The sequence below is a fragment of the Prionailurus viverrinus genome, chromosome D1, assembly GCF_022837055.1.
Source record: "Prionailurus viverrinus isolate Anna chromosome D1, UM_Priviv_1.0, whole genome shotgun sequence".
NCBI lineage: Eukaryota > Metazoa > Chordata > Mammalia > Carnivora > Felidae > Prionailurus > Prionailurus viverrinus.
In genome coordinates, this window is record NC_062570.1 from 39228206 (window position 1) to 39347868 (window position 119663).

Below are 119663 nucleotides of genomic sequence, written 5' to 3' on the forward strand. Positions count from 1 at the left end.
CTCAACCGGTAAAAGAGTGAAGAGCTCTAAGGGTCTCTATTGCCTGATCCCAATGCTGCATGTTGATTTATACAAGCCGGCTTCTTGCTTGGTGGCACTTTACAGCATCCCTGTCCTTGGAAGGAACAAACCAACTTCTACACAAAAACCACACTGGATTGGTACAGTGCCTTGCCTCCAAAGATGCCACATACAAAGCCAATTTTAAATCACGCGCGACACTTCCTCATCTAAGCGCTCAAGGGAGAAAATTTTTAAATCTTATAGTAACTGTACCTAAGGCAGCCCTATGGTTCATCTCACAGCTTTTGGAGTCAAACATTCCTGAGGACGAATTCTAGCTCTACAATTGTTAATCTTACACACTTCAGTGAGCCACGTGGCATCTTTCACCCTCAGTTTTATCACCTGTAAAATGGTCATTATAGTGCCCAATTCCTACAAGTGTTGTGGAGACTGAGTGTGCCTGTAAAGTGCACTGTGCCTGGACTGTATTAACCTCCTCCACCCTCAAGCCCCACAGATGATGATGATTACTATTACTGAAATTGACCCGTGCAGGTGCATTTTTACCAGGCCTGGGAAACTGTCAAATAGGAAAAAATGTTTTCAGTGCCATCTTCTGGGATCTCACACGTCTGACAGAACCTGCAGCACTCTGCACTCCCCCTCAGGTCATTTTTCCCCTTAAACAGGTTTTCTGCATATAGTCCTATTCTCATTCCTGGGGCAGTCTCACCTGGAAGGGATGAGAAGATGAGCAGCGGCCAGCAAAGGAGACCAAGAATGAGGCATCTGATGCAGAAGAGAAACCAGGAGAGTGTGTTGCCCTCGAGGCCACCTCAGCGTCTCTGGAGGAGGAAATGACCAGCCGGGTAAATGCTGTGACAGGTCAGTACGCACCGCCAGGAGCTGACAATCCAATTCAGTAAAGGGAGGTCATTGGTGACCTGGACAAAAGCAATTTTGATGTGGAATTCTGATTGGAGGAAGGAATTTGATACAAGCATACATTACCCTTCAGAGAGGTTTTTCTATAAAGAGGAGCAAAGAGGTGAGGTGGCCGCTGGGGGAGGAAATATTTTCGTTTTTAAGATGGGAGAAATCACAGCATGTTAGTAGGGATGCTGGGAATGATCTGGGGTGAGGGCAGACTGGTGCTTCAGAGGACAGAGGGAAGAACTAGGAGAGCAGCTCTCCTCCTAGGTCAGCGCGAGGGTATCTGGTACACACGGGAGCACAGACATGGTTCGTTTCCGGTAACAAGGCCAGGGGCAGCGTCTACGCATATAGGCATCTACGCACACCGCCCTCAGGCGGGCAGATGGACTGGGAGCCTGTGCAAGCTCTCTTCTTGTGGACTCTGCTTTCTCAGTAAGGTACGAAGCAAGGTCATCGATGGGAGTAGCTGCTTTTAAGTGAAAAAAAGTACCATCAAAAGAGCAAGGGACATGTTAAGATTTAGAAATAATCATTCATGGGAATGAAAGCTGGTGCAGCCACTCTGGAAAACAGTATGGAGCTTCCTCAAAAAACTAAAAACAGAACTACCCTATGACCCAGCAATTGCGCTACTAGGCATTTATCCAAGGGATACAGGTGTGCTGTTTCCAAGGACCACATGCACCCCCATGTTTATAGCAGCACTAGCAACAGTAGCCAAAGTATGGAAAGAGCCCAAATGTCCATCGATGGATGAATGGATAAAGAAGAAGTGGTATATATATATCCATGTATATATATACAATGGAGTATTACTCGGCAATCAAAAAGAATGAAATCTTGCCATTTGCAACTACGTGGATGGAACTGGAGGGTATTATGCTAAGTGAAATCAGTCACTCAGAGAAAGACAAATATCGTATGACTTCACTCATATGAGGACTTTAAGAGACAAAACAGATGAACATAAGGGAAGGGAAACAAAAATAATATAAAAACAGGGAGGGGGACAAAACAGAAGAGACTCATAAATATGGAGAACAAACTGAGGGTTACTGGAGGGGTTGTGGGAGGGGGTATGGGCTAAATGGGTAAGGGGCAGTAAGGAATCTACTCCTGAAATCACTGTTTCACTATATGCTAACTAATTTGGATGTAAATTTTAAAAAATAAAAAATAAAATTAAAAAAAAGAAATAATCATTCAAAGAGTGACGGCAATGTAGTTTAGCGTGTAAGAGCCTTTTCTGGAAATGACGAGGTTTGCATGTAATTTCAACTGAAATGCAAATAACAATAAACATATATGCGATGCTCTGAATTTCCTTTATTTTCAAATAACCGTTTAAACCACTCTATAAAACGTTCTATAACATTATTTAAGGAAACTTGTGCAAAACTTAGGGTGGGAATCAGACCCCATTTCCCTATCATCAAAACATCATGCAAACACTTCTTTTCTCAGAGGATGTTTAGCTTCGTGGAATTACTTACAGACGATGGTACATTTTAATTCCATGTACCATAATGAGAATGTCCACGAAGCATAAAACTCTTTAAAACAATATACATTTCTTTTGAACCATTTCAGATGAAGCTGTGTTGGGTGCTTTTTCAGGAAGTTGAAACTAAGCTCAATCTCCTTTCCTGAGGCACAGCCTCGCACTTACGGCAGATTTGTACAAAATACACCAACGACTTCTCAGATTGCTCATCTCGGGTGCCCACAGTTCACGTCATCACAGGTAGAAGAGAGAGTTGGCTAGTTCCAAACTGGGTTCTTTATGAATGCTCTGTGCCACCAGAAAGGTCAGCTTGTGCGCATACTGACAAGGCGCTGGGATACTGATTAAGCCCTGAGGAGAAAACATACTGATAACAGTTAAGAGGATAACTTGTTCTCCAAAGTAATACATTTTCCTGAGTTTTATCCCCTACTAGTTACATATGATAGAATGCATTTGTGAGTACACAGTGACTAAACTCAACCAAGGGCAACCTCATCCATGGGGAACACAAGCTCGCTGGGCAAGAGGGGATGGAGGCCCAGTCTGCCTTCATGAAGCTGAGCACTGGGTGCCATCACACCTAGCGCTAATCTAAGTTTCCGTGACTTGATGCTCCAAGGGGCTCAGAGCAAATCTTGGCCTTGGACTTCGAGAGCAGCTCCTGGCTTCGCGCACATGAACATAGGACAGACGAGCCCGTTACCTTCCCATGAGACAGCATCTGAGTTGGCTTTAACTTCCTCAACTGTAACTTGGAAATAACAATACCCTGATTTCCTCCCAGGCTTGCATAAGACAATGCATAGAATATGGGGCCGCTGGGTGGCTCGGTCAGTTGAGCGTCCAACTTTGGCTCAAGTTATGATCTCATGGTTCAAGAGTTCGAGCCCCACATCGGGCTCTGTTCTGACAGCTCAGAGCCCAGAGCCTGCTTCAGATTGTGTGTCTCCCTCTTTCTGCCCCTCCCCCTGCTTACACTCTCTTTCTCTCTCTCTCTCTCAAAAATAAATGTTAAACATTTTTTTAATTAAAAAAAAGATAATGCATAGAATGAAGTCCTCCAGAAATTGTAAATACTAATGTTACAAATAATAACGCTGATAATGATGATGTTAACAGTTATTGCTACTTGATTTCTATGACAGACTGTGTTTCTCTCAAGGACTCATTCATTCATTCACTCTTTCCTCCTTTGTGAAGTCAGGACATAGGGATACAAACGTGAATTGGGTGACAGTTCCTGGGTGGGAACCCTGAGAGTCAGTACCCACACAAGTACACAGCTGTCACTCACCGGCCAGTTGTAGTACAGGTGACACAGTTTGAACGTAAGTCTCTGCATGTGGTCGGGCTTCAAGCCATTGTCATCATAGATGACATTATAGTAGGTGGGATTAACAGTTCCCCGACAGGCAGCCTGACTGATCAGGTAAAAGTCATACCTGAGGGGGAAAACGGAATGAACATGAGAAAGAAGGCAAACAGAATAAGGCCTCACTTGAAGAACACAAGGCAAACGTTTCATTAAGAACAGATTTGCTAACGGCACTTGCCAGTCAGGACGCGTCGCTTCTGAGTCCACCACGGTGCCAAGTGGCGGGTTCTGCAGGGATCGGCTCATTTCCATGCAGAATCGCAGCGTGCACTTCTTCCTGACCACAATCACGGACAGTTTGGAGCTTGGAACCAGAAAGGCAAAAGGAAAGATGCAGAGAACTAAAACCAAGCTTACAGCTTACCTAATGACCTTTTTTTGGTAATTTCTAAATGGAATAAATAAATACATTCATTCATTAGAAGAACACTGCAAAAATGAAGAAAATAAAAATTATCCCCTCTCTCAGAGCTGCGTACTCAGTTTTTTTTTATTTTTTTAAAGTTTATTTATTTCGGGGGGCGGGGGGAGAGGGAGAGAGAGAGAGAACCCACAAACCGTGAGATTATGACCTGGGCTGAAATCAAGAGTCAGACTCTTAACCGACTGAGACACCCAGGTGCCCCCCATATAGTTTTTAAAATTAGAGATTGTCCTTCTTTGTTGCAAAAGTGTGGTGTGTCCAGTCACTTGGCCGGTTTATATCATTTGAAGGGGACAGGGAGGAACAGTTAATAGGGCAACGAACTTCAATTCACATTTCTAAAGGAGGGCTTTCCAGAATATTCCATAGAGACAAGATTTCTTTTTCCATTAGCAATAGTGTCCCTATTTCACTTTCACTCTTCCTCTCAATTTCTGAATAGCAAAGAGACCCGTAAGTTCTCTCATTCCTCAGATCATCACTTCTGAATCTTGCAAGACACACACCTGGGGGGATGGATGCACAGACCAAATGTACATTTGTGCCAAATGTTGAACGATCAAATATTAAAGTCAGGATTTAGTAAAGCCAGGGTCAAATCCATTTACTGGCCATAATTCCCAAAGGAACTTTTGGGAGGCAAAGATTGCAGGGAAATTTCACTTTCAAGCAGTTTAATTATCTTAAAAATATATTATTGGTTTTCAGTATTGAAACTTTCAAAAGCTGATGTTATACTGCAACAAAACTCCTTAGCACTGTCAGCTGCTAAATTCACTCCTGCTAGCCCAAAATTGCATACTTGTGATTCTGCGCAGTCACCTGAGGTCAGTGGGAGGGAGACAGGGTTGGCTGTTAGGGTTTGGCTGTTAGGGTTTGGACTCAGGGGAAGATGACACTGCCCCCCAAGCCACCGTGCTCTCCCTCCACTCTGACAGTCACCGGTGAGGTCAAGGCTCAGTCCCCCTGTGGCCTGTGGCTGCAACTGCGGTTGATGGTGGTGATGACAGTCACACCTGACGGATGCATGCTGTGCCCTGCTTGGAATAGGATGCCTTCCGAATATTTTAGGAAGCCCATTTAAGATTATCATCCTCCCCGAATTGCCACTTCTAATATTCTTCTTGCACCCGCCACTTGACGTACTCACCGAGGAAAATGTACTGCAACACTGAATCAAGAAATGGGGCAAGGGAGATGAGGGCGGTCTGACTTCCATCTGCAGCGCAGCCTGCACTGCCCTCACACTCCTTTCAGCACCTCCATCGACCTCCACCTGCACACCAGGGCCTGCACGGCAGGGACTTTAGCCCCTGGTGTGGATTTGGGCCTCGAATTGGAAACCAGCGCTTGTTTAATCCCGCGGCATATCAATATGTATGAAGTGTCTTCACCCTCGTGCGGAGTCTCAGTGTCAGCTGCTCTGGGGGACACTTGCCTTCCTCTGGGGGCCCCCACCCAGGCTCATGCCACCCTATTCACAGAGGACCATCTCAACCACCCTCCAGTCTAGGGGAAACCTGTCCGTCCAGCTGTACTCACATGATGCAGACGAGAGCGAAGCTCGCCCGAATGAAAACAAGGTGCTGGAGTGCAGTAATCCGAATAGCTACGATAAAACGTGCCCTGGTTGCAAGTGTGGGGAAAAAAACGTAACTCAATACCTGGTGTTTGCACTCGCTTCTGTCACACTGCTCAGCAGCTGTGGAACTTCGTATTCAATCAGTGTTTTTAGCTGACCGTCCCCTACCCCATTCCGGTACACAATTATCCGTGCCGGCAAGCCATGGTTGTGCTTGTACCATTTGTTGAGTGCTCCTGCAGAATTTGTTGTCAGGAAGAAAAGAATGACTTGCCCAATGCCAACAAAGAACAAAATTCCCATGTAGTTCAACGTTTTAAGTTCATTATTTCCGACCACTGTAATATAGGGTACTACCTAATTTGAGTCATGACTGCACTAATATAAAAATGGATAACTTTAGGGCTAACATCTGGCATCTGCTATTTGAGGAATCATACTGGTTTCTGTGGCAAAACATACTCTTAAACTTAACATATCCCTTTAGTAAAATTTTAATATTTAAGCAATAAATTAAGTCGTGCAATAGATTAATTCCCAAAACCAAATTAATACTAATTTAGTTTCTTCAACTCTTCACATGCTATCAATGGATACAGACTGGATAATTTCATGTCATTTTCGTCTCCAATAAGCATAATTATGAAAACATAAGGAGAGGTCGTGGCTGATCTTCTGGAAGCATCTCTTACCATGGACTCACCTAATTTGATTCTAAGTTGCACTGACAATATGAACTCTGAAAACATTTCTACCCACTCCAACTAGAAATTGCCTAAAGAGCAGAGACCAGACAGTAACTCCTACTCAACAGAAACTTTTCACAACTACTTAAAAAAAGAACCAAGTTTTGAAGTGAGGGCAAAGTAATATAATAATTATTTTCATGTATATACTGTGCAACTGTCTTAGAAGAGTTCATTGTCCAGGAAATCCATTTGCGTTCAATAGAAGATGATCATATCTGTAAGGCCGTAACCAATGGCCTTACATCATGTCCATCAGCAAACAGCATGTCCATCAGCAAATTCAATTTTTTAGGAAAAAATACTTACACCCCTTTCCCAAACTTAATAGATGGGAAAATGAGGATCAGGAGACGGAGTGAATCACACAAGAAGTACTACAGGGAGTGGCAAAGCCAGATCCTGGCCAGGGCTGGGCAGGGGACGGGAGCCCCAGAGATCTGTTCCCACTGTACCCCACTGTGAATAGGCTCCCCTCCTTGTCTGCCTTCTTCCCCATCTTCTCGTGCGATGCCAGCCCTCATCTGCCAGCATTCCTATCCCCACCCCACAGGCTTCTTTCCTATTTCTAGACCTCACAGCATTCTGTCATAATCCCTGTCTCTCCAGGTAGATTCCTTTGGCCTTCACACTGCTTGCCAGAGCCACCAGCAGCTACAAACTCCCCTGCCTCTTAGAGGCTTTCTGTTTATCATACACAGATGACAAATGTAAATTCTACAGCATCTGTTAGCGTGGATCAGGATACAGCTTTGGGAATCTCCATCTGGGTGATGGTTGACTCAGGCAGGCTTTGGGGAGTCTGCTTCCACCATCTGGTCTGCTATAGGCACGTGGACTCTGGGGCCTGAAGGAATAGTGCTTGGGGCCCACCGCCACTGCTATACTTTTAGTACCAGTCATGAAAACTTTTAAGCAATCTGCAACATCAGTCGCCGTTCTCTGAAGGATACACCGAGAGAACCACCTAAAGCAAGAAAAGAAAAGAAAAGAAAAGAAAAGAAAAGAAAAGAAAAGAAAAGAATGTCCAACTTCAAAATGTCTACCATAAACGCATTAGAATTAAATGAAGAAACAGAAAACAACCTAAGTGTCCATCAGTGGAAGAATGGGTGAAGAAAATGTGATGCTTCAGATGGCTATTAGACACATGAAGGGATGCTCAACATCACTCATCAGCAGGGAAATACAAATCAAAACCACACTGAGATGTTACCTCACACCTGTCAGAATGGCTAACATTAACAACTCAGGAAACACAGATGTTGGCAAGGATGCGGAGAAAGGGAAACACTTTTCCACTTTTGGTGGGAATGCAAACCAGTGCAGCCACTCTGGAAAACAGTGTGGAGGTTCCACAAAAAAATTAAAAATAGAATTACCCTACGACCTAGCAATTGCACTACTAGGTATTTATTCAAAGGATGCAAAAATGTTGATTCAAAGGGGCACAAGCACCCCAATGTTTATAGCAGTGCTATCGACAATAGCCAAAGTATGGAAAGAGCCCAAATGCCCATCAACTGACGAATGGATAAAGAAGATGTAGCATATATATACAATGGAATACTATTCAGTGATGAAAAAGAATGAAATCTTGCCATTTGCAACAATGTGGATGGAACTAGAGTGTATTATGCTACACGAAATAAGTCAGAAAAAGATATCATATGATTTCACTCTTATGTGGAATCTGAGAAACACAACAAATGAACATACAATGTTGTATGTCATTACACCTCAATCAAAATAAAAAGAACTAGACATTATGAGCAAATTTAATGTTCATGAGCCTATATATGTTATATGATCATAACTATATTAAAAACCTCCCCTCCTCAAAAGAAATTTATCGATAAGAGAAACTAAAGCACAGTGCTGACATCAGACACGCTTGGGTTCAAATCCTGGTTGGCATACTCATCAGCCATGTGACTTTGCTATGTCAACCTAAGTCTCAGTTTCCTCATCTGTACCAAGGAAACACACAAGATGGTAAGGTAGTTACTACCTCACAAGGTTGTTATAAAAATTAAATTAGATAACATATAGAAAGTACTTAGCACAAGATAAGCAATCATAAATAGAAACACTATGTTATTATTATAAAGGAATTTATTAGTTTACCAAATTTACTTTCAAAATATTCAAAACTAGAGTGTATTATGCTAAGCAAAATAAGTCAGTCAGAGAATGACAGGTATCATATAATTTCACTCATACGTGGAATTTAAGAAACAAAACAGCATAGGGGAAGGGAAGAAGAAATAAAATAAGAAACAGAGAGGAAGGCAAACCATAAGGGACAAATACAGAGAATAAACTGAGGGTTGCTGGAGGGGAGATGGGAGGGGGATGGGCTAAGTGGGTAATGGGCCATTAAGGAGGGCACTTGGGATGAGCACTGGGCGTTATATGTAAGTCTTGAATCACTGGGTTCTAGCCCTGAAACAAATGCCACACTGTATTTTAACTAAAATTTAAATTAATTGATTAAAATTAAATAAATGGAATAACATAGTAAAAAAACAAAAAACAACAACAAATAAAAAAATATTCAAAGATTTCTCAAGCATAAAGTTCCACTTCCATAGGAGAGGCTTTTGGACTTGAAATCTGAACATGATTAACTTATTTAAATTTCAGAAGAAGTTCTATTGTTAAAGACATTAAGTAAACAAAAGTACTTGCAAAATGAAGATCATGACTTTGTGCAAGTGCGCATCAACATTATTATATATGCCAATAACGACACAATTAGGAATGTGGCTAACAAACTGGAAGTCCTTTTCCTGCTTGATTAACACATTAATGTGTCACATTAAGTGACACATGGAACAGGGATCTCACACAACCTGGAATGAAGTCACAGGCACACTGCTACTTATCTTCTTTCTCACCAGCCCAAATATATACCTGACCACAGGCTTAATGGAGAAAATCAAATAACCTAAGTCCAGGAATAAAATATGGTGCAAACAGTTCCTATAGCCTCAAAACACATTGCTTAGTTACATATAATGAAACAATTCTAGGAACTACAATTAAATAGATACTATGAGTCAGTATTTAATGCATTATCCCCAAACCTGCTTATGTTTTCAGCAGCTGTGTAAACAACTACATCAACTGCCTTCAAGTGTTAATAACAACAAGCATGTATTGAGCGTCTGCTATGGGAGGCTATGTTTTAAGCATTTTATCTTATGTAACTTCCATAAATACCCTATGAAATAGGCATCATCTGGGAATGCAAGCTGGTGCAGCCACTCTGGAAAACAGTATGGAGCTTCCTCAAAAAGCTAAAAATAGAACTACCCTACGACCCAGCAATTACACTACTAGGCATTTATCCACGGGATACAGGTGTGCTGTTTCCAAGGGCCACATGCACCCCCATGTTTATAGCAGCACTAGCAACAACGGCCAAAGTATGAAAAGGGCCCAAATGTCCATTGATGGACGAACGGACAAAGAAGATGTGGTATATCTATACAATGGAGTATTACTTGGCAATCAGAAAGGATGCAATCTTGCCATTTGCAACTATGTGGATGGAACTGGAGGGTATTATGCTAAGTGAAATTAGTCAGAGAAAGACAAAAATCATATGACTTCACTCATATGGGACTTTAAGAGACAAAACAGATGGACATAAGGGAAGAGAAACAAAAATAACACAAAAACAGGGAGGGGAACAAAAGAGAAGAGACTCATAAATATGGAGAACAAACAGAGGGTTACTGCAGGGGTTGTGGGAGGGGGTATGGGATAAATGGGAAAGGGGCACTAAGGAATCTACTCCTGAAAAATCATTGTTGTGCTGTATTCTAAATAATTTGGATGTAAATTTTAAAAATTTAAAAAAAAAGAAATAGGCATCATCCTCATGCCCATTTTACATGAGACCACAGCTAAGTCACGGCAACATTAAATAGCCAGATGTCATACACAGAATAAGTGGCAGATCAGGACACAGAAAGCAAGCAATCAGATTCCAAAGCTTGCTGCTGGATATAAGTTCCTAGTACAGTACCTAATACAGTGCACATGTACAGAAAATAAGTACATGAAAATTTCTATCATCCATCGTTTGAGGAAGCTGCCTGGCATACGAGTATTAGCTCGTCCTAATGTGTGTATAAACATAGTTTTTTCATAAGGCTACATATTATCTTAATATGATCAATCACACTTTATGTGTAAGTATAATTTATGACTAAAATGTTCATATTTTTCAAATGAGGGAAGAATACAAACTGTTTCCTGCTGCATGGTTTTTAGTTAAACCGCAAACTATAATTATGGAATATGTTGGGGTAATTGTAAAAGTACCTGGTGATTCCGGGGTTAATGCTGGCCACAAATCCAACCACCACCATTCCCTTGCTGACTTCGTCTTTACAGGCATCGATACCGACCACCATCAGGGACTTTAACTGTAAAAGTAAATTTTTCATGATTTAATAAAATGGGACATCATTTCCCCAAATGATGACTTCATATGAAGTTTTGAAAAAAACTGTCCCTGGTTATTAAATTAAGTTAAGCTATATGCCAGGGAGATCAAGGTCCAGATGAAGCAGATCATTAAAACAGAAACCAAAGAGACTTGAAGATGGAGGGATGGGGTGGGGTGGGGGGCTTGATGGCTCAGTTGGTTGAGCATCCAACTCTTGGTTTCAGCTCAGGTCACGATCTCATAGTTCATAGGTCTGAGCCTCCTGTTGGGCTCTGTGCTGACAGTACAGAGCCTGCATGGGATTCTCTGTCTCCCTCTCTCTCTGTCCCTCCCCCTCTAGCTCTGTCTCTCAAAATAAAGAAATCTACTTAAAAAAAAAAAAAAAGATGGAGGGATGAATATGGTACCTAATTTGCTTAAGAGACTCACTGGAGTGCAAAATAGCTACCATCCTTTGTGGAGGTGGACAAGTGCCCTTAGTGTGGCTCAAGAGATTCTGGGGAAGTGATCAGTCATTTATCCCTGGCTTCTGGGCTGGTGGGATCTGAAGAGGAAGTCCACTCCCTATTGTTCAGATGTCTAAGGGATCCTAGTTGCCACTGGCCATGAGCCTCCAGGGAGGCAGCTGGGGCTCAGTGCACACATCCTGGTTATGGAAATGGAAGGGAGTGGACGACATCCCCTCATTTCTCACCCCCTCACTTCCTCCCCCAGTGGACGAGGATTTTCTTAGTTCCCACCACAGTTCAAAATCATAGCTCTGCCGGTTCCCCAAGCTGTGGGGAGGCCCCCCTCCAGGGTGCAGGGCTACTCTGAGAGCTAGTGCGCTGCAAAGAGTAGGTAGAAGTAGAGGCCAGAGGGCACAGATTTTACGTGGCAGCGGGAAGCTCCAGATCAAGCCACCCCGCAAGCCTGTGCCAACCTAGATTCTCTTTCATGAAACATGCTGTTATCAGCTTACTCAAAGCTCCTGGAGAACAGGAGCCTCACCTCACCTTCTGGACGGTGTCTTGTGTCATGCCACAACCCAGAGCAGACAAATAACAAACCCACCACACAAAACAAATACCTCTGGAATCATGTGAAAAGGTCTCGTACTCTGATTTCATTTTTCAATTAATAAATGGACTGATTACTGAAAGACTGACAGACTGCTCACAGGGATCTCCACAGCCCACAGTTCGCCTCCGAGTTTACAGGCCATTTGCATGGCAATCTTGGTGGCGACACTCATCATCATCCCCTGTTTATTCAAGGTCCGAGTGAGCACACACTGGCTGGGTACTGGGCAGAAGGAGTTCAAATAGTTTTTAATGGTATCATAGTAGTTCTTCTGATTAGAAGGTAGGATACACATTACCTAAAAGGAAAAAAAAAAAAAAGAGAGAGAAAAAAGTCAATTTACTTATGTTTAGAAGTAGCTTTAAAAAAAATGATCAGCATGGAGCTTATTTGGGATTCTGTCTCTGTCTCTCTCTCTCTGCCCCTCCCCAACTCTCTCTAAATAAATAAATAAATAAATAAATAAACAAGAATTTTTTAAAAATGAACACATGGGTTCTCTAAACATCTTGCCTCCAAGTTCCCAAGAAACAAATATTAAAATGCCTACAGTTGTGTTAAATGGCCTTTAACCACTGACAATCCCATTTGAAATGCCTTTTTATCAGCCATCGGCTCTGCAGTCCCGCTCCAAAGTCCCCCAACCCCCCACCCGCTGGCTTTCCCTTCCTCCTATCTCTTCTGATTTGATTGTTAGGCTCCTCAAATTCCCTCCTAACCTAGGTCTTACTCCAGCTCCCTCCCGCCCCCTGTTGGCTTTTCCTGTGGCTCTCCAGCCTTCATCCCACCATCCCTCTCCCATCCTTGCCCACAGATAGGCCAAGTGCAGGATTAGCTTACAGGGTGGTCTCCTTCCCAGCAGGTACTAGACAACCAAAATAAAAGAAACCAACCACAATTGTTTTGTTTACTGTGACCTGAGAATAAGGCTATGGGGGGGGGGGGGGGGAGGGAAAATAAGGAGAAGGAAGCTTCAGGTCCTCAGGTATTTTTAAATTCCACCCATCTCTGCCAGCACCTCTGTTTCTTAGCAGGTATTTCCCTCGGAAGGGCTTCTCCTGGCCTGTTTCCATCTCCTTTCCACCCTTTATTCTCTACCTTCAACACCCACCAAATTATACAAAAAACAGGCACTGTCACCATCAGCAGAGAACAAATAGATTTTTCACCTATAGATCTGTTCAAAATCATAATGTGAAGGGCCCAAATTACTTACACTTAAGTACGTAAAATAGGGAAATGTATCTTAGGGGGTCTTCCTGCTTTCCATCCTATGAATTTGGAGCCAAGCGAGGTAAGCATCAGACCAAGGCAGTGGTTGAACAGGGATGGGGGCCGAAAGAAGGTGGGAGACAAGTGAGACTGGTTGCTTACAAGGGGACAAGGATGTGAAGTGATAAGTGGAGGGTAACAGGGGCCACACTCCCCTTATCAGAGAAGGGAGGTACAAATATGGCAATGGAGAATGTTTTCCTGTGGTGTTGAGACTGGAACTGGAAGTGTGAACACGTTTTCAATATATACATAGACAGACATGGTAGTAACATAGATGTAAGGGTGTATGCATATACAGCTAAACCTTGAGCAACACAGGTTTAAACTATGCAAGTCCACTTATAGGCAGATTTTTCAATAAACATAATACAGTACTGTAAATGCATTTCCTCTTCCTTATGATTTTCTTGATAACATTGTGTTTTCTCTAGCTTACTTTTGTGTGAGAGTACAGTATATAGTACATAAAATACAAAAATATGTGTTAATTGACTATGTTATAAGGCTTCCAGTCAACAATAGGTTATTAGGAGTTAAGTTTTGTGGGAGTCAAAAGTCACATGGGGATTTTGGACTGTGCAGGGAGTCTGCACCCCTAGCCCCCACATTGTTCAAGGATCAGCAGTGTTTTGAGTATACGTATGTAGACACACGCGTACACAATATTCCTAGCTTTGCCCATGGAGAAAGTCTGGGGGCAGTGACACCCCACTAACAAATAAGCACACCCAGCTGCCCAGATTTTGATTTTTTTAAATGCTTATTTTTGAGAGAGAGAGAGAGCGTGAGTGGGGGAGGAGCAGAGAGAGGGACACACAGAACTCGAAGCAGGCTCCAGCCTCCATGATGTTAGCACGGAGGTCAAAGCAGGGCTCAAACTCACAAACTGAGAGATCATGACCTAAGCTATAGTCAGATACTTAACCAACTGAGCCACCCAGGCACCCCCCAGATTTTGATTTCTAAATACTGTTCTCTACCAAAAGTAATCATGGCTCATTGGAGAGATACCTAATTCCAGAGCCAGGCAGCAAAATTTCAAAATTAACCTGAAATACCTTATTGTGCCAGATGGTAAGGAAGTGTCCCCCAAACAATGGGGACATGTCAAAAAGTCACGGACGCCAACCTGAATGAGTCTCCAATCAAAATCGCGAACAATTTGGGCACCAAAATAAATAATATTGGTAATTGACTATCAGCTGGTAAATAAAACAGGAAACCATGAATCCATAACTGATAAAAATAAATGAACAAAGAAATGGGGAGAAGAGAAAGTTCTTCCTTATAACATAAGGCTACCCACTAAATGTAGAAGGCATACAAAGCTGCATACTAATTAAGTTAATAAACACATACATAAATAAAATAGTAATAATAAAAAAAGACAAGAATTATCAATGGATTCTAAAACTAGAGGTAAAAGTTTGATGAGAAACAGGATATTTACATAGTCTCAAAGTGTCTCCCTGCAAAACACCAGACCCAAAACACCTGCTTCACAAAGAAAGGAGTAAAGGTACAGTGGAGAAACCTGGCAGATACCTTAATTAACGGAGTACCTCCTGCTAGGATGCATTAAGAACACAGAATCATTGCTGTGATAATCCCGCCAAAAGTACATAATCAGAATTTAATTATAAGGAAACATCAGACAAACCCAAATTGAGGGATATTATATAAAGTGATTCATCTATACCCTTCAAAATTGGAAAGTCATCGAAAACTAGGGAACTGTTCCAGACTGAAGGAGAGTCTTAAAGAGACAGGACAACTAGATGCAATGCATTAGATCCTTTCACTGGAGAAGACATTTTGGGGACTAATGGAGAAATGTGAATGGAGTCTGTGGATTAGCTGGTCTGACTGTTTCTTGATTTGGATGGTTGTCCTATGGTTCTGTAGGAGAGTGACCTTGTTTGTAGAGAATACGCACTGAAGGGCAATGGGGCATCAAGTCTGTAACCTACTCTCAAATGGTTCAGGAAAAAAGATGGTAGGTAGATAGGTAGGTAAGTAGATAGGTAGGTAGGTAGATAGATAGATAGATAGATAGATAGATAGATAGAGGATGGCAGGCAGGAGGGAAGGAAGGAACGAAACAATGAAGCAAATATAATAAAATGTCAACAACTGGGGAATCTGGATGAAGGGTATCTGGGAGTTCTTTGTACTCTTCCTGCAATGTTTCTGTTAAGTTTTATTTTATTTTTAAGAAAAAAAAAAAAAGACGCTCAGGGTTAGAATTCCCTTTGTTTAATACAACATCCTTATGGGCCTTTTTTGTGTCTGACTAAAAGAGGAACAGAGACGGCTACGTTGCTCTGCAGGAGATGGGGACCGGCATGCTGGGGCCCAGAAGCGTGAGCGAGGTAAGTAAGAGACACTGCCGTGCGGTGGGAGGCTGAGGCTTGGGAGAAGAGAAATGGTTGAGAGAGCCTTAAGAGCAAGGATGTCAATTGTAACTCGACTGGGACGTTGGGGTGTGCCGTAACCTTGCCTCGGACGCAAACCCTCTGCAAAGTCAGCTGCACAGGGGCACACACACAGGACACTTTGGGAAATGAGAGAGCTGTGGAAACGGATGCAGTGCAGGGGGAGACGGCACTCAGGAAAGGGGGCAAGAATTCAGAGGAAGCAGCCGTGGGTGACATGGAAAAACCTAAGCCCTCCAAGAGTCTGCCAAAAAACTGGAGAGAGCACTGGGTACCCAGCATTTATGGGGTAAGACGGGAGTCACTTTATCTTAAATCTTAAATAAAAGATGGCCCCCAACAAGTTAAAAATATGTAGACATCCAAGAGACTGAGATAGGGGTAAAAACAAGTATTTAAAAATTAATATTAGAAATATGAAAAGGAAATAAAATATTGATTAAAATGCTAAGATTAATCCTTTCTTGGGTTCTTGGGGAAATGCACAGCAATTTGCAAACATACCATGGGAGAATATGCTCACATTCATTCTTTCAAGGAAAGAAGACTGTTAGATATAAGGAAAAAATAAAAATTATACATCAAAACCAAAATTATCCTATACTTACCAACTGAACATCAGGATTAACATGTTTCTGTACAGCGCTAAAGAATGCAGCTGGATCTTCTTGTGCTTTTATGCTACATGAAAAGATTCATTTTGAGAATGCGTAATTCCCTTTTCAGAAGCACATAACATGCACAGTCAAAACTACTCCAAACAGAATTTTATAATCCCACTACAAGATACACCAGAAATATGTGATAATCATTTTTATTAGCCTAAAAATAGTTTGGTGGAAAATGCAATTTCCTCAATTATATGTAACCCCTGCAATTAATAATTCTGTTCTTCCAAAATGAGGTTGAAAGTGAGCTTTTGACATCACAAGTCTCAATACCAAGCATCTGAAGCTGGTTTGAGTTGAATTGGGATTAAGATTTCTCTAACACTGGGGTGCGTGGGTAGCTCAGTCAGTTAAGTGTCTGACTCTTGGTTTAGGCTCAGGTCATGATCGCAAGGTTCATGAATTCAAGCCCCGAGTTGGGCTACGTGCTGACAGCGCGGAACCTGCTTGGGATTCTCTCTCCCTCTCTCTCTCTGCCACCCCCCTCTAAATAAATAAACTTAAAAAAAAATTTCTCTAATACAAAATCCCCATGAGAACTTTAAAATAAAAGTCTCAAAAATCATCAGATTAATGAGACCAAGATATTCAGCTAATCAAAATGATTCAGATTGAAAGATTTTTCTTTCAGTGACAGCTTGCTTGGAGCCTGGAATATTTAGCCTGCCTCAACCAATTAGTCAGCAAGTACTTAACTGTTCTGTGTTTACCTTAGGGGCCAGACGCTACAGAAATAATTCCCACACAGCCGACCTCACAGCTTTGGTTTCTTTATGTAGAATCCGCTTCTGATATGTATAAATAATTGGAGTGTCCTGATGCCCAGTGGCCTTTTCAGACTTGCCCAGCAGGTGGCGGGACGGCTGTTTCCTGATCACTGATTCTAACTGAGCTACAGGAATGGCCTGCAGCTCTGTAAAAACAACTAAATGTTTCTGACTTTTCCAGTTCGATCTCTTGCATGCAGAGTCTGCGACTACCCTACTGTCCATTCTTTCTAAACTCATCAGGCAAATGTTTCAGATGGGAGAAACCATGCATATAAAAAATCTAACAGGTAAATGGATACTTCATGGGAAAGAAAAAGGATGGAATAAAACACGGGCTTTCAGATAAAACAGGCTAAGAACAGAACGTGGCAAGGGCTTGTTCGTGGAATTCATGTAAGAAAGAAGACTGTGATGTCATCCCCGGGTCTGTGACTGTGGCTTCTTTCATTAATCTTTTCCTGCTTCATTAGCTCATGGGTTAAGAGAAATTAGAGCAGGTGAAACTCAAACCAGGTGATTTGTTAACAGATGTGATAAGACGAGAATTCTAAACTACAGTGTAAAGTGAGACTTGGTTGTAAAATGAGCATGGCTTTCAACAATGCTTGTACAGTTGATGTAATTAATTAGTAACCATGTGTTTAAAGAATAACTTCCCACCTTGCCAATTAGGACACTGCACCTCCACTATAACAACAACAAAATGAAGTATGCATTCCTCCTTATGAAGCATATCAAGCTCAATAAAATGAGGCAGGAGCAATTTAATTGCTTTTCTAAAGCAAAGAGTATCCAATTTTGAGTGTGATTGTGTATATGGGGATCCCTTACTAAACTGGAAGCAATTTATTTATCTTTGTCATCCCCAGCAACTGGCATAGTATCTAATAGCAGATACTCAATAAATGTTCAAAGGCTAACTCCCCTTGGTTTTATCAGAACACTATCTAAATACTCTTATACTACGGTTAACAGAATCAGGAAAGGTTATTTTAGATCTATTTTTACATTAAATTTTAAAGCGTAAAGTCTATCACATAAGTCAGGAAATGCAACTTTCATTTCTCAATACCCTGTTTGCCGTTAAGGTTTATAAATAACTGATATGAAAGAATTAGGGAGAAAAAGTTAACGGATTTATGCCCCAACCAGTACTGAAAAGATTTGGAGATAATGAGACTATTGCCTAAGAACTATGAAAACAGTTTTACAAAGACCAATATAAAATATATTTTAACTATAAAAACTTAATCACTGCAAAATCTATCTACTTAGAACTATTTGTTTGGTAATTTGTATTAGGAAACTTTACTGAGATAAAGCTTTTGTAGCTACATGAGCCATTATTTCTGATCTTCTAACCAAACCCAATTAATATACCAAAAAAAGTTGGCACGATTTTCCGTGTATTCTCACATTTTGGGGTAGTCCACATTAAATCCCATGGAACTTCCAACTCTTCTCAAGCAGTGCAGAAAGTTCTCAGTCACATATTCAGCTCTGTTGCTACACAGAATCACCCATTTATTCAAAGACTGTGCACTTAAAATCTTGCAATTTCGCATATCCTTGGACCAATCAGCTGCAGACGCAGGTTGACACTGAGAAAAATAATGATCACGAAAGGGTTGAACTCATTTATTCGGAAAGTGATTGAATAAAGACAGCACGAAGATGGTTGTTCCAAGTTTGTCCTAGGAGAGCTATTTAGTACCACTTGCTATTCACAGACTGCACATCTGGACAGATTACACAGACTTCCTGGAAGTGGAGGCATCTGATCATCCCCCCATACCCCCCACCGGGTCGGCCACTCCCCGGCTGCAGATCAGAAGGCAAGGCCCTTTACCTCACGGACTTCCGCTGTGTGCAAAGAAAGGTGTGTGGTTCAAGGATCTCTGGGCTCCCTTCCAGCTCTAGGATGGGTGCCCTTTAATGGGAATCCCTAAGCAAACGGGCTGTCTGATTCAGTCTCTTTAGGCATAATGCTACCTCAAATAGAAACGCTGACTAATGCTACTCCAGGTCACTACACTATAACTCACACACGCTACAGGGTAGCTAAGAGTGTATTTTATGCTAGAAGTAACTATGTCTAGGAGCCAAGATGAGGCCAGGGCACAGGCTCCTTTCTCACTCTTGGATGGTCCCCCAGGTGACTGGAAAACTCAGCTCCCGGCACTGAAGAGGGGAGACTTTGGACTGGTCACTAGCCTTCTGCTTACATCCATAGACCGGAAATGAATGGAAATGTCTTTGGTATACAGTGAGCTAGGAAGAGCCAGTTAGAATTTAAAAGGACCACCCTGAATCAAATCCCTTGCTATTCAGTATTGCCTTGTAACAACATGGCTATTTCCTGAGAGCTTGTTAGAAATGCAGAGCTCTTGGGAGACCTGGGTGGCTCAGTCAGTTAAGCATCTGACTTCAGCTCAGGTCATGATCTCACAGTTCATGGGTTCAAGCCCCATGTCAGGCTCTGCACTGACAGCTCAGAGCCTGGAGCCTGCTTCGGATTCTGTGTCTCCCCCTCTCTCTGCCCCTCCCATGCTCACGTTCTGTCTCTCTCTCTCAATAATAAATAAATGTTAACAAAAAATTTTTTTTTAAGAATGGTATAATATGAAAAAAAAAGGAAAGAAAGAAATGCAGAGTCCTGGGTCCCATTCTGGACCCACTGCACCAGAATCTGCACTCATTCATCAGCATATGAATGTTTAAGAAGCATTATAATCCCCTTCTTTTACAGACTTCAAAGCTATGGCTGAGAGAGATTATGGAGCCAGCTGGTGTTAGTGACAGACTTAGATCAGTCTTCTTGATGTTGCAATCAGGGCACCTTCCACCAAGCAGTCTGAAAGCCAACCACAGGCACCCTCATAATGCCTTGCCATTAGGTGGCATTAGGTGGCCAGGAAGAGACTCAGCCAGGTCCAGGAGGCGACCTTAAAGAATGAAAGGGGAAGGTTAGCTCTCCATCAGCGGTTTCATCTGGAGTCATGGTTCATTCTTTCCACTGCCACCAGTATGAGGAGAGCCACAGCACTCTCACCTACACCCTACCTGCTATGGGCTGGCAGAGACCGAGGACAAATGTCCAAGGCTCACTCTGAGGCCTGGGGGCCTCTCTTCTACTCAGTTCCTAGAACCCAATTTCAGAAAAGCAGAATTGGTCTGGAAGCCCATGACACAGTCAACTCTAGCCCAGTCACCACCACCACTAGCGGGCAGGTTCTCCTATTTTAATGCCTCTTCTCCTATGGAGAACTGTTTCCACGCTTAAAAAAAAAAAAAATGCAACAAAAAAGCTCCGAGAAATGTGATTTTACTTACAGAGATGATGAGATGGATCATTAAATATTTAAATCCTGTTTCATGTGTGGAACTGAAACTGAGCTTCTTTTTACTGACTTCTAGCCAAAATCCTTCTTTTTTTAAGTTTTTAAAAATTTTTCTTAATGTTTGGTTTTTTTTGTTTTTTGTTTTTTGAGTGAGAAAGAGACAGAGCATGAGCAGGGGAGGGGCAGACAGAGAGGGAGGCACAGAATCTGAAGCAGGCTCCAGGCTCAGCAGAGAACCGGATGCAGGGCTTGAACCCACGAGCCATGGGATCATGACCCGAGCCGAAGTTAGACGTTTAACCCACTGAGCCACCCAGGTGCACCTGTAATTAGCTTTCAAAATGGGCAAAAACAGAGGGGAAAGTGCAAAGATAATTTACCATTTTTGCATAAAATGGGTTCATTTTTTCAACTGAGATGTGTTTCCTTGGGTTTCAGAGTGCCTTTCTCCCTAAACGCTACGGCTGAGGACGGACTCCCTGCGTTTCTTCACATTGATAGCAACCAAGCAGCATTTCACTTGGGGGGTGGGGGGGAAGAAAGCTGGCATCAAGAAACATAGTCTATTGGAATTAACCTTCGCCAGCTCCAAAAAAGTTTTCGGGTACTATAGATTTTTTTTTTCTTTTATGTAGTGACACAAAAGTACTGCAACAATTAATAATAGGTGGGAACATTTTAATTGCCATAGCTTGAAATACCATTTTCTACTGTTGTTTTTAAGTGTGAAACCACACCACACTGACCTAAATCGTGTCCGGTGGGTGCTGAGCCTCAGAGGTACACTCAGATTGAAAACAGAGGGGACGTCAAGGTTTAGGACAAAGGGAAGGCACGGACATGGCCCTAGAGAAACTAAATGATTATTACAAGCCCACTAGTCAGTCTGGCATATGATCAAACTTACACATACTCAAGCAAATACTTTTAAATGAAAATAAAATCACAGCACTTACTACGTGGTCTTGCATTAGTATTTTTTCCGAAGGCAAAACCCGCCCGGTCAGAGACACCTGGCATCCAAAATGCAGCCCCCAGGTCTCCAGCTCAAAACGAGCATCCTTGTTTCTGTTGATGGAGTTTTAAATCATTAAAGCACTTATCTTCTAAGGAATTTTAATTATTAGAGATAGAATTATAACTTACTGAATTAGTCAAAGACTAATTTTTTTTTTATTTTTTAGGATTCCTGACTTTCATTTCTACTCACCATTGTTTTCCCCTGCTCAAAAGAATTATGGGACAACTGAACCCATTTGGGACACGCAGGGATGGAGAAGGCTTCCAATGTGGCACACTGGTTAGGAAAACGGGCCTTTGAGCCAGACGGACCAGGGTTTAACTCCTAGTGCTGACACTTCCTAATATGTGACCTCGAGTAAGACTCAAATCTTCTAAAGTTATGGTTTCCTTATTGCCAAAATGTAGGCATAATAAAGTTAACTCCTTCAAACGGGTGATGTAATGATTAAACTGACAACACCTGGAAACTGCTACCACAGGACTGGGCACATGCTAATGTGCTCAATAAATGTGAGCTATTTTTCCTGATAATAAACTTGCTAACAAAGAGATATTATGGAGCTTCTGCTGGTGGAGATGTCTTCTGGGAATATGTGAATTAGTTGGCTTAGGAGTGGATGAATGATGACAAAGGAGGGAGCATATGGACTTAGGCTTCAGAAGACTCATTGGATAGACATGGCAGCAGGAAGATCATGGGGAGAATATTAGTATTAGCAATATTAACCGCTTTATATTCGTATAGTACTTCAAGGTTATAACTTAGTAAACCTTAACCACAGCTGATGTATAACCTCATCGGATTATGATACACAGGTCATCTCTATTAAGCTGTAAATTCCTTCAGGAGAGGTACCATACCGACTTCACCTCCTGGCCTCCACGGTAGCCGGATAAGCCGGGCACTCACCGAAGACACTGATGAGACCCATGCATTGCCTAGTAAAGCCTCCCCTCTCTCCTTAAAGGAGCTCAAACCCCTTTACAGTGACTCCGTGCAACAGCTCATTATTTCCATCTGTTAATGCTATGTGCGGTCCGGTCACATTGAATACTTGGAATTAATTATTTTCCTGCAGATGCTATCTGCCCAAGATGAGATGGGTAGGGTGATCTCCAGTCAGGAAACTGGGTTGAAGTCAATGGGATTCCTGAAAGGTGGCAGGGAGAGGTGGCAGGAAGAGTAATCCAGAGCCCAGAATAAGGGGAGAGAACCAGGAAACTTCTCAAGTAGGCATAAGCCTGGGGGGTACCCAGGATGAACAACATAAAGCATAGCCACAAAATGGAAAACTATGAAATCACGAGCATGATATTAGAGATTCACATTTATCCTATGGAAATGTTCAAGAAAAAGTTACAAAAACAATGCACAGGGGCGCCTGGGTGGCTCAGTTGGTTGAGCGTCCGGCTCCAGCTCAGGTCATGATCTCGCAGTCTGTGAGTTCGAGCCCCACGTCGGGCTCTGTGCTGACAGCTCAGAGCCTGCAGCCTGCTTTGAATTCTGTGTCCCCCTCTCTCTCTGCCCCTCCCCCACTCATGCTCTGTCTCTCTCAGAAATAAACATTTAAAAAATTAAAAAAAAACCACAATGCACAGTGCTATGCCATTTTCCTAAAATGAACATTATTACATGCGTTTAAAAATATTTGAAATGATATACACCAATCAGGATTCGTTCACGCATTAAACATTCACTGAGTACACACACACACACGTTTCGGTCTACATAAATTTCCAAATTTGTCCTCCAAGTTTTGTATCTTTAAAGAAAAAAAAGGCCATTCTACAATGTTGTCCAGTAGAAATATAAAGCAACCCACATATGTAATTTTAAATTTTCTAAATAGCTGCATTACAAAAGTAAAAACTGTCAAATAAAATTATTTTTAAAATATATGCCATTAACTCAGTAAGTTGAAAATGTGATCATTTCAAGGTGTGGGCACTAGCCACATATGCCCTACAGTTACATGAGGCTATAGCAGGGGGCAGTGAAGTTTTACTAGGTCAGAAGGGAAAACAGGAGCAGCTGGGATCCCAAGAGACAGCCAACTGTCAGAAAGAGGACAGGAGTGCAGTCTGAGGGCCAGATGGGCTAACCCAAAGGGCACACAGCATTCCTAAGCTTAAAGAACACACAGTAGAAATCTTCTAATGGTCACTGTGCTGAGGCCACTATATTGAGACTGAACATTCTTGACCGTGAATATTGGGGGGCTGAGGTGGCGGGGGTTTTCTGTTTTTTAAATTACAACATTTTTCTTCATTCAATTTTTTACCCAAACCTCCATGTTTTACAAAGAAGAAAGCAAGAGTCATCTTGTTGAAGCCGGGTGGTAGTTCTGTCAGCATGGACCCCAACCACCTCCCCCCCACCCCCCTGCAGGCTGTAGTCCTGAACATCTGGGGTGAACCCCTGGTTCTGGCCAACGCAATTCAAAAGTGCCTTGCTCTGAGTCAGTAGGAAAGAGACATGTTCATCAAGGAATGAAACGTTTTGTAGACCATCCAATTCCATAAACTAGGCCTTAGGAAGGACACCCTCTGACCCCACAAAGCGGCCCAGTACCTCTGGATGTCGTCAGCAAGCCTGGCCAGGCGCTGCTGCCTTCCCAAAGGACTGAGGCGTGTTTCTTCAGCCACAGCCTTCATCAGCCGGAAGTCAGAGGTTGCCTGGCAGGTCAGCCCTATTAATGTAAATGAAAACAAAGTGGAAAAATGAACACGCAATGTAACCCAGGCCAGCTCAGGCAGACTGTAAGCTTTCCACTTAAATGGACTCAGATCTAGCATCTGGATGCAAAAGAAATGCAAGCCACACATGTCATTTTAAATCTTCTAGCAGCCATACTGGAAAAAAGCCAGAAAGAACAGATGAAGTCACTTGAATAGTGTATGTTACTCAACTCAATATATCCAAAATGTTATCATTTCAACATGCAATCACTACATAAAAACTAAGGAGCTCTTTTCTCTTTTTCATACTAAGTCTTAGAAATCCAGTCTGTATTCTACACTCACAGCATGTCTCCAGCTGGCCCTTCAGTCACATTTCCAGGGCTCACTAAACACACGTGGCCACTGGCCACCATATGGGACTGTGCAGATCAAGAATACCACGAAGAAGGATCATCCCTTCCTTCAAATATTATATCCTTATTAATTTTTCTAATTGTGAAAGAAATATATACGTATCGTAACTGATTCCCAAAATGCAAAAGGCAGAAAGTCCTCCTTGCTTAGTCCTGCCCTATTAATCAAATGAACATGATAAAAAGTACTCGGGACAGTTACTCAGATTCTACTGTAGAGTGAGGATTACTTTCTAGAACTCATGCAAAAGGAAAACAAGGATCACTTTGGTACCATGCAAACAATGTACCTGAAGAGAATCAAAGTCATATTGCTTCCTATGCTAGGGAAGCTCAAAAATGTTAAAGACAAGCTTGGTTTTATATGATCCAGCAATTCCACTACTAGGTATTTACCCAAAGAAAATGAAAATGCTAATTTGAAAATATATATACATCCTACATTTATTGAAGCATTCTTTGTAATAACCAAGATATGGAAGCAACCTAGTGTCCATCAATAGAAGAATGGATAAAGAAGATCTGGTGTGTGTATATGTGTATGTGTGTATATACAGACATACACACACATACACATACATACACAACGGAACATTTTTCAGCCATAAAAAAGAATGAAACATTGCCATTTGCAACAACATAGATGGATCTAGAGGAGATAATGCTAAGTCAAATAAGTCAGACTGGGAAAGACAAATACCATATGACTTCACTCATACACAGAATTTAAGAAAGAAACAAAAAACGAACAAAGAAAAAAAAAGAAACAAACAAAAGGAAAGACACCTAAATATAAAGAACAAACTGGTGGTTGCAAGAGGGGAGGTGGGTGAGGGGATAAGTGAAAGAGATGAAGGGGAGGAAGGGTACACTTATCCAAACGAGCACCGGGTGATGTACAGAATTGTTGAATCGCTATATTGTACACCTGAAACTAATGTAACACTGTATGTTAATTATACTAGAATTAAAAAGATAAATACAAAAATTTTTTAAATACTCAGGCACAGGTAACAGTTAATGCAAAGGCCCTGAGGTAACAGTATACATGGTGTTACCATTTGTGAACTATTCCTGTATTAGAAGAGTTTAACCTTGAGAGCTTATTTCTTATTAATTACTAGCACCTCTAGAGTCTCTCACAAATAAAGTTAACTCATACTGGTTTTTTGGCTACTCCCTTTCAGCTCTCTAACTGGATAGCATCATAGTAAAGGTTTCTACTTCTAAGCTTAACTGACTCTCTAGAATCCCCTTTCTTATTCTGGGATGAGAGGTACCATAAGAAAGAAATTAAGACCTGAAATCAGACAGGTAAAAGTTTAAATCCTAATCCTGCCTATTAAAAGGCAGATACAAAGCAGATAAAAAGGCAGATAAAAAGCAATCTGCAAGGTTTGGTTCCCTCACTTATAAAATGGAGATAATTATAATTATACTTAAATCACACAGAAGTCAAATAGAACAGTGTGCATCAAAATAATAATAATAATAATAATAATAATAATAATAATAATTGGAGCAGCAAGAAACTTGCTGGTGAAGTTTCACCTTGTAGGTGAAGGACAGGTCTACGACCTTCAGGGTGCTGACGGTTTTCTAAGTGTACACTCACCCCAAACTCATTCAATGGTATAAGTTAAATATGCACAGCTTTTGACATGTCAATCACGACCTCAATGAAGTGGTTCAAGATACATACATAAAAGACTGAATAGCGCACGTAAAAAAAAGAGAAGCTTGGTTTTCAGAAAATATCTGGTGGCCTCTTTTATGTCAAAGTAACAAACAGAACGCATGAGATTAAAAAAGCATATAACCCTTATTGTGCCAAGCAATTTCCAAAGGGCACTCTACCCTCCCACTTTCCTCTATAAAACACATCACTTAGCGGGCCCACCGTCCATGGGTTAAATGAATGCTCTGGCACTCCACTAGCTGCCCACTGCCTGGATCCTTGAGCCTTGATATGCTTTGAGCATATGCCTTGAGCCTTGGATCAAGAGCCTGACTGATAGAGTATAAAGCATAAACGTTACCTGTTAGAAAGCAGAGCTCGGGTATCAGGTGGGCCACCCGAGGCTCAGTGTTGTCATTTCTCTTGGTTTTCAGCAGACTAACAAGCACTGGCTGGTTTAGGTCAGATAAAGTAATATCATATTGCTATAGAATGCAAGATTAATGAGGGAAAAATTAATATGGAAACACTGTAAAATAAGCATCGTTGCTTATAAGCCACAAGGTAATCCTAAAGTGAATAGATAAATCTTTCCAATAAAGAAAAAAAATCCCTAGGAATCCCTATGGTTACCCGCTCATTTCTACTTCCCTCCTAGGACTCGTCTTTTACTTCTCAGAGTCAGTGTCATGATTTTAATGATTATCTTTTACAACGCGACGCCCAGGCATTTTGTAGATTAAAACAGAAAAGAAGTTATTTCCTTGCCTCATCCAGAGTCAGAACAGCCTCCAGCTGGCTGTGTACACAGTTCAGTGGCCCCAGTGGAGGGGACTCAGTGCCAGCCTTTCCACTATTGATGACTGAGGCCTGCAACTCCATGTGTAACTAACTGGCTCTGAGCATCTATAGTCATTCTGAAAATATCCATACACAAATTGGGGGTGTGGGTTATAGTGAATGAACCTCAGATTTCCCAAAAAAGCATGACTGTCTCCTTAATTTCCAGGACAGCCTGATGTTATAGGGAAGCAGCTTTGAAGTCTGGCAAATGTGAACCTGCTCCTTGGCTCTTCTGTTTAATTGGACTGTGACACTGGGGAAGTTACTTACCTTTCTTCATCTATGAAATGAGGTGAACAGTAGCTCAGAAGCATCTGACATAAACCACTAGCATGGTGTCTGGTTTCTAATGAGTCCTTGGCAACTGTTCACTCCTATCCCACCCCCTTTCCCTTCCTAACCCTGAGTTTCAACATTCTCACCTTGCCAAAAGTTCATTTACCTTCCAACAGCAGAGGTTCCAATTACCACTCATTTCCGGTGTAATTTACTCAACACTAATGACAGAACAACTGGAATTATAATCTACAAAATGCCTGGGCACTACGTGATGCCGACATCAATAATCATAATTAAGGAGGCAAGAAGTGAGAGTTTCTCTATTCAGTAAGGACTCCTAGTCATTGAAATAAAACAATTCAGGAAATTGCAGTTTGAAGCGCTGATTGCAATGAATGCTATAGCTAAAAAGCTTGGCGAAGTCTTCGTAGAAGGAGAGTTTGGTACGCGACTTCGTCAGTACAGTAAACATCTCACGCCACTACCACAGTGGACACAGAGATGGAAGAGGCACAATCCCTGATACAACTACACCTCTACAAACAAGGTATGAGAAGTACAAGGATGACATACTAAGCACCTCTACTTTTCCTCACTTAATCTTAACAACAAACCCATGAGACAGATACTAGTTCATCCCCTCCACAGACGAGGAAATATCACGAGAAGTGAAACAACCCTCCCAAGGTCCCAGAACTGGGAATCAGCACAGCCAGGATTTGTCCTGTAAGACTTGGGAACTTCTGCTTATTACACCATTCAGTACTGGGTCCCTGGGCAGAAAGGTGGTGGTAGGAAGACAATACATGGATGGTAAATCAGGGAAGGCTTCACGAAGGAAGCAGAGCCCAAAGGAGCACCTTGAAGAGAATACGGGAGTATAAAGATTTCGCCGGGGCATGTTCCAGGAAGAGGGTATTGCATTTACCTGGCACGTGGCCAAGAATTGTCTCCCCTAAACTGTGTCATAAGGTAATCTTTACTTTCTCCCTTGCCCAGTTTTCTTAGCATTTGAAAATATTTTTCATGATGAAATAAAATGGAGAAATATAAAAGTCAAAATCAAGATGTCCACTTTGAGAGTTGACTACATTGTAATTTAGTGTTCCTTTTCCTGGGACAGAGAGGAAGACATTCTAGAATTGGCACAATTTCCTTCTTTTTCTCCCTAATTACAACATACATGCAGTGAACCGCAACTCATTACAAAGAAAGTGAGTGGGATTTTACCATGATTCTCTTTTCAGAATGTCACAGGTCCTAAAAATACCTCTGTTCAAGGAAGAACAAATTTAATCATGCAGGAAAGAAACCCAAATGCTCAACAAACTTGGTGGTTAATAAACAAACACTTATGGAGCGCATCATGCACAAGATGCTCTGCTAGGCACTATTCATCACGGGTTAGCCAAATGCCATCCCTGTTCTACAAGGAAGACATTCTAGAAGCAACATGATGCGTGATACAAGTGCTCAGAGAAGAGAATCACTAGCTCTTCTGTGAATGTGACAGGAAGCAAGGTCAGAGAGGACTTTGCAAATGCGGTGACACGTGACTTGCAAGTTAAGGGTTTAGCTGGTGGTGAAGGGGAAAGGTGTGGTGTGGATTTATGCCAGTGTCTAGTGGACACGAGCAAAGGCTGAGAAACATTTAGTGACAGCGAGTGGATGGGGTGACAGCAGCATGGGGTGACTGGTGGCAATGCGGTGACAGATGAGGCTGAAAGGTGAGATGGGACCAAAGTGTGTGATGCCAGAGATGAAGAAAGGGGAGGCTGGGAAAAGAGGGGCCGGGTCTCCAGCATTTATCCAGTGTTCACCATGTGCAGGTACTGGGCTAAAAGCTCTGTAGGCATGGCTACCTCATTCTATGCTTGCGCTACAGGCCCCATGAAGGCAGATCAATGATTCCCCTTCACAGATGACCCTCCAGGTTTAGTGATTTGCTCAAGGTCACACAGCCAGTGCCAGGAGTACCTTATTCTATAGCCTATGCTCTTAACCACCTTTCTGGGTAGCATTTCAGGAAGATGTGTTTGGTGGCAGTGAGGATAACAGGGCACAGCGAAGACAAAGCTGGGGCAAGGGCACCATAAGGGCGTGACCCAAATCTTCCAGGTGGGGATCCGTGAGTGGTCTTGCATTCATGCAGCGGTTATAGGGCTCGGGAAGGGAGATGGGGTCCTGGGAGAATCCACAGATAAAGAAGGCAGGACCGATGTTGGTGACAGCCGAATGAGCAGGTGAGGGTAAAGAAGAGGACGGCAGCAAGAGGCTGAATTTCCAAGGAGAAACGGCAGTGTGAAAGACAACGAATTCAGAATGGATGATGTTAGTCTGAAATGCCCGCAGGACATTCATGAAAATATGGTCTGAAAATGGAAATAAGTATAACTCACGAAAAAGGGCAAAAATACTGTATTTGAGAGGTCTGGAGATATGAAGAGGGGATCCTATATGAGGGAACCATGGTGAATAATCGCATTTAACACCTGAAGGGAAAGGAAGGGGAAAGCATCAAAGGAAGCTGAAACTCAACAACAAAATCTGGGGGGGAGCCATCAGGGCTGTGCCCAAGAGTCAGAGAGGAGAGCCACTCAGTCGGGTGGGAGTGGTCACTGGTGTCACGTGCCACAAAAAGCCCCTTACAGTAAGTTCAGTAGCTGAATTTGACTTTAAAAGGAGCTATTTCCATAGCAGCAGACTGGATGCCAGACTACGGAGGTTTCAGGGAGGAAGAACAGAGGAGGTGCTTGGAGCCAGTGAAGATGACCTTCCAAAGAAATCAGCTAAGGAAAAAAAAAGTATACATATATATTCTTGAAAGTATAGAAAGGAAGAGTTTTTGCTATGTGTTCATTTTCTGAAATATCTGTGAGATTCTGGAGACTGAAATACGATTGTACATGAAAGAGAAGGAGCTTCTGTAAGGAACTCAGAGGGGAAGGTGGGGGTAGAGGTAACAGTGATGGTGATAATTGTGAATCACGCTCCTGGAGGCAGCGGGAGATTCCATCAACAAATGTTTGAGTATCTGCTACGTGCAAGGCAAGGCACCGTGTTCCCCTGGGTATCCAGAAATAAAGAGCCCAAAGTTCAGGAGGGAAGTCAGACCCTTCACATCCTGCCCATGATAATGTGATGGGGCTAAATGCAGGAAGGGGCCCCTGGGGAGAGTGCCATGGGGCTTGCCTGGGAGTTGACGGCTGAGCTGAGTATTGAAGGGTGTCAATGACTGGCTGGCTGTGAAGGGGAGTCCAGGAAGAGGAAGTAACATGCATGAGGATGCAAGGGAGTGGGGGGTGGGTAGGAGTAACTGACTAAAGGAACCACAAACATAAGCACAGCAGAGCAAAGGAAATGAAAGTGGTAACAGATGAGGCTCCAGTGGCAGGAAGTGGCCAGATCATAAAGGGGCTTTGCCCAGGAGCTTGGGACTGGCTTCTAAGGTACTACAAAGTCATGGAAATACTTTAAGCAAGGAAATGACATTATCAGATACGCTTTTAAGGGAAATTACTCAGACTACAGGAAGAAGGACAACAGGAGACAGGATCAGGTCTGAGGCAAGCCAGGGAAGGCAGGCTTGGAGGGGAAGAGACAAGTCGAAGAATTATGTCAGAAGCTGTCTCAGCCTGACAATTTGGGGGACTTGTTAGCTCTGGAAAGGAACAGAGAGACTTCTCTAAACTAAGAGGAAGAGAGACGAGAATAAAGTACAACAGTCCAACCTGCTTATAGTAATCCACATAGGTGATCTCAGTGCCATCCTGCTTCTGAAAGGTGTGCGTGGGCTTCACCGACCAGTCAATGTCATCGATGCGGTAGGTTTTGTTATTGTATCTGGGAAATGCAAGAAATCTTCACAAATGTTTCCAAATCATACAAGCGGCTATTTCACTACAGCTTTAATTCAAAGTATTAGACTCCAGAATTTCAGAAATTACAATAGTAATACAAGAATAGTCTTTTTTTTTTTTTTTTTTTTTTATGATTGGCTCTTATCTGAGAAGAGCATTCATTAACTCTTCAGGATACAGGAAGACCTCCATTCTCCAACAAAACTGGTAAGGAAGTCATTAGACCATAATCTTTGTCAATGAGAGACACTCTAACTTCAGATAAATTATTCCTGTATGTTCAAAGGGTGAAAAGCATTGCTCAAAGCTTTCCCATTTTCAAAGCTTTCCCATCAGCTTCTGGTATCACTCAGAGTTTTTGAGCTCCCAGATAGTTCTTCTGCTAAAAAGCACCTGAAGAAGGTTGATCAACCATGCCAGCTGGGTATCCCACGTGATCTCCCATCGAGGGCTGGCCCTCAGCCAAACTGCAAAGCAGGCTGGCTAAGATCATTCTCAAGTCTATTTCCCCCTGCAGCACTGTGTGGCCTGGAATATTCTTGCATGCTGCCCCAGCCTCAAGACAGGAACCTCCTTGTCAGCGCTGTCTCCTAGGCTCTTGGTTCTTTGCAAGGTTACTCTGGAATAGTGGGATAAGCTAATTCTTGGCAATCATGACAAGAGGATCAAGAGGTGGCCTTCTCTCCTCAGGTGGTATGGAAGACAACCAGGCCTATGGCCCTGCTATATAACCCAGAAAAAAACAACTTGAAGTGTAAATTCCAAGCCAGATTAGAAAGAGGATTAACACGTCCTCTAGAAGAACTGTCTGTGGACTGAAGAAGGACATGGTAAGCTTTGTGGTTGGTACTCAGGAAGCAACCTAATCTATCCGTGTTTAACTCAGTTCAATGTGCATGCAGGGAAAATTATATGCAGATAAACCTCGGGATTTGAAAGATCTTGGTCTTAAAGCCCCTCTAATCTTACAGAGAAGAAGAGACATGGACCTGATGTTCTCTCCTGTGACGGAATAAAATGAAATAAAAGTGTTATGAGCAATGTGCTACGGGAACAGCACAGGGGTGGTAACTGAGTACTTCCAGCTGAGTGGACAGGTGATGGCTTCAGAAAAGCAGTGAGGTATGAGCAGGACTTTGTGGAAACAGAACTTTAAAAAGGCAGAGTTAAGGGTGGAAAATCCAGGCAAGGGCACTGAAGCAGCAAAGTGCAGACTCTCGGGAGTGGGGAGAGGGGTGCAGCAAGAGATGCTGTAGGGCCGTGTAAGGAGTGGACGGTCCCTGAAGGCCACTCCAGGAAGTCTGAACTCTAGTCAACTGAGAATGGCCAGGTCTAAACAGGCCAGTAAACTGATCAGATCTGTGCTCAGGACAATGCCCTGTGGCGATTCCTGTTCCCAAACAGCATAAAGAATTCACTCCCTCGGGGCGCCTGGGTGGCTCAGTCAGTTAAGTGTCCGACTTCGGCTGAGGTCAAGATCTCACAGTTGGGTACAGTGTTCGGATAATTATCCATGGTTCGTGGGTTCAAGCCAAGCCTCGTGATGGGCTCTTGTGCTGACAGCTCAGACCCCGGAGCCTGCTTTGGATTCTGTGTCTCCCTCTCTCTCTGCCCCTCCCCACTGCTCACACTTTGTCCCTCTCTCTCTCTCTCTCAAAAAATAAACATTAAAAAAATTAAAAAAAAAAAAAGAATTCATTCCCTCAGGAAGTTTTCTTAAATGCAGGCTCTTACCTTGTAAGGACAATGAGACCCAGCAGCCGTTTTTCACACATCTGGGTAAAGCAGGACATAGTAGTTTCCTGGCGGAGATCAGTCATGAATTCCAGAACAGTCTCATTCCGGAGTATTTTATAACTCACATCAGCAGTAAATAGGAGCCTGCTCTCAAACCGTGACACAGAAATAGCAAACCCAGGCCAAAGGGACAACCTTTAAATAGATAGATAGATAAATTTGAAATGCCCTATCATAAAACAATAAACATTTTTAGTGATGATTTGATTTTACGTTCCAATTTTCCTGATTTTATAGAATACTCTTTCTTCAGTCTGATTTCTTCCAGTTGCTGACTAGAATCTTTAGTTATTTCTAGCTGGGGAGTGTCTTTAAGCATATATTTATGATAAATGCATCCCAGAGAACAGCATCCCCCCTCCTTGGCACTACCGACATTTGGGACTGGATCATTCTGTGTCAGGAGACGTCCGGAGCCCCGCAGGATGTTTGGCAATATCCCCTGACCTCTACCCACCAGAAGGCAGGCATAGCCTCCACACCGTGACGACCGAAAATACTTCCGGACGTTGCCAAATGACCCCTGGGGGACAAACCTGCCCTTGGTTGGGAGCCACAGCTGTAGGATTACTACATTTATGGAGTTGTGCGTCCCAGCGCAAAAACTTCAAGGTTCAGAAAAGCACGCAGACTCAACGGTGAAGACAGTGTACAGATTTCACGAGAGCAAGAAATAATCTAAATGCATCACATGCAAACACACAAAGGGACACCACAGCAGAGGCTACAACTCCTTTCCACATTCATGGATATCATGGATTGAAGTCTTAAAAAAGAAAAATTTATGGAAAAGACATGAAAGAACAGGCAAATATGTTTTTTTTAATTGTTTCAGTTTACTTTGCGGACTTGATTCACAGCCAGCCTTTAGGACAAGCATGTGCGCTGGGCACCCACTCCAGCCCAGCACAACACTGGACCTACAAGAATTTCTAATCCAGGTTGGGAGATAAGTGAGAGCACCAACAGGGTGCTTGCCATGGACTACTCTGACACACTGAACTAACATATGGAAACCCCGCCATGTTCTCCCTACCTGCCAGCAGGCTAAACACTGTGTCCCTCGTTTTCTTTTATGCACTCTTTCCTTTGTTTACCCATCTGTCTTTGGGTTACCCACTGCCTCTCTGTCTTTAGCTTGACCACATATTTGGGAGAGCTGACAACCCGTTGCAGACATAGCCGACCACCTTCCCGAAAGCAACCACTCCCCAGTTCAGAGTGAAAAGTCTTCCCCATTTAGTTGACTGGTTCGTCTGACCTCTGCTGACCCAACATCAACCAAACTTCCTGTCAGCAAGAAAGTAGAGTATCAATATGTGGTATAACATAATATAGCTTATTCTGCTTTCATTACTACTTGTCATACACAAAAAACTCAGTTTCTGAATTCCTTCCACGACTTATGATAATGATCTAGCACACTAATATAAGAAAACAGGCTGCTAGCTTCACACTGACATTCACCATTCTATAAAAAAAACCTTGAAAATTAAAAAAATCCATTACTTTTCATAATACACAGTCTCTCAGAGGAGGCATAATGGCATAACATCGCATAATATTGCATCGTAAATTATGTTCTTCACGTTACCACAATTTCAGAGTAACAGAAAATATAAATAAACCTACTTGTGTTGGGGAATTTCCACTGGTTCAGAAGGCTTATAGAAGTTCCGTCCTATTTGGTACATGGCCAACTTTTTTAAGATCCTGCAAGTATATATATTTTTAAATATTTGGTAAACATCAGTTAATAACGGTATAATTCTAAGTTTGTACCCATGCTGAACATCCCGATAAGAGTATGTAGAAAGTATAGAACTCTCATTCTTCTAGCACTGGAAGGTTTGGATGCTAAATATATGCACGCGTGTGTATATGAGAACTATCACTTCCTCATATTTGAGAATGGTATCACTGAAATTGCTTTTGTCCTCCGCGCTTAACTGCAATGCTAAATACGTGGTCACCAATAGGACTGTGGTTGTCACATACTGGTTAGCATGGATGGAGCGAGGCAAGCCATGTTTGAAGGCTCTTCTGATGTCTTCTCTGATTTGAGGTAGGGAAGCGGCTTCTCGTGAGGCTACTCAAGCTCCCCACATGGCATGGCTGCCTCTTCAGCAACTAACATCCTGGTCACCTGTGGAGCTGGACACATCACTGATCTGAGGCTGCCCACCGCATGAGGGAAGTATAAACATTTCAGGTCAGAAAACATGGGTCATAACTCCATGATTTTGGCTACCATATGTTACTGAGCCTCAGCCTGCATATCTGACCATACTGAACACATGACCTAAGGCTATTCAGCAAGATGTCTGACTAGAATTAGGAAATAATACATCTGGGGGTGGGGGTGGATTCCTTTATGTGCCCAACCCAACAACCAAACTCCTCCGTCCTCCTCCTGTCCAGAGGCCATTATTGAGCAAAGGGCTGGTGTCAAAGGTTTCTGGACATATCATCTTGCTGGTCCACACCAGCAGTGTGGAAAACTGTGGTTCACAAGCCTTTGTGTTGCCGTGTGTCATCTAGAAAGTGGACTCAAAATATGGATTTTTCGGGCCCCATTCTTGATGTTCTGTTTACTAGGTCCAGGGAGGGTCGAGGAAATCTGCATTCTATGGAGTTTCACCCCCCATCCCAGATAACACTGAAACAAGTAACCCTTGCATCAATTTCAAGGACACTGAGTGGTGTAATCACACCCTTCCTTCTGCCGCAGGGGTTCATGGGGGGAAGGGCAGGGGGCTGAGGGTGGGGCGAGAGCAGAAAGCAGCTGGTAACAAGTAACAGAATATTTAAGCCTGGGGTGGAGGGTGAGAGAGGGTAAGGAAAAGGCAACCCTCCCCCAGCCACAGCTGCTATCTCTGAGACATCACAACCCTTAAGCTCTTTGTCCCCACTCAAGGAGCACTGGATGACAAGATGGGAGCCAGTGAGAGGCTGTGAGGGACTGCGGGCATAGTACTGCATGCGTACGTGAAAGTCCATGGGGAAGTGCCCCGCGGACGACACTGCTGCTCACAGGTGGCCCGCGAGATGGCTGACAGCCGTCACACCCTGGCTCCGTGATGAAAGGTGTCTCTAGCCTCAATTAAATGAACACGTGGGGTGCCTCACTTTTTGAAGATGATATTGAAGACCTGGATGCACACGGAGGAACTTGCCGGCAGCTCCCTTGTCAGAGTGATAGTCATCTTTACAGTCCCGCCTCTGTGAGTTTCACTTGACAACTCCGTGACCTGGGAAAAGACGCACTTAATAGGCACTCCAGATTGTCCCCGGGTGTGAAAAATTAGATATGATACAGCCATCACAATTTAATATGCATTAACAAAACAAAACTGCAGGTGTTAGTAATGTAATAATCTAATCACATTACACTTGGAGGATTTTTCTATCTTGCTAATCCTAGAAAAGCAACACGTTTCTCTCCTCTTAATGGAAGATCTTAATGGAGAATCAAAATCAGGCTTAGGGTACAGAGACTTGATCCAAAGAGAAATCCAAGGTTTCTCTTGGTTTCTTCAAGAGTTTGGTTTCTTCAAGAGTTGGTTTCTTCAAGGTTTCTTCATCTTATTTGGTGGGGGTAGCGGAGGCAACTTGGGGGGGGCGGTCACAAATCACTTCGAGAGTCTGATTAAAGTTGCAGGCATTGTCCCAAGAAACTTTACATACCTGTATGCCACAATGATACACTTATTTTCAGGGTGTTCACAGACACCCAGAAGCCTATATGTGGACCGTCCTGCCCATTCTGGGTTTGTGGATTCCAAAAGACAGTCTCTCAACTGTTTTTCATAAAACAGAAGAACAGAGAAGAACAGAGGAAGAAACATAAGGAGAGGAGATTTGCAAGAGTGGAAGTAAATGAGAGGAGAAAGGGGAGTAATCAGTAGACGTGAAAACAGACAGAGAATCTGATTTTATTACTTTTGGAAACATCTAGAGAAATTCGTATGCTTCTCATTATTTGGAACAATCTTCTAACAAAAGAACGAATGCATGAAAATTTCTATACCAGCTCCCCAAGAAATGTAAAGCTTTTTAGACCAGATAGGACTTGGTACAGGGTTTTGGAATAAAAGAATGATCAAATCAGTCAATAAAAATCAATGACCAAGGATCTTTCAGAAGGGTAAGGAATCAGAAGAGGTCAGCTCATTAACAGGTATTTATGTATTTTATCCCTACTTCCTGTAGTTAAAGTGTAATTTCAATCACTTTCAGGTTCAACCAGAAATATAGGGCAGGAATGGTTTACTGTATGGAAACAAAGAGAAACAGGTCCCTTCACAGGGCATGAAATGATTTCTTCCTCAAATAACATTGAGAGAAATCAGAAGGGGGTGGATGCAGGAAGAGCTCATCAACATCCGAGAGAAGCCTAGCAGGCATGATGCTCTCAAACTGCCACAGGGACTTCAGGACAAAGGCTTCAGACAACAAAGGACATTGGCTGAGGGGCTGGTGTGGGGGTGACAGCAGTGGTCCCCACTCAGACTTCCACCTGGGATCTGCATTCCTAACAGCCCTCTAAGCAAACTCATCAATGCTGCCTATACCCTCCCTACCAAATGCCAACTCCTTGGCTCCTGTGTCTGTTAACGTCCATCCCCACACATCCAGTGCCGGGGCTGCTGGTGCCAGAGTGGGCTTTCATTTGTCAATCCACCAGCTAATCGGCTGGCAAGTCTTAGCACTTCTACACTGACAACACCTTTATCTAGTTTAGCTGTTCCAGTTATTTACCACAGGGCTTAAGAGCACATGACTGGGAATTGAACAAACCTTGGTCCTCGGCCTCTTACAGCCTGTGATATACAGCAAGCTACTATAGTTCCTTAAGACCTTTTCCCATCTCTAAAATGGGAGGAAGTCTCACCGAAGTCACAGGTTGTGAAAATCACATGAGATAATTCACTGATCTCATCCTTATCCTTATCCATGCACTCAGGAAGATTAAATAAATGGCAGCACTTTGTACCTTTCTTCAAGCCCCTCTGACACCCTGCCCACAGTTTTCCAGGGGCACTTTATCAATCTTCCCCCTTTCTCCTGCCAACCATTCAATGGGATATGATGAGAGGAACTGCAATGTAACACAGCTCTCATGGAAACCCTCTCTCAAAGGGTTCAGTGGTCCATGGAGGGCAGTCCCTATCCCTCACCAGGACATTTAAGATTCTCCCTACGTTAGAGGCACAACTTCCATTCCTTCCTGGCTAAACCTGAATGATCAGAAGTTTCTAAAACATGCCCCTCCCCTTCTATCATTGTGCCTTTGCTCCTTCCTGTCCTTCTGTCTCGGAATTCCCTCTAACCGCCTTCATCCCCTGCATTGATCCAAATCCTAGGAGCCAGTATTGCTTCCCTTCAAGTATCCTGCTGGGAACGATCTTTCACCAACCTCTCTATAAAGACCTTGGACAAGATACTTAACCTTTCTGAGGCTCCAGGAGTGATGAGAGGATTAAACGAGATCACACATATAAAGAGCCTGGCAGAGCACGCACTCAATAATGTCACCTTGTCCTGTATTCATTTATAAATAACCTTGTGCTGTATTTAGTTGGAAATGACCTTAGCGCTAAGTCGAAGTGTTTTGACAAGAACCTTGTTTTATCTGTCCCGGTTTCCTGGTTTCCTCTATGATGGCAGTCACACACCAGGCCCCTTCGAAGTGCGGAATGAATGCATAAGAATGGCAAATAGATGTGACTAGTGACAGCCATCCAGGTCATGGCCACAGATACACAAATGGGGTCTGCAAGACAGCGGAAGGCCAGGGAGCAGCAGAACAGGACTTCTAGAACTGCACTGTGTGGGAGTACAATGAATGATTAGTGGAAGGGGCTCTTTGAACAAAAGTGAGCACCCTGCAAAGTGTGTAGAGGATGGATGGGAGTGCCGGACAAGCCTGAGACAAATGAAGACCAGAATAAAAAGGTGAACATAGTAACATGTTTGTTGGGACACTATTTCTTTTTACTATTTCTAGTTCACTGTCACTGGGTAGCAGGTCATATGTCGATAAGGTACAAGACAACACTCTTTTGTCTAAATCCCGTATCACCTGTGTCTGGGAAGGAAAATCGATAGGCCTGGCTTGTCTCACTAGGTGTTTACTCAGCTGCCTCTTCATTAGATTCCACCCCCAACAATAAGGTACAAACCGCATGCTCATTTTGAATGGGAAACAAGTAATATTAACTTATTCCGAGCATCTGTAGAGTAAAATTTCTCCATTTTGGTTACAAGTGAAGTAAGCTGGACTACTCGAGGTGGGTATATAATACTAACAAATCTAATTTACTGCTACTACAGATGTACGTACAAGAACAAGATGATTTTTAATTATAACAATACACGTGAAATATATATCGTTCAAGTATGAGAGGCACCGTATATTAGCGTGCTATCAACATCTGGTCATGGAACAAAATATTAAATCAGTAAGGACTTAGGATGAATTCAAGTGTTTCTAAATTTACACATCTGGATTTTCCAAGCCACCAAATTTAAACCTATGGTACAACTTTCAAATTCCATATCCAGAGAAAATAATCACTCAAGTAGCTCCTATAAATGTTAGGCTCTTGTAAAAAGATATAGGCCCCCAAAGTGCTCATTAATGCATTTGTTCAGGTACCTGGGGGGCTCCATCAGTTACGCGACCGACTCTTGATTTGGGCACAAGTCACAATCCCAGAATTGTAGGGTCAAGCCCTGTGTCAGCCTCCACACTTAGCATGGAGCCTGCTTAAGAGTCTCTCTCTCTCCCTCTTTACCTCTCCCCTACTGTGTGTATGCACTCTCACTCTCTTAAAAATGAAAAGAATGCATTTCTTGAGGACATGCACAGAGATTTATGTGGAGTCCAGAAATTTAAATTTATGCCTTGGTATTATCCTGTCCAAAATGTTGAACTAAAAGACTAAGCTTTCTCAGGAATAGAAGCATAAAGTTTTAATCCAATGCTCCATTTTAATTTTTTATAAAAAAACTGGTTCTTTTTGGTTTGTATCTTGTCTACTTGGGGAAAAGTTTAAAAAGGATGCCTATTTCAAGGACACGTCGCCTTTAAAAAAAAAGTAGTAGTTCAAAAGTCAGTGTTTGTATTACAGCTCTTATTTTTTTTAAATGCCAGGTCGTCAGCTTCTTAATTAAGAAATCAATTACTGATGAGGTTTTTTTTCGTTGTAGTGATTTTAATACTGCCTCCGAACAAAGCATATGATAAAAACGTCAATAACAATATATTTTAGGAGTGAAAATGTTGAAGGTATAAAAACATGGATAAAGGAATATGAATCATCCAATTGCCATTTTCAATGATCACACCATTAAAACAAATCCTTAAAATTGGTATCAATAGGGGTGCCTGGGTGGCGCAGTCGGTTAAGCGTCCGACTTCAGCCAGGTCACGATCTCGCGGTCCGTGAGTTCGAGCCCCGCGTCGGGCTCTGGGCTGATGGCTCAGAGCCTGGAGCCTGTTTCCGATTCTGTGTCTCCCTCTCTCTCTGCCCCTCCCCCATTCATGCTCTGTCTCTCTCTGTCCCAAAAATAAAATAAAAAAACGTTGGAAAAAAAAATTAAAAAAAAAAATTGGTATCAATAACTCATTTCATATGATAAAAGAAATGACAGTTTTTGAATCAGAAACGGATATAAAGTTATTTGGACTCACAGATACAAGTGTGTAGGAGCAAAAAATGTAGAGTAAATTTAAAGCTCTGAAGCCATCCATAGGCTATACGGTGTTTCTTAAAGTCTTATCTATTTGGGGAAAAGTTTAAAAAGGATGCCTATTTCAAGGACACTTTGCCTTAAAAAAATAAGTAGTAGTTAAAAAATCAGTGTTTGTATTACAGCTCTTATTTTTTTAAATGCCAGATCATCAGCTTCTTAATTAAGAAATCAATTACTGATGAGGTCTTAATTAGGAAATCTTTTTGCTCTCAGGCATGGGAACAGGAAAGAGGAAAGGAGAGAGTGAAACACTCATTCCAACTGTTAAGACAATCAGCTAACCTCTTAAATATACATGGATGAGTGTAAGTATACGCATGTGTGTGCAAGTATAAACATTAACCACACTGTACCTTTTCTTCCAGTTTCTGTGTGAGAAAAAGGATGACACCATCAAATGCTTTCGCTTTGTTAGAAAGTTCCCTATGATTATAAAGCAAAGCAATTCTCAGCCTTCTAGACTCTAAATCCGGAACATATGTCACATGATACTGGTATAGCTGCCAGTCCTGGGGCAAATCTAAATTAAAGAGGTTTGTGACCAGCTTCACAGGCACTCCACTGGAACCTGAAGAAGACAAATAAAAAACATTTTTTTAAACCAAAATAAAATCACACCATGCTAATAATGATTGCATCATTTAACAATTTTATTTGCTCCTGCATAGTTGTTGCTCGTGTCAGTGACACAAGACAAGCTCTAACAACCTATAGCCTGGTAACCTTATAGAGTCCTACAAACACACATTTAGGAATTTAAAAGGGATCATGTGTAAAGCAGACCTCATAAGTACATAAGAGAAGACACGGACATTCTTCTCCTTGGGAAAAGAGAAGCGTCAGAATCCAACTACCCCAGGACTCCTTCCAACACTTGCCTTCCAGCTCTGCGTCTGAAATTCAAACTGGCTCAGGTAATATTTTCAGATGCTGCTCTGAAATTATGCTGCTCTTGGATTATAAAGAAATGTCCGGTTCTTCCATGAACACAGCTCCCAGCCCCTTGGAAATCCAGATAATCAAAAGTTAACCCCCATACTTGTGAAAATTCTGGAACAGTTCAATCAGTGGTCACACCACTCTACAAGTCCCACGGAAGAGACTGAGGGGCAGGACAGGGGAGAGAAAAAGAAATCACACATCTTTTATGTGTAAAACCAGACAAGGCCTCTGGGTTTCTGTTTTCTGCACACACAGGGAGGCCATGTGTGCTTCCAGAAACTGCATCCCTTACAGAAGTTTTTATTCACTTCTTCAAAACCTACAGGACAAATTCAGAGCTGGCTTCAATATAGCTGTTCTGTGCTCAAGATGGCATGAATTCCCTCTAGGACAGAATCTAGGAGGGCACAAATGCAGAGTTATTTCCAACTTCTCCTTATAGGGAATCACCCAATGTTCATGTTACAAAAAAAAAAAAAAATTATACCAAATGGGCACTATTTTGCTTTCTTTCATGGAGGAAGTGGAAACATGAGCCCCCAAGGTGGTAAGAAAGAAAAAACATCATGTATGCCTATTTCCTCAGCTTCTACATATGGTAGATATCTGTTAGGAGCAAGGAATTAACTAATTGTGCTCTTTTAATTAAAGAAAAGCTTTCTTTTCTTTTCCTGTATTCTGGGAAATGGCAACATAGTTTAGCTGCTCATATTCGTGGACAAAGAGGAGTCATTCTAGAATATCAGAGCTGGCAAGACGCTTGGAAATCATCTATACCAGTGTTTGCAAACTGTAATCATGACCCATTAGTGCTGAAGTTATGGAAATATATGAGATGACCAATTATGTTTTACGAAATGACAGGAATGCAACAGAGTGGACCAGAGTAAGGGCAAGCATTGTCTCATGAGACTTAGTTTCAATTTTTTTGTGTTAGCATGTGTATGTTAGACATACAATATAATATAGATAACAATATATCTCTCCCTTAATTTTTTTTGCATGGTTGTAAAGAGTTTGAAGAAAACTGATCTGCCTCAGGGAGTCTCTCTTACCTTTTGGGACAGTATCACAAAGCCTCTCAACAATCTAATGAAAACAACAGACCTACTTTCCTCAAAATGCATGTGCGCACAACTCTGGGTGCAATTTCAAGGGTGAGTCTGGAAACTGGGTTAGGAATTCCAAAAATAGGCTAGATCTTTCTTTTCACGGCTGAAGTCCAGGGAGGTTATTATTTCCCATATATAGGAAAAGTGCTGGAAAAGAGACAGCGCATCTCTTTTAACCCCTATCCCAGGTGGAAGGAGAAAATCTTTTGAACAAGTGAAATGTTTTGGGGAAATGTTACTATTTCTACTAATAAAGGAGAGAATTGAGGCTTGTTTTAGCCTCAATTAGTGTCTGGATAATGCCTTGAACGTAACAGATGTTCAGTAAGTATCTTTTAAGTCACTACATAAACTTGTTTACTTTAGATCTAGAAATTAAAATTCCTTAAGCAAGCTTTGGTAACAAAGTAAGTAGCGTGTAGAGAGGGTACCTGTTTTGCAATCTCTCACGTGGGCCAGTTTCTCTCTGGTACAGACATCCAGATCCGTGAAGTCTCGTCTGCTTTTCCCGCTTCTTTGGGTGAAAGGACATCTTGCATCACCAGGAGATACACCATCTAAAATATGAAGAGAATGCCATAATGTCTCCTATTTCTTTCCAGTGATATTGTTTACAACTACTATATCAAAAGTGCATTGATAACCAAAGCTCAGATTTTTGTGGCTTTAATTAAAACTGGCCCACACTGCTGAAAACAATCATGACTATACAGGAGTCATCCGCCTAAAAACTGACAATTGTAAAGGAAGCATGGTATGTTTTGTTAGAAATAACAAAGCGATGAGTTAATTCTACCTTATAACATTTTGGTCTAGTCTGCTGCTCCTCTTGGCTATGGAGAAAAAGCTCTATCTCCTAGGCCCCTCTCCACACTCACTTATGGGGGGTAGCTCTCCCTCCCTCAACTCCTGTGTAACAAACACCCTTAAGAGTCACAGACTAAGACTGTCTACACCAACCTCTTCCCAGACTGGAGCTGAATCTCTTACTCTGAAATGCCCAGAACACTGCCATCAGTTTTTATTCTAGATCATTCCCTTGGAAATGAAAGCCAGCATTTCCACTTGGGGCATGTTATTTACTCGTAGGTTCTGGAAAGTATGAAAGTCAAATCTGTTTCCAAATGAACATTTTCTGTTTATACAGGTACGAAGAGATGCTGGTTTTTTGGATACAACATTGGTACTTCAAAGACAATATGAAAATAGAAAAATAGGGGCGCCTGGGTGGCTCAGTCGGTTAAGCGGCCGACTTCGGCTCAGGTCACGATCTCGCGGTCCGGGAGTTCGAGCCCCGCGTCGGGCTCTGGGCTGATGGCTCAGAGCCTGGAGCCTGTTTCCGATTCTGTGTCTCCCTCTCTCTCTGCCCCTCCCCCGTTCATGCTCTGTCTCTCTCTGTCCCCCCAAAAATAAATAAACGTTGAAAAAAAAAAAGAAAATAGAAAAATATAGAATATCGTCACAAAGTAAGCGTAGTAGTATTTATTACTAGGAAGTAATAGTATCACCAATCTCCAGGGCTCTGAGTTGACTACTGTCTTTTGACAAAGTCACTGCAACTGCCCCCAATGACACCATCACTTGCTCAAGACCGCTGTTCATCCCCTTCTCAGTGGAGTCTGAGTCTCCCAGGAAAATCATAAAACTTATTTAATTTAAAAAGGTGTTTATAAAAATTATTCTTGCTATATTATCCATTATCTTTCACTGCTCTTGGTTCCAAAAGGTGTTGGGTAGTTTCTAAAAACTCAATCTACCATAAGGTGGTAGTTTCCAGGGGCTAGAGGGAGGAGGGAAATGGGGAGTTATTCCTTAATGAGTGTAGGGTTTCAGTTTTGTAAGGTTAAAAAATAAAAAGTCACTCAGAGTTGGTGCTGGTGATGTGATTCACAGCAATGTGAATGTCCTTAATGCCAATGGAGTCATACAATTAAAAATGGTTAAAATGGTACATTTTACATTGTGTATATTTTGCCACAATTTTTAAAAATAAATAAATAAATAAAAATCACTCTCCAGCAGCACTTGCTAGTTGCAAGTGATGGGCAGCAGGCGTGGAAAGAAATTCCCAAGAGAAGCTGGACTAGCCTCTGAATGGTGGCAGGAGTGCTGGACCTGAGGTGTAGCCTCTCAGAACAGGTCTTCTGAGGGACCAGTTCACTTCTGTGAGCTCAGATCACAGAGGGTCCTTCAGTAGAGTTGGAAAAACCCTGGTGGAGAACAAGAGAGCCAGGCACATGATGGTGGACAGACTGCTGATTCACAGAGTCTGGGAGCACCTCAGTGCTTCGAGCTTACATGGTTGTTAGCAATCAATCAATCACTTCATAGTCAGAACAAGGGAGAAGGCTAACAGGTTTTGGCAGTGGTCGAATTGGGTGAATTGTGTGGCCCAAAATTCATATGTTGAAGATCTAACCCCTAATATCTCAGAATGTGACTGTATTTGGGGACGGAGCCTTTAATGAGGCAATTAAGCTAAAATGATGTCATTAGCATGAGCCCTAATCCAATATGACTGGTGTCCTCATAAGAAGAGATCAAGACACAGACAAATACAGAGGGAAGACCATGTGAAGACACAGGGAGAAGACAGCTATCTACAAGCCAAGGAGAGAGGCCTCAGAAGAAACCAATTCCGTGGACGCCGTGGGTTTGGACTTCCAGCCTTCAGAATTATGAGATGACACTCTTCTATTGTTCAAACTACCCAGTCCGCGGTACTTTGTCACGACGGCCCTCGCAAACCAGCGTAGGGGCACGCCACCCCACACTGTGATAGCGGCCACTTGCAGTAGCATGTTGACAAGACCCTGAGGCCAAATCTGGGTTTGCAGTGAAGAGAGCTGCCATCAAATGGTGATGTCTACCGTGGGTGGGGAAAAAAGAAGAAAGCAGTGGCCGTAGGTAAGCCAGGTTTCTTCCATCCCTGCAGGGTGGTGGCATGGGCATCTATGTATCATAAAGAATTTTTTTTAATTTTTTTTAATGTGTATTTATTTCTGAAGGAGAGAGAGACAGCGTGAGTGGGGGAGGGGCAGAGAGAGAGACAGACAGACAGACAGAGCGTGAGTGGGGGAGGGACAGAGAGAGAGACACACACACACAGAATCCGAAGCAGGTTCCAGGCTCTGAGCCGTCAGCACAGAGCCCGACACGGGGCTCAAACTCACAAACTGCGAGATCATGACCTGAGCCGAAGTTGGACACTCAACCAACTGAGCCACCCAGGTGCCCCTCATAAAGAATTTTTTTTTAATGTTTTTTAATTATTCAGTGAACGGAAAAGATCAGAAAACTGGATTCCTAGTGCCTGTGGACGCCCAACTACCAAACAGTCTCAGGAAATTCAGCAGCAGACTGTGTTTGGGGAGTCCCAAAGAAACCTAACACACAAACACGGGATCCTCCAAGAAAAGGTACATGGAATGTTTGAGAAGTGAGCCTGCTGCTGTAACGCTGAGTGGTCACTCCTGTTCCCTTCAGATGGAGAGGAGCCGGATGGGACAGACGGGGTTGCACTTACGTGTCTGGGAAATCCTGCTCGTTCCCGAAAAGTCACCAGTAGAGGATGCTTCACTGGCACTAATATCAACAGATGTAGGCTAAAATAGGAGGAAAAAAACACCTTGGTTACATTTAAGATGTTAAATCATAAACCCAAAGGTTAACACAAAATAAGAACTGTATCATGTTTTAAGTCATCAGATTAACATGAGCCAATGCTAACAGGGAAAATGCTTGAGAGATGCTAAGAGACTGCCTATTCTAGAAAAAAAGGACAAGGACAAGCTATAGTTTTCCCCATTTATCAGACCTTAATCTTGACTGTGAGCCAGACACTGCTGTCACACCCTGGAGGTGTAGAGAGGAGCTGTGACTCTCCTTCCCGGGGAATTCATCACACGGAAGGTGGTACCCACAAACACACACAGCTCCTGCCTTCACAGCCTCCACACGCGGGGCCTCCAGTATGAACACGTTAGTAGCAAGAAAATAAACTGGGCCCAGGCGACCTGGCTCACTAGCTCGGGTGAGGACTCTCCTGAATAAATGGGTCCCAAATTAGTTCATAAAACAGACGGAGAGAACCCTTAATATTTTCTCTTCTCGCAGTAACTATTTCTTGTTGTTCAAGATGAAAAGTATCTTGGACTGCCAAAAAAAAAAAAAAAAATGCATGAAGTCAAGAGAAAGCAATGCCATGAAAGTAAAGGCACAATGACCACAGACTACCCACTTTTGAGTACTTTTGGTCTATGAGACTGCTCGAAGGACTGACAAGGAGTAAGTCACATCTCTCAAAAGTTGCTGATTTGCCAGCCAATTTAACCTCGCTGCCTTGTGTGTCGAGAAATAGCAATCGAACCTAAACCACATCTGTGCTTGAAATTACTCATTTTTATGCATGAATTGGGGAGACAAATCATATCAGGCTATATGCCCTATAAGAGTACTATCGAAGGTGCAGGAATTTTTTACCAGGAGACTTAGAACCGAGTCAAGTAATTAAGCAACACTCAGAAAGTAGGAAAGACTGACACACCGGCCTCCAGCTCCCAGTACCCTTCGCTAAGCAAAATATCTCCATGAATATCTTCCTCGGATGAGACCCCCCCCCCCCCCCCCCCCGCAGAAGGGAAAAATGCGAGAAACCCCGGGAAGGCTCAAAGCGGAAAGGGAAGATATGCCACGCCTTCCCAGTAGACAGGGAGACGTCAGCGCAGAAGGACGCGCTGTCCACGAAGAAGGCAGAAGAGGAGAGAGCGAGACCACGTCGGCCACGCGTTCTACACACCGAAGGCGTGTCCGCGGGGCTGGGGCTGCGGGCCCTGCCTCGTGCCCTCACGCGGGCGCGACCACTCATGTTCGCCACCAAGAGCACAGCGACTTCAAAGGCAGCGAGGTCTCAGTCAGGAGATTCGTCCCACGGCGGCCAGAGAGCGAGGCTGTGACGCCGGGGGGGCCACCGTGGTGAGAGACGCAACGCAGGCGCGCGTGGGTGGAGGGGCGTGCACCGCCCACCGGGATCCCGTGGCCCGTGGCCCGTGGCTGGGGTGGGGGGAGGGGGAGGCCCGGACTTCCGTTTGCTCTCCACGCCCCCCCCCCAAATTTGGCATCGTCCACCCGTCTGGGTTTTGCCCGTCTTGCGTGTGTAAGGTTGTATCGAACTTCTGGTCTCCTTTCGTCCTCTCTGGCTCACTAGTGTGCGTTAACACCTAGGTGTGACAGCCACAGCGTTTTCCATTCCGTGAGTTGTCTGTTTACATCTGCTGCCATTTTTTGTTTCATCTGTTGCCCTTTTTTGAAAATCGGGTTTCTCGTGTTTTTCTTTGCAATCTGGAAGAAATTTTATTTATTTATTTATTTGTTTGTTTATTTATTTATTTAACATTGCAAATAACTACCCCTGATCTATTCCGTGTTAATTTGAACTAGGAAGCCCTTCATCTAACCCAGATCCTTGATTTTGATGGAGTCAAAGCTCCACGGTTTGTGCTTTGGGAGTCTTTCCAAAGGAAAAGTTTCCCTGCCCTAAGTTTACAAGGACATTATATGGTATTTTCTTTCCTTGACTTTATAGAGTGTACTGTTCACATTAAAAATCGTGTATCATTGTATAGTTCATATATACATATACATATATATGTTCATATATATTCATATATATGTTCATATATATGTTCATATATATGTTCATATATATTCATATATATGTGTGTGTGTATATATATATATATATATATATATATATATATATATAGAATACTTTACCCTCTCAGGAAAGGATAGTTAGGAACTCTGGTAACTGTTAACACATGGCCACTGGTAAGAACAGTGAACAGAAGAACAGTGATGACTGAGCCATTCAAATCAAATTAGTACCTTCACAGGTAAGGGAAAGGGCAGGAAATTTACTTCACAAGCCCCTATAGAGTGAGACTCTAAACCGTGTGGTGGTTTTTCAGTATATCTACAAATTCTCTGATTCTCTTCCTCTCCGAAGGCTGAGTACAATTCCCTCCCTTGAAGCACGGGCTTCTCTTAGTGACTCTCTTCTATGTGAGAACGTGGCAGAGGTGATGCTATGTGACTTCTGTGAGTAGGTCACAGAAGACACTACAGCTTCCTCCTTAATGTCTCTCTTAAATCACTTGTTCTGGGGAATATCAGCAGCCATATCAAGAGGACATTCAAACAACCTCAAAACAAGATTTATGTGGTGAGAGACTGAGGCCTCCAACCAGCCACGATTTGCCAGAAGATAAGAGTCTTATCAAACTTCTCATCAGAAACCAAGCAAGCTAGAAGACAAAGGAGTCCCATTTCTAAAGTGTCCAAAGGAAAAAAAAAAAAAGTAAACCTAGAATTCTAAAGCCAGAAAATATATCTTCAAAAGTAGGGTGAAATTAACGCTTTCTCAGAGAAACAAAAACGGAGAATTCAAAGCCAGCAAATCTGTACTATAAGAAATATAAAAAGGAAGTCTTTAAGTAGAAGAAATATGAGACTGTACAGAAAATTGAATCTATATAGAGAAATGAAGAGTCTAGCAATAAATAAATGTAAAATAAAGTGCATATTTTTGCATTTTTATTTTCTAAGATAGCAATCCTAAGCAAAAATAGTAGCAATGTGTTGTTGCATATATGTATTGTTTTATATAGCATACATAAAAATAAAATGCATGCCAACAATAGCCAAGAAATGGGAGGAATTGGGAATACACTATTACAAGGTAAGGTAACACTATGCAGCAGGAAGCACTATAACGGTATTTAATGGTGGAATCTAGTTATGGATATATTAGTAAGCCTTATGGCAATCAATAAAACATTATAAGAACAGTTATAAATAAATAATAAGTCAATTATGGAGATAAAATAGAATCATAAAAAATGCAAAAAAAGAAAGCAAAAAAAAACAAAAAACAAAAAAAAAGATGGAACAAATAGAAAACACCTAGCCAGAGGGTATATTTTGATCCAAACATATCAATAATCATACTAAATATAAATGGTCTAAATGTGACAATTAAAATGTCTATAAAAAGAACCTGATTTAAATATTGCATATAGATAGGCTAAAAAAAATGGAAAATGTTATACCATGTAAACCCTAACTGAAAGAAAAATGGAGTAACTGTACTACGATCTGTTGGGGTGAATCGAGCCCCCACATTTGTACATTGAAATCCTAGCCCTAAGTACCTTAGAATGTGATCTGATTTAAGGAGCAGGTCTTTTTTTTTTTTTTCAACGTTTATTTATTTTTGGGACAGAGAGAGACAGAGCATGAATGGGGGAGGGGCAGAGAGAGAGGGAGACACAGAATCGGAAACAGGCTCCAGGCTCTGAGCCATCAGCCCAGAGCCCGACGTGGGGCTCGAACTCACGGACCGCGAGATCGTGACCTGGCTAAAGCCGGACGCTTAACCGACTGCGCCACCCAGGCGCCCCAAGGAGCAGGTCTTTACGGAGGTAATCATGTTAAAGTCATTACCGTAGGCCTGACTACAGTATGACTGGTGTCCTTGTAAAAAGGGAAAATGTACACAGAGATACATAAAGAGAAAGATGATGTGGAGAGACACAGGGAGAACCTGGGTCTACAAGCCAACGAGAGATCCTGGAGCAGATCCTTTCCTCATGGCCCTCAGAAGGAACTCACACCTTGACTTTGGACTTCTATCCTCTAGAGCTGTGGCATAGCCTTGGCAAACTTAGCAAACTTATACTATCAGACAGAGTAGACTTCAAAACAAGAAATATTATCAGGGATAAAAAAGGGAAAACTTAAAATGACATTATAGGACACTCAACAGCAGCAGAATATATGTTCTTTTCAAGTGCATCTGGAATATTAACCAAGAGAAACTGGATGCTGGACTAGAAAACAAACTTTAAAGGATTGTTAAAAATAGAGATCATACAAAGTATATTCTGTGACCAGTGTAAGATTCAACTAGAAAACAAATGGAGTTACTTCCAGAAGACATCCAAATATTTAGAAACTTTATAACATACTTGTAAATAATCTATGGGTCAAGAAGGAAGTTTCAAAGAAATTTTTTTTAATTAGGACCAATTAAAACATATGAAAAATTTGGGGATGCAGCTAAAGGAGTGCTTCGACAAAAATTTGTAGCATTAAACACTTTTTTTAAACAGTAATCTAAAAACTTCCATCTTAAGAATCTAGAAAAAGAACAAAGTACACTCAATGCAAGAAGAAAGGAAATAATGAGGACGAAAGCAGAAATAGACACAACACGAAAACAATAAATGGATATTTGTCAAATTTTAAAAGCAAGTCAATGGAGAAAGGATAATTTTTTTCACCAAACGGTGCTGAAACAATTCGCCATCTGCAAGAAAAGGAAAATTTACCTATCCCTCACACTTTATACAAAAATTCACTCAAAATGCATATACATTTAAATGTAAAATGCAAAACTATGAATGTTCTAGAAATTAGATATAGAGGAAAATATTTATGACCTTTGATTAGGCAGAGTTCTTATATACACCATAGAAAGCACAGTCTATCTAAGAACAAAATGATAAATTGGGCTTTACCAAAAGTGTACCCTTGTTCTGTGTAAGATGCTGTAAGGACAATGAAAAGGCAACAAAGAAAATGGGAAGAAATATTTGCCAAGCACATTTTTATAAGGACTTTTCCCCAGGATATATATAAAATTCTCAAAATTGAAAATTAAGAAAAACAACTTTAAAAATGGGCAAAAGACTTGAACAGACACTTCACCAAAGCGGTAAAAGCAGCACCAAAAAAAGCAGCACGTGGGTGGCTCGGTCAGTTAAGTGTCCAACTCTTGGTCATGACCTTACAATCATGACCTTGCAGTTTGTGGGATCAAGCCCCACATCAGGATCGGCACTAATAGTGTGGAGCCTGCTTGGAATTCTCTCTCTCTCTCTCTCTCTCTCTCTCTCTCTCTGCTTCTCTCTCACTCACACATGTGTGCACACTCTCCCCCACCCAAAATAAACTTTTTTTTTTTTTTCAACGTTTATTTATTTTTGGGACAGAGAGAGACAGAGCATGAACGGGGGAGGGGCAGAGAGAGAGGGAGACACAGAATCGGAAACAGGCTCCAGGCTCTGAGCCATCAACCCAGAGCCCGACGCGGGGCTCGAACTCACGGACCGCGAGATCGTGACCTGGCTGAAGTCGGACGCCTAACCGACTGCGCCACCCAGGCGCCCCCAAAATAAACTTTTAAAAACCAACAGCACCAAAAAAATATGTGGGCGGCAACTAAACATACAAAAGGATACTCAACATTACTAGCCATAAGGGAAGTGCAAATTAAAACCATGGTATGACCCTTTAACACACCTAGTACAGTATCTAAAACAAAAAAACACCCCGAAGTGTGACAGTGCCCAATGCTAGCAATAGCGTGTAGCAACTGGAACTCTCATACATGTTGGTGTGGGTGTAAAAATGTAAAGCCACCTTAGAAAACAGTTTGGCAATGTCACCTAAAGTTAAACATATATAAACTTATAATACAATCTAGCAATCCCACTCTTACTGATCTAAGAGAAATGAACACTTATGTTCACACAGAAACCTGTATAGTTGGCTGTTTTTGCAGCTGCATTAACAATCGTCCAAAACTGAGAATAGTCCAGATGTCTTTCAACAGATGAATGGATAAACAAACTCTGTTACATTGATTCCACTGAATATTACTTAGCGATAGAAGGAATGAAATATTGAATGTCACAACAACATGAATGAATCTCAAATGCATTTTGCTAAGTAGAAGTAGTCAAACGCAAAAGGTGACACTTTGTAGAATTCTACTTCCGTGACATTTTAGACAAGGCAAACTGTAAGGTTATAGGACAGATTACTGCCAAGGTTGGGTATAACGTGGTGAAATTTTATGGAAGATGAAAGTCTTCCATATCATGACTATGGTGATGGACATACACTCTAGGCTTTTATGAAAACCCATGGACCCATGAAGATTAATTTTTTTCTCTATGTAAACAACGAAGAAAGTAAGTAAGCTAAAACTACCAGTTTAATGACAAATATTGCCTGACTAGATAAAGAAAACCCCCCAATGCACCCTGTTTAAGTGATTCACTTTAAATACTGGGAAGCAATGGGTTAAGAAGGAAGGTGTTAAAAAGGATATAATAGGGGCACCTGGCTGGCTCAGTCGGTTGAGCGTCCGACTTCAGCTCAGGTCACGATCTCACGGTTCGTGAGTTCGAGCCCCGCGTCAGGCTCTGGGCTGATGGCTCAGAGCCTGGAGTCTGCTTCCGATTCTGTGTCTCCCTCTCTCTCTGCCCCTCCCCCATTCATGCTCTGTCTCTCTCTGTCTCAAAAATAAATAAACATTAAAAAATTAAAAAAAAAAAGGATATAATAAAAAGCTAACCAGAAAGGAGCTGGAGTAGCTGTATTAGTGTCTGAGAAGGTAGACTTAAGGAAAGAAGAATTATGGCATATCATAATACATGATTGATTTTCATAATAAGGATAATGTCAGTTCAAGAGGAAGGTGTGACCATTTTATATTCCCCCAATAATTTAGCCTCTAACTATATAAACAGAGAAATCCATTCTCATGGGCATGAAAGATATAATATAAAGTTCTAATTTGTGTCTCGGGTCTAACCTGCATCTATAAAAGGGTTTGCCTTATGATGTGCCCTTCAAAATTAAGTATTCAGAAGCCCAATGACCTGACTCTTGAGCAGGTCTGCTAATGAAGGCCCAAGAGTCCATGGACTTCAGTCAATGTCAGATTGTGTGCTCTCTGGCCAACTGATGTTCAGCTTAACTGCACAGTCTCCAATGCTCTGGGCCATCAGCAGTTTACCTCCAAACAGCGGATGGCCACAGCACTCCTCTGGGGGTGCCACAGTGGAACAGGTGAGCTGTTCCACCAGTGAACCATGCTTCAATGTCAGGTGGCCCCTCTGTTGTCAGGTCCCTTGGTGGTGGGTGGTTCAGGAAAGCAACAGAAGCATACATGTGCTACCGACCATCAATGTGTGCAGTTTGCTCAGGCCTCTGGGTCCAGGCTTAGCGTTCAAGTAGAGGTGCCATTTGCATTTTATGTGGGAGCTTTTTGTACCTATTAGGATTTTGATTCAGGGAAGGCCCCAAAGGGGATGAGAAGGCATAACTTTTCCTCGGGCATTGATAATTGTTATTCACTAGGATTTGATCGCACCAACGCAGTAACATGTCACTTATAGTCCTCATAGGTGGAGAAAAACGTTAAGTTAGAAAGTGCAGAGCCCGCTAAAGGGAACTCTTACTGGCAAAGGCTACAAACAGCTGTAAGATTGATGAGAGATGACTGTAATTTCATGGCCTGAGGAGGATGGAGGACAAAAGTAAGCTTGTTTCAGATTTAACTGAACCACTTCCAAGGCCACCATTCAAATGTAGCTGCATTTCTGGTGACTTCATTCAGAAAACGTGTGAAATGGAAACGCAAGCTGGTGCAGCCACTCTGGAAAACAGGGTGGAGGTTCCTCAAAAAACTAAAAATAGAACTACCCTATGACCCAGCAATTGCGCTACTAGGCATTTATCCAAGGGATACAGGTGTGCTGTTTCCAAGGACCACATGCACCCCCATGTTTATAGCAGCACTAGCAACAGTAGCCAAAGTATGGAAAGAGCCCAAATGTCCATTGATGGATGAATGGATAAAGAAGATGTGGTATATATATACATACAATGGAATATTACTTGGCAAAGAAAATGAACTCCTGCCATTTGCAACTATGTGGATGGAACTGGAGGGTATTATGCTAAGTGAAATTAGTCAGTCAGAGAAAGACAAAAATCATATGACTTCACTCATATGAGGACTTTAAGAGACAAACCAGATGAACATAAGGGAAGGGAAACAAAACTAATATAAAAACAGGGAGGGGGACAAAACAGAAGAGACTCATAAATATGGAGAACAAACAGAAGGTTGCTGGCAGGGTTGTGGTGGGGGGACGGGCTAAATGGGTAAGGGGCAGTAAGGAATCTACTCCTGAAATCATTGTTTCACTATATGCTAACTAATTTGGATGTAAATTTAAAATAAATAAATAAATAAATAAATAAATAAATATAAATTTACAAAAAAAGAATAAATGTAAAGTCCTGCATTTTGGTCCCCCCCACACACAAAAAGAAAGAAAGAAAGAAAGAAAGAAAGAAAGAAAGAAAGAAAGAAAGAAAGAAAAGAGAAGAGAAGAAAACGTGTGAAAATTCTCAGGTATATAATTTGTTGTCTCCAAGTCTAAAGAAGCAATCAGATGGGGGCATCCTTTGTCATTGTGGGCTGTGTAAAGTCAGTGATACCCCTGAGAAGTTTGTGCACCCAGACCCCAGGCCTAATCTTATTTCTGTTTGAGAAAGCTGAAAATGGCCAATCTCTGGTGCCTAGACCCATATTAGTCTCACGCGATCAAAAGATGGCCTATGGCCATCTTCACAGGGTAGAACTCCTGATAATGGCAATTATCATGGCAGAGCAAGTCTTCCCCAGAAGGCAGTTACGAAAACTGGACAAAAATATGAAAACCAAATATTTGAAGGCACTGAAAAATAAATACAGGCAGGGAAAAACACGAGAAGAACTTTGCTCTTGAATTACTTGGATCCTGAACAAAATGGGTAGGAACTGCAGGCTGTAGCCTTCTTACCTACGGGTTCTCCTAACCCAAGAAGATAACGACGCCCCAGTGGCTCAAGAAGGTGGGTGATAGGGTCCATGGTGCAGAGTAGTTGGAAGTGTAGAGTGAAAACTATGAAAGTAAGAGAGCAGCAGAAGTGTTGAGATCCCAAATCTGAATGCAAGCTGCAACAAAATCCCTGCTTGACCACTAAAGTGTGCATGGTGGTGGGACACTCAAGAGACACTGCTTGAAAAAGCAGCAAGAACCAGACTGATCCTGGTGAATTCTGCAAGTCTACACTTTGACTGATGAATTCTTCAGTTAGCACAAAGCTTAGGCAGCAGAAAGCAAAAACCTTACTGGTTTGCGGTATCGAAGGTCAGAATTTGTGGCCGGCAGTGCATTTGGAAATTTAGGGGAAATACCAAGAACAAGGCAACCACAGAGACAGTGAATGCCAACATGTGAGTAGAAACTGCCCAAATCCTTGGCTCATCAGTAAATTATACAGATGCCAGATAGATCACTCAACATTCGGGATAAAAATGCAACAAGGAGGGGCGCCTGGATGGCTCAGTCGGTTAAGTGGCCGACTTCGGCTCAGGTCCTGATCTCGCGGTCCGTGAGTTCGAGCCCCGCGTCGGGCTCTGTGCTGACAGCTCAGAGCCTGGAGCCTGCTTCGGATTCTGTGTCTCCCTCTCTCTGACCCTCCCCCGTTCATGCTCTGTCTCTCTCTGGCTCAAAAATAAATAAACGTTAAAAAAAATTTAAAAAAAAATGCAACAAGTAGATGCTGGAAAATGGAGCCAACGTACCAGTTGTTGCACACTGCAGGGGTTCACATTTCACAGTGTGGTCCAGGCATGTTAACCACCTTCTAGGGAGAAAAAAAGGCAATCAATCCTCAGAAAAATAAAATGGTTCCAGATTTCCTAAAACATATATCCGATAGCCACTTTTAAATTAAATGTTACCACATGCAAAGAAACAGAAGCATGTGCCTATAATGAGAAAGTCAACAGAAATGTATTCCCAGAATGTCCCAATATTGGATTCAGTATTCAAAGACTCCCACACAGCTTTAAGAAATTCAAAGAATTGACTGAAAATCTGTTGAAGGAATTAAAGGAAATCTTGGTATTAAAGAGTGAATAGGCAGGAAATCTGAACGAAGAAATGAAAAGTATAAAAAGGACCAAACAAAATTCTCGAACTGAAATAAAATTCAGTGGATGTGCTCAAAAGAAGGTCCTGGGAAGGCAGCGAAGTTGAATAAAAGTCCATAGAAATTACCCAATCCCAAAACACACAGACAAAAAGGAATGAAAAATTAACAAGACCTTAGAAACCCATGGAAGAATACCTAAGAGGCAACAGACGATTGGAGCTCAAAAATGAGAAGAAGGAGGAAAAAGAGCAGGAAAAAAGATTTGAAGAAATCATGTCTGAAAGGCCCCCAACTTAGCATATAGATCCAAGATGCTCGATATAGCAAAAGAGACAACCAAAGAAGGTTGCCCCAGGCTCATCAATGTATAAACTGGTGGACGCCAAAGATAGGGAAAAAATCTGGAAAGCAGCAGGAGATAATGACGGCTCACATATAGGGTGTGGTGGTTCACAAACTCTTTAATTCTCCTCCTCTTGAGGGATAAAACGAATTCCTCTTCTTGAGAGTGGACTGGACTCAGTGACTCACTTCTTTTTTTTTTTTAATTTTTTTTCTTTATTTATTCTTGAAAGAGAGAGAGAGACAGGATGTGAGCAGGGGAGGAGCATAGAGAGAGGGAGACCCAGAATCTGAATCAGGCTCCAGGCTCTGAGCTGTCAGAACAGAGCCCGATGTGGGGTTCGAACTCACGAACTGCGAGATCATGACCTGAGCTGAAGTCAGATGCTCAACCGACTGAGCCACCCAGGTGCCCCAGTGACTCACTTCTAATGAAGAGAATAAAGTGGATGTGTTGTTGTGTGACTTTAGAGATAAGGCCATAAGGGACTCTGTGGTCTTTTGCTCTCTCTTCCTCTCTTGTCCTCTCCTTCTCTTTGATTATTTGTTTTGGAAGAAGCAGGTGCCACGTCCTAAAGATGCTCACATGTGTTGATGCCCATATAGTAGAGGGCAGGGGCTTCCAATCAGGGGCCAACAACAAGCCAAAGCCTTTGGCCAAAGGTCCCTTGCGTGAACTTGAACGTACATCCTCCAATCCCAGTCAAGCCTTCACATTATTACCGGTCCAACCAACATATTGACAGTAACCTAATGAGAAACCTTTAGCCAGAACTACCCAGCTAGCCTGTTCTGACAATTTGGACTCTCAGAAAAGTATTGAGATAATAAATGTTTGCTGTTTTAAGCTGCATTTTTAAAAATAATGCTGTTACAAAGCAATAATAACTATTACGGGATCTGGTATCTGGAAATAGGGTGCTATCATAACAAAAATCTTAAATGAGGTGTTAGTTTTGGAATCAGGCAGTGGGTAGAAGCTGGACTTTGAAATGAGTTTTTAAAAGCATAGATTTATGTAAATATTCCAAATTTTCGTAAAAGGTACAAAGACAGTATAAAATGAAAGGAGTCTGAGGGGTGCCTGGATGGCTCAGTTGGTTGAGCGCCTGACTTCAGCTCAGGTCATGATCTCACAGTTTGTGGCTTCAAGCCCCACATCAGGCTCTGTGCTGACAGCTCAGAGCCTGGAGCCTGCTTCAAATTCTGTGTCTCCCTCTCTCTCTGCCCCTCCGCTGCTTACACTCTTTCTCTCTCAAAAATAAACATTAAAAAAAATAAATAAGGGGCACCTGGATGGCGCAGTCGGTTAAGCGTCCGACTTCAGCCAGGTCACGATCTCGCGCTCCAGGAGTTCGAGCCCCGCGTCGGGCTCTGGGCTGATGGCTCGGAGCTTGAGCCTGTTTCCGATTCTGTGTCTCCCTCTCTCTCTGCCCCTCCCCCGTTCATGCTCTGTCTCTCTCTGTCCCAAAAATAAATAAACGTTGAAAAAAAAAATTTTTTTTAATAAATAAATAAATAAATAAATAAATAAAACAATTCTGAATGAAAGGAGTCTATAGAGTCCTAAAATTCTTTGTTTTTTTTTTTAATTTATTTTATTTATTTATTTGTGGGGGGGGCAGAGACAGGGGGAGAGAGAGTATCTCAAGAAGGCTTTACTCTCAGTGCAGAGTCTGATGTGGGGCTCGATCCCATGACTGTGAGATCATGACCTGAGCCAAAATCAAGAGTCAGAGGCTTAACTGACTGAGCACCCCCCCCAGGTGCCCCTAAAGTTCTTTTGTGACTGGAGACTCAGGGCAGGGTAGGGAACGTGAATACGGTTATGGGATGGACGTAGGATAACCACTGTAGACCTTTGAAAAGAAACTTCTGGACCTGCTAACACAGGCTACCCTTCATGGAAAAAGATGGGCCACTAAAAGTGCAAAACTAAGGTCCCAAGTGTGTAGCCAAGAGCCTCTGGTCCTGGGCTGGGGGATGTCTAGGCTCTCATTGCCCGGTCTCCTCCCTGCCCTCCCACAGGATGTTTTCTTCCTACAGGAGAAAAAGAAGGGAGCTGTTCTTGGGCTACAAGTGAGTTACGGGAGGTTGATCCCTGAGACCCCTGGTCCCATGGGGGCAGCTGGCCCACCCCATGATTCCTCCTTTAGTTACAGCTCTGGGCTTTGGCCACACCTTGATGTTGTTCTGTTCCAGGCAGTGACAGCGCCTACGGCTTGGAGGGCCTGGAGTGGGGGAGTGGTTGGGACGGGGTGGGTGGGGAAGACACAAAGGGGTTATGGAGATTCTTTCAGTAGGACATTTTAATCATGGAATGGACTGTTGAGAAGGTCAACGCTTATATGACTGACCTGAATTTGTTCATGATTATTTTCTACAACGTGAGACAGCTGCCTTGCGTTGGACTGGTGACAAAAAAAAATTGTTCATACTCCCACTCTGTGACTTCGAGATCCCCTGACTTCTCTTTCTGCAACTGGCATCTGAACATGCCTATGTTCCTATTAGCATGATGTGAGGAGGTGGGGAGACTGGCCCACCTCTGCCCGCTAGGACCCCCTCCCCACCACGATCTCCGTGTTTCTTCCCTGATTAAGTTTCCGGTTCCAGCAGAGGCGGGGCTGAGCTGTCTCTATCCCCGTCTGTACTTCATGTTGCTCTGAGTAGTGACATCTTTCTTCCCTATTAAAAATAAAAATCTGGATATGAATTTCTTTTTTCTACTTCTTGTCATGTGGGGTTGATGGGTTAATAAAGGAGAAGATTCCTAAAGTTTGAGACAGGAAATAGGTAGAAGCACTGAGAACCTTCCAGAATCTGTAGGTTTGCTGTGCGGAGTCTGTTGCGGGGCGGTGGGGTGCAGGGGAGTAGAGGAGAGGGCTGTGAGGAGCCTAGTATGGATGAGGCCTGTGCCTGGGCAGTGCTCAGTGCAGTGTGGGCTTTCACATGGTCACTCCTCAGCAGGGTCATCTTCTCCGCTCCTTTGTCTTTGTCCCTTTAGTAGAACATTGTCTCACTAGGACCTTTGATCACAGAGACTTGGATATCATGGGGACCTTGTCCTGTTTCCAGGACCATCAGCAGCAAGGGCTTCGTGTAGCTGGATCAGCCTAGGTCCGGACCTGGGTGCAGCCCTCAACCCCCATCTTTTGCGTGTTTATATTGCTTCTGTGGGTTCTTCTAGATGATGCCTGTTCTTCTCTGGTCTCATTTTCCTCCGGGCTTCCCTGATCTGTGACAGCAGAAGGAGTCAATTCTGCCTGTCATTGTCCCTACCAGTCCCAGTCACAGGCACCTATAGCATTGAGAGACTAACTTTCAAACTCATCCAGCTCTTGTCCTTCCTCCTAGGCCTGTTTCCCGGATTATTCTTTCCATCTTTGCCAATCTTTTTGAAAGAGTCCGATTCTGGAATTAGTAGAGAGGAGGGATCCGATAGTTGTTCCTCTTAATTAAATTCCTGTTGGCTTTCCGCCTTCTCTTCAGCTTGCCCCCTTCCTCTGCACCTTAGCTCCAGGAATCCAAGTGGTGGCTCTGATGGAAACTCATGGATTCATAAAATAGAGTCTACTTTAGATCCACAGTTGGGTAAAAAACAGGACTCATAAGACGAGGATCATCTTATCTGAAGAGAGAGATATAATTGTGTGCGGGTCAGGAAGTTGGTGTGGAGGGAGGAGTTGAACAGACGGAGGGAGAGCAGCACTGTGAGAAAAGCACAGGTGGCATTGATGGCAAGTTGAGCAGATGCGAGCTGTAGCTGCCACAAAGCAGCATTTGGCCTAAGGTCGCATTAATAAAGATACCATCTCTAGAATAGGGAGGTGCTCTACACTGATTATTCATTCAACTGGTATTTGTTGCATGGCAGATATATGATACACTATTTTTGCATCCAGGAAATCCCAGTGAAAAAAACCAGGTAAACATCACCAGCCTTGTGGAGCAGATGTTCTATCACTGAGGGGCAGACTATATACTATAAGCATAGTAAATAAGGAAAGGGTTTACATTAGAAGTTGGTCATTGCTTTGAGGAAGGTGATCCAGAGTAGAAATGAGGGTGGGCTGGGGAGGAAGATGGCTGTTTTACTAGGATCGTCAGTGTGGGCTTCATTGAGAAGGTGACTTTGAGTAAAGATTTAAAAGCCGTGAATTGTCCAAGAGGAGATCTAGGCAAGTTCTTTCCAGGCAGGGAGAGCCTCCAGTGCAAATGCATGGGCAGGAGCGTGTCTGTGTTCAAGGAAGAGCGAGGAGGCCGGTGTGGCTGGAGCAGAGTGTAATTGAAATGAGGTCCCGTGTCTGGTTAGCTCACGTAGGTCTCAGCGATATTGCGAAGGCTTTGGCTTTTCTGTGAGACGTGGAGTTACAAGATGGTTTTGAACAGAAGACAGACCTGGTGCGACATCTCTTTAGAAGCAGAAGTTCCCTCTTCCACTAAAAATAATTGATAAAATATTTTAAAAATCTAAACGTATAGTAGAATAATCAAGAGAATAATCATTTACCCCAACAATATAAATGTAGGAAATAATCCAGAGAAAAAAGTTGCTTTTATCCTTAGGGCATTTGCCAAATCTGGAAAAATCTTAGTTTTGGCTTTCTCAGCCTCGTGAGTTGTAATAATAGGAAATGATGCCAAGAGCTTATTCATGTGGGGAGCATATGAGATATCCCCTCCCTGAAAATCTGGGAAACCAAGATTCATATCCTCAGAGTCAGGGTGAAACAAAAAAAAATCTGCTCTATCCTTTAATACAAGAGTATTCTGAGGAAATTTGCATTGGACACAGCAAAAAAAGGATCAAACAGCTGTTTTGGGGAATTTGCAATCGTGAGCTAACCCTTCTGTCATTTGCAGTCTAAATTTGCTTTACCATTTGGGGCCAAAATAACCTCAAGCCATGATTTCTCTTCACAGTGGCCCTGAATTTGTGATGACCCAAACATTGAAAAAGCAAAACAAAAATCTCCAAAGAAATCTATATTTAACCTAGGTGTCAGAGAATTTACACAAATAATTGCACAGTGAAAAAGAGCAGCTTACAGCAAGAAATGAATAAGTACAATTGAAAACAAAATATGATTGAGAATCAGTAGAAAGAATACATAGTAAAAAGAAGCTCTTAAAAATTCCACATTGAAATGATGAGGCATAGAACATAACCAAACTTTTATATAAATACATAATAGAAACATACATGATATATGATAAAAAGAAAAAAATTAAAAATTAAAAATGCCTGCAGGAAAAAAAAATGACAAAAGAACTAAGAAAATAACTCAAAAACCTAGTGAAAAATCACTAAGTAATTAAAAAATTATAGTACAAAACATCCACTTAATAAAAAGGAATCAGTAAAAGAGGAAGAAAAGTACATGAGAGACCTGAGAGACATAGAACACAAAAAGTAAAATGCCTCATAAATCCAACATCTCAGTATTCACATTAAATGTAAATGGATTTAACAAGTCAATCAAAGTGCAGATTGTTAGGATGAAAGCCAAAAAGGAACCAACTATGTGTCTATAGCAGAGCACACTTAAGATTTAATTACAAATAGATTAAAATTAAAGGGATGGGAGGGGCTCCTGGGTGGCTCAGTCAGTTAAGCAGCCGACTTCAGCTCAGGTCATGATCTCGCGATCTGTGGGTTCGAGCCCCACATTGGGCTCTGTGCTGACAGCTCAGAGCCTGGAGCCTGTTTCAGTTCTGTGTCTCCCTCTCTCTCTCTGCACCTCCCCCACTTGCACTCTGTCTCTCTCTGTCTCTCAAAAATGAATAAACATTAAAAAATTTAAAGGGATGGGAAAAGATATCCCAGGCAAACAGCAACTGTAAAGAAAGCTGGAGAGGCTACGCTAATATTGAACAAAGGAGACTTAAAAAAAATACGAGTAGAGATAACAGGGACGTTTTACAATGATAAAAGGGTTAATCCCTCAGAAAAATAAAACAGTTATAAACATGTATGCACCTAATAACCAAGCAAACTGACAGAACCTAAGAGAGAAATTGACAGTACAACAATAATAGTTGGAGACTGCAACATACCATTTTCAATAGCGGATAAGACAACTATGCCCAAGAACAACAACAAAAAGAGAAGACTGGAACAATATTGTGAACCAACAGGACAAACCAACAGACATTTATGGAACACTTCTCCCAATAATAGCAACATATACATCCTTCTCAAATGCACATGGAACGATCTTCAGGATAAACCATTGTCAGGCCACAAACCTCTATACATTTAAAAGGGTGCAAATAATACAAAATATGTTCTCTTACCACAGTGGCATAGAATTAGAAATTTATCAGTAACTAGGGCACCTGGGTGGCTCAGTTGGTTAAGCGTCTGACTTTGGTTCAGGTCATGATCTCATGGTTCATGGGTTTGAGCCCCGCATCAGGCTCTGTGCTGACAGCTCAGAGCCTGGACCCTGCTTTGGATTCTATGCCTCCCTCTCTCTGCTCCTCCCCGAACGCACGCTCTGTCTCTCTCTCTCTCAAAAATAAATAAACATTAAAAGAAATTTTTTTAATTAAAAAAAAGAAATTTACAGTAACTGAGAGAAATTTGAGAAAAATCACAAATATGTGGAAATTAAACAATGCACTTCTACATAACCAGGATCAAAGCAGATACCAAAAGAAAATTAGAAGATACTTTGAGGGGCGCCTGAGTGGCTCGGTCGGTTAAGCATCCGACTTCGGCTCAGGTCATGATCTCACGGTCCGTGAATTCGAGCCCCGCGTTGGGCTCTGTGCTGACAGCTCAGAGCCTGGAGCTTGTTTCAGATTCTGTGTCTCCCTCTCTCTCTGCCCCTCCCCTGTTCATGCTCTGTCTCTCTCTGTCTCAAAAATAAATAAACGTTAAAAAAAAAAATTAAAAAAAAAAAGAAGATACTTTGAGATACATGAAAATGAAAACACAATATATCAAAATTCAATGAGATGCTGCTAAAGCAGTGCTTAGAAGGAAATTTATAGCTGTAAATGCATGCATTAAAAAAAAAAATCTCAAAACAATGACCTAAACTTCTACCTTACATCAAAGGAAAAAGAGAATCAAACTAAACCAAAAGTAAGCAGAATGAAGGAAAAAGCAAAGAATAGAAGGGAAATTAATGAAATAAAGGGAAGAGAATAGAGAAACAATATGTAAAATCAACTAAATCAAATTTGGTCCTCTGAAAGATCAATAAACCTGACAGATCTTCACCTAGACTCACAAAAATAAAGAGGGGGATGGTGAGAGGAGGGAGGGAAGGAAGGAAGGAAGGAAGGAAGCAAGCAAGCAAGGAGGGAAGGGAAAGAAAGAGAAAGAAAGAAAAGAAAGAAAGAAAGAAAGAAAGAAAGAAAGAAAGAAAGAAAGAAAAGAAAAGAAAAGAAAGAAAAGAAAGAAAGAAGGAAAGAAAGAAAAAATAAAAGAACTTAAATTACCAGGATCAGCAATGAAAGAAGGGATATTATGACTGACCACATAGAAATAAAGAGATTTATAAAAGAATACTATGAATAATTATATGCCAAGAAATTAGATCACTTAGATAAAATAGACAAATTCATAGAAAGACAAACTACTAAAGCTGACTCAAGAAGACATAGACAATATGAATATGTCTATAACAAGTTTAAAGATTAAATCAATCAGTAATCAACCTACCCCCACCCAAAAAAAAAGTCCTAGGAGCAAATAGCTTCACTGATGGACTCTACCAAATTGTTAAAGAAGAATTAATAATGATTATTTACAAATTATTCTAAAAAGGAGAGGAGGGTATGCTACTCAACTCATTCTAGAAGGTCAGTGTTATTCAGACACCAAAACCAGACAAAGATATCACAATTATAAGACTGCAAGTCAATATCTCTTATGAATAAGGATACAGAAATTCTCAACAAAAATAGCAAATTAAATCCAGCAACATATAAAAAGAATTATTCCTAAGATCAGCAATAAGACACAGTCACTTCATATAAAGCCTGGTTAAACATTCTAATTTTCATAATCTTATTGGTCCTTACATTTTTATATTCTCTCAAACTAATCGTAGCCAGAGTGAGGGCCTCACCAGCGGGTTTTGGTACCACCGTCTATGGGACTTCTGAATGAAAGAGTCCTGAGACTCCTACCATTTTACCTACTCTTTTTCTTTTAATCTTTTTTTTTAAATTTATTTTGAGAGAGGGAGTGCACATGCAGGGGAGGAGCAGAGAGAGAGAGAGAGAGGGAGAGAGAGAGAGAATCCCAAGCAGGCTCCATGCTGTCAGTGCAGAGCCTGACATGGGGCTCAATGAACCGCGAGATCATGACCTGAGCTGAAACCAAGAATCAGAAGCTTAACTGACTGGGCCACCCAGGCGCCACCCCCGCCATTTTATCCACTCTTGTGCAAAAGGCTGTGGGTCCCCCAGGAAGGAGTTGAGCCAAGGCAGGCCCTTTGGTGACTCTTTAACTTGATTAACGCACCTATTGCCCGTGGGGGGATTGCTGGTCAGGTTTCTCATTGTAATCCCTGCCTTCTAACTTCCTGAGTTTCCCCAAAGGGTGAATAGAGTGGACTTATTTGGGGTCCTTTAATGTTGGGAGAGCAGTAGGGAGTCCCGATGGCTCACCCAACATTAGGTAGTGCTGTATTAAACTATTTTAACCCCATCAACATCCATTTTATTCATCCCCTTTTTAAATAAACATCTAAGATTTTCACCCTGGGGAGAGGAGATGAATCTCATGATCTACCCCTTTCAGTTTCCTCTTTGTTTCGCTACTATCAATACTCACTTTATTCACCTTTCTTTTTTTTTTTTTTTCAAGTTTACTTATTATTTTGAGAGAGAAAGAGAGGGTGGGGGAGCATCAGAGAGAGAAGAGAGAGCGAGAATCCCAAGCAGGTCCCTCATTGTTAGCATGGAGCCCGCCTCAGGGACAGATCCCACAACCCTGGGATCATGACCTGAGCCAAAAACAAGAGTCGGACGTATAACTGACTGAGTCACCCAGGCTCCCCAGTCACCTTATTTCTTAATAGCTTTTTTAAAATGTCCACCCACTAGGCAAGGAAAGAGTGCCTGGGTCATAGTGGAGCTTAGTCACTGAGGGGGATTCAGCAGAAGGGTGGCTGAGCCTCTAACAATGCACCCCAGTTCCAACAGGGCTGCTCTGCTCTAATCTGTTTCACATATTGGGGTCCCACATAAAGCTTTAAAAACTAGATTCTCCTCCTTAAAAAAACAGGTGTGAATGCCATTCAGATAGTCTTTTCCCTTAACTTGGGCAAGAAACTACCTAAAGAATCCTATAAAGAAGCTTAAAGATTTAGAATGGCAATATTCCATCTCCCTGCAGTGCACGGTGAAAATAAGTGACCTTGGAGTCCCAGAGAATCAACCCAGGCTCTGTATGATGAGATCTGTGCCCTTAAGCAACTAAGTCAGCTCCTAGCTATCTGTAAAATGGGGATCCTAAAAGTTAACTCACAGGGAGTGTTGTGATTTCTAACATGGGATAACATATGTGAGAAAGCATCCAGCTTAGATGGCCACATAGCAGGTTCAGGAAAGTTCACCTTCTCTTTGCTTCTTTTCCCCCTCAGGGCAACCCTACGTACTCTCCTTGTGAAAGGAACTTCTTTCCTATTCTGTGGTGCAAAACCTGTTTTCTCTTGGGCCCCAGCAAAGATAAAAGATGCTAGATATCATTCTGAACAATGAGCCCTCATGTGTTACAGTAAACCATTTTCTTTATCTCCTTACTTGTATACTTTCTGTTCCCTCCATGTGGTTCCACCAGGAGAACTTAAACTTCATATGCTTGATACTTTATCCCCAGAAACTAATCTGGTCCCAGTGTTTGGGAAAATTATTTGTTGGATGATTGGAGATGCTTGAAGACCATGAGAAGATGCCCCTTAACTTTTTGTTCTCTGGTTAATATTGTCCCATTGCTTCACATGTTTCCATAAAGAACTTTTATTCCAACTCTTTAATCATGTTTCCCAAATGGTTCAGCAGTTCTGGCAATTATGATAGCAGAATACTAAAAGTAAGAAAATCATTTAACTCTCATGCATTATGACACACAGAAACTTGCATCTTGCTTACTTAGTTCAACTTGCTCACTGCCTAGCGTCTACATCCCGTCCTAGTATACTTAATAAATAAAGCAAGATTTTATATCCATAATCCCAAGAGAATGCAAGTGGAATTTCAAAAGGAATGGCAGGGTTGCCAAAGCTGATGTCTAAATAATTGTGGTTTATTGTATATGCTACAGGCTTCTATAATTACTAGGCCCTAAACGACCTTGGTAAATCTTTAAAGAAGAAATAGAGGATGACTAATTTCCAAACGTGATATATAATATTTTCAATTATTTTACTGTGAAATAAGGAAAAAAAGGTTGAACATTATTAGTCATTCTAAAGAAAGCGAATAAAGTGCTTTCAAATTGAATGAGGCTGATGTCATAAGTAAAGACATTCATTTCATTTTTTAAGGCGAGCTTATCTGTTAAGACTGGTGGAAAGAGTAAATGTAATATGGAAAAGTATAAAAAGAAAGAAGCAAATGGATTTTTTATTGAAAAATTTTTAAATGGCATCTAAGGGGTTCCTGGGTAGCTCAGGCAGTTAAGCATCCAACTCTTGATTTTGGCTCAGGTCATGATCCTAGGGTCATGGGATTGAGCCCCAGATTGAGCTCTGCAATGAGTGTGGAGTCTGCTTGAGATTCTCTCTCTCTCTCTCTCTCTCTCTCTCTCTCTCTCTCTGCTCCTCCCATACTCACGCACACACGCTGTCTCTCTCTCTCTCAAAATAAATAAACTTTTTTTTAAACCGTATCTGAATTATTAAGGATGCTTTGTTCAATTATATATGGAGCATGATAAATAGAGGCTCATTTAAAAGTGGAACTCAGAAAACAGTGCAGGCAAAGTGTTTATGCCCTGAAAACTCAAATAGGTACATGGCTAAGTAGAAATAAAGTGGAACTCTGTAGTCAGTCTCACTGATTTGCTTTACAGATTGAGAATTAGAGAGCAAAGCTGCCTGTACTGCTAGGAATTCATGACCTTAATATCATATCAATATGTCCTTCTCAGTAAATGAATAACAAGATTTGCCTGATTATTTGTGTGGGATTGTCTACTAAGTGTCCTGCCCCAAACAGTATTGATTTAAAGCCAAGAATGGTGCCAGTCAAAGTTGGCACATCGGCCATGTTAGTCTCCTGCGTAAGAATATCTTGAATCATTTTCTTTCCAGTACATTAAGTAAAAGGACAGTATCATCAGACATTTAAACAAGAAGAAGAAGAAGAATGTAGTGGTAGTAACTAAGTCAACAACAAAATAATTTCTTCTTATTCTTTAGGACATAAAAACCTGAGAGATGATGGTTAAGTGGCACATTTCAAGGGACAAACTTAAATAACCAACCTCTTACCATATGATCCAGAAATTGAGCTCCTTAGTATTTACCCACAGAAGTTGAAAACATATCCACACAGAAACCTGCACGCAGATTTATCTCATCTTTACTCATATTCATAACTGCCAAAACTTGGAAGCAACCAAGATGTCCTTTGGTAGGTGAACGGATAGAGAAACCATGGTGTATGTAGGCGATGGAATATTATTCAGTTTGAAAAAGAAATGGGCTATCAAGCCATGAAAAGACATGGAAGAATCTTAAGTGCATATTACGAAGTGAAAAAAGCCAATCTCAAAAGGCTAATATGTATGATTCTGACCATATGATATCGTAGAAGGCAAAACTATGGAGACAGTAAAAAGATCAATGGTGGCTAGGGGTCAGAGGGGTGGGAGGGATGAATAGGGGAAACACAGAGGATTTCTAAGACAGTGAAATTACTCTATGAAACTTACGATGGTGGATCCATGTCATTATACGTTTGTCCAAACCCATAAAATGTACAACACCAAAAGTGAACCCCAATGTAAACTACAGACTTTGGGTGATTATGATGTATCAGTGTAGGTTCATCAGTTGTAGCAAATGTATCACTCTGGTAGGGGATGTTGATAATGAGGGAGGCCATGCATGTGTGGGTAGGGGACATATGGGAAATCTCTGTGCCTTCCTCTCAATTTTGCTGTGAATCTAAAACTGCTCTAAAATATAAAGTTTCTTCAACACACACACACACACACACACACACACACACACACAAAGAACCTGTGTAGAGAATATACAACGATTTAATGGAATGCATTTCAGCAATAAAAAGGAACTACTGATACATGCAATAATATTGAAGTGTCTCAAATGCACTATGTTAAGCAAAAGAAGCCAGATTGAAAGGCTACATAGTGCTCAGTTTCATTTATAACATTTCAGAAAAAGCAAAAGACAGCAATAGAAAACAGACCAGTGGTTGTCGAGGCCTGGGGGTGGTGGGAGAAACTGTATCCAAAGAGCCCTTGAGGCAAATTTGGGGAATGATGGAAATTGACCACAAGAGTTGGTTCCTAGATGCTGGAGGGGCATCAGCAGTGCTGCACCATCAGAATCACTGGAGTGAATTACTTAAACTCACCACATTTCATTTAGGCTTCAAACATGCAAATGAACATGGGGAAATGAACACCTAAGACTGCTCTCTGCTCAGAAATATGTAAAATGAGCAAGCCAAGGCCAAGGCCATATCTCCTCTTTGGGATTTATTCTGGGCAAACTAAACCGAAGTCTTTGATGGTTCCCCTCACTTTTTGGAAACAATCCAAAATTTTTAGCTTCATTGACAAGGCTTTTCACGATCAGATCCTGATTTGCTCTCCAGAATGATCTCTTGCCCCACTCACCTCACTCCTGCCCCAGCACACCCCGTCTTCTGTCCAGAATTACATGCAGTTTCTTTAACCTACCATATTCTCCCATACTTATGGGCTTTTGCCTATGCTAATTTCTCCTAAATACATACTGCTAACTTCTTCAAACTTAAAGACTCCCTCAGACATCTCCAAATTCAGGGACACTTTCCCTGTTCTCCGCTCATCCTCTCGACACCCAAACTGAATGAGACATGTCTCATCTGTACTCCCATTTTGCTCCGTACATTCCTGTGCCCTGACTCTAATCAAGCCACTGGAAAATTGTTGCTTCATTTGTCTGTGTCTGTTTCTAGACTGTGATCTCCTTGAGGACAGGGACCACATTTTTCACTTCTGTGTCTAGAGTCTGGCATGATAGCTATTATGTGAATCTATGTATCGATTAAATGAATGGCTGAGTGGATTCCTGGATGGATGAATAATGACTGGATACATAGATAAAGGCTATAAAATAAGTATGTAAAAATCATTCTGGGAACTGTAAACATACGTTTCTGTATTTCTTGTTCATCAATAAATCTGATTGACTGATTTTGGATTTCTAGTTATCTCACCACCACTCCCGGTTTTCAGATATGAGATGCATGCAAATCAAGTCAGATTATAATAGCTGTAGAAAATAATACATCCCAGGTTGGAGGGGACTCGCATATTTTAGCTTCGCTTGGCTGTGGTCATCTACATGGCAGCACCACTCAGGAAATACTAGTCTATCAACATGACCAGGCAAATCAAAGTTACTATGTACTGCTCTAATTTGATCATGGTTCTATAGGCCCAGATAAATCTCAAATATGACATCAAGTAACTGAAATAGAATTGTAAATCTTCCTCCTCTGCATTGAGGAAATGGAGAAGTGGCAGGAATGGGCAAATGAGGACGCTATGCTTTACTTAGATAATTACTGGGGACAGAGCGCTAGGTTTAAGATGAATGAAACAAAATGAATAAATTAAATAATTAACTATGCATGAGGGAGCAACCTAAAAATTAAAAAGTACTTTAAAAATGCACTTTTGGCATAACAATGCTTTCTTCCAGATATCTCTTGAACTTAGTAAGTTGGTACAATATACAATTCAAATAATATAAATGGTAACTACAAACATACACATAATAAGGTAACAAAAGAAAAGCAACTGACTGTCAGACTGTTGGTATTAAAATACCATTGAAGGTCAGTGTCATAACTTTGAGGTCTGTTAATTGGAACAGCCATTGTCCAAATTTGATCATAGCTTCCAGTTATTGCATTTTATCTATACTCTAAATAATATGAACCCATTAATAATAGAAATGTAATTTTGGAAGAAAGATGCCCTTAGATATGAACATAATTCCAGAGTTGTGGCACTATAACAAACAGCTGATATTTAAGAGAAGATAGATAACATTCTAGTGCTCCGGTGTAGAGAAGCCATGAAAGAAATCCATAAATCCATACAACATCAATGACACTTGAGATCAAAATGCTGTAGGTAGTTGCCAAATCCTTTTGCAAAGCTTTTTTTTTTTTTTTTTTTTTTTAGCTTTATTCAATTTTCCAGATTCAATCCAAGAGAGCATCTCCAGAATATGGTAAACTCTCAATCCCTAAACTTCTTGTTCTCTAAAATCAAAGAAATAGTCAAAGCCTCCAGTGGGCAGCTCAGCAACATCTCCCTGGCCCCCCAACACACACACCCCTCTTCTTTCCATTCAATTACAGCCAAAAGGATTTTGTCCTAGCTTGAATTGGGGAATCCACCACAGATGGCATAAACCTTCAGTCAACAACACATGAGCAGGGAGGCTGTCCTCCAAAGTTACGGTACCACATTTTTAAAATCCAAAATTAGGAAACAGGGATAAATAGTCATGCATTACAAAATATTGTAAATTGGGGGACCTGAGAAAATCCGGAGCCATGGCTATGATAAGTCAGGAGCTGAAATCAAGCTACATTCAGCTACACACTGCTCATGAGTCAGCATTATTTCTTCCTGTGGCCAGTATTTGCTGTCATTCCATCGTTGAGAATGCAGAGAACTTAGAAACCTAGGGTCATGATGAGGAACGTGGCACCAGAGGGACCACGAGAAGAGCAGTTGTGTTTTCCAGCCTCTCCTGCCCCAGCCCTGCTCGCAAGACGTGGAATCTTCTCTACCTCTTACCAACCTCATCCCTCTAGGGACCGGACCCCATTTCCTGTCCTCCTACCAGGTGATCCTGCTTTAAACCACATGGACTGACCATCTGGAATGGCAAGGTTGCTGCTACCCATTTGGCCCCTAGTCACATCCACCTGGAGACTCTTGTGCTTGGTCCAGAAGATCACAGCTGCTGTCAGCTTGACACCAGCCTTTACCATGAGGTCTTCGGGCTCTTGTAGAATCCATGGCAAGGGGTGCTGGCAACCATCCAAAGGCATTGCCTCCAGTGAGTTGGCTGACCTCACCTAACCCCTTCCCAGTCGTGGCTGCTACTTCTTTCTGATGTCCAGGCATTCAAGTCCCAGCAAGATTCTTGGTAAGCCAGTGCTAAATATGTGTCCCCATATTTTACAAATGAGCAAATGCAAACGGAGAGTAGTTAAGATTGCCCATATCGGTAGCTGAAGACTAGTGAAACTTAGGTAAACTAGGACACAGGGACATTCATCACAGTTACTGCAAAACTCAGACTTAACGAAAAGCAGAATACTATAATGAAACAAAGATTTGGAACCAAATGGACATATAGTAGAATCCTGGCTCAGGTATTATCTGCATAATTGTGCATGATAAACCTGTTTGATACCCAGTTCTCTTATCTCTAACGTAGAGATAATGACTGTATACGTTATCTTTTGTTGCATAACGAATACCTCCAAACCCTAAGACGACAAACATGTGTTATCTCACAGATTTTGTGGGTCAGGAATGCAGGCATGGTTCACCTGGGGGCCTCTGACTTAAGGTCTCTCATGAGGTTGCAGTGAAGATGGTTGCCAGGCCTGGCGTCTCATCTTGGGGAGAATTGTTTCCAATCTCACTCATGTGGTTGGCAGGACTCGGTTCCTCTTGAGCTGTTGGACTGACGGTCACTCATTGGAGTTGCCCGGAAGGCCTTCCTCAGTGTCTTGCCACACAGCAGCTCCCATCATGTCCGTTGACTTCTGTCAGAGCTAGCAAGCTAGAAAGCAAGAAGGAGCCCACAAGACAGAAGACCAAACTTTTAATAGCCTAATCTCAAGGTTTCAGCCCCTCTCTTCACCATATTCTTTAGGAAAGAATCCCTAAGTCCGGACCACACTCAAAGGGAGAAAGTTACACAATGGCATGGATACCAGGGGGCAGAGACCAATGGTAATCATCTTAGAAACTGCCTACCACAATGCCATTAATGTAAAGGGGGGAAAAAAAAAATATATATATATATATATATGGAAAGCACCTTGTATTTAGGAGCCTATAAATATTAGTGAACTTCTGGCAAACAATTCTGGTTTAAACGCCACATATTTGTGCCTCCCGAAGAAGGAGCCTTGACTCGTTTTTATTTTTTTTATTTTTTTTTTCAACGTTTATTATTTATTTTTGGGACAGAGAGAGACAGAGCATGAACGGGGGAGGGGCAGAGAGAGAGGGAGACACAGAATCGGAAACAGGCTCCAGGCTCTGAGCCATCAGCCCAGAGCCTGACGGTGGGGCTCGAACTCACGGACCGCGAGATCGTGACCTGGCTGAAGTCGGACGCTTAACCGACTGCGCCACCCAGACGCCCCTTGACTCGTTTTTATCTAAAGACTTGATCACTAAGATAATTGTACTTAATTGCATCTCAGAGTAAGTTTCAGATAGTGGAACAGAGATTTCTAAAAGTTCTGAATTTGGGGGCACCTGGGTGGCTCAGTCAGTTAAGCGTCCGACTTCAGCTTAGGTCATGATCTCGAGGTTTGGGAGTTCGAGCCCCACATCGGGCTATGTGCTATCAGTGCTGAGCCTGCTTCCAATCCTCTGTCTCCCTCTTTCTCTGCCCCTCTACTGCTCGTGCTGTTTCTCAAAAATAAACATTTTTTTTAAAAAAGAAATGTTCGTTAATTGTTGTTGAATAGTCCATTTCTCCCCCCTCTTAAAATAATTCAGATTAAAATTTTTAACACTCATGATCTAACAGGGCAATGTTTTTTAGTATATTTAGATAAAATTCAGTAATTAAAAAATTAAAAAAAAATTTTTTTAACGTTTATTTATTTTTGAGAGACAGAGAGCATTAGCAGGGAGGGGGCAGAGAGAGACACACAGAATCCGAAGCAGGCTGCAGGCTCTGAGCTGTCAGCAGAGCCCGATGCGGGGCTTGAACCCACGAACTGTGAGATCACAACCTGAGCCGAAGTTGGATGCTCAACCGACTGAGCCACCCAGGCGCCCCCTTTTTCATTTTTTAACGTTTATTTATTTTTGAGAGAGAGAGCATGAGTGGGGAAGGGACAGAGAGAGACACACACAGAAAAAAATTTTTAATGTTTATTTATCTTTGAGGGAGAGATTGGGGGCTGGGGGAGGGACAGAGAGAAAGGGAGACAGAAAATCCCAAGCAGGCTCCCCGCTGTCTGCGCAGGGCTCAAACCCATGAACTGAACTGTGAGATCATGATCTGAGCTGAAGTTAGACACTCAACCGACTGAGCCATCCAGGTATCCCAAAATTCAGTAATTTTTGAAAACGTGAATTTGAAGATCTCCAAAATCCAATCCTTCAAAACTTAAATAGTTTTATATTTAAAACTATTCTGTATGAAACTAGTAAGTCTATCAAATGTATTAAGTCTTTTATTTTCCTCTGACTCTTCTTCAAAGGAGTCTATTGGTTATTGTGGCTCCATAAAAAAAAAATAATAAATTTCTCTAAAAGTCGATGCTGAGTACAGTTGAAGTATGCCAACTGGGAATTAAGAAAACAAAACAAAACAAAAAAAACCAAAAAAACAGCAATGACTAAGTTCTCCAAGATAAAAAAGAAGCATTCATAAGAGTTCAAGAATCTCTTGTCATCAGGGGACAGTTTTATAGATCTGCTGAAATGTTAGTTTATTCCTTGTTAAGGTCCTGACTTTCCCTGTCCGTGAGTTCAGACTTCTTGATTTCACTTCTCATGCGCCAACAGATGCTGCATTTCAAGTTGGAACAAAGGTTCCTTTTCAGAGTCCACAAAATGGCAGGTTCTTCACTACTCCCTCATTCTCTGTGCACATGCTCCTCCCTGATCCTGCCTCTTTCCAGGTCATTTAACCCTGATCTTCCCTCTCCTTCCTATCTGCTCTTCTCACTTTCTCTTCAAACACGTCCTACCTGTTTACCCCAACGTCTTTGCTTCTCTGTTTCCTCTTCCCTCCCCACGCATATTCACCAGCTGTCCTATAGTGCACGCCTTTCACTCATTCACGATTCGTGGTGGAGTACTCACTATCGAATCTTCTTCTCTCGTCCCGTCTGCTCCTACCCTCAGCTGGCCATCATCGGTTTCAACAATCTGCACTGAAATGAGCATGTCAGTGTGTGTGTGTGTGTGTGTGTGTGTGTGTGTGCTGGGGAAAGGGAAGGAGAGAAAATACTGTTTTTCCCCTTTTCAATAATTTGAATGTTAGTTGAAGAAGGATGCGTCTGCCCACCATCATGTTCCCAGTCTTTGTTCTGCCTCTTTTAAAATGGCATTATTTGGTCTACTGGACAGGAAGTAAAGACGGTACAGAGGGTGTGTTGGAGCAGTTAATAAAATAAATTGGAAGGAGAGCAAGGAATACCCTACTTCTGCCCTTGGAGACAAGTCACCGGGTTAAAGTAAAGAAGCCAGGCAAGAAAGGTTAAGAGGATGAGCTGGAATCAGACCTCGCGCCACTTGGAAGAGACAAACGCATCACATTTTAGTTACCAATCTAGGACTGACAAACCTAACAGGAACCCCTCCACCAAGAAACACTCCCACGTGTCACGGTGGGACACATTAGTGCCTGGAGGAGACACATCATAAACAAGGAGTCATTTTCCACGGTAACACTTTAATCACTTTGTCAAAACAATCTGAACACGTGTACATAAATACTTGATTTGCTTCAAGAATGGGTAGCATAAAAGTCCCTGAGATACATCCAAAAAGGACTTGAAACGTAATGCGATTATTCACCATACTAATTACCAAGAACTTGGCTCCCTTCCCTCCTATCTAAGGCATGTGACACTTTAAAACACACACACACATACACACACACACACACACACATGTATATATAATGCTAAATCAGAGTCTCCCTCTCTGGTGCCTGGTTTTCTTCCAGTTTATTGCTGCTGGGTAGGAAGTCATTTCCAGACTACCAGGAAGGCACCTGGGCAGGTGAATTAGTTCTTTAAACTGTGGGGTGCCAGTTGGTAGGACGATGGCAAGTGAAACTAGAAGGTCCCAAGAGATGTCCAACCTCCCCTCCCCCATTCTGCAGTTCAAGTGACAGAGGCTCCAAGGGGTTGTGACTTGCTCAAGCACAGCTGGTCCTGCCTCTACTACCGTAACCTCAAGCAGGTCCTTCAGAGGTCTGGACCTCGACTTCCTCTATAAAATGGAATGGTGATAACCATGGCTAACATCTTCCAGGTGCTTCCTATGTGCCAGACACCGTGCTGAGTACTTTGTGTCTCATCTAATTCCCCCAACACCTCTGTCAACCATAGATGATTACCTTTCGTCAGAGATGCCAAAGCACAGAGAGTTTAAATAACGTACCCAAGGTGAGACCATTAGCGAAAGTTGCCAAGCTGATCTAGGAACCGAGGAGGGTCTATCTCCAAAATTCTTAAATTCCAATTCTCAAATCCCTTTTAAGAAACACCCATCAGGTAGGTTCTCAAATCCCCCAGATGTCTAAATGTCTAGCACAGAGTTGACTGACTAAGGCCAAATCCAGGTACCCCATCTGTTTACATATTGCCAAGGGCTGTTTTTGTGCTGTACCGGCAGAGTTTAGCGGCAGCAGAAACTGTATGGCCTGCAAAGCCTGAAGTATTTACCCCGGCCCTTTACAGAGAGAAGTCTGTTTTCATCCTGCTCTAGAACTTTGAAAACTTAGAGCACACTGTAACCGTACAGCACTTCACAATGTACAAAGCACTGTGGTACACGTTGTCCCACGTAACCCTCATTCTCTAGGGGCATTTGTGCAGTATAAAGGAGGAAGCTAAAACCCAGAGAGTTTAAGTAACTCGCCTAATCAGGACGGCAGGGGCAGAAAGTGGCAGAAACACATCCAGGTTCTGACTCCCAGTTGCAAACTCTTTCCATGAAGCCACCCTCTCTTCTAACCTACCGCCAGGGAAGGGCTTGGACACTGGAAAGGAGTGTGGACGTTGAAAGCCAGTCACACTGTCTTCCCGATCCCAGTATCATTCCAGGCACAATCGTATCATTAGAGTCATCAAGTGCTAAAAATATTCAATTTGTAATAAACTTGAAAGTAAAGTTTATGCCTTCAAGGGGGGTGGGGCATGATGATCATAGAAAAGACATTTTTAAATATATATGATGCATTTTTATATTATCAGATATGAAATTTTAACCTACTCAATTTAGAATCATGTGAAAAATAACATAAAATGAGCAATTGACATATTTCTTACTCTTTGATGAAATCAGCCTCAAAAACTATTCTGGCTGTTCTAGACCCAAAATTTGCACACAAATAAAAATGCAATTATACCTTCCTTACACTAAATATTCAATAAATATGTGGTTAGTTTTAACAAGATTTACTGTAACTAAGAAGAACATCAGTAAAATAATACTCACGTAACAATATAACTTAACAAGTTGTCTTTCAAAGAAAGAATAGCCTGCAAATTCAAGCTCGATCTAAATAGCAATGATGATTCTTGAAATAATAGGGTTTAGCTTTAGGAATACACTGGAAATATACAATATGAGGCCCCTTCCTTTTTATTTGAGATATATCCTGAAACATATGTTGAGATTTAAATTTAGACATACAAATCAATGTGGAGGCACCTTGAAATCACTGCAACAAAAAAGGAAAAAAAAAATCTCTCTCTTACCAGTTGAGTGATTGCCACGTGTTAGGCCCCTTTACTTATTTTAGTTTCCACAAAGCTCACAGTGAGCTATGAAGTATTTTCCCTCCCCATCTTACAGATAAGGAATCTGAGGCTCGAGGTTGTTGTTGTTATTATTATTTTAGAGAGAGAAAGCAAGTGCAAGCAGTGGAGGGTCAGAGAGAGAGGGAGAGGGAATCTTAAGCTGGTTCCATGCCCAGTGCAGAGCCAGACACAGGGCTTGATCTCGCTACCATGAGATCATGACCTGAGCCGAAATCAAGAGTCAGAGGCTTAACTGACTGAGCCACCCAGGTGCCCTTCAAGGTTATTACTAACTTGCAGAGGTCACACAGCTGGAATTCAAGCCAGAGTACCTTCAAAATCCACTCTCCCACTGCCCATCTAGATTCCCAGGAACCCCAAGATCACTTGCCAATCTCTCATAAATACTCATTATAAGAAGAGAATTTTTCCTTTTTCTTTATTGGTTGACTGATACTTTGTAATGCCGCCCACACTATAATATTTTAATAAGGAAATGTTATCTATGGGCTTTAATTTCTCCTTTTAAGGAAAAAAAATTGAAGCGCCTGGATTTCAGTGAACTTTTTAAGTGAGTCTGCAATGAATACTCGTAGAGATAAAACTTAATGATTCAGCTAATTGCCCTAATCAAAAGCAAAATTACAGTTTACAGCACAACTTGATATAAACCTAGTTAATCTTAGACCATACGCACAATAATCAGTCACTGAAGGTCCTTATTGTAATAAGTCAAAGAGAAAAATAAACCATTATTTGAGGCTATAAATCAACTTGTTTTCTAATAACTGACCTATGGCCTGTATTAAAGAATGTCACTTTAAACAAGTAGGTGCTGCCGATTGACTGATCAAAGTTCTATTTTACCTGTTGGCAAGGGCAGATTCTAATTGCCTTCAAGAAAAGGACCTCGCCTTACACATTTGTGTGTCTCTCCTGGCACCCCAAGCCCAGTGTTTGGCACAGAGGAGGCACGCGGTCACTCCTAGTAAATATGCTGCTCGTTCACCTTTTCAAGTCAATGCATACCATTTTCAAAGTTGGTCCACGGCACAGGCTCAAGGGCACTAGAAATGGGAGGCCATACCGTAAGTACTACTATGCAGACTAGGAGGGGAACCAGCCGGCCCCGGGGAGAATGGCAGATTTATATTTTAACAAAAAACCACGGCTCATTGCAGGCACTAATTTAGTTCCATTCCCTAGCAATTAAACATTTAACTGAAAACTGACGGAAACAAAAACTGCCATTAATAGACACCACGAAACTTTTTTCCTTTTGCCATGATTCCATATTGCGGTACAATCTCTTTCTCCGTCCTGCAGACAGGTACTTCCGGCAGTACGTTCCTGCTTAATTTTCCAGTAAAACGATACAAACAAATAACTTTGTGGAAAGTGGCACTGCGGCTTCCTTCTCTTCTGTTGGTAAACACGGGCTGGTTTTCTGGACAGAGGGGAGAAGAAGGTCGCTTCTGCTTTTTTCACATCTCTAATTTTAATACGCTTTTTAAAAATTTTGGTTATAGAAAAACAGACACAGAGGAAATAAGTTAGGAGATGCTTATTCACATTGTAAAGGGATTCTCCAGAGGATTGCATTAAACACTGACCTCTCCTAAAGCAGTGAATTGGGGATTTGATTTAAAAGCAGTGTTTCAAAAATACGTGTGTGTAAAGTGAGGTACACCTGTATATTCATCCTAACTCTTCCCCAAGGGCAATCTAGCATCGGCTTTGTACTCATACGGCAGGGGAACAAACAGTACTTGTTAAGGAACAGTCCATGGATCATTGGACCACCCTCCTCACCGTTTTTTAGGAGATGAGGCTTTGAGGAAGTCATGAGACCCACTTGCGGCCACAGTCCTTTCACTATTCTGCAACAAGGCTCCTTCTGGAAGGGGGGGGCTTGCTACACATTCACCCAGTGCAATGTGAGTCAAGGAGCAGTGTGTATGGATTTGGATTCAGCACAGGCCACCTATATAGCCCGTGACAGATGAGGAAAAAAAGAGCAACTGACTCAAAGGCTTCTGGTAGTTAAGCTACTGTTTCACCTCGTCCTGGTTACAAGGTGAGGGAGGGCTCCCTTCTTCACCGGTGAACACTGATGCCCACCTACAGCAGACAGAGCCCAACTGCTAGCTGTGCAAAAAAAAAAAAAAACAAACCCAAAAAAACAAACAAAAAAACAAAACCATGAGAACCAGGGATCCTTCCTACCCAGTCTTTATGCTGAATCATATTAATTGGTAAATCACCTTTCCCCCGTAGAGTAAAAATGAGTGTTTGGAAAATTCGACCAGCCAAGGAGATGCACAGCTGAGGGTCAAAAGTTGACAATCTGACCTCCCTGGGTCACACCGGGGTTTCACCGCTCAAACCAGCGAGCCAAATTGCGTATGCTCTTGGGCCGGTCCCCGGCGCTCTGCACAGCCTGGCAGGCCCGGCACCAAGGCTCGTCCCAGAAGGAGGTGATGTGCACGGCGTAGCTCCTGCGCCAGCTGAAGTAGCGACGGTAGACTGCTGGGTTTCGGTCGAGGAAGAGCAGGTAGGCAGCCAGGGAGGAGGCACTAGGGAAGTCGTCTACGTGGATGAAGGCACCGCGGGGCATGAAGCGTTCATAATTGGCACGGTCGGGGCCCAGCACCACGGGCACGGCCCCGGCCAGCAACGCGTTGCGCCAGAGCTTCTCGGTGATGTAATCCAGGTGCTGCGAGTTCTCAAAGGCCAGGTAGAACTTGTAGCGGGCCACTGTGTGCAGAAGGCCAATGCTGGGCACCGGCCGGCCAGGCCCGCTCCTGCCGAACACGTCCACCGACACATGCTGGCTCAGCTGGTGGTAGTACCGGACCCGGGCCTGGCGCTCATCCCAGTTGCTCACCACCCAGGCCACCAGCCCCCGTTTCCGGGCCAGCGGCGGGGCCAGGCCTAGCGGCTGGTCGCTGGGATGGGTCCTGGGGTAGAGGTACCCGTAAGGCACGAAGACGTCCGAGTCGGCCCTGTAGGAGAGGGTCCAGTTGAAGAGGTTCCCCGCCAGGTTCCGCAAGCCCGGGGAGTGGGAGGGCGACTCGAAGTTCATCCACACCCAGCGCTGGCCCGGGGGCCTGAGGCCCGAGGTGGCCAGGGCTTCGGCGGCCACCGCCTCCTCGTCGTCCAACACCCGCAACTCCAGCTCATCTGCCCCGCGCACCGGGGCGCCCCAGGGCGGGGGCCAGTCACGGGGTTCCTTCACGAGGTCACGGTGGTGGAAAAGCACCGCCTGGGCCTCCCCATAGGCCGCACGGTCGGTGAGCAGGCGGCAGCCGCTGATGTTGAAGCGCAGCCAGCAGTCCGGGGGCGGCCTCGCGCCGCTGTCGCGCCCCGCGAAGGGTTCCCACCACAGCAGCACGGCCACCGGCCGCGGCGGGGCGGAGGATGCCCAGGGCAGCGGCGGCAGCTGCCTCCAGCAGCAGAAGGCGGCCAGAGCGGTGCACAGCAGGCCGGCCGCCGCCACCGCGGAGGCGCTCGGCAGAAGCCCCCGGCCCCGGCGCCGCCCGAAGCGCCGGCCGGCCTCCCGGCCCCACGGCGCCCCCATGGCGCGCGCAGGCACGGCCGCCGCCGCTCGCCGCGCGTCCGCAGGCGTGGGGCCGCGGCGCCCGCTCTCATGCTGCCGCTGCGGCTCTGGCCGTCGTTGCCGCTCGCCGCCGGCCCTGGAGCGGGAGAGGGCGGTCCCGGAATCCCAAGGCTCGCGGGCCCGGCACTCCTCCCGAACAGTCCCCGCGGGGCGCGCCGCCAGGGCTGAGTGCGCGGCCCGGGCAGCCCCGCCGGGCGCCGCCCCGTCCCTCCCCTCCACCGCGCCCCCGGCCCGACCGGCACTGCCGGCCCCGGGCGTTTCCTGCCGCGCCTCCGCCCGTCCCCGCCCCGTCCAGGACTCCCAGACCTTCGGCCGCGCCGCCCGGGCCCCTCACCAGCTCTCCGGACCCCACCTCGGGGGGTCCCGGGCCTTTCCGCGCGCCCAGCTCCCTGGCCTTGAGCCCGGGCCTGCCCGCGGCTCCCTCCCAGCGGCGCCCCGGTGTTCAGTCGCGGTGGCCTGCACCTTCGCCTTCCAGAGGGAGGACCCGGTTCGTCGCTGGGCGCGTGCAGAGGGCGCTAGAGCGGACTCGTGGAGAAGGCGGGCCGGGGGTGCCGAGTCCCCGGGCGTCGGGACGGAAGATCGAGTCCGCTTCCTTCCTCGCCGCCCTGCGGTGGCCAGCGACGCCTGCCGGAGGGAGGGAGCGCGAGAGGCCGCGGAAACGTGCGGGCTGCGGCGCGGCCACGGCGGCGGTGACCGTGACCTCGTGACCCTCCGAGACAGGCCAGTGGCGCGACCCACAGGGGTTGTGCGTTTGTGAAAGCAAGTTTTCAGGGTGGATGGTTTAATCCCACTGCCATAAGAACGTTCCCTCCCCTCCGCCTTCCTCCCCAGCAGAGGATCAGAAGAATAAACGTTTTCTGAGCAATCTGAAACATTCTTTTCCCTCACTCCACCTCTAAATACTCCTCACTGCCGGCCCAGAACGTTCTTGGTACAAGGGCGAGGAGGACTCTGAAACCAAAGATAAACATATGGCCCTTTGAGCCTTTGTCCTCCAGGAAATTACTGCTTGGTCCGGGAGTTGAATGAATGAACGTGACTATTAAGTTTTATTAAGCACTGAAGAAACAATTAATGTACTCGTGAAGATTACGCACTCTGGACTATAATAAAATGATGGCTAAGATAAATATTAGAGCACCCAAGTTTTGGCTATAAAAGGTGAGTAGCTCACAGCTGCTTCCACTGTTATCAGTGAGTCAACAATCCAGGCATCCATTTCAACAGTCAGTTGAGCAATTTTTTTTTTTTTCCTACAAGTTGTATTTGAATTTCTAGGTTTAGGCCTTCATTTATGTCATTTAACGGTTTTTCAGCAAAATTCCAAATAGGCCATAGGTGGGCTGCTGACCTAAGGAGATGAGGCAGTTTGGGGAGAATTTTTAGTATTCGACAGCTGTGCATTGCCAGCACCCCAGCCCAGTGCCATATTGAGTTACAGGATGTTAGAGGAGAAATGGATTTGCTGGGAATGGGGCCAACCTGTCGGTCGGGTGTGTTTGATGTTATGCATACAGAAAAAACAAACAAACAAACAAACTTGGATTTGCCATTAGGATTTACCAGGAAGAACTTTTTCATTAAAAATCAAGTACAGAGGGGGTACCTGGGTGGCTCAGTCAGTTGAGCATCACACTCTTGATTTCTGCTCAGGTCATGATCTCACAGTTCATGGGATTGAGCCCCCCACCCTCTTGGGCTCTGTGCTGACAGGGTGGAGCCTGCTTGGGATTCTGCCTCTTCCTGTCTCTCTCTCTCTCTCTCTGGCCGTTTGTGTACACATGCTCTCTCTCAAAATAAATATTTTTAAAAATCAAGTATAGATTTCGAAAGCTTCTATAAAGATGGTTTCATGTGGCACTGCCTTCTGGCCCACAGGGACAATTTGGGAGCCGGATAGCATTAGATGTTCTGGCTATACCTACTTTCTCCTACACACTAAAACTTGTTATAATGTTGTGGAGTTTTTATTTTTTATTTTTTAATTTCATGGTATAATTTTTAAGCTACTTAACCAAATTGTCATTGGAGTTATGAATTTCAGTTCCACTCTGTTATTTTTTTTTAATGTTTATTTATTTTTGAGACAATGTGAGAGACAGAGTGCAAGCAGCAGAGGGGTAGAGAGAGGGAGACACAGAATCTGAAGCGGGCTCCAGGCTCTGAGCTGTCAGCCCAGAGCCCGATGTGGGGCTCGAACTCAAGAACCGTGAGATCATGACCTGAGCCGAAGTCAGATGCTTAACCGACTGAGCCACTCTGTTATTTTTAATTCTAAAAAAAAGCTATAAATGCCCAAGTGTTTCCTTCTTCAACCAAAAGAAGGGAAGGATATATTGGCTTTTCTTGTTATGCAATTCAAAAACCTGTATATTTATGCACATTCCTCCCCCACTTGAAGTAAATAAGACATCACAGATAGAGGCTAACGTTGTATCCAGCACATGGTAGGTAAGCATTTGGTAAATGTTAACCTGCTTCCTTGCTTCCTTCCCCCACTCCCAATTTTCCTGTAAGCCCTTCAGATATTCCAATTAAACCAATTTTTATGGGCAGAATGGCTCCTATCTCATGAATATCAATTTCCATAGTATCTACTTACCTTGGTAGAGTGAGGGATGACCAACTCCGACTTTAGTCTTATCTTGATGTTGGGGAAAGGGATACCTGGCAGGAGGGTGTAGTTGGATCAATGGAAACCAATCATGACTCCTCTACAAACAACTGATTGAAGATCATACTCATTGATTTATTCCCTGAGCAACGGTTTGTTCTTATTTTAGAGGGATGGAAAGGAGGAAAGGTGTTAAGTAACAAAGCCAGGTGTTCTCATTTATTTATTTAACCAGTTAGGAACCTGGACTGAAAAATACCATTTCTACCTTCAAGAATCTGAAACAGTGCAGAGAGAAAGAATTATAGAAGGCTTTGAGAAGGTGGTTCCTGGAGTAATTAGGAACGATTCAAATTGGGAACAGGGCTGAGATGTTCGTCTAAACAGAAGGAGCAGCATAGCAACAGCCAAACGGGGTGAAGATGGTAGGTTAGAAATCACTAGGGTTTGGGGCGCCTGGGTGGCGCAGTCGGTTAAACGTCCGACTTCAGCTCAGGTCACGATCTCGCGGTCCCTGAGTTCGAGCCCCGCGTCAGGCTCTCAGCTGATGGCTCGGAGCCTGGAGCCTGTTTCCGATTCTGTGTCTCCCTCTCTCTCTGCCCCCCCTCCCCCGTTCATGCTCTGTCTCTCTCTGTCTCAAAAATAAATTAAAAAACGTTATAAAATTAAGAAATCACTAGGGTTTTAGTTTGACTAAGGAGATGGGGTTTTATCCTGAGGGCTGTTGAGAGTCCTCGAAAGGTTTTAGAAAGCAAAGGATCAATATAATGAGTGTTTTTAAAAGATCTTTTGCCAGGTATCTGGGTGGCTCAGTTGGTTAAGCATTCAACCCTTGATCTCAGGTCTTGATCTCAAGGTTGTGAGTTCAAGCCCCACATTGGGCTAGAAGCCTACTTAAAAAACAAAACAAACAAAAAAAAAACTCATTTGCGAGGGGAGGTGAGTATATGGAAGTTGACATGAGATAGTCTCCTGGTGTGCTGGCCATGTTCATTGATATAGGCACTGGTTAATTGGGTATGTTTTGTTGAGTAAATTCATTAAGCTTCAGACTTATATATGTGTTTTTATGTGTGTATATTATACTTCAGTAAAATGTTTCTAAGAAAAAAAAAATCATTCTTTCATTAGTAAAGATGAATTGGGAGTAAGGACCAGGATAAGAACACAAGTATCTAATCCAGTTGGAAAACCGTTGGTATAATTCAGATATGAAACAAAATGCCTGAACTGAGATAGATGTGAGAATGAGACTAAATTAAAATTAAAGGAGAATCAATTCAGAGATAGTTAGGAGGCCCTTCCTCCAGGAAGCCTTCCTGGACCCCCATGTGCACAAATGTAGGGTAGGTTACATGACTCTCCTGTGTGCTCCCATATAGACATCGTTCAGAATATCATGGGGCCGGGACCATATTTCATTCACAACTCCATCCCTAGCACTGAACCAGGCATCTAGTAGTTTTCATCATTTCACTGAACACTTGTTGAATGAATGAAGGCTCTTAATGTATTGCTGAAATAATCTGTTGGTAAATGTGTTCCCCACTATAAAGTGTGTAAGTATCAGGAAAAATTGGCTATGTGAATGATTTGCTGTGACGTGAAGAAGCCCCTGAAGCTTTCAAGTGTAAATGCTACACATGAATTAGAGCCGTGATGACCAGCATCAGAAGCTCCATCAAATAAGGCTGACTCTCATTGGCCCAACCTGCACCAAGTGTCATTCTTGAAACAATCACTGTGATCTGGAGATGTGGACTCTCTTTAGATACTCTTGTGGAGCTACAGGGTAGGTTTACCTAAACTTCGTGGACCAACAGCGGAGGGAGTTCCCCAAAGGGAAATGCTGTTATCTGAAGAGGACGGGGATAGTGGGCGGGCCAAAACAATTGTTTTCTAATCAGTAAGCAATTGTTATTCTAAATGCTAAAATTGTTATTCTATGATTCTTAGAATTTTAAGATTTCTATGATCCTCTTTAATTTGGTAACGATAAACCAAAGTATTTCTTGTGTAGTTAAAGGACTCTCAGTTTCCAAGGAATATTACACAGGAAGAACTGGCTTTCCATTGCAAGTATGAAGACAACAAGGTCAGGTGTAAAGAAGGGCTTCTGGACTCTGAGGATTGCTAACGCGGTGTAGAGGAGAAGTCCATAAATTAAGGCCTATTTTATCAAGCCAAGTGAGTAATCAGCGCACAGCGTGTCCGAGGATGATCTATTCAGTTCCAAAACTTGATATAGGACAGAATTCTTTGAGACCAAGGGCAAGGACAACTCTGGTTGCTACAAGTCTAACTCACTCTTGGCTCTTCCTCGGGGAAATGGTACATTTGCAGCCCGTCCTGGGACTCCTCACCAAAGACATTTGATATTTCCTAGGAATCCCCAGAACACATTCTGACTGCCTCAGGCCTTTCCACCGGCACCAAGCTGCCAGCTGGGCTCCACAAGGCCACCCTCAGATGGGTTCTTCTCTCTGGATGGATTTGAGATTCCTGTGACTCAACATTGACCTGCTCAGTATACTTTCCAGTTTTTTCCTTGAAGAGAGAAAAGGGCAATCCAGAGCCCCTCCCCATATTCTGTACTTACAAGGAAGTGGGGAGCAGTCTGTGAGAAGGAAGGTGTGCCTGGAAAGGCTAACCCGGTTGCAAGTAGGTGGAGATTGTTTCCTTTGTCAGGCATAATTCTTTAACTGTGCGTAATTGGGCAGTTGAGTGTGGAGATGATTGTTAGTTAAAGATTGTTAAGAATTGTGTAAATTCAACGACAATCCCCAATTTATTATTCATTGCCCTGTGAAACCATTGGTAGAAAAACAAGCCTAATACCAATTTATAAGGTCTTCTCTTTTTACCCAAGTGCAAAACGTTACTGGCCCTGAAAGGCGTTGTCGCGAAGAGACAATATATGAGAACATACTGTATTTACTTTAGGGTGTTACTCTTTATGTACTCGAGTTCCTCTTGCACACTTCCTTGACTGAAGAGTGATACAAGAATGTTGGGTGTTCCGAGAAATGTACATAGTGAAATTTCAATTACTGTTAGAAAGATTTATATAATTCTTTAAATATTGGCAGGATTTACCTCTGCATTTTTCTTGTTAAACTGCTTCCTCCTAGAATAGACATTATTTGTAGTCACATGTGAAAGTTATGGAATACAAGACTTACGCAAAAGAAAGTAAAGGGCGCAAGGGTGGCTCAGTGGGTTAAGCGTCCGACTCTTGATTTCAGCTCAGGTCATGCTCTCACCTTCGTGAGATCAAGCCCTGCGCCAGGCTCTGCACTGACAGGAAGGAGCCTGCTTGGGATTCTCTCTGTCCCTCTCTCTGCCCCTACACCACCCTCAAAAAATAAATTAATGGAATAAAAAAAAAGAAAGTTATTTTGACATCGAAATAAGTATGTTAACATCACACAGTGCAATGCCTGGCAACGTGAGGTGTTTCATAAATATTTATTAAATACATGAGTAGATGAATGAATGAACACCACTCTTAATTCTACATTTTAGGAGACACTTACAAAACAATTTCATTTCTGCATTCATAAAGGTTATGCAAAAGACTTTGGACTCTAAGGGTGCCTGGCTGGTTCAGTTGGTGGAGCGAGTGACTCTTGATCTCATGGTTGTGAGTTCGAGCCCCACATTAGGTATAGAGATTACTTAAGAATAAAAATCTTTAAAAAAAAAAAAAGATTGAACTCTAAAATAATTACTAAGAAAATAATACAACAGAAGTGTCGGGTACATCTTGTAAAGTAGCACACTGGCCTCCCCAAACCCCCTCCAGGTTCACCAGCACTATCCTTCTACCCCAATCCCAAGTCTCACTTGACTAAAGCAAGTTAGGACAAATCCTACACAATCACAGAAATTCAAACATATCAACACTAGGCTTTTCTATGGTACCTGCCCCACATTAGTACTTATGTGTGTGGCTATGCTCAAGGCAACCAGATCCTAACTCAGGACCAGACCTTAACTCTGGGAGGCACCCCCCACCCTCTGCAGATGGAGGAAAGGATGTTGACTACCTGTCCCCCACCCCTTGTCCTGACCCCACTTCTCACACAGTCCCAGGGCACACTTCATGAAAGAAAATGGAGAGAAGATACATTTTTTTTTTTTTCCCCTGGAAGTCAGGTAATTCTGCCTTGACCAGTAAATTTCCCTCAAGTAGCCAATCAGAATAGAACGGTGCTCAGACCAGGCTCCATCACTCTCGTTCCTGTGATTCTACTTCTAAAAAGGGGTTGAGGCACTTGCAATATTAAGAAATACTTGTTGGGTGACAATGAACAAATTAGTGGCACACAAATGATTTTGGAAAGGCACGGAAAATGAAAGGGTAAGTCTAGATTGCTCATATGGCAAGGGAAGAAACATTCCTGAAGAAGTAAGACAGTCACGTATTTATGATTCCAGGCCACACTTACTGTGGCCAAAGAAACCACAGCCCAGAAACCTTACATGCTGCATAAAGTTGAAATCCCATTAATAAGGCTGGTTATAATAGGATTATTTTCAACCGCTCCGAAAGGAACATTCGGTCTGTACTCACCCTGAGAAACATTTAGTGCAATTCAATGAACATTTGGTCTTGGGGAAAAGAGGACAGGTGAATAAACACTGCCCTAACTATCTAACTGCATGGCAAGAGCTTCTTCTGTGCTGGCAGCACCACGGGGCTCTGCATAAAAAGCAACTTCTTTCTCGAGTGAGCTCACTGTGCAAAGACTTCATTTCCTGGATCATCCAAGGCAGCAGCGAAACAGCGGCAACTGTTAAAGTCAGAGAAGAGAAATCAGATGTGAACGAAAGTGGTAGATGCTCTCTGATCGCCCGTTCACGGAGCCCACCGCTCCTCACTCCCACCACTGACCCGCTGTTTTGCCTCCCAGCGCCCTTGAAGCTCTCCTGGCCCCTTTCCCAGTCCACAGTTTGAGCAAGATTGATGGGGATTGTTGATAGACGATTTTGATGTGACAGGATTTGCTGTGTGCCTTTGAAAGGTGAAAAACTTCAGTTTTTCTTTGGTACATTTTGGCATGGCACCTTTGTCATGATCAGCTTGTAGAGCTATTGTTTTGTTTGTTTGTTTTCTAAAGGGTTTTCCAAACAACACAGCACGGAGAATTGTCCGACATTGACACCTGCCGGGCTACATTAGGGGCAGACCTTGTTTGGGCTTAGAACACTGCAAAAGCTGTAACTTCATGCGATAACATTTACTGAAGACCAATTATGTGGAAGTCCTTGAGGTATATCTGAACAGACAAACATTTCTGCCCTGGTAGGAGATGCTAGCTATTTATTACACTCAATCCACCCTGTTGAACTATAGTTTTAGAGCAATTCCAGACCTAAAGAGTCCAAAGGCTGACATCAGAACCTGGGATGTGTAAGATCTTCAGTCACTGCTGAATGCGCCTCTAGAAGCAAGACTTCCTCGATTGCCTTATCACTTTGTCCCTTGTCACCTCTGCATTGATCAAGTGTCACTCTCCGAGTAGAAGGTTGTTTTAGGCCACCTATCTTTGCACCTTTCTCATCTCCGCTTACAACTAGTTAGGCAAGGTTCGTCAGTTTGCCAAGGAAGTTTTTCTTTTTTTTTTTTTTTTAATTTTTTTTTAACGTTTATTTATTTTTGAGACAGAGAGAGACAGAGCATGAATGGGGGAGGGTCAGAGAGAGGGAGACACAGAATCTGAAACAGGCTCCAGGCTCTGAGCTGTCAGCCCAGAGCCCGACGCGGGGCTCGAACTCACGGACCGTGAGATCATGACCTGAGCCGAAGTCGGCCGCTTAACCGACTGAGCCACCCAGGCGCCCCAACCAAGGAAGTTTTTCATGTGAAAGGGAAGCAAGTTTCTGCTGGGGAAAGAGGGTAGACCTGAGTCTCTCCTCCCAGTAGATTCTACTCTCTCTCTCTTAGTGACAGAGATGTGGAATTATAAACCAGAGTCAAGCGGTTTAGCCCACATACATGTGCTTCAAGCAGGCGCTATAATTAAGCCAGACAAAACTAAAGCCAGTTTTATTAGTAAGCATTCTTTTAGTTGCAGTTATAGTGACTTACTGGAGGCAGCTCTGGATCGGGGGCGGGGAAAAAAGGCAGGATGGGGGGCAAAACGTATTAACAGGTGAGAAGTGAGTCTCACAGAAACCCACTTCTAAAAATTTTTATTAACACTATTTTTAAAGTGTTTATTTATTTTTGAGAGAGAGAGCAGGTGAGGGTCAAAGAGAGAGAAAGGCAGAGAATCCCAAGCAGGCTTGTGCTGTCAATGCAGAGCCTGACTCGGGGCTCAAGCCCAAGAACCCTGAGATCATGACCTGAGCCAAAATCTAGAGTCGGACATTTAACCAACTGAGCCACCCCGGTGCCCTAACTCTCAATTTTCAGTCTTTGGCAGCAAGAATCCAACTGGGCCACCCTGGGCTTTGTCTACCTGGTGAACTTAGCCATGGCCGAGAACAGAGTCCAAGGCAGTGTGGTCAGTGGATTAGTGGGGGCAGGGAGTCAGGGATACGGTGGTGGTGAGCTAGTCTCAGAGGAAGGAACACCTTTGTGAGCTGAACCGTTCTGGAGAGGTGACTAACTCCTGTGTTTGTTTTGTTTTTTAATAAAGATGACCAAGGGAGGTCTTCCTCAGCCTTTCAATTATTTCCATGAATAAATGCTTCCTTATATCTAAAGTAAATCCTTGAAAACAACATATTATGAAATACTTTACACGTAGAAAAAATAGGGTGATGAATCCCAAATTCCCCTTAAGGCTCAACAATTGCTAAGATTACTCACATAGGGGCACCTGGGTGGCTCGGTCGATTGAGCGTCTGGCTTTGGCTCAGGTCACGATCCCACAGTTTGTGGGTTCGAGCCCCGCATCGGGCTCTGTGCTGACAGCTCAGAGCCTGGACTGCTTCGGATTCTGTCTCTCTTTCTCTCTGCCCCTCCCCTGCTTGTGCTCTGTCTCTGTCTCTGTCTCTCTCAAAAGTAAACATTAAAAAAAAAAAAGACTACCCACATATGCTTCTTTTAACCCCTTTTCTTTTATTTCTGATGTATTTTTAAAGTTTATTTATTTATTTTGAGAGAGAGTGCATGCACACGTGTGCAAGCAGAGGAGGAACAGAGAGAGAGAATCCCAAGCAGACTCCACACTGTCAGCACAGAGCCAGACGTGGGGCTGGGTCTCACCAACTGTGTGATCATGACCTGAGCCAAACTCAAGAGTGGGGTGTTCAATCAACTGAGCCACCCAGGTGCCCCTTATTTTCTACTTCTAATTTTTTTTCTTTCTTTCTTTTTTCTTTCTTTCTTTCTTTTTTTTTAGTTAACATACAATGAAATATTGGTTTCAGGAGTAGAATTCAGTGATTCATCGCTTGCTTACAACACCAGGTGCTCACCGTAACAAGGGCCCTCCTTAGTACCCATCACCCATCTAGCTCATTTCCCACCCATCTCCCTCCGCCAACCCATAGTTTATTCTCTACCATTAAGAGTCTCTTGTGGCTTGTTTCCCTGTCTTCTCCCCTCTCCCTATATGTTCCTCTGTTTTGTTAAATTCCACATGAGTGAAATCATATGGTATCTGTCTTTTTCTGATTGACTTATTTCACTTAGCATAATACATTCTAGCTCCCTCCACATAATTGCAAATGGCAAGATTTCATCCTTTTTGATGACTGAGTGATACACACATACATACACACACACGCACACACACACACACCACATGTTCTTTATCCATTCTTCAGTCAATGGACACTTGCACTGTCTCCATTGTTTGGTTATTTTTGATAATGCTGCTGTAAACATTGGGGTGCATGTACCCCTTCAAATTTGTACTTTTGTATCCTTTGGGCAAATACCTTATAGTGTCCTTGCTGGACAGTTCTATTTTTAGTTTCTTGAGGAACCTCCATAGTGTTCTCCAGAGTGTCTGGACCAGTTTGCATTCCCACAAACAGTGCAAGAGGGTTCCACTTTCTCTGCATTCTTGTCAACACCTGCTGGTTTTTGTGTTGTTAATTTTAGCCATTCTGACAGGTGTGGGGTGGTATCTCATCATGGTTTTGATTTGTATTTCTCTCATGATGAGGGATGTTGAGCATCTTTTCATGTGTCTGTAGCCAACTGGATGTCTTCTTTGGAAAAGTCTTCTGCCCATTTCTTAACTGGGCTATTTGTTTTTTGGGTGTTGAATTTGATAAGTTCTTTATAGATTTTGGATACTAACTCTTTATCAGAAATGTCATTTGCAAATATCTTCTCCCATTCCGTAGGCCGTGTTTAACTTTGTTGATTGTTTCCTTCCCTGTGCAGAAGTTTTTTATCTTGGTGAGGTCCCGATAGTTCATTTTTGCTTTTGTTTCCCTTGCCTGAGTCATGTCTCGTAAGAAGTTGCTGCAGCCAAGGTCAAAGAAGTTGCTGCCTATGTTCTCCTTTAGGAGAACCATTTTGAATTTATTTTTGCGTTTGGTGTAAGAAAATGTCCAGTTTCATTCTTCTGCATGTCGCTGTCCAGTTTTCCCAACACCATTTGTTGAAGAGACCGTCTTTTTTTTCCATCGGATATTCTTTTCTGCTTCATCAAAGGCTAGTTGCCCATATTGTTGTACTTCCATTTCTGGGCTTTCTATTCTGTTCCATTGATCTATGTGTCTGTTTTTGTGCCAGTACCATACTATCTTGATGACTATAGCTTTGTAATACAGCTTGAAGTCCGGAATTGTGATGCCTCCAGTTTTGTTTTTCGTTTTCAGAATTGCTTTGGCTATTCCGGGTCTTTTGTGGTTCCATAGAAGTTTGAGGATTCTTTGTTCTAGCTCTGTGAACCCACTTCTAATCTTATCATCTGTGTGGCTCACAGATACTCTTGCCACGACTATTTAGCCAAATTAGGAAGTGTGGTGCAAGCCCTATGACACCAAGTTACTCCAGAGCAACTTCAGCCTGGACTGTAAAAATTCAGGAACTCTTGGGCTGGGAGCATATAAAATGAAAACTAAAAGTGAGCAAGCTTCAAACAGCTCTAGGAAAAAAAATTTTTTTGTTTCATTTCTGACCTTAGAAGGAATGCTTCTAGTGTATTTCATCGAGTATTAAAATGGCTATTGATTTAAGATGGCTATAGATTTCTATCACTTTAAAGGAGTATCCTTGTAATTCTGGTTTTCAAAAAGTTTTTATTGAAAATGCTTATTGAATTAAAAACCAGATGTATCATATTGTAATTGTTAAAACCATCCCCTATCTTTGGCACTTCGATGGTTTCAGTTATTCACTATTATACATAATGCTTGCATGAAAAATCCTGTCCAGGAATCCAGTTAGGAAGGTGTACTATGGGGCAATGAAGAACAGAATTTAGCCACAAAAGGAGCCGGGACCTCAAACTAGAATAAGGACAGAAACCTTAGCTAGGAAACAGAGCCTTGAGATCAGTCCTTGGTGCTGGTAGCTAGCGGCTGATCAGGAAGTGGGAGACTGATGCCAAGGACCCAGCCTAGGCAGTGAGGTTGAGAATGAACAAAGGGGGGCTTGTTTATTGGGCAGGAATAGAGTGGAAGTGAGGAAGGAAATCCCTGAGAGTGAGTTTGTAAAGCCACACCTGGAGTTCAAGTGCAAACAGGACGTCATTTCTAATGGATGAATAAGTCAGCACTCCCCCACTCACTGCACTTTTTGTGGGGTATCCTAACATAGGTGCAAAAAGGTGATGGGAAGAATTTTTAGAAGGTTAAGATTTTCGATTGGTAAGAATAATGAATGCTTTACCCAACTCCTGGTAGTTTGGGGGCTGTATTTCTTGACTGATTTAAAATGTAATCTCTCCAGTTTTAGCCACTGGCCCACAGCACCATTTTTGAAGCAGCCAGCGATGGAGAATTCCATAAACATGGTGGTGGCTGGAATTGGCTTACATGTAGGATCTCTTCTGGTGTGCGTTTACTAAATGGAATTTTTTATATTAAATCTGGAAAAGTTTGGATCTTAAGAGACTATTGACTGTTTCACTGTGTAAATATTTTTAAATAGGGAAGGGACACACCCAGTCAACAAATCTTTGTTGACTTGACTTACTACATTAAAACTGAGAAATGAACTGGAGAACTGAGAACTGGAAGAAGTTTTAAGACGAGCTTAGCCCAGAAAGGAAAGAGAACGAGAGATAAGTAACCAGAATACTATGAAAAAGAATTTTAAAAAATTGTTTTAATGTTTATTTATTTTGGGGAGACAGAAAGAGCACCAACAGGGGAGGGCAGAGAGAGAGGAAGACACAGAATCTGAAGCAGGCCCCAGGCTACGAGCTGTCAGCACAGAGCCCGACACGGGGCTCGAACCCATGAAGCCCAGGATCATCACCTGAGCCAAAGTTGGACGCTTACCTGACTGAGCCACCTAGTCACCCCTATGAAAAAGAATTTTTTAAGGGGACAGGAATGAGTATTATGACAGTTATGTATAAAATGAAAGACTGAAAAACCCCAATGTCCAAAAAATAGTGATAAATGCAAAATTTTACTACATATAATTTTTAAATATAATTATCATTTAAAGTTATATGATGGATGGGAACACCTCAGGGGCTCAGTTGGTTGAGCATCTGACTCTCGATTTCAGCTTGGTTGTGGTTCCAGGCTCACAGAATCAACTCTGAGCATAGAGCCTGCTTGGGATTCTCTCTTTCCCTCTGTCCCTCTCCCCCACTAGTGCTTGCTCTCTCTGTAAAATAAAAATAAAATAGGGGTGCCTGGGTGGCTTAGTCTGTTAAGTATCCAACTCTTGGTTTCGGCTCAGGTCATGAAATGGAGCCACACTTCAGGCTCCCTGTTGAATGGGAAGCCTGCTTGGGATTTTCTCTTTTTTTCTCTCTCTCTCTGTCTCTGCCCCTCCCCGCCTCTCAAAATAAATAAATAAACTTTAAAAAGTAGATGAATGGTGGGGTGCCTGGGTCGCTCTGTCAGTTAAGTGTCTGACTTCGATTCAGGTCATCATCTTATAGTTTGTGAGTTCGAGCCCCACATTGGTCTTCTCTGCTGTCAGTGTGGAGCCAGCTTCAGATCCTCTGTCCCCCTTTCTCTCCCTCTCTCTCTCCCTCAAAAATAATAAGTAAAAATAATTTTAAAAAAGCAGACGAATGGATAAAGAAGTTGTGGTACACATACACAGTGAAATATGATTCAGCCATAAAAAAGAATGAGATCTTGTCATTGCGACAACATGAATGAACCTAGAGGGTATTATGCTCAGTAAAATAAGTCAAAGACAGACAGATACGGTACGATTTTACCTGTATGTGGAATCTAAAAAAACAAAGCAAAAACAAACCCGTAAATACAGAGAACAAACTGGTGGTTGCCAGAGGGGAGGAGAGGGCGGGGATGGGCAAAACGGGAAGGGGAGTGGGAGACCCAGGCTTCCAATTTTGGATTGAATAAGATCGGAGACGAAAGCAACAGCATAGAAAATACAGCCGATGGTACTGTTAGGCTAACGTGATAATCACTACACTAGGGAAACACACAAGTCAATGATATTGTAACACTGTTGCCCGGTGACAGATAGTAGCTACACTTGTGGAAAGTGTAGCGTAATGTTATGGAACTGTTGAATCACTATGTTATACACCTGAAACTCATGCGACATTGTGTGGCTGCTTAACTAAAAAAAAAAAGTTATATTTTAATGACTGGGAAATTGCATGATGTTATGTTAAAAGGGATAACGAATGTATGTAGTATACAGAGCGATTTCAAACATGTAAAATGAACATACACGTAGGAAAAAAGAATAAAATTGTATCAACATTTTATCGGTGGTTGTTTCTGGGAATTGAATTCTAGATGATATGTTTCCCATTACATTTCTTTATTTTCCCATTTTTCTATACAGCACATGTATTACGTTTGACAAGGGGAAGGGGGAGAATAGTTTTTCCCCCTTCTTTTTAATCTGTTTTTAACCCAATAGCTTTAGTAAAATCCATACTGTTTAGTAGACAAATTCTAGAGAAATGATGAGCTTACCAAACTAGCATTGAAATTGTTGTCTCTGAGACTTTCGTCTACATGGTTCATTTACTAACCTTTACCTATACCTGGATTTATTTTTGTGTTTTTTGTTCTGTTTTGTTTATTAAGTAGCCTCCATGTCAACATGGGACTCGAACTCACAACTCCGAAATCAAGAGCTGCATGCTCTACTAACTGAGCCAGCCAGGCACCCCTATTTGTTTCTTTTTAATTTTTTTTAATGTTTATTTTTGAGAGAGAAGCAGAGTGTGAGTGGGGGAGGGGCAGAGGGAGACAGAGACACAGAATCCGAAGCAGGCTCCAGGCTCTGAGCTGTCAGCACAGAGCCCAATGTGGGGCTCGAGCCCACGAACTGCAACACCATGACCTGAGCCAAAGTTGGCCACTTAACCCACTGAGCCACCCGGGGGGCCCCATTTGTTTGTGTGTTTTAATGGATGAACATACTTACACTAAGGGAAGGGTTAAGGTTTATAATATTTACCTCGAAGTAAAGACTCAGTAAACATGCCTTTGTTTTATCATGTTTCACACATTTAATAAAATACGTTAAATCAGCAACTCAATGTATTCCAAATGGGCCAACTAAAAGTAAATATAATATTCTTCTTCCTTGTTTCCAGGTGCTTAGCAAACTTTGCCAATAGTCTTCCATTGCCTCGGCTTAATTTATAGAGGGGAATTAATACCAATAATTAGAATTACAGACTAATATACATTTTTTTTTTACACATCTTAAACTGTGAAACAAGCTTGGGCTCTTTTTTTTTCAGGCATCAGGAGAAGGAGGTTTCTTCTCGCTGGAAAAATGTATTCATCTTATCCTAGAGCAAAGAAAATAGTGAACAAATAAGCAAGTTTTTACTCTGGGGAAATGCTCTCAATCCCAACCCCCTTTTAATCTAAATTTGATTTCATGTTCCCACCAGCACTTCATTTGATAGAGCAGAGTGTAAAAGCCACACCCGTGCGATCCAGCTAATTAAAGAACCTGCCGCTCAGTCTTTCGGACCCTCAATTCTCAGAGTACAGTGTCGCGACCAGCATCGTTGGTATCACGTGGGAGCTGGTTAGAAAGGCAGAATCCCAGAGCCCACCCCAGACCTACTGTATCGGAGTTTGAGTTTTAGTAAGACACCCATGGCGTCTGTAGGCACATTAAAGCTTCAGAAGTGCTGGGCTGGACAACTTTAGCTGCTGTTGTCATATGCCACACGACAAGAAAGAAACGATACAAAGAAATGAATAAAACTTGTCGGTCTGAGGAAGGTAGCGGATGCTTCACAGTATCAAACAGAAACGTGTTTTAGAAGTACAATTAGATGATCGTGATTCTAAATTTAAATTTTAAGGCGCGTGTATTAAATGTTGGAAGAGTCACAACTACAATGACCATGTTGTTCATGAGGAAGAGAAAAAGAAGCACAAGTGAATAGGAAAAAGGTGGTGGTGAGGACCCGTTGAGTTATCTAACTGAAGTATACTCTGTGGGAGAAGTCCCTGGAAATATTGTAATCCGTGGAAAACCTGTCACTGAAAGCATCAGTTGGAAGCTGTTACACAATACATGCAACTTTGCATGACGAACACCCTAAAATCAATAGGTCCCCTCGCTTTTCCCTCTATTTTGCACTCTATTTAATTTAGCAGGCTCAAGTAGGGAAAACCATATACTTTTGTGGAGGGAGAGACACATGTGAGTTAGCAGCAAGATGATTCTGAACGTAGAGTAGGCATCCAACATGTACTTCCTGGTTCGTCATTCACTGGTCATTCTCATGACAAAAGGTGACTGCGGACCTACTTTGCCAGGCACCCTGCTAAGTATGTGGTCGTTAGTGGAAGAGACGTGGTTTGTGCTTTCATGGAGTTTCTGATATGTATGCCTTACTGCTGATCAGGTTTTAAAAACTATCTGTGGATTTTGTTCATCTATGATATTTCTGTGCCTCGCGTCTACCTTTTTCATTGATACTGAGAAGAGTCTAATTCCTTGTTACCAATCTGGTTCACATAGAATGATCAGCTGTGATCTGTATAGCAGATAGTAGGATTTCATATGGCAAAACGCAGCTGATAACTTACAGAGATGAACCTAAGATAAATAATCTAAGATATATAGATTATAATAATTATAATCTGAGATTATATAGATATAATAACCTAAGATATTATGATCACTGTTAGTGCTTGACCTGGGCTGTCGATAGAGGCCTAGAGGCTGCTAGGAAGGAAGTGTGGATGAGTAAAAATGAGGGGGAGCAATAAACAAGTCTCTCTTAACTTGTACAGATGAAAATAATGCAATCATGGTCAAAATGAAACACATGTGTTTTTAATCTTATGTCCCCAACTGATGAATTGGGTCATCTATTGGACTTTTATGTCCTCAAGTGAAGGTAATTTGTTCTTCAAACCAGTCTTATAATATGGCATTTAGCAAATCATTCACTTTTTAAAATAAATTGCTTTGTTAGTTTTCTTGGAATGATGAATTTACCCACTATACTTAGAACCTGACAAATTGGGTGGAAAGTTGAAATAAACAGCCCCCAATGGGCAAGAGGCCCAGACATGAGCTGAATCAACATTACTTCAGGACACTGCTATCTTTGTGGGTTTCGAGTAGAGCCGTCTCCCAGGATCCTAACCCCACATCCCCTCAGCCTGTTGAACCCCACCCACACTGGTTCCACCCTCGGGGTCAGTGACTAGATTCTCTGCCATGATGGCCAGAGGTTAAGAGCATCATCCCAGAAATCAGACGGGCACAGGTTGGTAGTGCTGGCCTCACCACCTCCCAGACACAGGATCTTGAGTAATGTAATGTCGCTGTGCCTCAGTTTTCTCACCTGGAAAATGGAAATTAAAGCTCACATCTTATGTGAACATGTGGATTACATCGCTATATAAAACACTAAACTGTTGTGCCTGGCACATGGCAAATGGTGGCCACTAGTCCTTTATTATTGAACCCATGTCTCCATACTGGTCCTTTTTTGCTACAATGAGTCCCCTTTAGTAACCAGGGTTCTTTCTTTCTTTAGCCTTGTGTCTCTATCTCTTAGTGACTGCATTTTTCTCCCTACTGAATCAGATCCTAGAGACGGCCTCCCAGGAGACCCTCCTCCTTTGTGCCACTTTTTTCTGAGCTCTCACCCCACTCTTAGGTTCAACAGACACCCCAGCTCTTGGGCACAGTTTGACTCAGAGAGGCTCTAATATCTAGTGGTTCAAGGCCCCTGGAGACTGGCTGTCTGGATTCTGATCTCGGAACCTCTACTCACTAGCTGATTGGCTCTGGGTAAATTATTCACCCTTTCTGTGCCTCAGTTTCCTAACCTATCAAGTGAATCGTACCTGTTTCCTGTGGTGGTTGTAAAAATTCAGGAGATTATTATACATAAGGAGTCTGGAATTATAAGGACAACACAGCATTACCCAAGCTTGGCATTTACCCACTTATCTCTTTTCATCCTAGGGTAACCTCCCATTTGTAGAGCTACTTTTAGGATTTGTAAACCGAATCTCAGGTCCCTAGAATATCTGGACACTGCTTACGCTTCCATGCCAAGACCCCTGCTTTCTCCACATCCTGCCACCAATTTCCTGGCAGACACTGACTATGACAGTGAGGAATGAATAATATTTTGTTTCCACCTTTATGTATGTCTGTGAGGAACGGTGCACTGGGCCCAGCTTGGTGGCCTTTTACCTCAACTGGGGTGACACCAAGGGAGCCAAGCAAAGTAGTAGTCTGATTCTTCCTTAATTCCCTCCTCTCCCTCTCCCCATTTCCACTGGTAAGCAAAGATCATCTGTCTGGAAAAAGGGCAGCCCAAGATGCCTCCCCAGCGAGGCTGGCCGTGTGCCACAAAGGCCTCCTTAGATAAAAAGGAAAGGGTCAGGAGTACAACTCAGAGGATGAACTTCTATTGTAGCGATGGGATAATTTGCTTAGCTGAATTGTTACTGTTTGAGTTCCACGCTGAGGTTACACGGCTAAGCTAAAGGCAACCTGAGAGAAGCAAACCAAAAGAAGATTGAATTCTGATTGAGAACTTGAAATAAAGCATGCACCGCTAGTCTGTGAACTAATCGGCGCCCTCAGGGGCTTCAGCAGAAGTCAGGAGTGTCCGGATCTTACTTCCCAGCCCTCCGTGCCTCGAATAGTACTTGGCTTGTGGCAGCATACTGTTTCTGCTCCGCAGTCCTGGCTTCAAGACTCCCACAGGGAGATTCCTTCTAATGCTCCAAATCCCTTCCAGGGCCACTGTCAATATTTTCAAAAGCAAGATGACAATTATTAGCTTCTTTTTAGCGCAAAATGTTTTACAAGTATTTATGTGGTCATTACTTTTCCAGTCATTTGGGTGGAGCATTATTTTGTGTGATTAATCAAACCACCCAAGGTCTTTAGTATTTGATCTTTTATTCCAGTTTGTTCATTCAGTTATCCCCCAGGCAATTAAACCTCTATAGTGCTATTAATTAGATAATTTAACTGGCCCTAAAGAAATAGATGAGAAGTCAATATAGAAACATGCATAACAAAACACAAAGGATCAGTAATAAATTAGTTAGTACATAGACTTCATGCAGCCAACCCTATCTGATTCGGATTAATTTCCTAGAAGTGCAAATATTTCCAAAGATAATATAATTAAAAGCTACCGTATCACCAACTACATTCAACAATCTTCTAATACATTGCACTCGATGCTATTTAATCTCCCCTTGAAGTAAACAACCAGCTCACAGCAAAAACACCGTAGCAAAATATTCAGGACGTGAGGACTACACATTGATACAAAGCAGATGGCAGTTTTAAGTCCTGACATCCTTCAGTAAGTATTGTTTTAGTTCATTGATTTGCACTGGATCGTCCTCCATATCCTAAAAGCATTTGTTTGACTCTCGAGAGTCAATCAACAAGCTTTTGGTAAAAATCTACCATGCAGAAAACTGTGACCCAAGTCAAGTAAGGTTATTCAGGTTAGTGTCATGTGTTGTTTTTACCATTTCTGAAGCTGCAAATCTTAGTGCCAAGTATTCTCCACAGGTCCACGGCGGCCCACTGGTCTCCACGCTAACATTTGATTCCTCCCTAAAGGATTCTGTGTCATGTGGTGATCAGAGGCACGGTGTTTGGGTTCGGGGAGGATCTGGGTTTCAGCCTTTGCTTCACCACCTAGCAGTTGTATGACTTTGGGCAAGTCATTTAACCCACGATGTCTCAGTTTCCCCAGCTTTGAAATAGGGATGACACTTAGCTTGAAGAATTACTATAGGATTTGGATGAAATAAAGTGCTTTGTATTCAATAAATGGTAGCTATTAGTTTTACAGGGACAATAATCTTCCTATCCAAGCAGGGACTCAGATTCTATTTCCACAGGCACAATCCATGAGCTGACTCACCAAGCGGGTTGTCAGCGCTTGCCTCTCCCTCCCCACTCCTGAATGGAGTCGCTGAAGCCGGCAAGGTTAGATTTCCCCCCTCCCTCAAAGACCTTCGGTGAAGATTCCACAGTCTCCTTCTGTCAAGACCTTACAAAGTTTGAGCTGTTCCTTATACCTAACCTAAATCTTTCCGCACCGTTCCACCCAGTTTCCTCCTCTTCTATCCTGTCTAGAGACAGAAAAGAGCTGCTCTCTAGCCTCTGGGTAATATGCTCTCAGATTTAGGAGTTCACAGATATTTATTAGATACCCCCTGTGTACAACTGGTAAGACACCAAGGAAATAGGGGCGCCCTGGTGGCTCTGTCGGTTAGGCATGTGACTTTGGCTCAGGTCATGATCTCACAGCTCGTGGATTCGAGCCCTGTGTTGGGCTCTGTGCTGACAGCTCAGAGCCTGGAGCCTGCTTCGGATTCTGTGTCTCCCTCTCTCTCTGCCCCTCCCCCACACCCTCTGTCTGTCTCTCTTTCAAAAATAAACAAACATCAAAAAAAAAATTTTTTTTAAAGAAACCAAGGGAATAGATTTCGTTTTGTTCCACATTGTGGGAAGTTCTGGCCAATGAAAAACCATTTGAAATCAGGAGGCAGAGAGGCGCCTGGGTGGCGCAGTCGGTTAAGCGTCCGACTTCAGCCAGGTCACAATCTCGCGGTCCGTGAGTTCGAGCCCCGCGTCAGGCTCTGGGCTGATGGCTCGGAGCCTGGAGCCTGTTTCCGATTCTGTGTCTCCCTCTCTCTCTGCCCCTCCCCCGTTCATGCTCTGTCTCTCTCTGTCCCAAAAATAAATAAAAACGTTGAAATCAGGAGGCAGAATGTAGAAATGTAGAAATTTAATGTAGAAAAACCACATTAAATTTTATAGAAAAATCATACTAATCTAATACTAAGCTTTCACATGCAATCACAGGAATATCTGGAGGTTTACAAGTTACGGGGGAATACACCTCAAATGTAAATGCAGATGTTCAGTAATGTGTGACAAAAAATCTAAGCAAAATGTAGTTATGTGTAAGTATTTATTGTACTCAGGGAAAGAGGCTGCTGGAAAAAAAAAAAAACAGCACTGCTTTGATTTGACTTGATGTTTGGGTGAAGAAGTTACAGATGGTGATATGTTCAACTGGAGAAAAGCAAGCCTAGAGGGGAACCTGGATGTCTCAGTCGGTTAAGCTTCCGACTTCGGCTCAGGTCACGATCTCACAGTTTGTGAGTTCGAGCCCCGCATCAGGCTCCGTGCTGACAGCTCGGAGCCTGGAGCCTGCTTCAGATTCTGGGTCTCCCTCTCTCTCTGCCCCTCCCCGGCTTGTGCTCTGTCTCTTTCTCTCTTTCTCTCAAAAATGAATAAGCATTTTTAAATTTTTTTTTTTTTTTTTTTTTTTTTAAAGCCTAGAAAGAAGCACAAGTGCCTTTTGAAGCAGCTTCTTGAAAGAGAAATCCAACTCCCTCAGTTCTGGGCATGTGCATTCCAAGAGGAGGAAGAAAAGACAAAGAGGGGAGGAGGGCCAGGGAGACCACAGGGCTGGCACACAACCTGGAAAGGAAAGGGCAGCTGAGAGGAAGCAATTCAATCCCTTCTGGAAGCTCAGAATCTTCAGGAGCGTCTTCTTCCCTCCTCCCTTCTCTGCCCCCAACCCCTTCTACTCAGAGACCTTTCTAGGTGTGTGTTTGTCCTGAATGTTAAGGTTACTAAACCATGACTTTATGCTAGAAATTTTAGCCAGGAGGACCTGGCCTGGTCTTTCAGGGAAGATAAGTTTGCCCTTCAAAAATATTTTCGTTCCCTTCAGCTGTCTCTGCTTATGAGTAATGAACATTGGAGCTTGAAAAGCCAGTTTAGAGCCATATCATATGGGCTTCCTTTGTGTAAATATCGTCAAGAGATTTGACCGCAGGAAGAAAAATTTAAGCAATTTAAATTCATCTTTGGTGACTCCTAGGCTCTGTAATTACCTTAACGTGCCTTTAGTGTCTAGGAAATTCCTTTACATTGTAGGTACACAAAATATTTTTGTTGAATGAATTAATGAATAACAAACATATCCACACTTGCTGAGCGATGTTTTACATTTTCTAAATTGGTACTAAATGTAATAAATAAACAAAGCTGAAAATTAAGTTTTTATGCATTCTGGGACATACAGACACAAGTTAATGGATTTGGCAGGACACTTGGGAAAGTCATTGCAAAAGGTAATGTTGTGTAACAGAAAACTAGTAAGTGTTATTAATCAGATTTTTCATGATTACTATAACCTCTGCAGGTTGTAGCCAGGAAAATATAAAAGCCCTTGCAACTTGAAAACATTAAATTAAAACATTAATGTATTTCCACAAAGTCCTCTGCAGAAGTTCTTAGAAATGTCGAAATAGTTTTAAGATAAATGGTAAAATGATAAATGATAATACCTGTTTCACAAGCTTACCTCTTCATTTTAAAAAGTTGTAAGGAGGGGGGAAATCTTCAGGGAGTCACTAAGAATATGTGAATGATGATATAGGCTAATTCTTACCTATCCAGAACGTTCCATAAGTTGGAACTTTCCCATGAGTTCCATTCTCTTTTTTTTAATTTTTTTTTTTACAGTTTATTCATTTGTTTTGAGAAGAAGAGAGAGAGAGAGAGAGAGAGAGAGAGAGAGAAGGATGGGCAGAGAAAGACGGAGAGAGAGAATCCCAAGCAGGCTCCCCGCTGTCAGTGCAGAGCCCAATGTGGGGCTCGATCCCACAAACCATGAGATCATGACCTGAGCCGATAATCAAGAGTTGGACACTTCACTGGCTGAGCCACCCAGGTGCCCTCCTCCACCCCCAAAACTCCATTCTCATCTGACAGAAGATTTGAGCAGAAAATAGCATTTGTCAGGATGATGAGACTGTTTTTGAGTAGAGGCCAGACCCTGTCCTTCTCTGGCAGGAATGTGTAAATCCTCGGACAACTGTTCTACCTCAAGTTTGAACTTAACTTGAGGCAGAACTTGGAAAAGATTGTGACAGCTTTTCTTTTCCTGAAGAGAATACTATCTGCTACCAATACCATCTCAATAATAATAACCTCAGAAAACATAATCTTGTGTTTAATATTTTTAAATTTTTTTAAACATTTATTCATTTTTTTGAGAGACAGAGAAAGACAGTGCGAGCAAGGGAGGGGCAGAAAGAGAGGGAGACACAGAATCTGAAGCAGGCTCCAAGCTCTGAGCATTAGCACAGAGCCTAACGCGGGGCTCGAACTCGCAAACTGTGAGATCATGACCTGAGCCGAAGTCAGATGCTTAACCGACTGAGCCACCAGGTGCCCCAATAATCTTACGTTTTAAAAGAGACATTATAAGCCAATGGCTGAGAGCAAGGACATCAGCTTCTGAAAAGCCTTTCGCACTGTGTGACAAAGGGTAAGTCACTGTACCTCCCTGAGCCTCAGCTTCCAGATCTGCAAAATGGGAATAATAAGAGTGCTGGGTCATTGCAAGGGTTGAAAGATATAATTTATAAAAACCGCAAAAATATAATAGTAATACTATTAGTTACTAATAATACTTATTATGATTACCGCCACCATCATATATATGTAGACGCCCTGGACCCACACCTACCCCTTACCCCAGCCTCCAATGCTTCTCACTGAGCCCACCTATCTCTGTACAAGGAGCCAGGAAAGAATCAAAATCCCCGAGAAGAGAGGGCTAAGCAGCCTGGAAGCCTATGTTTCCTGTGGTCACTGATGTCCTTCCCCAGATCCAAGTAAGGGGTAACAACCACCTGGGATATCTCGCCCATGTCAACGTGGTCACAACTCTTTTTGTTGTTTGTTTTATTTTTGAGAGAGAGACAGAGTATGAGACGGGGAGGGGCAGAGAGAGAGGGAGACACAGAATCCGAAGCAGGCTCCAGGCTCTGAGCTGTCAGCACAGAGCCAGACGCAGGGTTCCAACCTCTGAACTTCGAGTTCCTGACCTGAGCAGAAGTCGGGCTCTTAAACGACTGCACCACCCAGGCCCCCCCACCGTCGTCGCAACTCTTAGTAACCGCTGCCACAACACGACCACATGAACAACTAGGTAGCTCATTTCGCTGAAGGCCCCAGAAGACAAACCTGAATCTCCTACTGCCACCCAAACAAAAGTATTCCAAACTAAGGGCAATGTTTACTCCGTTACACGTCCATAAAACCTATGGGGCGCCTGGGTGGCTCAGTCGGTTAAGCGGCCGACTTCGGCTCAGGTCACGATCTCACAGACTGTGAGTTCGAGCCCCGCGTCGGGCTCTGTGCTGACAGCTCAGAGCCTGGAGCCTGTTTCCGATTCTGTGTCTCCCTCTTTCTGACCCTCCCTCGTTCATGCTGTCTCTCTCTGTCTCAAAAATAAATAAACGTTAAAAAATTTAAAAAAAAAACCTAATTAATGCATCTTAGACTTCTTATTTACTTCCTTCAACCCAAGAAAAAGAAAATTTTGATCTTACACCGATTTCACTCAACCAGAGGAAAAGAGAAAAAGCACAGAAATAACTAAGTCCACTGCTTCTGGGCACTTCCATAATTGTCATCATTTGTTCGGTCACAAACAAAACATGCTATGATTTAAGTTGCCTGACGTCAGGCCAACCCCCCTCTTGATAAATGGCCTAAGCTCTTTGGTAAGTTCACCCTTTGCTACGTGACCTGGCGTTTTGGGGCTTTATCGACGGTTGAGGGAAACTCCAGCCTGGATGCTTACTGAAATCTCACTTCCCTCAATCCGATTGTGGTGAGAGGATGTGGAATTCAAACAAACCCAATTAATTCATCCCTTGCTACACAAATATGCTTGCATGCATGCCTATATGCCTTGGGGCCCCTAGAATTTAGATTTAGATATTTAGAATTCAGATATTTTTAGATTTTCTTTAATGTCTACTTTTTTTGAGAGAGAGGGAGAGAGAGAGATAGAGAGACAAAGTGAGAGCAGGGGAGGGGCAGATAGAGGGAGACACAGAATCCAAAGCAGGCTCCAGGCTCCAAGCTGTCAGCACAGAGCCCAAAGGGGGGCTCAAACTCACGAACCGCGAGATCATGACCTGAGCCGAAGTTGGAGGCTTAACCGACTGAGACACCCAGGCGCCTCCTAGACTTGGGTATGTCTAAGAAATAGTATAGACTGTTTATCTATAGTCATAAATTCAAATATATATAATACATGTATATATTATATATATATATGTATATACGTAGATGTATGTATACATATATGTAGACATATATATATCTGTATATAGATGTATATATATAATGTATCTACTAGTTAGACGTTTTATTTAAAGCAGGCCAGAGGTAAGAAATAATTGGCTCTCCTACTCTTATTTTGTTCTACTTTTGTTGGAGGCATGGATGCCAGAGAAACACATTTTTTCCCATTTCCACCATGACAGGAGAAAGTCTGCAGTGGACGTGTGAACATAGCTTGTGAAATGCCCCACTTGACTGGGGAACTTCACACGCAAGGGGGAACAGAGTGGGCGGCGAGCTAGGGTGGCATAACCCAACTCCAGTCACCGCTGCCAGCTGTGAACGTCAACTTGGTCGTCACATCTCTCTTTCTCCTCCCTTGTCCCTCTTCACCCAACATAATCTAAACATCTAGATTTGTGTGTAAAAAGTCCTGATTTTTGAAATGTTGACAGCTGGTTCATATATTCAAAAATTACAATGCAGAACAAATAAATATGTCTATCTGCTTGCAAGATGACTCCAGAGGAGTCAACAGTTAGGGATCCTGACCCAAACTAAGATACCCCCGACAGCCTCACTAGATGTGGGACGTGGTGATCTGGAGTGGGTATGGAGGGTGGCTCTCTGGTTTTGGACTTGGACATGAGGCCACGTCATGCATTGGGATAGGTGATATATAGGAAGGAATAAACCGAGGAGAAGCATGAGTTTTGTTTGGGACGTGCTGATGTTGGACATGGGACATCCACTAAGAGAAACTTAGCCTGGAGACACAGATTTCAGACACAGGCACATCATAATGAGGTAGTGGTAGAAAGAGTGGGAATAGCGGTGATGATCCAGGGAAAGCCAATGGAACACGATTTAGAAAACTGTGGGTAACACCCTGATAAACACTAATATTCGATGACGAGGATGTGTGGGAGAAAGTTCTTAAAGGAGGATGAAAAGAAACATGCAGAGAAGTGAGAGAAGAATAAGGAGATTTTAGTATCAAGGAGTGTGAGGAAGAAACAAGGTGTAAGGAGAGAACTCATCTATGAGTTGACATATCAACTATGTCTCGTGTTGCAGAAATCTCAAGCCAGTCAAGGGCAGAACAGTACCTATGGGACTTAGTCATAACATGTCACTGGAAACACTATAGTGCATAAAACCCAATGGGATTTGACGGTCAGACCTGAGTTTGGAATCTGGTTTTGCCACTTAAAGCATCACCTTGGACAGCAAAAACCTCTCAAAATCTCAGTTTTCTCATCCATAAAATGGGGATCATAATACCTACATCACATGGCTTTTATGAGGATTTGTAGTAAGCAAAATAAAGCCCCCATCCTCATGTAGCTTATGTGGGAGAGGTCGTCAATAAAGAAGTATACAAATAAATACTTAATTACAGGTAGCAATTTTTTTAAAGAGCGGAAAGAAGAAAATGGTATAGAACATTAGAGAGTAATTGGAGGAGTGGGTAGTCTCTATTTTAACCTGGTAGAGATGTTACCTCCAAGAAGGTGACACTTGAGCTGAAACTTGAAGGAAAGGGGAGAAGGACATTTGATGGTCTGGGCGAAGCGTAAAGGTTCTGAGGTGGGAAAGGGTTTGGCATGTTCCAGAACATCAGGAAAATCTGTGTGGCTACGGTGGGGTGGGGAAGCATAAGGGTTGACTTCAGAAAGTTGAGCAGACCACACAAGGGGACTGGGATTTTGACTAAGAAGAATAAGGAGCCATCGGAGAGTTCTGAGTATGGAGGTGATGTGCGACGAGTTATGTTGTGAGAGCTCCCTCTGGGTTCTGTGTAGAGAACAGAATGGGGGGGACAGCAGTAGAAGCTGTAATAGGATGCTACTACTGGGCATGGAAGACATGAAAGGGGCTTGGACGAGGTTGCAGTTGGGGAGATTTAGGATGTATTTCCAATGTAGACTTAACAGGATTAGCTAAGGGACTGGATAGGAAGTTTGAAGATTTGACTTTTAGATATTGGGCCTAAGCAATGGAGTGGATGGTGATGTCATTTCCTGAGATGGGGAAGAGCTATTGAAGGGTGGTGTAGAATAAGAGTCCTGTTCTGGACACGTTAAGTTTGAGAGGCCTAATGGACACCCGGGTGGGAAGTTAAGTTATGCTTTGGGGATCTGAGGGGAAAAGAGGCCAGAGATACAAATTTTGGAGTCATGAGCGCAGCGGGGCTGGATGTGATCGCTCAAGAAATGAATGTAGGGCCTGTGACTGAGCTCTCCAAAGTTTAGAGGTGAGGAGGAGGGACAGCCAGCAAAGATGACAAAGAGTAGCACCAGCAAAACCAGGAGACTGGAGCATGGTGACCCGGAGGCTAAGTGGACAACGTCTTTTCAAAGGGAAGGAGTCAACAATTCTGTCAGGTGCTACAGAGAAGTTGAGTGTGATGAGTTTGGGGGCTGTATTTGACTTTCAAGATCATCGGATTTGACCTTCAAGAGGAAGGTCACTCACCATCTGGAAACGAACAGTTTCCTTGGATTCACGGAAACAGAAGCCTATTTGCAATGGGCGAAGGAGTAAACAGTAAGGGCAGCAGTGGAAGCAACGGGTCTAGTGTGCTTACCGTTAACATGTAGGAATAGCTGCTATGGGCGCCGTACTAGCCCCTAAAAATTTTATGCAGAGGTCTGCGTGTATGGGACAAGCTGTGCTCTCCAGAAAGAGAAGTGATCGCTTTCATCATGTATTCAAAGGAGTCTGTCACTGTCACTGGAAACCCTGCAGTAGGAGGCTCAGTGGCTGGCCCAGAGCGACAACACTCAGACTGAGCACCCTCCCTGTGCCAGTTCCCTGTTGTGGCCAAGGACCCAGGGCTGCCGGCCTTATTCATTTTTTTTTTTTTTTTTAAGAACAGAAAAAGAAAAAAAAAAATCAGTAGTTCCTGTTTTCCATAAGCAAAGCCCCTTTAAAACTTAACCTTCCATCGCTTCTCGGGCTTTTGGCTCAGATCAAATGCAGTGTGTGTTCTGGTCAGTTAAAATACCTGGTAAGTCCTCTACCTGAGGACAATACGTTAAGTGGATTTGGGGAGCAGGGAGGTGGAATAGGAGCTCTCTCCGTCCACACATCGAGCTGGTATCGCAGTATCTCCAGGGATGGTGGACCCAAAATAAATAAACGAAGATAAAAATAAAAATATATAAAACTTTCATCTTCCAGAGTCTGTTCTCAGTCTGGACTACAAGACCCACCCCCCCCCCGTGCGACCTCTGTTGGCTGTTTCAAAAAATGCAGCCCAAGCATTTCTATTTTATAGGAAGGATATTTGCAAAGATTGCTTAGAAAAATGAATTTTTTATAAATCATATCATATTTCCTAATCACTTATATTGTCAAAAAAATCAATTGTAACCAGAACAATAATACAATATCTAGCTAGTATATACATTATAGAGTTATAAGCGCGTATATGAAATAACCCCAGAATAAAACAGTGTAAGACTTAAAAATTTTGTTAACCACTAGGGAAATTGTACATATAGGCAGAGTTCCAGAGAAGCAGTTTAGTAGAAGCATTCTGCATCCAGACTTTATATTTTCCTTCCAGACACAGTATCAGTAAAACTGGCCATTTTTGCTGGTCTCTCCTTTCGTAAGAATGGGCAATAGAGGAGGCCTAAAATCCGTTTGTATGGCTGGTTCTGTGATGGAAAGTGGGAAAAAAAAATTGGAGAGTCTGAAAAAATGCACTTCTGGGCCTGCAGCATCAGCTCTTGGGAATCCTTAGAGAATTTGGGCCCCGCTGCGGATTCAACAATCCTCCTCAGAAAATGTCAAGTTTTCTGAGTATAGGAGTCACATCTTACAGATCTTTTCTTTCCTCTAGGAATGCTGGCACCCAAGAGATTTGCAATAAAAACCTGATTGTTTGAAGAGCATGAAATGTGCACCCAGTAGTCACTGAGAAGGAATCACGAAAACGAGGGGCTCCAGTGGTTCCAAAATAACATCTGTGAGGGATTCTGGGCTTCTAGAGCTTATCTTTTCCCAAACCATCAATGAGAACTATCAATACCCAGACCATATAACCCATAAACTATGTGCATATACAATAAAATTCTTGGATGGTTTTTTGACCTGTTTATTTTAAATTTTTTTTTTAATGTTTATTTATCCTTGAGAGAGAGACAGCATGTGCATGAGTAGGGGAGGGGCAGGGGGAGGGAGACACAGAATCCGAAGCAGGCTCCAGGCTCCCAGCTGTCAGCACAGAGCCCTACACGGGGCTTGAACTCACGAACCGCAGGATCATGACCCTAGCCAAAGTCAGACACTCAACCAACTGAGTCACCAGGCACCCCGATTTTTTGACCTGTTTAAATGACTTCGATTCTTCTGGGTCAGCGATTTTTCAAATTGGTCCCTGCGCCATCAGCCTCAACATCAACCGTGAACTCCGTAGAAATGCAAATTGTGCCCATTCCCCACCCACCCCCCAACTACTGAGCCAGTTACTGTAGGAATGAGTCCCAGCATTCTGCTTTTAACATGCTCTCCCAGGTAATTCTGATGAAATCTAAACTCTGGGAACCACTGTTATTGGTCCTACCTATGTTGATAAAGATTGAAGATGTTATTGTGCTTTTCCTGGCAAAAATTCTACTTCTCATTAAATTAAATAACTCCACCAAAAATGTGGGGCAGCAATGTAGATGCTGACGCCCAGCTCATTTTTTTCCTAAATATAAGCTTATTTGCACAGAGGTGAACTAATTACAAAATTAGCTCAAGAATTTCCCAAGGATCCATTTTTCTTCTGATAGTCATGGTTTTGTAATCAATAAAATAATCACTCTCCCATCAAATAGGTAATTTCAGTTTCATTTCAGAACTACACCTCATTTGTCACTGAGATTACCTGCAGGTGGGTTTTTAATGTGGCATTCGTCTCTTTTAATATAAAGTTCTTCTTCTAGTACTTCCTTAATTCGCTTATGTGGTTCTGAATACAAGAATTTCTTCCCTGTAAAGACATTAATCAAATTAGTTACTTATCATAAATTACGCCCAACTTGCTGGCCATTATGCCCACTGAATAACTATTTTCTAAAAGGACACATCCTTCCATACAGAGAGCAGATGATTTCCCCCTGAGACTCTATTTTGGAAAAATCCCTTTCATTGTAATTTTTGGTTCTTTTGGGACTTTTTGCTGTCACATAATTCCTGAACTTTTTTTTTTTTTAATTTTTTTTTCAATGTTTATTTATTTTTGGGACAGAGAGAGACAGAGCATGAACGGGGGAGGGGCAGAGAGAGAGGGAGACACAGAATCGGAAACAGGCTCCAGGCTCTGAGCCATCAGCCCAGAGCCCGACGCGGGGCTCGAACTCCCGGACCGCGAGATCGTGACCTGGCTGAAGTCGGACGCTTAACCGACTGCGCCACCCAGGCGCCCCAATTCCTGAACTTTTGTGGTGAGTTTCAGATACCTCTTTTCAGGTATTATGAAGAAATAGATGGAGTTTCCTTCGTTAGCTTCAAGATAACTCATTTATTCAATAAATCCCTTTTTTTTTTTAGTTTATTTATTTTTTGAGAGAGAGAGAGCAGGGGAGAGGCAGAGAGAGAGGAAAGGAGAGAGAGCATCCTAAGCAGACTCCACACTGTCAGCACTGAGCCCGATGTAAGACTCAAACTCATGAACCGTGAGATCATGATCTGAGCCGAAATCAAGAGTCAGACACTTAACCAACTGAGCCACCGAGAAGCCCCTATTCAATAAACCCTTATTACAGACCTACTCTGTGCCAGGCATTTGGCTAGGGGCAGAGGACCTAGCAATGAATAAGACACATGTGTGCATGAAGTTTATAATCCAGATACATGACACAGAACAGCCCCAGCATTATTTAATCATTACTTTTAGAGATCAACCTGAATTGTAGTAATGAACCACACATGGACATATGACTTTTTCCTGGCCTCTAAGCCTGGCCCTGTAGGATATCACTGCTATTGTGGAGGACTGGATTATTTGTTCTAAGCACATTAGCAATATTTCTTCTGCTCACCCCCCGCCCCGAGCTCTGTGCTGACACTGTCTTCCCCAGTCTCTCCTGTCAGCCCCACTCTCTTGGTCTCTGGGCTTCATCATGGCCCTTCTGTCCATTCCCACCTCAAAGCCTTTGTACATTCTATTTTCGGCCAGAACTGCCTTTCTTCTAATATTTTTGCCTGGGTAACTTCGACTCAAACTTCAAGTGCAGGCTAAAACGTCAGTTCTTTGGGGAAACTTTCCCTGACTCTACAATCTTGAAATGTCCCTGGTTACTTTTTCTCATAATACTCTCTGTTCTTTTATTCCATTTATTACAATTTGTATATGGCTTCATTTGCTTTATTTGCCATTATTTACGTAACTACTGGTTGAATATATGCCTTCCTTACCAGACCATACATACTGTAGGGCAGGAGTGTTGTCTGTTCAGTCCATCCGAGTCCTAGAACACAATCTGGCACAATAATAGACCAAATATGTGTTCAAGCAGAACTCAGCATGGTTAAATTAGATAGAGTTCAAAGACTATTCTTGTGCATGAATTCCAATGCAGCCTTGTCAATGTAAGGGAACAAGTAGTTCTAATCTTAATACTCAAAAGCTCAATCCAAGGAACCATGGAAAACCTAAACAACCAAATACTTTAGCTATTTTAAGATGTGACTTTAACTCACAATAGTATGTGCCTCATCTTTTCCAGACTAACCGCCACACTGGTGAATAGATTTGACTTGTGTACAGACGGGTCCAAATGGGGTAATAGACCAGTTGCCTCTGGCTATGTGGGTCATTCCTGGTCATGAAAACTCAAACATGCCCTCAAACACGAACAAGGTAAAATTAGACACTTTCTGGGTCTCACGTTTGTTTCCCCAAAGTTAGGAGTCCTATGAATGGGAGGTGGCAGTTAGCATTACTCAGTCTTAACTTTGGTTTAAATGTTTTTGGCTAAATTAGGAGCTGAAGGAAGGAAAGTGTGTAGGAACCATGGCTAAGAAGGAAGACAATCCTGTAACCGGTCAGTAGTACAGAAGAGATCACCTGCTCTAAGTTCAAGTCTCTTGACGAATTTCAGCTGTGCTGCTACAAGAGTTTCTGGAGGAAATCATTAAAGGTTTTGAGGAACTGTTAAAAATTATAGTGGTAAAGAGCTTAGTCTAGGCAAATATTCCCTGCTCCAAGAAGGAAGGAGGAAAGGAAGAAAGGAAGGAGGGAAGGAAGGAAAAGAAAGAAGGAAGGAAAAAAGGAAAAAGGAAAAAATCCTACAAACTCTGACATAGCATCTTCAACATTTTGAGTGGGTTAGTCAACAGATGGCTTGTGAGTCACAGACAATGAAGAACAGTGATCACCAAGTTTTAAGGACCTACTTAAAACAATGTTATTCCAGACTAAATGGCTTTCTTTTGTTAAGAGCTAATTAACAATTGCTATAATTTATTGAATGCGACCATACATATATTATTAGCATCTTACATATATTATCTCTCTTTCTCAAAATCACTCTATGGGCAGGGATAATTATTCCTAATTTGATAGTTGAGAAAGCAACTCTCAGAAATCACAAAACTAGTCATAAAAATTAAAAGCCAAGCCTACCTGATTCCCAAACCCCAGTTACTACACTAGCTAGATTAGGGGGATGTTGTAGCCATAATGTATCTGCATTTCAACAAAGGCATTTGATAAAGTGTATTTGTAGGAGGCAGAGCACTCATGGCAAAGATCAGGGTCTTCTAGAGGCTCTACTCGGAACTCTTGGAACCACCTCCTAATTTGGATATAGGAATTGCCAATAAATTCACCAAATGTGAGAATGGCACAGACTTGCTGAGTGGCAAACTCAGGACTCAAAGGGCTGCTTGCATACCAGGAAAGAAATGCTAAACTTCATAAAATGGTATTGATGGAGATAAATACACTAACTTGTTTTTAGGACGAGACAATTAACTGCATAAATATAAGGTAGGAAAAGTTTCCAAATGTTTTCAATTGGACGAAAGAGGAAAGAGAAACTAAGGATGTCATAGACTGCATTTGTTATGTATATTAATAATACAATGTGCCTGCCAAAACAGCTAATGTGATCCTGGATCTGTTTAATAGAAGCATAAGGGTCAGCTCAAGGGAGGTTATGGTCCACCACACTAGCCTCATCTGATCACATCTGGAATACTGGATTCAGTGATTTAATAAACTGGAGAATGTTGGAAGAGGTTAGCCAGCACGGTGAGAGAGCTCCAAAGAATTTTAAAGATGACACTGAAGTCTATGAAAGATTTGGTGGCTGCTCAAATATCCACCTTCATACAATTTAAGGGTGTTTCATTGGAAAAGGACCTCATTTCGTCTCTGTCTATTTCAGATCAGATCTGTGATGAGGGAGTAGAAACTACAGAGAGATTGAAGACCTTTCCAAAAAACATTTGAAAATTGAATGGGTACTTCATGTGGGTGTGAATAGCCTGGCTCTACTTAGGCTGAGGCCCTCAGAGAAGATTCTCCGGAAGGCTGAAGCAAGAACTCCACATGCCCCACCCCCGACTTTGTGAGTTCCTGAAAGTTTGGACACATGCCTTAATTCGTTACTCACTTCTCTGCAGCTTGCCCAATGCCTGGCATGCAGTAAGGAAAATTCCCAGATGGAATTTTAGTCAGAATAAGGATGTACTTAAATATACTGTATACTTAAACATACTAGATTTCATTGCTCTAAGTAAGACCCCTGCATGCTGTTGATAATAATCCAATGTGGGGCTGATGCTGAGGGAAGAGGCCCTTTCATTAGGAGACACAGGTTCTGCGGGTCCTTAATGAGGTGTCCTGGGAGCAGTGTGTGGCCCCCTGAGACAGGGGAGCTGAGCCCACACCTCCCTCCTGGGGTCCGCCTGGGCACCAAAGGAACTGCTAGAGCCTGAGGCCGGTCCCTAGAGAGGCAATCAAGGAGGCAATGCAGAAGGGCTAGAAACTGCTGGTGTTCCTCTTTTGGCCTATGATATTCACCATCATCATTCCTCAGCACTCACTGAAAACCTGTAGAGCACAAGTGGGCTGTGAAACATCTGTAAATTCACGGAACAACATGGATGAGTGCTGAGGTCTGGAGCAGACTCAGGTTTCAGCCAGGTTGGTGGTGACTGGACCAGAGCTGCCTTTACTCACTTGAATATTGTTTGTGTGTTTGGCAGGGCAAAGGAGGAAACCGTGTGTTGAAATGTGGCCCATAATTGTGAGATTCTAAAAACCTCAGGTAGTAACAATTGATGAACTGAGAGTCCAACAGATGTGAGTTTAAGTGTTTTAAGTATTTCTCCAGCATTGACTGAACGACTGTAGGACAGTCACTTCATTTCCTCTAATCTAGACCTCAGTTTCCTGGTCTGTAAAATGAAGGAATTGGCAAAAATGATCTACGTATTTCTGTGTGTGTGTGTGTGTGTGTGTGTGTATAATTTATATATATACAGATTATAAATGTCTATACATTTTATTATATAGAAATTAATATATATTATTTAGATATAAATAATAATTCATATACAATATATAATACATAATTGTACATAACATATAGAATTATATAGCAATATATTAATATATAATACGTATTTTATATATAAATATATTTATATTATTTACATATACTTAGTATATAAAATAATTTGCATTATTTATATATATTTATTATATATAAATATATAAATATATTCTTATATATTTATTATATACAATTTTAAATTTATAATATATATAACAGATTTTTATAATTATAATTTTATAATTTTCTATGCAGATTTTATATTTACAATTTTATAATTTATACACACGTATACACACACACACACACACTTTTTTTTCAATACTTTCCAGGCCAATGCCACTACCTATAGGTTGGAGGCTACTTGGGCTCAGAGAGCCTTTTGTGAAGCAGGCTTTGGGGAAAGGGACCTGATCCTCTCGACCACAGTGCCATCAGTTCCCCTGCCTTTGCCGAAACGGCAGCTCTGCCCCCTCCCTCCAAAACCCTCCTGGCCCCAGCCAGTCTCACTGCGGTTTCCCCCCAGTTCCCATTTCACGCGTTCTGCACGCCACACGTCCCTCCGCGCCGGGTGCGCGACTGGAGGGGAACTCACGCTGTTTGCAAGACTCCTGGGGTCCGCCGCCGCCGGGCTCCCCTCGCGCCCCGCACCCCAGTCCCGCCGGCGGCCGAGGCTGCTCCCCGTCGCGGCCCGGCTCCGGCGCCGCCACCGAGGTCACCGCCACCGCTTCCTCCCGCCTCATGCCGCGGGGATCTTCGCCGGCTGCCCCGGCCTTCTCAGCTCCTCCGCGCGCTACCTAGGGAACGCCGGGCGTCTCCGGTTGCCATAGTGACTGCGGATCCTCGCGGCTGCAGAAGTTCTCAGCGTGCTTCTCCAAGGCCCTTGGTGTCCCGCGCCCCCAGGGCGGCCCTGAAGTTAGGGAGCATCGATTACCTACCCACCAAAACAAAGGACTTTCCATTAGGCTTTCGTTTGTTTCTCACTCCCACTTCGCAGGAGTAGCTTTACTATTCCCAGGTAGGGAAACTGAGATTCAGGAAAGCTAAGGAAATTGTCCGAGGTCACAGGCCCAAAGAATAGATCACCCCCTGGAGCAGGTAGGAGTAGGAGCAGGTACTAGACAGGTGAGTTCAGGGTAAGGTCGCTAGTTTCACGTGCGTTGAGCTCATCCTGTCTCGCTCCCTGCTACACACGTGATCAAATAAATGCATGTGGAGGATCCCAAACTTTTGGATTCTAAGTTGTTTTTAAACAACTCTTGTAGTTTTCATGCACTTTTGTATTCACAATCTAGTTCAATCTATACATAGTAACTATTTTTACAGATGAGAATATCAAATTCAGAGACATTTGATTTGAGTAGCAAACGGGAAAACCTAGAGCTTTATTTGGAGCATGAGGTTGCTTTTGTTTTGCTTTTGCAGTCATTGAAAAATAAAATTACGATGTGGTGTTAATTTTATGAGGAGTAAATGTGCATTATTTTCCAGAGTCGAATAGTTCTACACACTTATAACCAAATGCAGGGGACCCCACCTGCCTCCATTTCATCCCCAAAGCAACCACTTTCACGTCTCTTGGCTGACACTTTAGTATTTACAACCACGTAACCAAGTGTTTATTTTGATGCTTTTAGGTTTTTCAGTTTTAGGTATCATATGCTGATCTCCTTCCTACTTTGAAAGAATAAGGCTTTATCTTTCTTTCCTTTTCCTCACCTCCCATATATTCACTGCCCCCTCAAACCCCTAGTAAAGATAAATCAAAATTTTGGCCAGAGCATTTGTATTACTATGACTATGTTAACTCTAGTCACAGCTGAGCTATATAATAATACTATGGTGACTTTTCCCTTCTGAATAGCGTTTTAACTTCCTGGAGTTGGTAACTGCCCTTGTTTTTAATTTTCTTGCTTTTTAATGTCCTTATCACTGATGGATTCCTAAACTCTCTCTCTTAATATGTTCCAACTCATGAGCAATTTTGTCAATTTTATCTTTTTTAAAAAGGGTTGGACTTGTTGCTCTCTAGACCTCTAGTTGCACAGCTGCTGCCTAAGGATTTCCCTTTGGCTGTCTCTTGCATGCGATCCCTTGTTTTGTGTATCCCATCTTTTCTCATTCTTGGTTTACTCACTTATTTGGCGAAGTCTGGCCCCAGTAGCATTTTGAGAAATCATATATGGAAGATAAAATGTCCAAGTCCTATCAGTTTGAAAGTGTCTTTATTTTACTCTCTACTAACGTGGAAGTTTGGCTGGGTAAAGAACTTTAGATTGGAAATCATTTTTCCTCAGAATTTTAAAGTCATTGTCTTCCAGTATCTAATGTTGCCATAGAGAATTCTGCTGCCATTCTATTCCTTACCGCTGGTACAGGCCCAATTTTTTTTGTTTGTTTGTTTTTTTTTGTGGTTTCCTTCTAGAAACTTGGAGTATCTTCTCTTTGTTCTCATTATTCTCAAATTTCATGACGATACATCTTGATATGGATAAATTTTCCATCCATTTTGCTGGGCACTCAACAGATCAATCTAGAAATTCATATCCTTCATTTTAGGGAATTTTTGTTGAATTATTTTTTGCAATTTCTTTGTTTTCTCTGTTCTTCTGGAAGTCCTGTCATTTGTATGTTAGAGCTCCTGATTTGTCATCTACTATTCTGACCTATTTTTTCCTGTCTTGTATGTCTATTTTTACACTATTTTCTAGGACAGTTGCTCAATATTATTTTCTAAATTCTATTTTTCACTTCTGCTGTCATGTTTTTAATTTCTCGGAGCCCTCTGAATGTTTGTTTTTACAAAACATCTTGGCCTTGTATCATGGTACAATATCTTATGTCTCTGAGGATATTAACGATATACTTCGGTTCCCATGTTAGTTTCTTCTTGTATAATTGCTGCTTCCTCCAAGATACCTATTCCTGTTTATTTTGGTTTCTGTCTTAGTAGGTGATCATCCTCAATCTTCAAGTGGTATTTGACTGTCTTGCCTTATCTA

At 42.6% G+C, this 119663-nt stretch overlaps 3 protein-coding genes and 1 non-coding gene across 9 annotated transcripts; 1 reads left to right on the forward strand and 3 right to left on the reverse strand.

Moving 5' to 3' along the window:
• Nucleotides 1-2307: 2307 nt before the first annotated feature.
• On the reverse strand, nucleotides 2308-47927 carry PIWIL4 (piwi like RNA-mediated gene silencing 4). Of its 3 annotated transcripts, none has more exons than XM_047878636.1 (20): nucleotides 47778-47927; nucleotides 46506-46584; nucleotides 43411-43536; nucleotides 41279-41493; nucleotides 36294-36415; nucleotides 34797-34877; nucleotides 33102-33299; nucleotides 31239-31350; nucleotides 26747-26870; nucleotides 24185-24302; nucleotides 21546-21657; nucleotides 18665-18849; nucleotides 16419-16491; nucleotides 12198-12398; nucleotides 10912-11015; nucleotides 7473-7543; nucleotides 5913-6066; nucleotides 4003-4128; nucleotides 3744-3891; nucleotides 2308-2797 (listed from the first exon to the last, which is right to left on the reverse strand). In XM_047878636.1, the coding sequence occupies exons 1-20, from the start codon at nucleotides 47844-47846 to the stop codon at nucleotides 2681-2683; spliced, it is 2535 nt and encodes an 844-aa protein (XP_047734592.1). In that variant the 5' UTR covers nucleotides 47847-47927; the 3' UTR covers nucleotides 2308-2680. The 3 variants fall into 3 exon arrangements, with proteins under 3 accessions (XP_047734592.1, XP_047734591.1, XP_047734590.1); XM_047878635.1 differs by lacking the exon at nucleotides 47778-47927 and adding an exon at nucleotides 47526-47575; XM_047878634.1 differs by lacking the exon at nucleotides 47778-47927 and adding an exon at nucleotides 47526-47575 and having other exon boundaries at nucleotides 3744-4128.
• A 31755-nt stretch (nucleotides 47928-79682) lies between these two features.
• On the reverse strand, nucleotides 79683-90850 carry FUT4 (fucosyltransferase 4). The gene is made up of 6 exons (XM_047823194.1): nucleotides 90834-90850; nucleotides 89109-89162; nucleotides 87463-87493; nucleotides 86674-86748; nucleotides 82215-82461; nucleotides 79683-82081 (listed from the first exon to the last, which is right to left on the reverse strand). Exons 1-6 carry the CDS (start codon nucleotides 90848-90850, stop codon nucleotides 80508-80510), a joined length of 1998 nt encoding a protein of 665 aa, XP_047679150.1. The 3' UTR covers nucleotides 79683-80507.
• Nucleotides 90851-96967: 6117 nt separating this feature from the next.
• Nucleotides 96968-118896, reverse strand: CD1H11orf97 (chromosome D1 C11orf97 homolog). 4 transcript variants are annotated; one of them, XM_047823661.1, is made up of 5 exons: nucleotides 118799-118895; nucleotides 117257-117595; nucleotides 111981-112085; nucleotides 100597-100705; nucleotides 96968-97256 (listed from the first exon to the last, which is right to left on the reverse strand). In XM_047823661.1, the coding sequence occupies exons 2-5, from the start codon at nucleotides 117402-117404 to the stop codon at nucleotides 97247-97249; spliced, it is 372 nt and encodes a 123-aa protein (XP_047679617.1). In that variant the 5' UTR covers nucleotides 117405-117595; nucleotides 118799-118895; the 3' UTR covers nucleotides 96968-97246. The 4 variants fall into 4 exon arrangements, with proteins under 4 accessions (XP_047679617.1, XP_047679616.1, XP_047679615.1 ...); XM_047823660.1 differs by having other exon boundaries at nucleotides 100580-100705; nucleotides 118799-118894; XM_047823659.1 differs by having other exon boundaries at nucleotides 100513-100705; nucleotides 118799-118894.
• On the forward strand, nucleotides 110045-110231 carry LOC125147320 (U2 spliceosomal RNA). The gene has a single exon (XR_007145148.1). It is a non-coding gene; the product is annotated as a U2 spliceosomal RNA (small nuclear RNA).
• Nucleotides 118897-119663: the final 767 nt, after the last annotated feature.

Coding starts and splice junctions, on each gene's coding strand:
- PIWIL4 (XM_047878634.1), bottom strand. CDS start 47,570: ATGGAGATATTTTGCTTAGCGAAGGGTACTGGGAGCTGGAGGCCG. Junction 41,494..43,410: donor CGTGAGAGATTGCAAAACAG/GTACCCTCTCTA, acceptor TGTCTTCTTCAG/GTTCCAGTGGAGTGCCTGTG. Junction 4,129..5,912: donor GAAGCGAGTGCAAACACCAG/GTATTGAGTTAC, acceptor TCTGGTTCCAAG/CTCCAAACTGTCCGTGATTG.
- FUT4 (XM_047823194.1), bottom strand. Junction 87,494..89,108: donor GGAAATGAAGTCTTTGCACA/GTGAGCTCACTC, acceptor TGTCTATTCTAG/GAGGAAGCAGTTTAACAAGA. Junction 82,462..86,673: donor TCCCCGAGGAAGAGCCAAGA/GTGAGTTAGACT, acceptor CCTGTCTCGGAG/GGTCACGAGGTCACGGTCAC.
- CD1H11orf97 (XM_047823658.1), bottom strand. CDS start 117,404: ATGAGGCGGGAGGAAGCGGTGGCGGTGACCTCGGTGGCGGCGCCGGAG. Junction 112,086..117,256: donor CCAGGAGTCTTGCAAACAGC/GTGAGTTCCCCT, acceptor ATGTCTTTACAG/GGAAGAAATTCTTGTATTCA. Junction 99,285..100,579: donor GAGGCACGGAGGGCTGGGAA/GTAAGATCCGGA, acceptor TCCATTTTCCAG/GTGAGAAAACTGAGGCACAG.